Raw genomic sequence first — 129,326 nt, forward strand, 5'->3', positions numbered from 1 at the left:
TTTTGGGGGAGGGTTGGTTGGTTGGTTGGTTGGTTTGGTTTTGGATTGTTATAGTTTGGTTGGTTGTTTTTGTTTGTTTGTTTTGTTTTGTTGCAATTTGTGTTTGGTTCTATCCTAGGTCCCTGGGCTATCCAGCCTCTTGTTCCTGGCCTTCAGGCAGTGTCGGGCTCCCTCTTGTTCTCAAGCAGGATCTGTCATTGGTTGGCCACTCTCTCAATTTCTGTGCCACCTTTACCACTACACATCTTGTAGGCAAGAAAAGTTGTAGGTCAAAGGTTCCATGGTTGAGTTGGTGTCCAAATCCCTCCTTTGGAAGCTTTGTCTGGTACAGGGTATGGCCAATTGTAGAAGGCTTATTAATGTGATATAAATAATAAACTTCGTATGGTGACAGTTATCCTGAGCCAGCTATTTACCCAAGTAACAACACATGGAGACCAGGATTAGCCTAAAGTAAAATAGTGAGCAATAATTACTCCATCCTAAACCTCCAAGCCAGTATAGTTTCCTCCAAGCCAAATGTCCCATTCTACTTGCTTTTTAAATCATTTCCTAGCTCTGGTTCATTTCTGCTGTTGCTTCTTCATCCTTTCCTCATTAAACTGCCTTTGGTCCCAGAGAGTGCTAGTTTGCACTTTCCATCCAGAACTTTTCAAATGTCTAATTATGAATTTTAAGGGTATGGATAACATGCCATCTGGTCTGGCATCAGCTGATGCAGGACTCCCTCCTGCTGGGAGTCTTAGCTAGGGTCACCCTCAGAGATTCCAGGAGTTTGCATGTTCTAGGTTTGTAGCTCATCCAGAGACACCCCACCAGGTCCAGCTGTGTCCCCCGGTACTCTCTCCCTACATCCTCCTCCCACCTCGTCCCTCTTGTTCCTATCCGCACCCCTGTCCAGTCCCCTCTCCCTGCATCCACCCATGATGTTTATTCTCTCTCCCTTTCTCAGTCATCTCCCCTTGACCCCTTCTTGTTGCTTATCTTCTTTGGATCCTTGATTACCCTGTGCTGTACAGCTTATTCACTGATAAGTGAGTACACACCATACATGTCTAGGTTAACTCACTCAGGATGATCTTTTCTACTCCCGTCTATTTGCCTACAAATTTCATGTCATTGCTTTTAATAGCCGAGTAATACTCCATTGTGAAAATGTACATTTTCTTTATCCATTCTTTGGTTGAGGGACATCTTTATTGTTTCTGGTTTCTGGCTATTACAAATAAAGCTGCTGTGAACATAGTTGAGCAAGTGCCCCTGCGGTGTGGCAGAGTGTGCTTTGGGTATATCTTGAGGTAGACTGAGTCCCAATTTTCTGAGAACTCATCATGTTCATTACCAAAGTGGCTGTGCAAGTTTTACACTGCCACCAGCAATGGAGAAGTGTTTTTTCTTGCTCTACAGCTTTACTACCATGAGCTGTCACTTGTGGTTTTGGCAAGGATAAAACAGAATCTCACAGTCATTTTGATTTGCATTTTCCCGATGCCTAATGATATCGAACATTTCTTTAAGAGCTTCTCAGCCATTAGATTCCTCTTTTGAGAATTCTCTGTTTACAACTTTCCCCCATGTTTTAATTGGATGATTTGGTTGTTGGTGTCTAGTTTCTTGAGTTCTTTATATATTTTATCAGCCCTCTGTCAGATGTGGGGTTGGTGAAAATCTTTTCCTATTTTGTAGGCTGCCATTTTGTCTTTTGACAGTGTCCTTTGCCTTACAGAAGCTTTTCAGTTTCATGTGATCCCATTTATTGACTTTAATCCCTGAGCTGTTGGTGCTCTGTTCAGAAAGTTATTTCCTGTGCCAATGTGTTCAAGGCTCTTCTCCACTCTCTCTTCTATCAGATTTAAAGCATCTGGTGTTATGTTGAGGTCTTTGATCTACTTGGAATTGAGTTTTGTTTAGGATGGTAAATATGGATCTGTTTGTATTTTTCTACATGCAGACATCCAGTTAGACCAGCAACATTTGTTGAATATGATTTTTATCCCATGGTATAATTATGGCTTCTTTGTAAAAAATCGGGTGTCCATGTGTGTGGATTTACTTTTGGGTCTTTGAGTCCATTGATCAACCTGTCTGTTTTTATGCACACAGTTTTTATTACTGCAGCTCTGGAGTTCACCTCAAAATCAGGGATGGTGATACTTTCAAGTTCTTCTGTTGTACAGGATTGTTTTAGCTCTCCTGTTTTTGTTTTTTTTTTTTTTTTCCATATGCAGTTGGGGACTGCTCTTTCAGGGTCTATAAAGAATTGTGTTAGAATTTTGATGGGAATTCTGTTGAATCTGTAGATTGCTTTTCATAAGATGACCATTTTCACTATGTTAATCCTACTGATCCATGAGCATGGGCGATCTTTCCATCATATATATATATATATATATATATATATATATATATATATATTACAGTTTATTCATTTTGTATCCCAGCTGTAACCCTCTCCCTCATTCCATTCCTATCCCATCCTCCCTCCCTTATCTCCTCCCATTCCCCTCTCCAAGTCCACTGATAGGGGAGGTCCTCCTCCCCTTCCTTCTGACCCTAGCTTATCAGGTCTGATCAGGACTGGCTGGACTGTCTTCCTCTGTGGCCTGCTAAGGCTGCTCCCCACTCAGCGGGAGATGATAAAAAAGCCAGCCCCTGAGTTCATGTCAGAGATAGTCCCTGCTCCCCTTACTAGGGAACCCACTTGGATGCTGAGCTGCCTTGGGCTACACCTGAGCAGGGGTTCTAGGTTATATCCATGCATGACCCTTGGTTGGAGTATCAGTCTCAGAAAAGACCCCTGTGTCCAGATTTTTTGGTTCTGTTGTTCTCCCTGTAGAGTGCCTGTCCTCTTCAAGTCTTACTATCTCCCCCTTCTTTCCTAAGATTCACTGCACTCTGCCCAATCCATCTTCTAATATCTTCTCTGATTTCTTTCTTTTTTTTTTTTTTAAGACTTGAAGTCATACAAGTATTTCACTTGCTTAGTTAGAGTTGGCTATTATGAAGGGCATTGTTTCCCTGATTTCTTTTTCAGCCCATTTTTCATTTGTATAATAATAAAAAGGAGATACTGATTTTTTGAGCTAATTTTGTATTCAGCCAATTCACTGAAGGTGTTTATCAGCTGTAGGAATTCCCTGGTAGAATTGTTGGGGTCACTTATGTATACTATCACACCATCTGCAAATACCGATACTTTGACTTCTTCCTTTCCAATTTGTATCCCCTTGATCTCCTTTAGTTGTGTTATTGCTTTAGCTAAAACTTCAAATACTATACCAAATAGATATGGAGAGAGTGGAGAGCCTTGTCTTGTCCCTGATTTTAATGGGATTGCTCTAAGTTTCTCTCCATTTAATTTTATGCTGGCTGTAAGCTTTATGTGTATTGCCTTTATTGTGTTTAGGTATGGGCCTTGTATCCCTGATCTCCCCAAGACTTTTATAATGAAGGGGTTGGATTTTTCAAAGGCTTTTCAGCATCTAATGTGATGATCATGTGTGCGTGTGTGCGTGTGTGCGTGTGTGTGTGTGTGTGTGTGTGTTTCTATGGTTTATTACATTGACAGATTTTTGCCTCTCTGGGATACAACCTACTTGATCATGGTTTATTATCTTTTTATGTATTCTTGGATTTGATTTGCAAGTGTTTTATTGAGTATTTTTGCATCAGTGTTCATGAGAGCAATGGTCTGAAATTCTCTTTCTTTGTTGAGTTTTTGTGAAATTTAGTGATCAGAGTCACTGTAGCCTCATAAAATGAATTTGGCAATGTTCCTTCTGTTTCTGTTTTGTGAAATAATTTGAGGAATATTTGTATTAGCTATTGTTTGAAAGTTTGGTAGAATTCTGTGCTGAAACCATCTGTCCCTTGGCTTTTTATGGTTGGGAGAATTTTAATTACTGCTTTTATTTCATTAGAGATTATAAGTCTATTTAAAGTGTTTATCTGATCTTGATTTAACTTTGGTAAGTGGTATCTATTGAGAAAATTGTTCATTTCTTTTAGATTTCCAATTTTGTGGAGTACAAGTTTTTGAAATAAGACCTAATTATTTTTTTTAGATTTCTGTGGTCTGTTGTTCTGTCTCCTCCTTTTTTTTTTTATTTTTGTTAATGTGGATATCATCTGTGTCTTTTAGTTGGTTTGGGTAAGGATTTGTCTCTCACTGATTTTCTCAAAGAACCAACTCTTTGTTTCATTGATTCTTTCTAATGTTCTCTGTTTCTTTTTTATGGATTTCAGCCTTGAGTTTGATTATTTTCTGCCATCTTCTCCTGTTGAGTGTGTTTGTTTCTTTTTGTTCTAGGCTTTCAGGTGTTCTGTTAAGTCACCAGTGTGAACTCTCACTGATTATTTTATGAAGGCACTTAGTGCTATGAACTTTCCTCTTGGCACTGCTTTCATTGTGTTCATTAGTATGGGTATGTTGTGCCTTCATTTTCATTGAACTCTAGGACGTCTTTAATTTCTTTCTTTATTACTTCTTTTACCCAATGGTCATTCAGTAGAGAGTTGTTCAGTTTCCATGAGTTTGTAGACTTTCTGTTGTTGCTGAGGTCCGGCTTTAATCTATGGTGATCTGATAAGATACAAGGGCTTATTTCAATTTTCTTGTATCTATTGAGGCTTGTGTGTGGTTAGCTTTGGAGAAGGTTCTGTGAAGTGCTGAGAAGGAGGTATATTCTTTTGTGTTTGTGTGAAATGTTCTGTAGATATGCTAGGTCCATTTTATTCATAATGTCAGTTTCATTATTTCTTTCTTTAGTTCTGAATTGTTGACCTGTCCATTGGTGGTAGTAGGTATTAGAGTCTCCTACTATGAATGTGTGAGAGTTGATGTGTTTCTTTTAAAAAGATGTATGCTCTTGCATTTGGGGCATAGATGTTCAGAATTGAAACATGTTGGTGTATTTTTCCTTTGATGGGTATGAAATGTCCTTCCCCATCTCTTTTAATTAATTGTGGTTGAAAGTCTGTTTTGTTAGATATTAAAATGGGTACACCAGCTTTCTTTACTCTAAGGTAATGTCTGTTCTTGATGTTGAGGTGTGTTTCTTTGTATGCAGCAGAATGATGGATCTTGTTTTCACATCCATTCTGTTATGTGAAAAAAAAGGCAAGTAACATATAAAGGCAGACCTACTAGAATTATACCCAACTTCTCAACAGAGACTATGAAGGCCAAAGGGCCTGGATAGATAGCTTGTAGACTCTAAGGAATCATAGATGCCACCCCAGACAATTGTACTCAGGAACACTTTCAGTTACCATAAATGGAGAAAAAAAGATTTTCCATGACAAAGCCAAATTTAAACAATATATCTTCTCTGTGTCTTTTTAGTGGGAAACTGAGTTAATTAATGTTGAGAGGTATTAATAATCAATGATTGGGTTTTTTCTTTTTTAATATTTGTTTGTTTATTATGTATACAATGTTCTGCCTGCATGTACATCTGCACACCAGAAGAGGGCACCAGATCTCATTATAGATGGTTGTGAGCCACCATGTGGTTTACTGAGAATTGAAGTCAGGACCTCTAGAAGAGCAGCCAGTTCTCTATAACCTCTGAGCCATCTCTCCAGCCCGACCAATGATTATTGATTCTTGTTATTTTGATGGTGGTGGTGGTAGTGTGTGTGTGCACACACGATTCCCTTCTTTTGGTTTTGCTGCTCTGAAATTATTTATTTCCTGTGTTTTTTGGGTGTAGTTAGCTTCCTTGGGTTGGAGTTTTTCTTCTAGTTTTGTTTAAATTTGGTTTTATCATGGAATATCTTTCTTTCTCCATCTATGGTGATTGGAAGTGTTCCTGAGTATAATCGTCTGAGTCAGGTATAATTCTAATAGTCTTTATATGTTACTTGGCCTTTTCCCCTTGCAACTTTTAGTATTTTCTTTGTTCTACATTTAGTGTTTTAATTATTATGTGTTTTATATTATTTATATTAAGGGGGGCTTCTTTTCTGGTCCAATCTATTTGGTTTTCTGTAAGCTTCTTGTATGTTTATAAGTATCTCTTTCTTTAGGTTAGAGAAATTTTTTTTCTATGATTTTGCAGAAAATATTTTCTGGGCCTTTGAGCTGGGAATCTTCTTTTCTTTTATTCCTGTTATTATTGGGATTGCTCTTCCCATAGTGTCTCAGATTTCTTGGATGTTTTGTGTCAAGAACCTTTTAGATTTAACATTTTCTCTGACCGATTTATCAATTTCTTCTATTGTATCTTCTCTGCCTGAGAATTTCTCTTCCATCTCTTGTATTCTATTGGTGATGCTTGCATCTGTATTCCTGTTCACCTATCTAGTTTTTCCATCTCCAGGATTCCCTCAGTTTGTGTTTTCTTTATTGCTTCTGTTTCTATTTTCAGGTCTTGAACAGCGTTATTCATTTCCTTCACCTGTTTCCATTTTCCTGGATTTTTAAAAGGGATTTATCAATTTCCTCTTTAAAAGTGTATATCATTGAGGGATTTAATAACTCCAAGGCCTCCAAGAGACCCCCAGAAAGGCCCCAATCTGTTCAGCTGATCTGCCTAAATTCTGCAGCTCTCAGGCAGCCAATCAGATTAAAGGTTAACACGTGGGCTTGAGCCAAGTATAATTATTTAGCAAACCTGAGGAAATGTCCTTAGCAACTCTGGAAAATTCCTAAATGTTTAGCCAATCCTAAATCCCCCATACCTACTGAGTCAACCAATCAAATGAGAGGCTACCTCACTCCTTCTGGAAATCTCCCAAATTGCCTTTAAATTGAGCATGCATGCTTTCTTCACAGTCCCGTTCTAAGGAATGTGGCCCCAGCATGCTGGTAAATTTCTGCAGAACACACACCCCTTGCTTTTGCATACTACTTGAGTCTGGGGTCTTTCCTCAGTGATTCTCAGACCCTAACATCATCTTCATAAAATTGGACTGAAGATAGTTTTCTAGTGCTTTGGCTGTGTTGGTATATTCAGGGCTCGTTGTGGTAGGGTAGCTGGGCTCTGGTGCCATTTTGCCCTGGCTGTCTTGATTGTGTCCTTACACTGGCCTAGATTCATCTGCATTTGGTGTTATTATAGCTTTAAGTTGCAGCTGTACTTTTTATCTCTTTATTGGGGTTTTAAAACTCCTATCTCTCTTCCAAACCCCCAACACAGGTAGAAGAAGAAGGTTAGTGGGGACAAGGGGTGTAGGTCTCTTTACTCCTTCCGGCTGGTTAGGGGTTCTTTGGGGCGATACCAATCTCAGTCAGGATGCCCAGCAGTCCAGCAAACCAGCAGCAGCCCTCTTCCTCCTCAGACTCCTCTTCCTCTCAGTGCTCTGGCATTTATGTCCTCTCAAAGTCTGCAGAATTGAACTGTTTGTAGCTGGCAAAGATCATACCCCTTTCGGAGCCCACCCGAGGCAATCATAGTTAACAGCTGTGGACAAACTAAAAGCAGCCTGATACTCCACACTTGGCAGTAAAATAAAAACATATTTACATAACATAACTGAGTTCTTAAAGAAACCGAAACTTCCACTACTTTAAGTGCTGATATTTGAGTTTATCTTTGTTAGAGGGATTTTTCCCCCTTGGGTTCTGTCTCTCCTTCCGACTGGGTGGACTGGAGTTCTGGTGACCATCGAGTCTTCTGATTCAGTAGGGTGTCTCCACTGGAGTTTTGTGGCCTGTTTTACCTCTGGCATTTTGGGTGCCAACATTGCGTCTAGGGTGTTAAGTGCCTGTGTGGCCTCTGGGTTTCTGGGTACCTGCTTGGCGCCTGACTTCCAGTAAAGCAGAAGTCAAGGTTGTGGGCCAGAAATAGAGGCCAGGAGAGGAAGTGCATTTTTGGGCTGCTGGGTGTGCTTTAAGGAGAGTTGGTAGGCAGAGGACAGTGTCTTAATTGGGGTACCTTGTGATGTCAGCCTGCTTTCTTATAAAACCCAGGACTACCTTACAGCTGGATCTCGTGGAGGCATTTCCTCAACGGAGGCTCCTTCTTCTCTGAAGACTCTAGTCTGTGTCAAGTTGACACCAAACCAGACAGTACAGGATCTAAATTGCCTAGGCTGGCTCTAAAATCACTCGGTAGTCCAAGCTGACCTCAAGGTCATAATCTTCCTGTGTCACCCTGCCAACAAGCCTATGCCTCCTTACCCAGGGAGACTTCTAATACTCATTTACCCCTCTTCACTTTATGCAAACTAGATGGATAAATGGAAAGTTGGATGGACAGCTAGATACATAGATAGATACATAGATGATAGATACACAGATGCATGGATAGACAGATAGATGGACAATAGATAAGCAGGAGATAGATAGACAGATAGATGGATAATAGACAAGCAGGAGATAGATAGACATGGATCATAGATAAGCAGGTGATAGATAGATAGATGGATAATAGATAGACAAGCAGGAGATAGATAGACATGGATAATAGATAGATAAGCAGGAGATAGATAGATGGATAATAGATAGATAAGCAGGAGATAGATAGATGGATAATAGATAGATAAGCAGGTGATAGATACAAATACAGAGATGGATGAATAGATAGATGATTAAGAAATAGAAGATAATAGATTATTGAGAGATGGTAGGCAGAGACAGATATTAGATAGATGATATAACAATAAATTATAGATGGGCATAGATCAATAGATGATAGAATGGAGAAGACAGACAGACAGACAGACATGTGAAATGTGGATAGATGGAACAAGTGTGCAGCCCCAGGACACACCGTGCCCTAAGCAAGTGTTCACCACCAAGCACCAACCCTAACCCTGAAAGTTTAATTTCTGTGCCTGTGTGCCCCTTAAAAAAGTGAAGGAAGGGGGATAAATCAGCTCTCCGAGGCCCTGCTTTCACAAAGAAACAAAAAGCAAAAACAAAGTGAAGACTCTTTTTAATCACTTTTTTTTAACTTAAGTGTGGTTTTCTTTTTATTTTAAGATTAATTTATTCTGTTATGTCTACAGTGTTCTGTACCACCTGTACACCTGAACGCCACCAGAGGGCGCCAGATCTCATCATACATTTTTCTGAGCCACCACGTGGTCGCAGGGAATTGAACTCAGGACCTCTGGAAGAGCAAGCCGTGCTCTTAACCTCTGAGCCGGTTCTCCAGCCCCCGAGGTGAAGACTTTTAAGTTCTTGGCTACCACCAGCGTGAGTCAGTCACCAGCTACAACGTTTCCTGTTTCCCAGAGCTGAGAGTTGAAAATGTTTTCTAAAATCTTCGGGAGAAACTCCAGTTTCAAGGGCTCCGCCACCCAGAACTATTAATTTTCCATCTGAACAAAAAACCTGAGAGATTTGAAGAAGGATCTTGATGCAGGGGCACCCCCAGGGGGCTCTATCTCAGAGAGCACTTTTCTCTATCTCAGAGAGTCCTCAAAGCCAAGCAAGCAGTTTTAGCGGAGGAGCTGGTCTCTGAGAGGGTTTTGTTAGGAAGATATTCTAGAATGAACAAAGTACAGGCAGGTGTGCAGACCTGGGCAGGGAGGGGCTGGCCAGAGAGCCGGGCACTCCTGGGTATCTCTGTAAGGATAGAAAGAACTCATTGATGTCTAACTTGAGTTTCATGATGGACCAGGTTTGAGGATACAGAGGCATTTGTGGGAGTGAGTCTCATTTGATTTATCTGTGTGTGTGCGTGCACACTTGCCATGGTGTCCACATGGAGGCGAGGTCAGCTTGCAAGAGTTAGTTCTCTGCTTTGGGCCTTGGGCTTGAACTCGGATCACCGGCTTGGCAGCAGGCTCCTTCCCCACTGAGCCATATCCATAGTCCTTGTTCCATCTCCTGTAATGGCACTGCTGGGAGCCTGGACATGCCAGATGCCTTTCTTGGGAGTCCCCCTGAAGCTTCCACAGAAGTTGCAGGGCCGGGAAGATAAACTCTGGCAATCGCTGAAGGGCCAGAACACCTGGGGCAAAGCCTTTTGTTGCCTCTGCAGGCCACTTCAGGCTCATGGTAACTTTTGTTTTATTTTTCATTATGCCTCTGTGGTGGGAGGGTTGTGCATGTGCGTTCAGGTGCCCTCAGGCCAAGGCATGGGACCCAGGAGCTGCTGTCTGCTGCCTGTTGTGGGTGCTGAGAACCAAACTTGAGTCGTCTGCAACAGTACACGCTCTAGCCGCCAGAGTAATATTTTAAATAACATCTTATAGTTGGTTTTAATTTAAAGACACATAAACTCCGGGTGGGTAGAGCCTTCTTTCTCCATCTGAATTTCAAAAAAATTAAAACAATTTTGTGGAACTGAGGCTGTAGCTCAGTTAGTAGAGTGCTGTACTCAGTGAGTAGAGTGCTTGTGCTCAGTGGGTAGAGTGCTTGTGCTCAGTGGGTTCAGTGCTTGTGGCTCAGTGGGAAGAGTGCTCACCTATCCTCTATAAGCTCTGGGTTCCCCAGCACCACATCAGCCAGATAAATGCATGCTTGTTCCCAGCCCTGGAGGCAGGGGATCAGGACTTCAAAGTCAACCTTAGCTACATAGAGGTAGGTTCAAGGCCAGCCTGAGTACAGGAGACTGTCTCAAAAAACAAAAATGGGAACCATTTCCACCAGTGTAGAGTCTCCCATGCCCGGTGCTGTCAGGGATGGAGGGTGTAAAGAAGGTTCTGCTGGCACAGAGCCAACCATGCCTGACGCCTCTTCTCACTCCTGTTCTCAGCATCAGACTTAAACACAACAGCAAGAGAGGAACAGTAAAAGGAAAGATTTTTAAAGTCAAGCCAAGAAGCCCATGACGTCCATGTCTGGTGTTGCAGGCTGTCATCCCAGCTTCTAAAAGGCTGAGGCAGGAGAACTGTGAACTTCCCCGGGTAGGAGTGAGTTCCAGGATAGCCTGGGAAAGTTACTGAGATCCTGTTTCAAAATGTAAAAAAGAAAAGAAAAGAAAGCCAACAAGATGGCTCGGTGGGCGAAGGCGCTTGGCAGCCCAAGCCTGTGGCCGAGACTGGGCCCCGGATCCGCGTGGTGGAGAGAGAGCTGGCTCCAGCAGTTGTCCTCTGACCTGTGGGCTGTGGCACACTCCTACACTCCGTTATGTGTGAGAGAAAGGAGGCACAAGAAAAGTCCAGAGAGGCCGGGGCTGTGGTTTGCTGACAGCACCTCCCGGTGTGCAAGGCCCTGGGCTGGCCGAGGCAGGGACTCTTCATCCTGAGGAACCAAGCACTCCATTTGGACCAAGGAAATGATTCCTGGGGATGGGGGCGGGTGTAGAGGGAATGAAAGGGCTTTCCCAGTAAAACCAAGGACTTGGGTGGGATCCACAGACCCATATAGAGGGGGGAGGGCAGAACCAGCTCCACAGAGTTGCCCTCTGACCTCCACACACACATCAGACAAGAAAGTTGTAAAAAGAAAGAGCCGTCCCAGGCCCTCCACCCATCCGGCCTAACTGTGGAAGATGGATTTGACCTGTAAAAGCATGAATTTCCTCAAGCATGCTGAACTGCTCGTGGCAACCTTTGACACACAGAGGTGATATCACAGGGCAGGAGAGGAGACTCAGAGGTTCAGAGCGTGTGCTGCTCATTGCAGAAGATCTGAGTTCAGTTCCCAGCACCCGCATCAAGACAGCTCACAACCACCTGTAATTCCCACTCCAGGGGATCCATGCCCTCTCCTGGCCTCCAAAGGCAACACACACACCCCTGTACATGTAATTGACAATAAAATCTTCTTCTTCTTCTTTTTTTTTAATCCTATTATAAAAGCACCCCAGAAGAGATTCCAGAGCCTGGTGAGGTGCACTTTCCTAGATAACTCATTATCCTAGATAACACTCCGGGAGACGACAGGAAGGGAGGGAAATGTCAGAGTAAATGTTTCAGGGTCTATAACTGCTGCGTCACAGAGACGTTGCAGGTGTTCTTCATGGCAGTGACCCCACATCCCGAAGCCAGCAGTCCCGAGCTCACCTCCTGTTCCCAAGGGTCTTAACGATCGCAGGTAAACCAGAGGCAGCCTGCACGCTCCCTTCTCAGGACAGCCTTAATGGCTGCTCATGACTGTGTCCATCAGCAGGGAGGAGCCAGGACAGACCCAGGTGAGTCCTGTGGGGCAGAGGTGGGTGTGGGACACGAGGCTTATACATCCGTGGGTGGGAGGCAGTTTCCGCCCTGGAACAGAAATGATTTTTATTTTTCTTACATTTTTTTTTTTACTTATAGTCAAAGCATGTATGGAGCCAGAGAAGAACCTTTGGGAGTCTGTTCTCCCCTTCCTCCTGAGGATTGCCTTTCCTTGCCAAGCCATCTCACTCACCAGGAAAGATGCTTAAACAGACTCTACAGGGGCCATGACTGGAACAGGACAGCAAGGGCTGACCTGGGAAGCAGGCGTGACTTCATCCCCAGGCTCAAACTCAGGTCAGGCTTGGCTGTGAGCGCTTTTACCCACTGAGCCATCTTGTCAGCCCTTATCCACCATAAAAAGTCAGTGGTGCCAAGGTTCAGAAATGTCCCAATCAAAACCTCCAAGGTCCCTATGACAGTAGCTTGCTGTAGGATATGGGAATTACTGTTTTTATGGGCCGGGAGTGTGATCAAGGCTTGCAGCATGCTAAGCAAGCATATCCACTGAGCCATATCCTGCCAACTATTTGAATGTTTACATTTCTTTAACTATGTAAATAATACTTGAGAACTTAATTCAAGAATGTAAGCTCCTTCACCAAGTATAGTGGTTCACACCTGCAATCAATCCCAGCTTCCTGGGAGGCTGAGGAATGAGACTGTGAGTCAAGGTTAACCAGACCACACAGCAAGACACGGGGGGCGGAAGGGGGGGGTAGTTACCGATCCTCAGCTTCTGTGGGGAAGGGGCTTTTGCTGTCATCTGTGTTATGTTGTGCAGGCAATTCAGCTGGCCTTCCCTTAGGGACCTTCAGGGTCCTGACAACATCCTATGTCAGTACCTATGTCCTATGACATCATCTGGGCCAGGAACATAGTGACCTGTCGGCCACTCCCCCCTCCTCTTGCTCTCTTACTCTCTTGCTCTTTTGCACTTCCTTTCTCTTGCTTTCCTCTCTCTCTATCAGGGCACCCCCTCCCCCACCATGTCTCTCTCTCCCTCTCTCTTTATCTCCATCCAAGAAACCTCTTTGGATTTAAGATTGGTTGTGTGCATGGCATTTTTATCTAAATACTAACAATCTAAATTCGGGGAAACAGAACCTCAGGAAGGGGTTGCATAAACTGGCCCAGATAGCAAAGCTAAGTAAGATGGCCTAGCACCGCTGAAGCCCAGGGCCACTCTCTTCATCTTGGCCCAGCAACCCACAGGGATGGGCTGGCCCTCCTTCCTGTCTCCCCACAGCACATGCTGGCCTTCCAAAGTCTCTTGTGATGTCTTGGGTTGGTTTTATCCCAAGTCCCTGGTCCATAGCTTTCTCCCAAAAGCATACACACCATGGAAACTGGAATTTCTTCTTCGTCCAGGGCTTAGAACCCCCACCTTCTTAGCCTGGAACTGTCTATAAAGACTTCCCTTGACCTACTTTGTGCGAGCTGTATGCTGTGACTTCCAGGAGCTCTGCAGCTGCTGCTGTAGACGGACAGAAACCACAGAGTTGTGTGAGCCCTGGGGCCAGCAGGGCCAGCCAGAGAACAAGGAAGACACTGGTTCTGGTGGTTGGCTGTAAAATGGCAGTCTTGGAGATGTTATGCCCAAGTCTTGGGGACCCCAAAGAACACCAAGGAGCTGATTCCCAAGCAAACATAGTAGGGTCTTTTTATTACAAGCTCTAGCTAGTTCCCACAACCTCATCAATGCAGCAGTTGAGAGCAGAGCCCCAAGCTCAGCGGGAGGAGGGTTTATATTTAGGGTTACAGCAAGGTTTGGGAAATTCCAGCCAGGCAGTTTTATGATTGATTGACAGCAATTGTCTGGAGAAAATTGTTTTCCTGGAGGGCCAAGCCAAACTGAAATTATTTTACTCATCCTATGGTAAAGAACACCTAGGTAAATTCCAGGTATTCACTGATTAGCCGTTGCTAGGGGTAATGGTTAAACATTACTGGGTTTTCTCCAGGCTATTGGGTAGGGGTCTCCATTGTCTTCTCTTTGGAATTGGTGACCTATGGCCTAGTTCCTGGGACTGGTGGCTTTTGGGGTGGGGGTGCGGGGTCAGGCCTGTTCTTTCAGGTACTTGTGATTGACAGTTGAAGAGGGTGGGGTAGGCTCAAGTACTAAAGATTAACAGTGGAAGTGCCCTTGGGATGAGAGCTGAACTGGCTGTCTTGGGAACTTGCATTTGACAGCTGACTGGGCTAAAGGAGAGCTCTGGGATGGAGCCCTCAGTCTTTGAGTCTCTGGCTTCTCTGCAGATAAGAATGTGCCCAGAGGTGGTGTCCTGTGATGTGGGGACAGAGACCTAGCACCTGTTCCGAGGCAGCTGTGCTCTGAGTGTTCACAAGGAGAAACCATGCGAACTGGTTTTCCTCCCGGAAGCATTTCCGCACTGACCTGCCTGCCAGGCCAGGCAAAGCCAGGGCCGGCCCTCCCTGGGAACCACAGCACCATGCCCTGCCCCCTCCCCCATCCAACTCCAGGAGTTTAAAAACATCTTTGAAGGCTCTTTATGTCCTCAGCAGGCTTGTATGCCTGATGACCAGTGACCTCAGCGGGGCAGATGTGTCTTACATGCACTGATTCTGTTTTCTTTAGCTATTTACCGTCTTCTGGGCTGCTGGATCCTCCGTTGGCTCTACTCCTTATCTGAGGAAGTTCTAGAGACAGCTGCGCAGCTGGCCGCCAAGCCATGCCACTCCTGGTTCCTTTGTGTATATTCTAAGGGGCACAGCTGAATCACAAAGTAAGTCTAGTTCCAGTTTTTTCAGAGACCCCCAGGCTGTCTCCCGTGGCTGCTGCGCTGGTCCACAGTGTGTAAGATCCCCACGTCCTCACCAGCATCTGCTATTTTCATGGTGACAGTCACTGTCCCTGGGGAGAGGCAGAGTCTCTGTGTACTTTTTGGTTTGGTTTGGAGTCAGGATCTCACCTAGACCAGGCTGTCTTTGAACTCCTAATCCTGCCTCAGCCTCCTGCCAGGATGCCAAGCATTATGTTGAAAGGGTTAGACTAACTTTGTAACCTATATGTCTTCTAAAGCCTATAGTTTTGAGTTTTAGGTCCAGGTTAAGCTAAAGCCTCTTAGTACCTTTCCAGAGAGTGAAGGAATGTGACCCTATCTGTGAGGACAGATATAAAAAAAGGGCAAGCAAGCAATGACCTTCACTCAGCAAAAGAAGGACCAGACCCTTGTCCTTGAGATAGCGTTTCTTAGCAACGAACCTAGACTTCTTCTGAGTAGCTTTTGACCTCCAGCCAAGAGCCCGTAGCCCTAATCTTCAAGGATGAGCTAACCACCCCCACCTTAAATTGCAGCTGCATCCACACTTGGCAGGACTGGCCAAGCTTGAGCACCTAAGACTAACCAATTATCTTACTTTATAGCTTCCTCACCCAATCCTAAATTGCCAAAACTAAAACTTCAAATTTCCCGCAATTTTTCTTTTAAAAACCTAAAGGCCTTTGTCTCCCAGTGCCACTCTTTGCTGACCAGCAGGGGTGACTCCGTTGTACAATGGTTAATAAACCTCTTGCTTTTGCAACGAGTCTTGGTCTGGGGGAGTTTCTGGGAAGGGCGCGATTGAACTCCTGAGCTGTGAGACCCCAGGTCTTACAATGTGACATGATTTTTGGGAACATGAACAATGTCTACTCACTGCAGACAGGAAACCGACAGTGGATTACAGAGTCCCACCAAAGTGCAACTTGGTGGACGTGAATTTTATTGGGGTTACATACAGGGGTATGGATGAGGGGTTACTTCCAGGAGCAGAAATGACTCCAAGACAGCTGTAATACCAAAGCACAGTGACAGCTTACAAAATGAGAACCGAGAGCTCACTGACCACCCGCAGGCAGCTCAGCGGTTAGAGCCCTTTCCAGGTACCTCAGCTGGTTTGAGCCTCTTCCAGGCTGGCTGCTTTGTGTCTCCCTCAACAGGCCTAGTACCTTACCCACACTTGAAAGAAGGAAGAGCCCAGTGATCTGGTCAGTTTGGGGGACTTTCCGAAGCCTCTGAGTTGTTTACTTCCTGCACTTAGGTAAGGGGTGCCCCTGGGGGCCAGTAGGCTCAGCTCTCAGAGGAAACTGCCACAGGGCATAAAGCTTGTGGCTCCACACCCAACTTCTCCGGGAACTTTTTGATTTGGGTTTTCCTAGAGGTTGAAAAGGCTGAACGTTGCTTTCAAGAATTTATTGGTCTTTTGTCTGTCCTTTGAGGACCATCCAGTCACCCCTCGTCCTGTGTAGACTGGAAGCCTTGTTTCCTTGGTTGACTTGGTTTGTTTTTATTGTTTGTTTTGAGTTTTTCATATATTCAAGATAGAAACACTGTTGGGCAAATGCTGGCAAAAGCTCTTACAGTCCACGAGCCACTTCCCTCTGCTGCACGAGGGCTTTACAAAAGGGCTATTCTCTTTTGTTACATTGATTTTTATAAGAAGATGTTGTGTTTTGTTTTAATTTCTTGCCTCCTTGTTCTTATCTACCCAAAGAGCTTTGAAACTTCTGGAATCATCTTTTTGCCTTTTTTTTTTACCCCCAGCTTTCTTTCTTTTTTAAGATTTACTTATTTATTATGTATATAATGTGTCTGTATGTAGACCTGCAGGCCAGAAGAGGGCACCAGATCTCATTATAGATGGTTGTGGCCACCATGTGGTTGCTGGGAACTGAACTCTGGGAAAACAGCCAGTGCTCTTAACCTTTGAGCCATCTCTCTAGCCCCACCCCCAGCTTTCTGTTTATGTTTTAGATTTATTTTTATTTCTGTGGATGTATCTAAATGTGGGTGTGTGCACCTGTGTGCAGTGCCCATGGAAGCTAGAAGAGGGCATTGGGTCCCCTGTAGCTGGACTTACGTGCAGTTTAAGCCATGTGGCTGATGGGAACCCAATTCTAATCTTTGGCAAAAACATCCAGTACTGTTGACAAGTGGACCATCTGTCCTGCCCCTGGCCCCTCTCCTTGCCTCATTTAGTGACTAAGACATTCTAAGATGACAAATAACTGTTACCAAGGGAGCAAGTGAGTGAAGGCATGTGTTATGGAACTTTTCTTGGGGAGCGTGAACAGATGTCTCTTCACCCCAGATAGAGCACCGACAGAGAGTAAACCACTCAACAGCATGAAGGAAAGGCGTCCCTCTTCTTCCTCGTGGCCACTATGTTCGCCACAGGCCTGCTAGGTAACACAATCCTGATTTTCCTGATTGCCACAGACTCCAGGCTCTGCACCTATGTACTTCCTGCTCATCCAGCTCTCTGTTCCAGATGTGGGCTTCCCACTGGTCACATTCCCAAGATGGCGGCTGACTTCCTGCAGGGAGAGAATGCCATAACCTTCAGGGTGGGGGTGTGCTACCCAGATGTTCTTCCTCGTGTTCATGGGTGTCTGTGGGGTGTCCTTCTGTCCCACATGTCTTATGACCACTACGTGGCCATGTGCCATCTGCTGCATTACCAGGTGCTCTCATGAGAGGCCAGGCGTGTCTGGTGATGGTGGAAGTGTCCTGGTGGCCTCCACCCGTACCTCCATCACCCTGCAGTTCCCCTATTGTGCCCTGTTGGGCCACTTCCTCTGTGAGCTGCCAGCAATCCTCAAGCTGAAGTGTGCAGACACAGCAGCCTATGAGTTGGTGCTATCTAGCTCTGGAGTGCTGATCTTACTTCTGCCCGTCTCTCATCTTCACCTCCTATGGCATGTTCTGTGGGCTGTGCTGTGCATGCATTCAGCCAAAGCTAGACACAAGGCTTTCACCACTGCTCCTCACACGTGGCCATAGTGGGTCTCTTTTATGAGGCAGCCATATTCATGTACGTGGTCCCAGGCAGCTACCACAGCCCACAACAGGACAACCTTCATCACCAGCCCTCAACCCGTTCATCTAGAGTTTGAGGAGCAGAGAAGTTCGAATGGCTTTGGTCAAGGTCATGGGCAGGGCTGATTTTAGGGCAAAGCGATGATGTCCTTGCTGCTGATTTTCCCAGGAGCCTCCTTTATGGCTAGACTGTGCAAGGTTCACCGCAACTGGCCAGCTGCCTCCTTCAAGATGCACTTCTCCCTTCAGGGTGACTTTGAAGAAAAGTCGAAGTTGTACCCCAGCTTGGGGTACATGCTTGTTACTACCACACTAGCACAAGGGAGGCGGGGGGAGGAAGGCTACCTCCAGTTTTCAGACAGCATGGGGTGCACAGCAAGGCCTTGCCTCAAAAGAAAAAAATTAGGGGAAGGGCAGATGGCTTGACTGCTCAGAGCACTTGCTGCTCTTCTAGAGGACCTGTGTTTGGTTCCCAGCACCCATGGCTCCCAGCTCACAACTTCTTGTAACATCTGCTCCAGAGGATCCAATGCCTCTCTGGCCTCCTTGAGGCCATACACATATGGTATGTACACAGAGAGACATATAAATAAATGTTCTGTAGATTATTTAAATAAGAGGGTAGGTTTTCTAGGCTGGGCATGGCGGAGGCAGGAGGACCAGTATTTCATGGTCAGTCTTCAGGCATAGCTACAGCCCTTCAGTGCTTGCCACACAAGCCTGACAATCATAAGTTCAGCTTCCCAGAGACACACAAATGCCCACTGGCAGGATGGTTAGCTAGATTAGCCACATCGGTGATCTCTGAGTTTTACCGAGGGACTCTTCCTCAAAGAATAAGGTAGAAGAGTGGAAGAGGATTCCTGAGTTCAGCCTGAGACTTCCACATGAGAACACACACAATAATATGCATACATACATGCACATGACACATGGAAAATTTAAAAATGATAAATACATATTAAAAAGCAGTTGAAGGAGGCCTGGCAGTGGATCTCAGCATTTGGGAGGCAGAGGCAGATCTTTGTGAGTTCAAGGCCAGCATGGTCTACAGAGTGAGTCCCAAGACAGCCAGGGCTACACAGAGAATCCCTGTCTCAAAAAACAAACAAAAAATAATAATAAATTAAAAAACAACAACAAAAGCAGCTTAAGGCCACTTTCAGGGACACATGTTTAAAGCCAACCCGGGCCACATGAGACTGTTTGGCTACAAAGAGCCATTGACAGACACAGTCCTTAGCCTTGTAGTCACAGAACCACAAATGAAAATAAGCCTTTTCCTTATAACCTCTCAGTCTGTGGCGTTGTATTATAGCAACAGAACATGAACAGAGGCAGCTCCCTATGACCAACTTATCCTCACCCTATGACTGAAGAGTCTGCACAGTCTGGGAGACACTGTCTGGTGATTTCCTCCAAATTGGAACATCTCCTGGGGGAAGGATGAATGTACACACCAGAGGAAGTAAACAAAAGTTACAAGTCTAAGGAAACTCCTCAAATTGACAAGATTTGCAAGGCCCCTCCTCCAAGGCGCCACCTCTGAGCCACCCCCCCCCCCAGCCTCTCACTGGACCATTCTAGGCAGGGGCTCCACCTCTGAGCGATGTCTAGATTCCCTTTTACATGTGCAGGGAGGGAGAGGGCACAGACCCGACAGGGCCTACCCTTGAATTCACTCTGTTCTGTAATTCTTCTGCCTCATCTTCCAACGTGACTGGAAAATGTGTCTGCATCACCATGCCTAGAAAATGTCAGTGTTTTGGTCTTCAGTGGTGGAGTGATGGTATGCATTAGCAAATCTTACAGCCAAAGTTTAAACAGGTTGGTGTTTAGGTTGCATACTTTCTGCTTATGCACTCGGTCTTTGTGTAGTCGGACAACTGGCAGTAAGCAGTGCTTTTCTTTCCACCTTGCTGATCCCAGAAACCAAAATCTAGTCAGCCTTGGCAGCAAGCTGCCCAATGTCTGCCCAATGTCCTTAGATACTCAGTGTCACGAAAGATCAAAGAAAGTGGAGGAAGTCTTCAAATGAGCAGACACAAGACACACGGTGCCCTGGTAAGTTTTTGTTAAGTTGACACAAGCTAGGGTCATCTGAGAAGAGGGAACCACAACTGAAAAAAATGCCTCCATAAGATGAGCCTGTAGGCAAGCCTGTGGGCATGTTCTTGATTGAGGATTGATGTGGGAGGACCATGCCAATCCTGGGCTGGTGGTCAGAGGTGCTGTAAGAAGAAGGCAGGCTGAGCAAGCCATGGGAGCAAGTAAGCAGCACCCCCCACGGCCTGTGCATCAGCTGCTGCCTCCAGGCTCCTGCCCTGTTCCTGCCGTGGCTTCCCTAAATGGATTGTGATTCAGGATATGTAAACCAAGTAAACTCTTTCGGCCCATGTTGTTTCATCACAGCAATAGAAAGCAAACTAAGCAACTAGATGGACCCAACCAGGCAGAGAAACAAAACATTAACTGCAGACACTGAAGCTGGCAGTGATGGATCAGACCAGTCTTCCCAATACTGAAGAGGCCTGACGTAGGAATATTGAAGAGGCTTGAGGTAGGGGTATTGAAGAGGCTTGAGGTAGGGTATGGAGAGTTCTAAGCCAGCCCAAGCTACGTAGCCAAACCCTACGTAGCAAAACCCAAAGTATAATCAAGCGGCCCTGTCATAGTGGCAGACCTGCCATCTCACAATCAAAGAGGCTGAGGCAGGGGAATAGTCAGGCCAGCCAGAACTACATAGTGAGATCCTGTCTCAAAAAGTGGGGGTGGGAGGGTCTACACTATGACATGCACACACTCCACATCTGCCCTGACCCACGATTAATTTGTAAACAATTATAGTTGGGTATGTGGTTCAGGGGAAGAGTGTTTGCCTGGCACGTTATGGATCCTGGGTTCATCGCTGCACAGAAGAGGGGGAGGGGGGAAGAGAGAAGCAGGGAAAAGAGGAGAGAGGAGGAAAGATGGAGATAGGAAAGATAAAGGGGGCCCTGAGGAAGGGAGAAGGTTAGAGGGAGGGAATGAAGAGGGGGGGGGAGAGGGGGGAGGGAGAACAGGGATGGAAAAAGAAGAGGGAGCCCTGACCGAGGGGAGAGGCAGCTTGGAGGTTGAAGCCCCTGTGCTGTGCTTCTCATTGGGGTCGCTAGAAGGCGCTGCGCCTCCTCCTAGCCACACAGTCCCGCGCTGCGGTTCAGACCCAGAGTGGGTGATGCCGGAAGGTCCTGTAGAGCCCCCCAAAACGCGGGACACCCAGAGGGAAAGGTTTAAAGCCAAGCAGTTCGTTGTTTCACGACACCAAAGCACGCAGCAAAACGAACATTCTTGAAGGTGCTGGAAGGTCAGGCCCCCAGCACGCGCTTTAGAGTCTGTCCGATTGTTGTCTCCACGGTTTGGGGGCGGACTTCCGGCTCCCAGGGCTGTGTGGACCGGTGTGCACCGCCTGGCTGGTGTAACCTCTTTCTTTTTTTCTTTTAAAGAGAGTTGTGCTGGGCAGTTGGCTCAATTCTCTAAGCCCAGCACTCTGGAAACAGAGGCAGACGGATCTCCGAAGACCTCTGGTTTTGAAACCAGTCTGGTGGAGGGCTACACAGAGAAACCCTGCCTCGAAACACAAACAAAGAGTTGTTTTATTTTTTGTAAGTGTCTGTATGGATGGGCTTGTGCGTGTGTGTGGAATGCGCTCAGAGCCTAGAGCAGGAGCTGGGGTTACAGGCAGTGTGAACTGGGAGCTGGGAACTGAACTCTGGACCCCCAAAGCCACTGAGCTGTTCCTCCACCCCCTCCATTCTCCCTCCTTCCCTTACCTCCCCTCTCTGACACTGGGGCTAGAACCCAGCACCTCATGCATGCTAGACATTCTTGAGGTACCCCTCACCGCATCAGCTCCCACCAGTTCACACAGGGTTAAGGTTCACTGTGATTTTGAGCAGGACACACAAGTCAAAGCACATCCAACCCAAAGCTCTGTGGTCCATTAGCAGGACATGGCTGAAGCCTCCCGCACCCTCCCCAAAGGCTGGTTTGTCCAAAACAGCAACAGGCCTTCCCCTGCCAGCCCTTGACACCCAGTCCCTCCTGGGTGGTGCTGGGACGGCAGAGAAAGCTCAGTCCCAAATCCTGTGCTTGAGAAACTGAGGGGTAAGAACATGAGGTGACAGCAAACATCCACACTTTACAGCCCACAGCCACCCCGGGCAGGCAGCATTGAGTCTTGCAGAGGGGCTTGGGGTAAACCTTAGCTTCCGGAGCTCCTGCAGGAGGAGCAGAGGAAGGCCAGCCAGAGGACCCCATTTGTAAAGGGGGCTCAGAAAGCATGGTTTACAAGGGAATGGGAGACAAAACTAGTGGTTTTAGACAAAACTAGTGAGGTCAGTGGGAAAATGACCCCACCTGAGGTCGGGGTGCACCCCTCAGCAGAGCTAACCTCTGCTGCTTTGGAAGTGAGTCGGGAAGCCACTCCTGAAAGAATGGGACCAGGCTAAGAGGAATGGTGCATTAGTTCAGGAAACTAATGTAAGAATGTTGCATGGATGTACTTGTAGAAACAAAACAGAAATCGTGCCTGTTACAGACTTTGTGTCCCTCACCCCCCAAAAAGATAACAAGTAATAAACATGGAGGGGCTATTACTCCCAGCAGCAGGAAGCCACAAACCTATCCTAGGATTTGGTGGGTCTAACAGTGTCAAGAGAAATCCATTAAGCCATGCTCTTCAGGGAGTCCCCCAAAGAATCCTAGAGACACTGGCACCACAGGTGTGGAGGGAAAGCTAGGGCAGAAATTACAGTGACCTCAGCCCCTGAGAAGCTGGCCTGATAGGGACAGAACACAGAACAATTAACCGGCATCCTAACAAGGCCCAGGAGAACAAGCCAGGACATGAGGACACCAAGGTGTTGCGCAGTCCCTTGTAGGACAAGGAGCTACATCCACAGCACACACACTGTCCAGGACCTTCCCCAAGAAGAGGTGGAACACCTCCCACCAGGCATCCAAGGTCGGAGGGAGTGACTCGATGCTCATCATGATGGATGAGCTGGGAAGGGGAGGAGAAAGAAAGCAGGCCGCTGGCTGTGGAGGTTGCCTAGCCCACTGTGACTTTGCTTTCCTGGGCCGGACTTAAGTCATGGCTTTAAAAAAGACACAACAAAGCGAGCAGTTCAGCTGAGTGGTTGCAGTATCCTACGTGGCCCAGGCTAATCTGGAACTTGTACTCCTCCTGCTTCAGCCTCCTGAGTGTTGGGGTGACAAGTGGCCCACCGTGCTCACCGTGAAGTATGGTATTAAGAGCTTTGAACAAGACAAACCGTGAGGTGCTGGCCATTGATAATTTCCTCAGTCCCCTCGGTGCAGAGATGGAGATAGGAGACCTCACCTGGAGTGCTACCTATGATGAAGGGGTCTGTCCATTTTTTACGTGTGCTCCTTATGAACACTAGCGGCAAGCAGGCCCGCAGAAAGCCAGTGTAAAGCTTTATACAGAGATCAGGCAGGTGCTCTCTCCTGAGCAGGTGCCATCGTAGAGAGTGATCTAGACCAAGCCTGGTACCAGGGAAACCAGAGAGCGGGCAAGGTTGAGAGTCAATGAGAGACAAACTGAGAATCAGCTGGGGAGGGAGGCGGGAGGTGGTGATCATACCTGTCATCCCGGCACTCAGGAGGCCAGGGCAGGAGGGTGCTGAGGCGAAGAGTGAAACCCTGTCCCCAACCAAAGGCTGAGGGTGTGGCACGAAGAAGAGCACAAGCATGCAGAGTCCCGTGTTTATCTCCAGCACCACAAATAATAATAAAATCATTTTATTAAAAAAAAAATAAAAAGAGCCGAGCTTAGTGGAACACACCTGTAATCCCATCACTCTGGGAGACAGAGCCAGGCAGATTGCTGTGTGGTTAAGGCCAGCCTGGTCTACAGAGTGAGTCCAGGACATCCAAGGCTACACAGAGAGACCCTGTCTCAAAAAAAAAAAAAAAAGAAAGAAAAAGAAAAGAAAAGAAAAGAAAGAAAAAGCGAAAGGAAGGAAGGAAGGAAGGGATGAAAGAGGAAGGTTAGGAGGAAAAAGAGGAGGAAGAAGATGAAGAAAGAATAAGAAGGGAGAGGAGGAGGAAAGAGGTAAGTGGTCAGGACACTTGGGCAGCCACAGTCTGGCCACTGGCCACCCCATGTCCTGCCTGGGCAGCAGTAACTTCAGTGGGGCTGGACCAAAGCCAGGGGACCCAGAATGAGGCCACACACTGGTTTGACAAAGCCTGGGGACCTGAGCCAGCCCAGCAAGGATCAGCACTCCTAAGAAAAGTTGTCCTTGACTGACAGCTCAAAGGGGCAGTGGCCTTGAGCAGAGAATGATATTAGGGTCTGAAATGTGCTAACCAACCCAGACAGGGCTTAAGAGTAGGAATACTGTGTGTGTGAGAGACAGTGTGTGAGTGTGTATGTGTGTGTGTGAGAGAGAGACAGACAGAGACAGAGAGAGTGTTTAATTTTCAGGCATCCAAAAAGCATGAATAACTCTAGGTTGGCCAGGCTTAATGGCACACACCTTTAATCCCAGCACTTGGGAGGCAAAGGCAGGCAGATCTCTGTGAGTTCGAGGCCAGTCTGGTCTACACAGTGAGTTCCGAGCTACATAGAAACCTTGTCTCAAAATTAAAAAAAGAAAGAAAGAAAGAAAGAAAGAGAAAAAGAAACGAAAAAGAAAAAGAAAAAAATGTCTGGATGACAAATTGTATTCATTATCCAAACTAAGGAAGAGACAATAGTTCAGGAAAAGCTAAGGCTGCGGGTGGGCCTCTGCCTGCCCTATCTACAGAGCTCGCTCTTGCTCTCTTTCTCCCTCCCTCTCTGCATCTGACTGTCTCTCTCTCAATGTTTCTGTGTGTGTGTGTTCATCTGTCTGTCTGTCTCTGTCTGTGAGTCTGTGTAGGTATGGAGGTCAGAGAAAAGCTTGTTAGACTCTGTTCTCTCCCTCCACCATGTGAGAACTGGGCTTGAACTCAGGTGAGCCACCTTACCAGCCTGGGTTCCCTCCTCCTTTAAGAAGACCTACTTCTATCACACATGCAGAAATGAGCAGCAGGACACGGAATGCACACCAGTCATCCCAAGCACTGGGAGGAGGAGGCAGGAGAATCAGGAGTTCAAGGTCAGCTTTGGTACCTTTGAGCACAAGTCCCACCTGGGCTACAGGAGTCTCAAAAAGACAAGGCAAAAGACAGAAGGGAAAGGCAGCATAAAAGGAAATGACATCACTGTCCTTTACACCTTGGGCCTAGAGCCCCCTGCAGAGGCCCATATATTAGAGACTGGGCACCGGGCTGGAGAACGGCTCAGCCGGTACTTGTGCTGCTCCTACAGAAAGCCAGTTCGGTTCCCAGCCCCCACGTTGGGTGACTCACAACCACTTTAGCTGTAGGGGACCCAGTGCCTTCTTCTGGACTTGTAAGGCTCTGCGCTTACATGTACACACATAGTGACAAAAAGACTGAAGCCGGGCATGGTGGCGAATGCCTATGATACCAGCTCTGTGAGTTCAAGGGCTGGCAGCCTGGACTACCTAATAAGACCACGTCTCAAATAAATAAACAAACAAATGACTGTGTAACTACGGGGAAATAGTGGCACATTTAGGGGGCAGGGCCTAGTGAAAAAAGTCATTATGGATACTCGCCTCTTCATTCTCTCTCTTTCTCTGCCCCCCCCACACTATCTCACACTGCCCCAAGCACAAGGTAGGAACTGAAGCCCCTGAAACTGTAAGCCAAGACAAACCTTTCCTGCTGTGCATGCCTTGACTGGCTCAAGTATTTTGTAAAAGTCTTGGAAATCTGATAAACATGCTATCTCAAAGAGATATACCATACCCACGGCCACACAGCATTGTTTTTACCTTTCCTCTTTCCTAGCCTTAGGCATGCTAGTGAGTGCTCTGCCTCTGGGTCAGGGCCCCCCCCCAGCACTATGGGATTCTCTAATGCACAGGTGGAGCCCTGCCTAGAATGCCCCAGTGAGGGCTGGGGGTGAGGCTCAGGGATGGAGCCCCGACAGAGAATCAACAGGTGAGGCGCCCAGGGAGGCAAATCCTCCCGCAGGGGACAGTCTTGAGGCCTGCTGTGTGTCTGAGCAAAGGACAGGGTTACAATCCAGGGACAGGGTGGGCACAAGGAGCGTGCCAAGTGGAATTCAGTCAGCACCATAGATAGATCCTGCTTCTTTCTGTTATTCTAGGACTGCCACAGAAGGTGCTAGCCTCAGCAGGGTCCCCGAGCTCCCGCTGTAAGGGCCTGTCACAGACGCTGGGCAGTGGCTGCTCTTCTCCATCTCCCTGAGCGTGTGCCTACACACAGTTCTAGGGAGCCTGCTCATTACCATGGCCGCCGCCACGGATTACAGGCTCCACACCCCCAGGTCCTTCTTTCTGGCCAACCTGGCCTTTTTGTGGACATCTGCCTCACCTCCATCACCATCCCCAAGATGCTGGGCAAACGTATGTCAGGACACAAAGGCATCTCTTGCTTCACACAGATTTTCTCCTTCATCTCGTTTGCTGGCATCGACAGCTCCCTGCTGACCATCATGACCTATGACCACTATGTGGCCATCTGTCACCCTCTACATTATGCTATGTCCATCCTACCCTGGCTCTGTGACCTCCTGGTCACTGCGTCCGGGCCTCGGCCTTTTCGAGTGCCCTGACCCACATGATCCTGCTGACTCGCATCTCTGTCTGTGCCCACAGCCAGATCCCCCACTGCTAACACTGGCCTGTTCAGATACTTCTCTTGGTACGCCATGGTGTGCACTGGGAGTGCACTGCCTGCCATCATGCCCTTCGGGGGCATCTTGGTCTCCTACGCCCGCGTCTTCACAGCAGCGTTGAGGATCCCAGGTGCAGCAGGGAATCGCAAGGCATTTCTCACCCATGGCTCCCATCTCTACACAGTGGCTGCAGTGCACACCAAGGTCTCAGCCCCATGTTGAACCCCTTCACCTACACCCTGGGAACAAGGACATGAGAGGTGCCCTGGGGACTCTTGTCTGAAGGAAGGCAGTCTCTGCCAGGTAACCACGGGGCTGGGAGTTCAGAAGGCAGAAGTTAAGGACTGAACTTCCCAGACCCTTACATGGCTTAAATCATCAAATAGTTTCTTTTTCCAAACCTGTACAGAACAGTTATTTGTGCTTGCTTTAGATCTCTGTGTGTGTGAATGTGCGTGAGTGTGAGTGCATGTGTGTGTCTCTCTCTATGTATGTCTGCGTGCATGTGTGTGTTCATGCATACATGTGTGCACATGTGTGTACAAGGTATTAAATTCTTAGGGCTGGAGTTACAGGTGGCTGTGAGGCATCATTTGGGTCCTCTGGAAGAGTGGTAAGTGTTCCTAACCACCGTGGAGCCATCTCTCCAGAATGGCCTTCCTCCCATGGTGGAAGGGGAGGAAGAGACAGAGGAAGGCGGGAGGGAAGAGCAGAAGCTCTACAGGCTGCCCTCTGTAACAACCACGTGCTCACAGGGATGGGACCACTCCCGTAATTCTAGAATTAGTCATCTCTCCCCGGCTGCACTGTCCCGCACACACCAGAGCTTGTCCGGTATTAGAAGACAAGGAGGATGAACAGAGTTAGCACTCGGGTAGGAGAATTCCTTTTTTCTTTTCAGATGTGTTTGCTTTATGTAAGTGAGTGCTCTTTCTGAATGCATGCTTTCATATCAGAAGAGGGCCTCAGACCCCAGTACAGATGGTTGTGGCCACCATGTGGTTTCTGGGAATTGAACTCAGGACCTCTGGAAGAGCAGCCAGAGCTCTTAACTGCTGAGCCCAAGAATTAATTTTTTAAGATTTATTTTCTGCCTGGATATTTTTGTGTAAAAATGTGAGTGCTGTGCCCAAGGGAGGCAGGAGAGGAGGACATCAGTCCCCCCTGAAGTTGGAGTTACAGGCAGTTGTGATCTGTATGGTGTGGGTTCTGGAAACCGATCTCAGGTCCTTTGCAAGAGCAGCTCCTGTTCTTAACCATTGAGCCATCTCGCCAGCCTCCAAGGCAGAATCAACTGTCCATTCCAGTCTTATGACCTGACCACCTCTCCCTGGCCGCAGCTCCCTTGCCGGTTCCTTTCGTCTTGTTTCTCCATCAGTCCTAAGCCTCACCCTGTCTGGGCCTTTGCTCTGTCCATCCCGCGAGCTGCACCGGTGCCTCCCTTTGCTTCTCCCTCCACAATCTTGCCTCTGGCAGGTTCAGTCACCCACAAGCAGCCATGGTCAAAACACAGCAATGTCAAGTAGAAAATTTCTGACACTGGGGCTGTCCACCAAGCTCAACGACCCGACTTTGGTCCCCGGGACCAGCATGGTGGAAAAAATAAGCTGACTCTCACAGACTGTGCTCTGACTCCATGTGCTTTTTTCATTTCATTTTTTTATATGTGCGTTTGCCTACATGTGTGCAAGTTCACCACAGGTATGCAGTACCCCTGGAGTCCAGAAGAGGGCAATGGATCCCCTGGATCTGGAGTTATATATACATGGAGCCTCCATGTAGATTCTGGGAACTAAACCTGGCTTCTCTGCAAAAGCTTCCAGTGCTCTTAACCATGGAGCCAACTCTTTAGCACCCAAATTCTTACTCATGTGATATTCTACCCCATGATGGTATCTTATGGTGTCCCACTCCATCCCTCCCAGGATGGGAGTACCAGTCAATTCAGTGTATCCATGCTGTACCTACCTGTCTGTGACTTAACCATCTCAGTTTCAAGCTTATGTTCTTGTATGCTTGTGTTCAGATAGCATCCAAACACCTGTCTTGATGCCTGTATCATTAGCTACTATGATCACATAAGCATCCTATAATCTATGATACTCCAAGATGGGTGAAAACAATATGGTAATATAGTTGGAAGCTAAGCATGGTGACACACATCTATCATAGTATTCCAGCACTGGGGGATGGGATGAAAGACTGCACAAGTTAAAGCCAGCTTGGGCTACAGAGTGAGACCTTGGAGGGACAGGGGAGAGAGAACTCACTATCTAGCCCAGGCTAGCCTCAGACTGCCTCAGACTTCAGCGGTCCAGTCCCAAAAATTTTTGAGACAAGTCTCAGTCAATACCTGTGGCTCCTCCCAGAACTTCCTAGCCTACCCCCATCTTAAACCTCTCCAGTCCAGGGGCTGGGCTTCGCTTCCCCCACCCCCCACCCCCAGCCTCCTGGTTCTCTCTGGCCTCTTAGTCTCCTTCACCTCCCTCTGTCCTTCCTCTCTTGCTCTCCGTCTCTCGCTCTCCTCTCATGGGCCCTTTGGTCTGCTGACCTGCTTCACTCTGGATTTTTCCAGATGCCTCTGTCTGTGCTGTCCCTCATGGCTACAGTAAACCTTCCCTTCAACCATTCCTGGGAGCGGTCACGTCCTCATTTCATTCAACAGCAGTCCCACTCCCCATCACAGGTGTATGCCACCGCCTGGTGACATTGGGGGGGGCCAGTGGTATAGATTTGGTTGTGGCTTGAATGCGAGACGTTCCCCCAGGTTTGTGTCCCCAGCAGGTGGCTCTGTTTGGAAAGACTGTACGTCTTTGGGATATGCAGCCTCGCTCTCTGCTTCCTAATCTGCCTGTATGTAAGAAGTAGCAGCTGCAAGCTCACACTGCCAAACCAAGACACTACTCCGTGCCTTCCCTGCTGTGTGGACTGTGTCCCTCAAACTGTGAGCCAAAATAAATGCCTCCTCTTTTATTTCAACAATGAGAAAAGTAACTAACACATTTAAAGGAAAAGTTCAAGTACATGATAGTTTCTTCAGCACAGATTTAAGACTCTAGCACACACTGATGGTGATCCCTCCCCACATTCCTTCAGCCCACCCACAGTTCTCAGACAAACAACTTCCAACATAGAATGTTCTTGGCTCCACATGGAACAGAAGAGTCAAAGTGATGCACAATCACTACTGTTCAATCGTGTCCCCCCAAAAGAAAATGTGAATCAAAATAAATATTTTCTTTATAATTTCCTGAGATGTTTTGTTATAGAGAGCTGACTAGCATAATCTTGAACTTCCTGGCTTGAGTAAACCTCCTTTCTTGAGTAATTTCCCAGTCTCGGTGCTTTGTTATAGCAGTAAAGAACAGAGGAAGGTGATGAGGGTCATGAGCTGGGTGAGTTGAATGGAGCTCAGTGAGTGGGGCACCGGCTATTCCCAGCACCCGCTTGGATGCGTCACACCTGTAACTCCAGCCCCAGGGGATCCAACATCCTCTTCTTCTGGCCTCCTCGAATATCCACACCTGCACATACTTTCATCCCTCCCGCCTAAGTACAACTGACTCTGTGACGGAAGCTCCATTCAGGCCACAAAACTCAGCATGTCGACAGCACCACCCGCCAAAAGGACACAAAGACCTGATCCATCGAAGTTGAAAGTTCTGGGAGAGTCTCTAATTGTGCTAACTTTGCTTTTTGGAGTCTGTAGTTCTGCTTCTAGCTAACTATTCTTGTTAACAGAAGCATGTCTTCCCAGAAAGATTCAAAGGAAACTGAGTCCCGGTTGCTTCCCCAGAGTGTGTCTTCTTCCTGGTCTGTTTTCTCGGGCCCTCAGCAGCCTTCCTACACTGCCTGGATCGGGGTCAACATACACACATGGAACAGTAAATTAAATCCTGAGGGAGTGAGAGCAGAGTGAGGAGAACACACAGATCTAGCTCATCCTGCAGAGAAGGTGGACCAGTGAGGCCACATCTCTCTCCTGGGAGAGAGAAGAAAGGGCTGCTCCACATAGGGCCTGGAGGACCACAGAAGGCCACTGAGGAGTCCAGGGCTTTGAGGGAAACACTAGGAAATGACCGCCCCCCACTTCCACACATGCCAGGACCCCAGGAACCCTGAAGCTGCAGAAACTACCAGCTTCGCTCCCCTTCCTCTACAGCACAGAATCTGCTGGAGCCAGAGGGATCAGAGGGATTGGAGGACCTACCTTTCTACTCAGCCAGTGGTGCAAGCAATTCTCTCTGTAAATGAACACTGCTGTCATTCTTGAGCAGGGAGAGCTCTTTTCCCAGTGAGCAGCAGTTCGTGGACAGACTTAGCTGGTCAAAGGTCTGCAATTAAGGTATCTGTTGAGTATTCAGACTGGAATAGGGTGCCTCCCACCATCCCTCCCACGGGGGTCAAGGAATAACTCCAAGAGCCGGAGGCTGGGGAGGCGTGCTGTGAAGGGCTGCCAGTTGGACTCAGCATGGCCATTGCACTCAAGAACCACTTCAACCTCTCAAGACCAAGATGGGTCAGCATTTCAGCAGGCACATTGGAGAGATGTTGGGGGAGGAGAAGGGGATGCATAAAATCAACATATATTGTACACATGTATAAACTTGTGAAAAAAGGAACCACCACAATGGCTCATCAGGTAAGGACACGTATTTGCCAAGCTTGGTTACCTGAGTTCAATCCCTAGTAAACACATAGTAGAAGAAGAGAATTGACTCCTACAAAGTGTCTTCTGATCTAGGGACACACACACACAAATAATTACATAAAGTGTAAAAAAAAAAATCTCTTAAAGAAATTGGAGAAAGGTGCTCCGGCCAGCGGAGCCTGTTATTAGCGGGGGATAGAAGAGAATCCGATCCTGTGAAAAGATGGGCTGAGAGAAAGAAATGAGTCCAAGCGAACAGGTGCTTGTCAAGGACCAACTTTACTGAGCAGAATCAGCTTTTATATAGGGTTCAGGATGAGGAAGTAGGGTGGGTGAAAAATTACAAATTCTTCTCGGCCAGGGGCCTGAAACATCTTGTGATAAGCCATGGTTCTGTGAGCACATCTCTGCTGTTACCAAGCAGTATGTTTACTGCAGGTAAGGAAACGGGCAAGTTGAGGCAGGTTGATGGGTTTCTGCAGGTGGTCTCTGACATCTCCAAGCAGTATGTTTATTGCAGGTAAGGGAACGGGCATCTCCAAGCAGTATGTTTACTGCAGGTAAGGGAACGGGCAAGTTGAGGCAAGTTGGTGAGCTCCTTCAGGTGGTCTCTGAAGTTGGCGAGTTCCCTCAGGTGGTCCCTGACAGAAAGGTATAAACCCTGAGGTCTACGATGGTAAGCTGCCTAGCTGAAACACCTGTGCAATACTGCCACAAAAGTTGTAAACACTGTCACTGCCAACAGCCAAGAACCTGAGACTAAATAGGCCATGGGCCTATGGGAAAACCAAATACTGTTGTTCTACCAAAGAAACAGCAGTAAAATGCCTCCTGATGGCACTCTACTACAGTCACAGATCAGTGTCATGCTCAGCCATCATTCTCCTCTTGCAGTAGATGGGAACAAGCACAGAGACCCACAACTGGACAATGTGAGAGAATGAGAGACCTTGGCATGTGGCCACCAAACAACCGTCCTTGGGGCACAGAGGACCCTGTGGAAGAGGGGGCAGAAAGAATGGAAGAAGCAGAGATGATGAAGGGCCCCAAGAAATAGGCCTTCCAGATCCAACAGGACCGAAGCACACATGAGCTCACAGAAACTGTGGCAGCAGCTTAGGGCCTGCACGGGTCTAAGCCAGATGGAGCTCCAGTGCGGAAAGGAAGTGGACATGGGCTCCCATTCCTAACCCGGAAACTATCTTCAGCCGACAAGTACTTGCAAGTGAAAAATAGTTCTCTCCAATGCATTCTCACTGGCTATACAAAACACGTTTAAGGCAGGTCCGTCGCCCAGCAGGAGATCGCTAATACAAAACCAAATGAAAGGTTTGTTTTATACTTTTCGACTCATACTGCTTTGGTTAGGCATTTCTTTTTTACTGGTCTTTTGCCTGTAAATGATGGTCTCCGGTTTCTTTCTTTCTTTTTTTTTTTTTTTTTTTTTTAAGATTCATTTATTTATGTGCATCCATGTTTTGCCTGTATGTGTGTCTCTGTGAGGTGCCAGATCCCCTGAAATTAGAGGTGCCAACAGGTGTGAGCTGCCATGTGGGTGCTGGGAATTGAACCCGGCTCCTCTGGAAGAGCAGCCAGTGCTCTTAACCGCTGAGCATCTCTCCAGCCCTATGTGGTATCCAACCTTCTGTTTTCCTGGAGCTGTGCGTATATGTGTGTTTCTTGTGCTTTTTCCTTGTTTTGGTTTTTTGTTTGCCTATTTGGTTTTTGTTTTATGTTCTTTTCTAAAGAGAGAGAGAAAGAAGGAATGGAGTTGTGTAAATTGTGGGAGATGGAGAGGAGCTGGGGGGGAGGGGAAACTGTCAGAATATATTGTATGAAAAATATTTTCATTTAAAATTTTTTAAAGAAAAACTAAAAACTATTCATTAAAAGAATAAGTTCCAATATAAACATTAGAAGCAAATATTCCTGCCTCACCCTCAAAAGGAACATTATTGTCTCTACAGAAGCCAAATAAACCTGCCCTCTGCTGCACAGGGGGAGGCCATGCCCCATAGACAAACACTCTGCTCAGCTGGGGAAGACTGTACCCCATAGGTAAACATTCCTGGAGGCAGTTGGAGCCCAGGCAGCCACACCCCTTGGGCCCGACTTTTCAGAGTCATGGGTGGAGCTGACTCCTGAGAGCAGCAATGGCTGGCCCCTGTGAGACCGGAAGAGGTTGTCCATGGCACCGGTTAGTGGCTCAGTGTATGCATTCTGGGAGTCAAGAGCTCATGCTCAACTCCCAGCTCTGACACTTGAATAAGTTACTACTCTGAGGAGCATTGGCTGCTCCCGCAGAGAATCTGGGTTCAGTACCCTGCACCCATATTGGGTGGCTCACAGACACCCAATTTTAGTTTTAGATCTGATGCCCCCTTCTGGCCTCCAAGAATGCTGCATGCATGTTGTGTACAAATTTACATATAGACATGCTTATACACATAAAATAAAAAGAAGTTAAAAATTTTAAAGTGAAACACAGTGTCTGTCTCTTGGAAGGATTGAAAAACCGAGTGAGATTCAATTGAAAGCAGTTGGCAGAGAGCTGCAGGCACAACGGGGCCAATCGAAGTTAGCCGTAATTATTATTAATTACCCGACTGTGCCACCGAGCCTGTGGCTCTGCCTGTTTTGTAGCTCTCTAAACCACAAGGTGCTGCTCAGCATCTCAAGGACTTCAGACCGCACCCACACCACCTAGGTCAATCCTCCCTTCAGTGTTGGGAGGGAAACCCTGGAGCTGACACCAGGGACAGAATCTGGATGAGCTGGGCCTGTGATCTACCACAGATCTCACCAGGCCCTGGGGTCCTTCTTGGTAAACGGGAGCATCAGGGTTTCAGGATCAGACACTCCGGTTCAAATCCCGACTTGCTACAAGCCAGCTGAGTGACCCTGGGTGAGCAGTTTGCAGAGAGAGGAACATGCCAGATGTGGAAGTTAGGGTGAACCAGCAGCGTTGGTGACAACGGGCACTGCTGGCTCCGTTTCATGCTGGCAGGAAGCACAGGAGAGTGGGGAGGTAGCTCTGCGTGTCAAGGGGAAGCCAACGCAGTTAGTTCAGTTGCCTTCCGTGCCTGTGAAATGGGTGGAGCAAGGCAGGTGACTATGGGGATCAAATGACATGAGAATCTCTTCCCCATCCTGACCGTCTCCAGGATTGTGTGACTCAGGGGGCCTACAGATTGAAAGGAGCCAAGGCCCTAGCCTGATGGCTCACACCTATGTATCACCCTAGCACTCCAGTGCGAGGCAGGAAGAGTGCATGGCCGAAGCTGGCCTGGGCTGTATAGCAAATTCCTGTCTCACAACACTAAAGCTGGGCCAGGCAGGATGGTGCATGCCTTTAATCCCAGTACCTGTGCCAGAGGAAGGTGGCTCTCTGTGAGTTCGGTCCAGCCTGGGCTATATACACATAGTCTCAAAAACAAAAACAAAAAACGGTGGTCAAAGAAATTCTAGCCAATCAGCACCCTCCAGGCACAGAGTGCAGGAACAGGGATTGGTGGGTGAGGCATCCCCAGTAGGCTGCCTGTGGGAATGCAACCCTGAGGAACCTGGCAGATAACCAGCTTATTTGAAGGTTGGGGTCTGTCGGTCTCTCTGTCCCTGGGTCACCTCCCAGGGTCACCTCCCAGACAAAACTATTCATTCCTAAGATCTTCTCTTGGGTTTTGCTTCTGCAACACTCAGAACTAAGACACTTGTCTGCACTGTTGAAATGACTGGCCTCACCGTACCGGGCTGGGTCACAGCCTCCACGTCGTCACCCAGACCTTCACAGTGGGCTGGAGAGATGGTTCAATTGGTAAGGAGCTTGCCACCAAGTCTGACCACCTGAACTGGGCTTCCTAGACCCACATGATGGAAGGAGAGAACAAAATCCCACAAGGTGACATTTGACACACACACACACACACACACACACACATACACACACACACATACACGCATGTGTGTGCAAATGCACAGGGAAGAGAAAGGAGCTGAACCAGCTCAGTAGCCTGAGTCATAACTCTGTTCCACAAATGACTCTAAGTCCTTTGTCCAAGCTGTCTACCCTGAAGTGGAGTAAAGGGGACCACACTCATTCTGAGCTATAATGACATCCTCTAACTGGTCCTCCTCTGGTGCACAGACCTCCCTTCAGGGCCAGGAACTTCAAATGTCCCTCCACCCTCAGCCAGGACTTCTCAAGTGTCCCTGGGGGCACATTCATCCCCAAGGCTACAGGGCAGGGGGGAAGGGCGTGGCTGGGGACAGAGGCATGCAGCTGGACTCTCAAGTGGTTCCCAGTCCCCTGGTCCTCTCCCCAGAGCTTCTCGAGCAAGGCACAGGTCCAAACCCCAGGGCCTGCCCTACAAGGTCATACCCAGGGAAACGGGTTCTGCAGGATGGATCTTCTTCCTGAGCTTCAACTACCAGGCCTGGAATTAGCCACAGCACCTGTGGAGGGCAGGCCTCGGGGCAGTAGGGACCTCAGATGACTCAGCGTTAGGTAGTTGGTTCAGCCTCATTGGGGGGAGAAGGGGCTAAAGATCTCATTCCAGCTCAGCACCAAGGTCAGCTGACTCACTGACAAGCTGGGTGGCCACCAGTGAGCTTTCCTTGGGCCTCAGTTTCCCATCTATAAATTGGGGAGGGGTTGGCTGTATGTGCCCTATAGGTGGAACTCTGCCTAGAATCCTCCAGTGAGGTCATGAGTGGGCAGAGGAATGCTTGCTGAGCATGGGGTAAGGCTCTGAGTCTCACACTCAGCACTGCAAAAAAACCACGGTCGGATGTGGCCCAGTGCTGTGGTGAAGACCTGTGACCCCATTCTCTGCTGGCCTGAGATGGAAGAGTCATGAGTTCCAAGCTAACCTGGGTACCTTGGATGATCCTGTCTCAAACAATGTGAAAGTGTCTACCCTACCCACTAGGCTGGTGACAGGGTGGGGGTGGGGGTGGTGCCAGTGGTTTGATGTGGGGCCTTCATTGTTTGCCCATGAGTTTTTATCACTGGCACTCTGGAAGATACATTTAATCTAGTCTTCTTTTACCACAAAGGGAAACTGAGTCTGCGTGGTGAGAACACAGACCAAATTAGGGAAGGGGTAGAGAAAGGACTTGGAAAGGTGTAGACCTGGACCAAGAAGGTCTTCTTCTGGGCCAGGAGTCACTCAGGGAGATTTCCCAGGGGCACTAGCATGGGTGGGGACTACAGGAGTTGAAAGCCATTTGTTGTTTCCATAGGTACTAAGAACCACAGCAGGTTTTGAACAAGAAAGACAGAGTATAGGGTTCAGGAGCCCAGGCCTGCCCAGAGTTGTAAATTTGCACGAGATGAGCCATGGCAGCTGATGGACCAGGCTTCTCACCTCAGTGAGCTGCGTGTTAGAGTGCATGGTGACAGGAGAGACAGCGGTGTAAGAGACCAAGAGAGATGGAAAAGAGACAGAGCACTATAGAAAGAGAGATAATGGAAGGAAAGGAGAGCAGAGGAGAGAGGGGAACAGAGACCATGCCAGGTGTTGGCAGAGGACCCAAATGAAGACAACTGCTCAGATACCCACAGGCAGAACTGAGCAGGACACGGATGCAACCAGGGATCTTCCATCTGAGGCAGACTGTGAGCCCGCTCAAAAACCTTCATTCTTCCCTGGAGCCAGGGAAACTGAGGCTGCCAGGCGCAGCCCTGCCCCAGGCCTGGCCAAAAGACCCTCCGGGGACCTGCCTGTTGCCTACACTCATGTGTGGGCCCCATGCCTGTGTCACCAGGTTATAGATGGAACCGGATCTAGTCTTTTTTTTTTTTCTTTAAGAAAAGCCTAGGCCCAAATAAGGCGAGGGCTTCGGCCGGTGAGCTGGCCAAGTCCTCCCAAGTGCAACGAGTGGTGGCTGGCCCGGCAGAACACTTGGGCCTCCTCCAAGACTCGCCCGCAGGAGGGCGGGCACGCAGGGACTATAAGGCCTGGTCCTCCACCCTGGGTTGCTCACTCAGCCCATTCCTCACAGAAGCCATGGAGGCCATCAAGAAGAAGATGCAGATGCTGAAGCTGGACAAGGAGAATGCCATCGACCGTGCTGAGCAGGCAGAGGCGGACAAGAAAACTGCGGAGGACAAGTGCAAGCAAGTAAGAGCTCTGCTCCACACTGGGCCACTTCCAGGCTGCTGCCCCTCTCTGTGCTGACTTCATCCCCTACCTCAGGCTGCGCCTGAGGGGGAGCTCCTCAGGGGGAGCTCCTCAGAGTGCCCAGGTACTGTGGGGAGGGTGGGGGCTGATGCCTGTAATAGAAAAGGCAAGGGTGCCAGCTGGGGAGGTGGCTCAGCAGTGAAGGAGCTGAGTCCAAGACGCGTAGATGACCTGTGTTCAGCCCGGGGGATCCACACGCTGGGAGAACAGAAGCACCTCCAGCCCGCTGCCCTCTGACCTCCACATTTGTGCCATGGCACTTGGATGTGTAGTTTTGTAACAAAACAAAGAAAAGCTGAGGGGAGCCCTGTTTCTCCTAGCAAGAGCCGCTGTAGTCTCTGGTGTGAGAGCAGCTGATAGCACCTTAGCAGGCTCAGAGGCAACCTGAGAAAGGGAGGAGGGGTGTGAGTCAGGGCTGGGCGTGGAGGCTGCTCTCCCTGGGTACACTCACATCTGTGTGAGTGCTTTTCCTCACTACAGGGTCAAGGGGTGAGGAAGACAAGTGTGTCTGTCTGTGTTGCTGTCACAGCCACAGGATGGACTGTAGTGTTGGGACTTGGATCCACGAGCCGTTATCAGAATGGCCATGGCCCTGTGTGCACGCCTGTGTGTCTAGGTTAAGTGTGTCAGTGTGTTCCCACTTGTGACAGCAGCCTGAAAAGAGTGGCTGTATGTGGAGAGGGATGACCTATAACCCTCTCCATGGGGGAAGGAGCACTAAGAACTCTGGGGACAGGCTATCAGGCTCCCTGTGACAGGCCTGAGACCACCTCCACACTGACTACCTTGGAGCCGCCATGAAATAGAAAGTTTGGGGAGCAGATGCCCAGGAGGCCTTGGGGTGGGGATTCCCAGGGGAGCTGGGGTGGGGGGGCATGGACCCTGGCTCAGCACTCACACAGCCGCTGTGGTGACTTAGGCAGAACAAACTCGCTTGTTTCAATGTGGTGTCCAGAGCCACAAGTGAAAAGAAGGAAGGTAGCCCTGTTCCCACGCCCACAGTGCTCCCCCTGCCCCAGGTGCCCCACCACAGGGTCATGGCAGAAGCCCACACAATCAGCTGTGACCTCAGAGAAGTTAGGGGGTCCTCCACGATGGCGACACCAAAGTTGAAGCCCTGCGCAGGCCAGGAGTTAGTTAGTTAGTTAGTTAGACAGAAGGTGTCGTCACTGTGTGCTCTGGGACAAGCACCCCAGGTCTTGTGGCCTCCCTGTAGGGTGGGGAATGGCAGCCACCTCCCCAGCTCCATGGAGGCTCATGGGTGAGTGTGCAGGTGAAGCCCTTGGCCAAGTGCCTAGCTCGGAGTATGCACTAGGCTTACGCCCTGCCCTGCCTCACTTCCCTTTGGAGCCCAAGTGCCCATCCCCCACTGTCCCAGGACTGCCCAGGGAGCCTATGTGGGCTGGCTCCACCCCTCCTCCTTGCCTGGTGCCCCCCTCCCGGCAAACACAGTGGTCTCTCCAAGGCTGGGGTGCCTTTCCTCCAGGCTTCCTCAAGGGCTTGGCTTAGGAAACAAGACGCAAGTCTGCGGTTCCACTTCTCACTAAATAGTGAGTGGTTATCTAGCTTAATCTCCCAAGGGAGCCTAGTGCTCAAAAGAGAAGATTTCTGCGGTCTCCAGGCAGCGCTGTGACCAAAATAGTGGCAGTTTGTCCTGCTTCTCGCTAGATTTTTCTTTTCTTTGTGTGTCTGTGTCCCAGATGACAGAGAATTGGTGTCCTACTTCATCATCCTCTGCTTTATTCCTTTGAGGCAGGGTTCCTCCCTGATCCTGGAGCTGGCCTGGTGTCCATAAGAGCTGGTCATCCTCCCCCACAAAATGCTGGGGTTACATGCTTGTTTGTTTGTTTGTTTGAATGGGTGCTGGGGATTTGAACTTGGGTCATCATGTTTCCCTGAACAGTTTTTTGTTTGTTTTCTATATTTTCTAAGTCTTTTTTTCTCAAGCCTCCTGCTAGGAGTGACTTGTGTTCAAATCCAGGTCTCTCTCATTTTGTTTTGTGCTTTCAGGTAGTGGGGTACACATGTAAAGCTCAGAGGACTCAGAGGACACCTTTTAGGAGTTGCTTCTTTCTGTCTACCTTCTGGGTCCCGGGTCTGGACTTGGGTTTTCAGGCTGGGCAGCAAGCGCTTCTCTTCACTGAGCCAGCACGCTGGTGTGGCCTTTTAACACACGATCCAGCTGTGTGGCACAGGCTGGCCTGCAACCCACAAGCCATCCTCCTGTCTGAACCTCCCAAGTGTTGGCGTAACAGGCGTCCACCACTGTGCCTGGCTGTAGGCCACTGTCTCTGAGGCTCGATGAAGTCGTGGGATGCTCTGTGGCCTGCAGCAGAAGGCAGGGCACAGAACCCAAGGCCAGTCCCTCCTGCTGGCAGTCGAGGCTATGGGGTAGATATGGGTACCGATATGGATTCCCCTTCCCTAGATGGCCCGACATTGCAGGAGGACAGAGGCTCAGGACCATCCCAACCAACCGCTGCCCCCAGGACGCCCAGGGACCTCCATCAGGCCCAGTTCCCCACTGTGCCTGTCCAGTGTAGAATCAGGATGGAAAACTGTCCCGACTGTTTCCTGCCCACTCCCAGCCCAGGGCAGCAACATCCGTTACTGTGCCCTGTGACCCCACATCCTGCCACCACCTCACTAAAGTGTGTATTCTATGACCACTTTACTGGGAGAGAAACTGAGGCCCAAAGCACAGTGGCTAGATAAGGAAGGTTGTACATCCACACACTTTGTGCTGGTTTGGACCGAAGGAAAATGACCCAGTTCCTGTTGCTCTTATTTATTTTTCATGCCCACATTCTACCACTGGAAGCTTTGGAGCATGTCACTGATCCAGTCGGCAAACTCCTGGGGGTTGGGGGCCTGAGTTTGGATTCCCACATCCTGTGTAAAAGCCCAGCACTGGGGGAACACAGGGACAGGAGGACCCGCGGGCTCCCTGGCCAGCCAGTCTAAGCACACTTCCTGCTGTGTTCTGCTGCTGGAGCCCATGGTGGCTTCAGCTGTGAACATGGCCCTTGGTGAGCTGGGGCTGGGGACAGTGATGTCCCTAGTCGTAGGGTGCTAGAGGGAGGAGGATGGGTGGGCATTTTCACAGAATAAGGTGTGGACAGCAGAGCCACAGAGTCAAACCAGCATTGACATCAAACTTCTGTGTGACTGAGTCTGTTCCTCAGATTGCCACTCTGTATCGTGGGACTTTGGTGAGTCTCAGCTCCTGACTGTTCCTGTAAGTGCTGTCTCCCAAAACATCAGGAACTCAGTCAGATACCCAGTCAGGCGAGGGGACACATGCTTGTTGCCCCAGCATGCCAGAGGTGGAGACAGAAGGAATTCAAACTTATCCCTGGGCTATGTAAGATCCTGCCTCAAAACAGCAACAACAACAAAAAAACCAACCAAACAAAACAAAACAAAAAAACCACCCCAAAACAAACAAAACAAAAACAAAAACAAAGCAGAAAACAAACAGGGCCTAGAGAGGTGGGTCAGTGGTCAGCAGCACCTGTTGCTCTGACAGAGGCCCTGAGTTCAGTTGGCAGCACTTGCTGTCAGGCAACTCACAACTGCCTGTAACTCCAGCTTCGGGGATCCAGTGCCTCTGCAGTGCCTCTGCAGTGCCCCTGTGTGTGTGTGTGTGTGTGTGTGTGTGTGTGTGTGCTCGCCCGCGCAGGCCTAGCTGGTTATCATCTTAACACTTACTGTCCATGGCATCAGAGACTTGGTGTGAGCATGCAATCACCAACAATTTTATTTTGAGAACTGGCTCCAGTCCTGGGGCAGCCACCCTCTGCTTCCTGCTGAAGGAGACAGGAAAGCTGGCCTGGTGAGGGCTGCCTGCTCCAGGCCACATACAGCCTTAGGTCTCCAGCAGTAGCCTGCACTGGTAGATCCACTGCTGTAGCCGTGGGAGTGGTCCCGGAAGCAGTCACGTGGGCTGGGTGGCTCTCAGAGAGATGGATAGACCCGCCTCAAACCGGAAGTGGGGGACAGACTCTCAGGACAAACGGGACTAGATTCTGGAGGAGATTAAGTGGCATATTAATTAAAACAGTTGCATGACAAATGTGCAAAAATTGGAGAGAGAACTGGGCTTGTAAGGGCGCTGGCCTCTAAGGCCGAGTCTCTTCCAGGAGAGCCCTCAAAGCCAGGCATGGCAACAGGGTCTGGGCTCTTCAGGGTGCTTGGGTGACACCATCTTCACTGCTCAGAGCAATAGGGAGCCAGGGAAGGCTCTAAGCAGGGAGAAGGGCCTGCATTTGTCAGAAAGTCTGACTGTGGAATTCCAGAGACATCAGAGGGTCCACTTCGCTGACAGATCACCTGAAAGCTGCATTCTGAAAATGGGAATGCAAAATCCAATTTGTATTGTGTATAAGCAAATCAAAGCTCCGACCTCAAGAGAGCGGGGACTCGGCTAAGTCCAAGAATGACCAGTCCCTAGGTCAAGAGAGGAGTGAAATCTCTCAGCAGGTAGCTGTATTCAGTAGTGCACACTCACTGCAGTGTGTGAGAGAGACAGAGACAGATTTATATTTCATGAGTGGGTTTTGCACGCAGGCCAGGGCAACACTGTCCCGGAGGCAGTGTCCCTCGGAACAGGAGCTGGGTCCTCTGCAGAAGACCTTGTCTGTATATACTTTTACTTTCTACACGAATGTGGGGCACGTGTGTGAGGTTAGAGGCCAGCTTGCGGTAGTGGATCCTGTGGACGGACTCTGGGCTTGGCGGCAAGCTTCTTTACCCGCGGAGCCATCATACCAGCTCATGTTTCTTTGCAGGGCCTCAAACTCCCAATCCCTCTGCCTCAGCTTCCCATCGCTGGACGACAGGCGTGCACCAACACATCCAATCTCTACAGATAAGGAAACTGAAGCCCAGAGAGCTGGGACCCAGACCCGTAAACTGACTCGTTTCCCTCTGTGTCTCTAGATGGAAGAGGAGCTGATACACCTCCAGAGGAAACTGAAGGACGGGGAGGATGAGCTGGACAGGCACTCCGAGGACCTGAAGGACGCGCAGGAGAAGCTGGAGCTGGCGGAGAAGAAAGCCTCCGATGTAAGCGCGGCTGCGGGCGCCCGGCCGGGCTAGGCGGGGCGGGCGGCGCAGGACTAGGAGCCCGCAGGGCAGCGGCGGCCAGTGGTGCCGACGTCAGCAGCCCCCCCCCGCCCCCAGCCCGGTGCTGACGTCGCGGGCCGGCCGGGGTGACCTCATCGGCCCGACGGCAGCGGTCGGGGGCGGGGAGAGGCGGGGGCGGCTCCGGCGTGGCCAAGGCTCGCGGGCCCGGGCGCGGCCGCCCAGCTGTCGCCGGAGCCTAGCGGAGCGAGCGCGCCATGGCCGGCCTCAACTCGCTGGAGGCGGTGAAACGCAAGATCCAGGCCTTGCAGCAGCAGGCGGACGACGCGGAGGACCGCGCGCAGGGCCTGCAACGCGAGCTGGACGGCGAGCGCGAGCGGCGCGAGAAAGTGAGCGACCCGGGCCCGCGCCGTCGCCGACCCCCGCGACACCCCAGCTTCGCCCCGCGCGCGGCTGCCTTCCTTTCCGGCTCCGCGCGCTCCCACCCTTTCCCTCCCTCCCTCCTTCCTCTGCTCCGGTCATCCGCACCCTGGGACCCCGGAGCGGGTGCCGTACGCTGGTCGAGCAGGAAACGGGGGGATGGGCGGGAGCGATCCCTCGTGGGGCTCTCCGGGGCGGCCGGCGGACTCCGCGCCCCCATTGTCTGCGGCTGGACCATGGTGGGGGCGGGGGCGGCGCGCGCTCTCGCCTTCGCGCCGGAACTTTTCCCGAGCGTCCCTAGGGTGCGGCCGACGTGTCCGCCGAGGGCAGGGTGGGGGCAGAAGGCACGGTCCTGCAGGACCCCCCAATACCACCTTGTTTCCCCAGAGAGTACTCGCTAGGGGCCTCTCCACCCCCGGTGTCGGAGCGCCCCCTCTGTGCGCCTTCACGGCGGGTCCGGGGCCCGGGTGCATGAATACTTCCCAAAGAGGAAGGAGCCTCCGCCTTCCTCCTCCCTCCTCATCCTTGAGTCTAGGCTAGGTTGGTAGATAGATCTGGAGTCTAATCCAAGCTCTGGCACCCACAAGGCTCTCGATTCGCGGCTCTCCCGGGGGTCCACTAGAGGTGGGTAGGCAGACGAGGCTAGGGCGGTGCATTCCATACGGTTCCAGGGCTCTGAGAGCTCCGGCCCGAGTACTAGAGCGCCGTTTGCTTCTCAGGAGACAAGGGAGGGGTGTTGTGGGGACGCCCGGGGTCCCTGAAAGCCAGTGTGGGGACTCCCGGCGGGGACCCTAGAAACTACCAGGCCAGGTGGAGTTGGCAGCGCAGGCGCCGCCTGGACTCCTCCCAAGGTGGCCTGGCCGACAGCCTGGCCTCGGTGGAAGTGTTGAATCCCTCAAGGGCCGCTTTGGCTGGAGGACGCTTTGGAACCTGTGGAAGCTCCACACAGTAGCTGTTCTGGCCTCTCACTCCAGTCCCACCCTAGACATCTCCAAAATGGCCCAGAGGCTCCAGCCGAGCCAGGAATTTGGCGGGGCCGGGGGAGGGGATACGGGGGAGTGCCTTTTGAAAACTTGGGGCGTTTTTAAAAGTTCATGTTACAAAGTGTGCTTCTCTTGGTTGTGGGAAGACATCGCAAGTTGATTCCAGCCCAGAAGCACCCAGACCAGGAAAGGTTGTGGGGGGAGGTTTGGCAGACTTCTGGGCCTGTGTCCCAACAGCTGGTTTCATTTAGATTTTTTTGTGTGATTAACCGACGTCTTCCTGTTCCTCTGCCACAAGTATCCAGCAGGCCTCTTTTACCTTATAAGGGAAACCCTTTGTAGCCCGTGGATGGCTTTGATTGCAGGAAGGGGTGGAGCTCAGGATGACTAGCCTGAGTGACTGAGTGTGTGTGCCTGTGCCTGTGTCTTGTGCCGCATGTGCTGCCATTAATGCATGTTTGTGAACAAGAGTTCTTTGGATTTTAAACAGTTGAAAATGTGCTATGATTCAGAGTGTGCCTCATCAGTCTGAGTTCTTTTCCATTTCTTTGGGACAATTAATGAATCAAGAAAGGCAGTGTGGCTGTGAAAGTTGATTACCACCCTGGGTGTGGTGCTGGGCCTCTGCAGCCCTGGCTGCTTTCGCGGCTGTGACAGAATGGTAGTGCTTGCTTAGCATGCACAAAGCCCCGGCCCCTTCTCCAGGACGGTGAACTGGACGAGGTGGTGCCTGCCTGCAACAGAGAGGTTGGAACGGGAGGGTCACAAGTTCAGGGCCAGACTATGTAGTTTGAGGCCAGCCTGGACCACATAAAATCATGACTCAAAGAACAACTAAAAATTGCTGACTGCAGATGGGCACAAGGTTCTTTATAGAAAATAGCAAAAGTTAACAAACTAATTGTGGTCCTGATTGCATACTTTCACTAAATATACCAAACATGGAAGTGGGTAGGAGCCAGTCCTGTCCGAGTTGTTGACTGTTATTGGTATTGAAGTCCAGAACATTAGAAAGAGGCACCTGTGGGCCACGGAGATGGTTCGGCTTGATAGAGATGCTTGACACTAAGGCTGACGAGCTGAGTTTAATCCCTAAGACCTGCAGAGTGGGAGGAGAGGCCTGAGACACACACAGAGGCACATACTGGTGTTGGGGGAGGGTGGTCAGAGACCACAAGCGTGTGTGTGTGTGTGTGTGTGTGTGTGTGTGTGGACAGGCAGCATGTCCTTGTTCTTCTGCTTTCCCTGCTGTGTTAACTGAGACAGGGAGGGCCCAGAATCCCCCTGGTTTTTATAGCTGATCCCATGTGGTTATCCCTGAAAGGAAGCTGATAGCGTGACTTCCTTCTTCAACTAAGCCTCATGCACCCATCAGTGCGTGTGCTGGGAATCCAAACTCAAGGCCTCGTGCTGTGCAACAAGTGCTTTCCCCACTCAGCAGCTCCCCAGCTCTCCCTCTTTCTGGGCTTTTGTAGTCTTGCTATATAATGGCCCAGTCTAGCCTGAAGCTCTTTGTCCTTCGGCTTCAGTCACCCGGAGCTGGGATCACAGGCGTGTGTCACCGTGCCCTGCTAACTGAGTCTCATATGACCAACCTTCCACGCTCCTTTTCCAGGGTGACAGAGCCCCAAGTCATTGAAAAAACCCACTGTACTGATGGGGCCTCCTTGTCCCTACTGTAAGGTGGGTGAGACTTGGAAGATAAAGCAGTACCAGGGCCAGCAAGATTGAGTTTGATTTCCCAGGACATGGTGGAAGGGGGAACCAGCTCCTGAAAATTACCACACAGGTCCCTCCTTATACAAACTAAATAAATGTCATTCAGAAAAGTAATGGTAACAGAGCACAGCTTACCTCCTTACAAACTCCCCAAGTCTTTCCCATGTCTTAGGGATAAGCCTTGTCGGTTCCGGCTTTGAGAAATACAGGCATAGAGAGTGAGACAGCCTGCCACTTGACCCCAGCGCGCCTGCAGGTGTGAAAGGACCCTGGAGAGCAGTTAACTATACTCAAGTCCAGCTCCAGGGCGGGACACTTGCTGAGTGTGCACAGTCTCCCCCCTTCCCTTTCCCACTACAAAAGGAAAGAGCAGACACAAACAACGAGACCACCAAAGAGCCACTAGCAGTAGTCTGCCCATGCCTTTAGCTCAGATTCTTTCCCTTCTCCTATCATCCAGCTCCAGGTCCTCAGTGGGGCTGGACTCTTGAGGTGTGTGGGAGCCGGCTGTGACATGCTCAGCGGGGTCCCTGTGAGCCCAGGAACTGCCTTTCTGAGAATCCTGCCTTGAGCCTGACTGCCTTCTTGTGGAACTTATCCTAATTCTGAGTATTATGGGTTGTGAAAGGCCAGTGCTAATCTAGTTACATTGAGTTTGTAGCTGAAAGTGCCTCCATTTGGCTCTCCTCCTGCCTTAGCCTTCAGAGTGCTGGGATGTTAGTCATGTTCCACCAGACCTGGCCAGTTTTCCTTCCTTCCTTCCTTTCCTCCACCCTCCTTTCCTTCCTTCCTTCCTTCCTTCCTTCCTTCCTTCCTTCCTTCTTTCTCTCTTTCCTTGTTTTTTGAGACAGGGTTTCTCTGTGTAGCCCTGGTTATCCTGAAATGCACTCTATAGACCAGGCTGGCCTTGAACTCACAGAGATCCAGGGGCCTCTGCCTCCCTAGTGCTGGGATTAATGGTGTGTGCCGCCGCCATTTGACGGCTTTTCCCTTCCTAACCTGGCTGCCCCTCTGCTGTCCTAGGCTGAAGGAGATGTGGCTGCTCTCAACCGCCGCATCCAGCTGGTGGAAGAGGAGCTAGACCGGGCTCAGGAGCGACTGGCCACGGCCCTGCAGAAGCTGGAGGAGGCAGAGAAGGCTGCAGATGAGAGCGAAAGGTAGGATGCTCTGATCTCTGGAAGACTGGGGATGGTGGTACTCACCTGTGGGTCCAGTGCTGGGGAGGGAAGGAGGATCAGGAGTTCTACATAGCAAGTTCCAGGCTGGCCTAGGCTATGTGAGGCCCTTCCTCACTGAAAAAGATGTGTGTGAGGGCTGATGGCTCAAATTTAAGTGCTTACATCCCCAGCACCCACGTGAAAAGCCAGTATGGTTACACAAGAGGACACTGGGGCTTGCTGGCTGCCAGCCTGCCTCCCAAGTTCAGTGAGATACCCTGAATCTGTGGAGTAAGACAAAGAGTGATAGAGCTGGATGCCTGCCATCCTTCTCTGGCGTCCATATGCACAAGCACACACACATACAGATTTTGGATGGAAAAAAAATTGTGATGGTACTGGTAACCTCAGAGCTGAAGGCACAGGATCTGTTTGTTTTAAATTCAGTTCCTTTTCTGTTTTGTTTTCTTTGTGGCAGGGTCCACCTGTGTAGTAGCCCAGGCTGGCCTCAACTCCCAGTAGCCTTCCTGCCTTGGCTTTCTGAATGCTGGGATGACAGGTGCTCTGCCACGTACCCAGCTTGTTTTCTCTATGCTGGCCTAAGAGAATACTTTTCCAGCAGGCAGAGAAAAGTGAAAATGGGCAGGCATGGGCGAGGGCGTCAGAGTGTGTAGAGACAGTTGAGTTTCTAGATGATGTGGAGAAAAGAGAAAGAGATAGACTGGACAGGCGTGGCAGTGTAGACTTCCATCCCAGGACCAGGGAGCAGAAGCAGGGTGACCTCCCCCATGTGCCGCCATGGTGGCCTCCATTGTGTGGCAAGCTTTAGGCTTTTGGACAACAACAGCTGTATTTTGGGGAGAGTGCATAACCAACCATCACTGTGTGCAGCGTCTGAGCTGTATCTGGGCTTCCACAGGAGCTGTGTCCCACCATCCCCAGGAGTGTGTCTCTGGTGTGTCTCAGCTTAGAGGGTGGAGGGCAAATTGTGCAGCTGCAAAAGCTCGGGCCATGGACAGTGTGGCCAGCCCAACACTGAAGGTTTCTCTTTGTAGGCTTCTCCCAAAGAACTGATTTCAGATTGTGCTGCTGTGACCATAAAGCAGGCACTAGGCGGCAACTGGCGGCTAGGGTGTAGCTTGATGGCGAGCTTCTGCCGTGTATGTCCAGCACTAGAAAGAATTCTCTTGGGCTCTGGAAGTGGTCTAGCAGGTAAAGGTGCTTGCTGCCAGGTCTGACCTGAGTGCAGTCACACGGGGTAGGAGAGAGCCAACTCCTAGAAGTTGTCTTCTGACCCCCACGTGTGCGCCACGTGCGCACACCCTTACACACATTTAGGCTGGGCCTTTCACAGCCTCTAACTTCAGCTCCAGGGAATACAGTACCTCTAACCTCTCTGGGCACCTACACTCACACAGACACACAATTTAAAATAGTAACAGTAATAATAATTAAAAAACACAATGGGCCACTGAATTGCTCAGTGGGTAGAGGCACTTATTGTCAGGTCTGACAACCTGAGTTCAGTTAGTGCCTGGGACTCGTGCTGTGGAAGCAGCAACCCCTGTGGGTATTTTCCAGCCTATACATGTGTACTGGGCACATGTGTGCATACACGAATAAATGTAAAATTATAATGAGTCAGGTATTTTGTCATATTCTTTACTTTTTTTTTTTTAAGATTTATTTACTCTATTTTCATTGATGGTTTACTTGCATGTATGTCTGTGAAGGTGCCAGGTCCCCTGGAATTGGAACTGCGGTGCCATGTGGTTGCTGGGAATTGAACTCAGGACCTTTGGAAGAACAGCCAGTGCTTTTAACCTGAGAGCCATCTCTCCAGCTCTATATATTCCACACTTTTAAATAACATGTCAAAAAGCCTTGTGCCTAGCTTCCATCTTTGGTTTGTGTGTGTGTGTGTGCATATGTGTGCTGGTTTGAGACAGGGTCCTGGGTGTCCTGGAACTTGCTATATAACCAGGCTGGCCGAGAACTCACAGAGAGCCGCCTTCCTCTGCCTTCCCAGTGCTGGGGTTAGAAAGTGTGCCCTGTGTGCCTCTCTCTCCAAATTGATTCCGTTTCATTTGTGTGTGCCACAGAACAAGTGGAAGTCAGAACATGTTGTAGGAGCTGGCTCTCCCCATCGTCAGGCTGCTGGTGGCAAGTGTCTGTATGTACACCATTGAGATGTCAGAGTAGCTCCGTCCTGGTTTTTGAGGCAGGGTTTCTCACTGGACAGGAGTTCAAGGATACTGTCCCCAACTCCCCAGCAGTGGGGTCACAATTGAAGCACTTGACCTCAGCCATCTCCCTGGTTCCCACTACCTCCTCTGCTCTGATCCCTGAAGCTCGGCCAGAACAGGCTTTGTTCTGAGGCGGCTGGGTTCTGGCTGTCCTAGGACATCCTTCTTTCTGGGAGGACATAGGTGTCCTTATCTGAAATGCTTGAGACAGAAAATATTTAGGAATTTGGGTTTCTAGATTTGGGGGTATTTGCATATGTATAATAAGATATCTTAAAGGTATAAGCAGTAAGTTCATGTGCATCTTATGTCCCTTCTGTTGCAGGGCCTGCGGGTCATTTCGTGGGCTTCCAGTGTGCCCTTCTTTTAACAGTAGCCTGTCACATGAGGAGTTTTCCATTTGTGCTGGGACTGTGCTCAAAGGTTCAGGTTGTGAGTGGGCCTTAGTGATAGAGTTCTTGCTTAGGATTACACAGCGCTGGGTACCAGCCCCTGTATGTCCAAAAATAAAGGTATATTTTGAAAGCCAGGAATGGTGGTGCATTCCTTTCACCTCAGTGAAAAAAGAAAAGGAAAAAGCCTAGTTTGATTTTGAGCACTTGGGCTGCTCAGACTATGCCTGCCTTTCCTGTAGTGTTGCACTGCACCTTGTCCATTCTGTTTCCATTCCGTCCTGACTCTGGAAGCTTCCAGCAATTCCCTTTCCTCCCAGCATAAACATCCTGCCATCCTGGGCATGTGTCCTTTCACTCCTGTGGCTCTGCTCTGTGTTTTTGGTTGGTTGGTTGGTTGGCTGGCTGGCTAGTTTAGAGGGTTTTTTTTCCTTTTTTTAAATTTTTTAATACAAAATCTTACTATGTAGCATTGGCTGGCCTGGAACTCAAAGAGATCCCCTTGCTTCTGCCTCCTGAGAGCTGGGACTAACGGTCTGAGCACCCACACACAGTGCAGCTCTGGCTTTATTGTTTCCTTTTTTGTAAACTTTTCTTAATATTGAGACAAGATCCTGCTCTATAACCCAAGATTGCCTGGACTCGAAGGCCTGTCTGAGTCTCCCGTGCGCTGAGATGACACATGGAGCACTCACCTACCAGGCTCCTCCCGTCCTCCCCCTGCCCTTAGCTCAGCCTGGTGGTGATGAGGGCTCTCCTCTCCATTCCTACTCCACCTGCGCCTCAGCATTCTGCAGGTGTGGCCTCACATTCCACCGTGACTGCTGAGGCTCAGGCCTGTCTCCTGTGAGGAATACAGGTGCACCGAGGATGCAGAGCAGCTCTAAAACCTTAGCCCAGTTTCTGTCTCCTTACAGTAGGGATGGTATACACACAACATGCATTGTGAAAGCTGGGGTATTTGATGGTGTCTGGAGGTCCACCAGACATGGTGGCGACGCACACCTGTCATTCCAGAGTTCCCAAAGGCTGAGGCCAGTGTAGTAGCCTGGGCAAAGTAACAAAACCCTGCCTTCTAAGAGCTCAAACAGGGAGTTGGGGTGTGTAGGACTGAAGAATGTTTGCCTGACAGCCTCAAAGCAGGGTTCAGTCCTCAACACCACATAGGCCCATCACCCCAGCCGTGAGGAGGTGGCGGCAGGAGGATCAGGAGTTCAAAGCTATCTCTGACTGAATAGTGAGTTTGAGGATAGCCTGGACTATATGAGACCCTGTCTCAAAGAAAACAAACAGAAAACCCACATGAGGTTGGGGAGATTGCCCTCTGGGATCAGTGCTTGCTCGACAAGACAGAACCTGCGTTAGAATCCCGCCCTCACATCAAACCTGGACATAGGAGGAGGTCTATAATCCTAGCACTGGAGAGACAGAGACTGCAGGATCCCTGGGGCTCCAGGGTCAGTGAGAGACCTGTCTTTAAAAGATAGCATGTGCTGGAGAGATAGCTCCGCAGTTAGGAACACTTGGCTGTTCTTGCAAAGGACCTGGGTTCAGTTCCCAGCATCCAGATGGCTCCTCAGTGAAATGAATATGGACATTGACAGTAGGTCTTCATCCTTGCCTGGATGCTGGCTAGAGGCATTTGAGGACTTGGCTCTGACACGCTTCCCCATCCCACTTGCAGAGGCATGAAGGTGATAGAGAACCGAGCCATGAAAGACGAAGAGAAGATGGAGATCCAGGAGATGCAGCTCAAGGAAGCCAAACACATCGCCGAGGAGGCTGACCGCAAATACGAGGAGGTGAGTGGGACCAGCGTGGTGGCTGCAGGAAGCAGGAGGAAATGGTGCTGCTGATAGTAACCCATCGGAAGCCATACTTAGGATGATTGCCTCTGTGGGAACATCTGTATCGCCAGGCACAGCCTCTTGGCTGGGAAGACCAAAAAAAGTCATGTGGCCACTTGAATTGCTGGAGACCAGCTGATCAACTCACTCCTCGTGTCCTTTAAGCTGGATGTGAGACCAGTTGGCAAAAGCTGAGGGTCATGACTGCCAGCCAGGATCTGCTGTTTTATTATTATTATTATTATTATTATTATTATTATTATTATTATTATTATTTTAATCTTCTTGGACATAGGATCTCACAGGAGCTTGGGCTGGCCTGAAATTCCTGTTACCCTGGTTAGCCATGAACTCTTGATTCTCTGTCTACTGCTTCAGCTTTCCCTAAGTAGGCTGTCTTTAGTTTTCTAATATATTATATATATAAAATGTACACACATACATACATACATATTTATTCATTTATTTTTCTGAGAAAGGTTCTCCTGTAGTCCAGGTTGTTCTCCCTATGTAGAAAAGAATGCAAGAATGACTTTGAACTCCTGATTCTCTTGCCTCTATCTCCAAAGTGCTGGGGTGAACCACTACACCTGGCTGAATTTTGTTTTTAAAGTGTGTAACATATCTCAGGCTGGTCTCCAACTCCCTTTTATATAGCCAAGGGTAATCTTTAATTCCCAGTTCTCTTGCCTCTGCCTCCCAAAAGCTAGGATTACAAGCCACCGTGCCTGGTTTTGTTTTGGAGAGCGGGCCTCCCAAACAGAGGGCTGGCAGGTGTCAGCACCACACTGCTGGTGTTGACATGCTGGTCCTCCCTCCCTCTGTAGGTCTGTGTCTCAGCTCTGCTTTTTCCTTGCCTGCCTCACTGTAGGCACCTGAGACTGTCCATCTCTTGCCGGCTCCAGAGCTCTCAGTGTCGCAGGGAGCAGCATCCGCAGGAGTGAGCAGCTGGTGGTGGCGGCTCTCAGTTGGGCCTTCTGTCTTTGTAGGTAGCACGGAAGCTGGTCATCCTGGAGGGCGAGCTGGAGAGAGCCGAGGAGCGGGCGGAGGTCTCTGAACTGTAAGTGGCAGGTGGGGTTGTAGCTTTGCTGGCTGGGAAGTGCTTGTAGCTGGGGCCTCTGCTCAAGAGCTTGGGCATCCAAGGCTCAGGGCTTCTTCCCCTTCTGCTTCATTGGCTGACAGAACGTGGTTGCTGATGGTTCTTACCACCAAGGGAAGCTTTGCTAGGTCCTTTTTCCACCAAGATACTGGGAAATTGAGTGGAGACCCTAGGACAGCATAGAGGCCCTAAGTTTCCTTCTCCCAGCCAGGGCTACTGTGCTTTGCTTTGTTTGGCGTTCGGTTTCTGAAACAGCGTCTCTTGCAGCCTGGAATGCCTGATCCTCCTCCGCCTCTGCCTGTGGGTGCTAGGCGTGCACTACCACACTGACTTTTTAAAGTTTTGTTCTTCACAAGTTTATTCATATATTTAAACACACATATTATACTTTGACTACATCACATCTTTCACGCTCCTCCCACCAGCCCCATTTTCTCAGTATGCCCCTCCTAATTTTCGTTTCTTCTTTTTTGTTACCCAAAAAAGAAGTTATTAGGTGTGTATATTAGTGTGAGCATGGGTAGGAGGTTATCTTCCTGAGCAAGGCAACTTGCTGAATAGCTATAACACTGAGAAATGTATCCCCCATCCCTACCCCCACCCCCAGCCATTAACTGCTGATAGCTACTTGGAGAGGGTTGACCTCATGAGCCCATCTCTCCTCCATGGTGTTGACAGGCCCCATTGTGGGCAGGTCCTGTGTAATTAGGCGCTGGCTGTGAGTTCATGAGTACAGTAGCCTGTCTTATGCAGAAGCTTCACAGACCTGCTGCCCATCCTCTGGCTCTTACATTCCCGTCCCACTTTCTCAGAGTTCCTTGTTGCTGCTTTTGAATTTTTGAGACAAGGGTTTCACTATATAGCCAAGCTAGCCTGGAACTTGGGATCTTCCTGCCTCAACATGGCACACCCAGCCAGGCCATGTGTCTTCACTGCATGCTGTCTATACATGGCAGATGCCGCAAAAGTGTTTCAGGGCTTCACTTCTGATACTGTTATTGGTGCCTGACACATTGCTGTGGAAGCAGCTTAGCTAGAATTCCACAGCTCCCAACAAACAACACCTCTCCCCTTGGCCCTGGACCAGGGATTCAGTTCCACAGAGAGCCCTGTGGGGCTGGGAGCACTCTGGTTCCACAGATGCATTCTAGGCTTGCTTCCTGGAGTGTTCAGTGTGAATGCTGAATGCCATCTCCCACCTCCCGCCCTCATCTTACTTGCACACCTTCCTGAGAAAGCTGGGCCAGTCACAGATTTCACAAGTCCTGATTGCCTCATCCCTGGCAGGTGCCCAGGTTGCTCTACAAACCGTCCAAGTATCCTCTCCTGGATTTGATAAGTTCCCAGCATTCCTTGCGGGGGCGGGGGGAGTTCGCTTCTTGGAAGGGACTTCCTTGCTGCCATGAGAGAAAACAGATCTTTTGACTTGGTGCAGAAAGTGTGGCGACCTGGAAGAGGAGCTCAAGAATGTCACTAACAACCTGAAGTCACTGGAGGCTGCCTCTGAAAAGGTTGGATGGAGGGAACTTGCTACATTTTGGTCTGTTCTTCAGTCCAGGTGATCTGGCTTATGCCAGGGTGTCGGGAATGCAGACTTTTGTTAATGGGAGGTGTACTGAGGCAGGGTCTCTCACCTGAGGCAAATCTATCCGGCTAGTCTAGCTAGCCAGCTTGTTTCAGAAATCCCATCTCCACAGATGGGCTGCCATACCCATCCATTTTTTATGCAAATGCTGGGGTCCTCGATGCCAGGTGGAGCTTTGCTCACTGAGTCATCGCCTCAGCTCCTTCTTTTCTTGAAGTATTTGTTTAAAGTATATAAGTCTTACGCCGGCACATCTGTCTGGTCACGGCAGGGTGTCAGATCTCCTGCCGCTGAAGTTATATGTGGTTGTGAGCCTTCATGTGGGTGCTGGCAACGGAGCACTGACCCTCTGTAAAAGAAACAAAAACTCTTAAACTCTGAGCCATCTCTCCAGTCTCCTTTTTTTAACAACTGCCTTTTGGTTTCTCCCTCAGTATTCTGAGAAGGAGGATAAATATGAAGAAGAAATTAAGCTCTTGTCTGACAAGCTGAAGGAGGTGAGTGTAGCCACACCCAGATAGTCTCTTTCTTGGGATAATCTGAGGCAGGGTAGTGACTCTCTTCTTTCCTAGGCTGAGACCAGAGCTGAGTTTGCAGAGCGGACAGTTTCTAAGCTGGAGAAGACAATCGATGACCTGGAAGGTAGAGTTTCCTCTTTAAATGACACATGAAGAGTTGGCTGAGGGGGCTGGCGGAGGGCCGGGCGGAGCTTCGTTTCCAGAGTGAGGTCTTCAGAATTCTCACAAGAGATGCCTTGCATTTTTTAAATGCCTCCAGCTTTTGCTGGCCTCTCTCCCAAAGGCAAGGCTTATCTTCGTGTGAGGAAAAGGGAAGAGGGGGGCTTCAGGGCCTGGGTTCCCCGGGGCAACTCAGCATTTCTTGAAGTGACTGTATTATTCTTCAAATAGAGCACGGAAATTCCAGGCACTTAGGATTGGGATCCTCTAGGTTGTCTCATCCAGTAAGAGAGTGAAACTTAATTTTTCACATCCCTTATCCATATAAGGGAAAGTATTCCATTCCAAAGGGTGCCCTATGGCAGGGCAACATCATTACATCATCAGAAGTCATCTTGGGCCCAGTGGTGGTGGTAGTGAGGGTTATTTATCTTGAGACAGGGTCTAAAAGTATTGACCAGGCTGGCCTTGCCTCTGCCTTCTAAGTGCTGAGATTAAAGGTGTGTGCCACTACACCCAGCTTGTCGTTATTTTAAGGGCTCACCTAGGCTGTTCCTGTTCAGAACCTCAGACCTCTTAGCAGTCACTTCATACATCTGCTTGCTTGACATGAGGCTCAGCTTTGTCTGGGTTCACACTCTCACTATTTTCCTGTTTGTCTGCATTGTCCCACCACAACCCTCCATCCTAGCTCTTCACCTCCCTTCCTGGGGACACCACCCTCTAGATAGAGTGCCCAAAAGCTGAAGTAAATAGTTATCAGCAAGGGTCTGAGCCAGCCCTCAATGACATGACCTCTCTGAGGGCAGTAAGGTCACCTCCACATCCTGCTGCTAGCCATCTCCAGGTGACTTCCTGGTGTGAACTTTGACCTTTCCCCAAGTGTCAGAAATGATGACAGGCCATCTTTTATCTTCTGTTCTTGCCTCCTCATCTTTGAGCTGGAGTTGGGTGCCTTTGACCATGGCCAGGATGAGGGATGGGCAGTTGGCTCTGTCCATTACAGATAAGGCTTTCTTTACCAAAAGAAAAATGAGGCCCATGTGGTCCTTTTCTGAAAATAAGAAAACAAAAGCCCAACTGGCTGAGTCTCAAGCACGGCAGTGGCTAACCAGCATGGCAGCACAGCCACTGTTTCTTCCTCTTCCTCCTCTGCTTCTTCTGCTCTCCCTCCTCCTCCTTTTCTTTTTTGAGGCAGGGTTTCTTTGTGTAGCCTTAACTGTCCTGGAACTTGCTCTGTAGACAGGCTAGCCTTGAACTCATAGAGATCCACCTGCCTCTGCTTCCCGAGTGCTGGGATTAAAGGTGTGTGCCACCACCGTGCAGCCAGTCACTGTTTTTTAATGAAGAGTGTCTGAAGTCAAGATGAAAAAGGCTGCCCTTGATTGGGGTTCAGTCTGTGACTTCAAGTGGATGCAATAGTGATGTGGTCTCTGTTCAACCCTTGTTTTCTCTTTCCACGTCTTTCTACACGTCCCCATGTCTCTACCATCTAGGGAACATAGCCAGTACCCAGTCCTGGGGGTAAGGTCACCTCCACATCCTGCCGCTAAAATGCCACACAAATGATCCAACACCCGGTAGTATTGGAAGGAAGTTGAACCTGATGTGATGACAAAGACACAAACATGCTGGGCATTTGAGGCTGGAGCAGGAGGATTTTGAATTTGAAGTCAGCTTGGATAACGTAGCCAGGTCTTACATATCTCAGAGGCCCTCCAAAACAAAGGTGGGAGTGGGAGATGACTCAGTGCAGTGCTTGCTGAGCAAGCAAGAGGACCTAAGTTCAAATCCCCAGCACCCACATAAAAATCTGGACATAGTCCCACGATCCTGTAACCCCAGAACTGAGGGGTAGGTAGTAGTGAAGACAGGATCACCAGGGCTCCTTTGCTGCCTGCCTACTCAAGGTATAAGGTTGAGTGATAGAGCCTATGTCCTCAGCATGTGTACAAGGGCATACACAGAGAGAGAGAATGAAAATACAGGGGTTTTCCCCTTGAATTCCAAAATTACCTAAGATGAACATATTTCCATAGTCCTTGGGATAAAACAGGAAAGCTGCAGGCACTGAAAGTTCATGCTTAACATGTCTAAAAATTGAGACTGATTCATCCAGACAATTCAAATTTCAGTCTATTTTCTTGTAATTCCATCACCACATCATATTATCCCTGAAACATGGACTTTTGTTTGGTTGGTGGTTTTGAGAGAGGTCTCAAGTAATCAGGCTGCCCTCAAACTCACTACATAGCCAGAATGACCTTGAACTCATCACCCTTCTGTCTCTTGGTATGCTGGGATCCCAGGCATGGTTAATGCAGTGCTGGGAGTGGAACATATGACTTGCACAGAACAGGCAGACACTTTACCGATGAGCTTCAGCCCCAGCCTAACACTGACATTTCTGTATCCAAGCTGTGTTTTCCAGACGACTACCACTACCCTTAAATCTGCAAAGTGCATGAAAATTGCCATTACCTCATCTTATAATTGTATTCAGGTGGGACCCCCGTCCCAATTCTTCTCTTTGTCATTCCTCCCAAACTTAACTATCCTGGACTGAAGAAATGGGTTGATTAGTAGAGTGCTTGCTTTTCAAGCATGAGGAGCTGAATTCAGTCCCTAGAAAAGGATAGGATGTGACAGGGGCATGTAGCCCCACCACTGGGGAGGAGGATATAAGATCCCTGTGCTTGCTAGCCATTTAGCCTATCAAGTGCGTTTCCTTCCAGTGACAGACCATGTCTCAAAAAAGCAAGATAAGGAGGCAGGAGATATGACTCATCTTGGTTAAAACCACTTGCTCTTGTGAAGAGCCCAAGTGTATTTTCCAGCATCCAAATCAAGTAGATTATAACTCTATGTGACTCCAGCAGCAGGGGATCCAACATCCTCTTCTGGCCTCTGCAGACACCTGCATACATTGTCACAAACTCACACACACACCATAATTAAAAACAAACAAACAAACAAACAAAAAAAACATAGATGGAAGTCTGAGGAACAACAGCCAAGGTTGACCTCCTGGCCGACCTTGCAAAGATTCATTTCTCCTATACCGCCCTCCTCACCACCAGCTTCCCCATTCCTATGTGCCATTGACCCTAACCCATTTTGTAAGCTGGGCAATTGGGAGTCAGAGGCAGGCAGATCTCTGTGCTGGAAGTTAGGCTGGGCCAGAGCGAGTTGCTACAGAGAAATGCTGGGCATTTTGTAGGCCCTGCCCTGTCCACCTTGCCTTGCATTTGCCCTGGGACAGAGTACAGGCCTTCTAAGGGGGTGGGGTGCCCTTGGTGTTTGCTCTGTATTTCCCTGGGATTTTTCCACACATGCATAGCCTCCACCCTTGGAATCAACCATCCCCTGGTGTCCATCTTGTGTTGAGAGTCTCAAGGATTGGGAACAGTTTGGGGATGGGGCTGCAGGGGCTTCTTTCATTTCAGAACTAATGAACAAAACATGCTGGGGAGGCCAGGATTAAAGGCAGAAGACCTAGGTTTTATCCCCCCTCCACTCTTGGAACTGCACAATGTTGAGCAAGCCACTTAGCTTTCTGTAGAACAAAGGTACTGTCTGGGCTACCAGCAGTGCTGCCTAAAAACACTGAGCAGCTAACTCACAGAGTGTCCAGTTAACAATTTTTCACCCAGTCTGGGTGGGCCAGGTCACAGGACTTGGTCACATGAAAGCCTGGTTGATCCTATCACAGTTTAGGATGGCTTTCACTTTCTTCCAGGATTTAATGACTCTTGGCCTGGTCTTTATCACTCACACAGACCAGTTTTCTCTCATGCTTGGCCATGCAGAGCTCTCAATTGCTTTTTAAAGTTATTGTATTTATTTACTTGGTAGTGAAGAGAGCACATAGTGCCGTAGCACAGATGTTGGAGGTCAGGGCACAATTTAAAGGCATCAAGTTTCTCCATGAGCCCTTGAGATAGAACTAAGGTTTTCAGGCTTGGCAGCAGGAACCTTGACCTGATGGGCCATCTCAACAACTGCCCTTTTATTTATTCTTTTAATTTGTTTAATCGGCTCAGTTATTGACTAGTTTGCCTGTAGGCCTACTTAGGTTTTGGTCTTGTGTCACCTGGGATTTGACTCCATTGCCAGGGGCACACATACAGTGAACACCTCATGCCTGGAATTACAGCAGATGCTCCAGAGGAAAAATGGGTTCCAGGATTTTACATTTTCCTAGCAAATGTACTGAGTCACCTGTATCTAGAACCACATTGTTTATGTGCACAGCACTTCTTGAGTTCTGAAGAAATGTCTCAATTCTCATAAGGCCTCACACACACTGGTGTTATTCTGTCCACTTCACAGATGGGCAGACTAGGACCTAAAAAGGTTAAATGGCTCACTCTAATGGTACACTTTAAGGCTTCAGTGCAAGTGCTCTGGCTCAAGGATTGCTGAGATTACAGGCGTGTGCCACCATGACCACGTTTGAGATGCCCCCCCATCCCTTTTTTTAACTTCCTGTAACAAAGTTGCTTATTAATTCATTTTTCCTTTCTGTCTTTACTAGAAAAACTTGCCCAGGCCAAAGAAGAGAACGTGGGCTTACATCAGACCCTGGATCAGACACTAAATGAACTTAACTGTATATAAACTAAACCAGAAGAGTCCCGTTCTGACACCGACTGGACTCCAGAGAGTGCTGTGTCTTCCTCTCTTATAAGAAGTTCCTCTTATTGTGTCTCCACCTTGCTGGAAATGCCAAGCAGATAATGAATTCGTGACCAAATACTTTGTATCAGAAAAGCTTTGAGCACCAGTTAAGTTTAATTCTTTCTTTTCTTTTCAAATGGCACCAGCTTCTTCAGCTATTCTTATTCTAAATTGCATTTATTCCTAAAATAGCAGGGAATTTTGCAGTGAGTGTAGTTGCTTAAGGCTGAGGGCATTGGTTCCTGGGAATTAATCAGCCCCACACTCTGAAGCACAGGCTCAAGTATCTGATTGTATCTGGTTACTGTTGGGGAAGTTATGTGAGGCTGGAGGTTGTCACAAGAAAAAGTGTAGGAATTTTCCACCTAGAGCGAAAATTAAAAGCAACTAGATTGGCCTGATCATGCTCTGTCTGCTCCACATTCCACTGTGCAGAACAAATTTCCTTTAAGCATTCTGGGCAAGGATGCTGCGGTAATGGTTGCTGCCCACGTGTCTTCTGATAGATCTTTAGTGCTATTTTACTCACATTTTTCCTTTCACTCCAAAATTGTTCTCTAAGGAGCAAGTGTCTTATTCCAGGACTTGTCTGCTGTGGTGTAACGACATGCTCAGGTGGAGTCCAGTCTTTTTCAGATCAGTCATGTCAAAAAGACTGCTAGCAAAGCCAGGCACATCTTAATTCTAGCACTTGGGAGGCAGGGGCAGGTGGGTCTTGAGTTTGAGGACAGCCTGGTCTACAGAGTAAGGTTCAGGACAGCCACAGCTACTCAGTGAAACCCTGTCTCAAATAGTCTGTTTTAATAACAAATGTTGGGCATCAAAAGGTCTCTTTAGCAGCAAAGTAATGATAGATAAAGAAATTGGCTTAACTTCATCTCCATTGTTCAGAGAACAACAAATGGAAGCTTGCTGGACTTTGCCAAGACTTGAATTCCTTCAGGAATGACACTAAGACCAAAAAAACTCCTGATTGAACTGGATATGGGAGTATTCTGTAGGCTGCACACTTCTTTTTGGCTTTATTGTAGTTTTGCTTTCTCAGTTAACATCTCACATTGAAACATTCCACATTCCCCAGCAGCGTGGAGCCAGCTCCAGTTTACAGTCCTGACTGAAAACCGCCTGCTTCTAGCTTCTCTGAGCCCCTGCCCTCACTACTATTTATGAAGCACCACACTACCAGGGAGGTGACTTTTAGCAAACTGTGCAATTGAATAAAACCTACTCTGTTCTTTAGATTCTTGCAATTGTATCATATGTGATAGTATCACTTTTTCTACATTTTGGTCAAATAAATTTTTACATAAACAATATATGTGGGTTTATTCTTTTTTAGTTCACAACTGAGTAGGGATATATAATACATTCTGATTTTCCCACATAAGACACACCCTTATGTCCTTCCCACCCTGTGCTCCCCACTTCCATCCCTCCTCTCATTTTGATTTTGCTTTGCTGCACATTTAAATACCGCTACCTGTGACTGAGTTTGAAACTTCCACTGGAGCCCAGAGGGATCATTGGTAGGTATGCAACTGAAGGTAGTGATTCCTCCCTCTTTTTCTGAATCTGTCATCAAACTAGTTCTGCACTGAGAGGTGGAGGCCCCAAGCCCCTCCCTGTCTTGTAATGACATAGTATAGATATAGTTATTGAGAATTACAATTATGATGGCTATATCTTGCCCAGATGATGTCGTATGTTCTAGCTCTTGTTTCTACTCTTCTGCAGTGTTCCCAGAGCCTTGGAAAGAATGGTATAAATGTCTTGTTTAGGATTGAATTGGGTGAAATTTTTTTAAACTTTATTTAGTGTGTATCTGCTTGGCCACATAAATGCGTACCATGGTGAGTAGATGGAGGTCAGGGAACAACCTGAAGGAGCTGCTTCTCTACTTTGACCATCTGGGTTCTGGGGATCGAAGTCAGATATCCAAGCGCCCAGCTGTGTGTTTTAGGATGTGCAGACACATAAACCTTTTTTTCTTGTTTTCGAGACAGGGTTTCTCTGTGTAGCCTTGGCTGTCCTGGACTTACTCTGTAGACCAGGCTGACCTGAAACTCATAGAGATCTGCCTGCCCCTGCCTCTGAGTGCTGATATTACAGGTGTGTGCTGCCACGCCATGGTGCTCACATAAACCATTTTAAACAAATGGCAGCAGAGTGCAAAGGTGACTGTGCCAAATGCTCAGCAAGTAGCTTCTTTCTGCCTTACACTGTGACTTCGTGATACAAAGATGATAATCTCCATAGTTAGGTGGGAACATATGGCCTCTGTCACTCAGGATGGTCCTTTGTGATTCCTAATTCTGCCTAAGCTTGGCTAAGCAGAATGGGAAGATTTTAATAAATGGTGCAGTAGGGCTGGATAGATGGCTCAGAGGTTAAGAGCACCGGCTGCTCTTCCAAAGGTCTTGAGTTCAATTCCCAGCAACCACATGGTAGCTCACAGTCATTGCTTCTGGTTTCCAAGTGTATATGCAGGCCGAATGCTGTAATAAGATAAAATGGTACGCCAGTGGGTTGTGACCCCTTTGGGGTTGAACAACCCTTTCAAGGGGATATTTACATTATGACTCACAACTGGTTGGGGGTACTACAACATGAGGAACTGTATTAAAGGGTTGCAGCATTTGAAGGCTGAGAACCACTGAGCTGGTGAAAGGTTTCTTTTTAGTTAAAATGTAAGGCAGCCAGGCAGGGTGGCAAGCATTCAGAGAGACAGAGACAGGCAGATTTCTCTGAGTTCAAGGCCAGCCTGGTCTACAAAGCATAGCCCAGGACAACCAAAGCTACACAGAGAAACCCTGTCTCAAAAAACAAAGAAAAAACGGCCTGTTGTGATCAGGCTTTTCCTGGGTTACACACACAATGCCAAGCAGGAAATAAAAAAATAAAAGGTAAACTGGACCCACATGGTAAAAACTGGAACTTTGAGCAGAAATGGTAGGAAACTAGGCATCTATTTCCAGAAATACTATGGCTAGCTGGATTTTAGAGGGTAAGGATTTGCAGGATGGCTCAGGGTAAAAGTGCTTTCTGTGCAAGGCTGACCACCTGAATTGGATTCCTGGATGCCATGGTGGAAAGTGAGAACCAACTCCCAAAGATGTCCTTCCAGGGCTGGAGAAAGGGCTCAGCAGGGAAAGCCACTTGCTGTTCTTGCAGAGACCTGAGTTTGGTTCCCAGCACCTGCACCAGGCAGCTCACAACCATCTGTTCTGCAGTTCCAGGGGATCCAACAACCACTTCTGGCCTCAAAAGAACACTTATCACATACAGATAAGCAGACATACACATAAAATAGAAATAAACGTTGTCCTCTGATCTCCAAACATTGACCATGGCATTCGTGCACCCGTATTCACTAATAAAATTTTTTTTAAAAGTTTATTTTTTGAGACAGGGTTTCTCTATGTAGCCTTGGCTGTACTGGACTCACTTAGTAGACCAGGCTGTCCTCAAACTCAGGATCTGCCTGCCTCTGTCTCCCTGAGTGATAGGATTACAGGCGTGCGCTACCATGCCCAGCAAGAAATGTTTTTAAAGGGGACTATTTGGGGTAGCAGTTGCTAGAAAGAGGAAGTGATCTTTCTCTTTGGCTATGTGGTCAAGGATGTGGAATAAGACCCTGTTAGTCACTATAGTTTCACTACCAAAATTGCTTTAGTGTTTTGCTTCAAAATCTTACTCCAAGAGGGAGGTAAGGGATTGAAGAAAATGGGTAGTTTTCATTGGGTGTAGCGTTGCAGGCTAGGCTAGGCTAGAGACCTTTACTCCCCTCTCCCCCTTTATTTTGTTGGGTTTTGGATTTTCAAGACAGACCTTCTTTGTATAACCCTGGCTGTCTTGGAACTCTCTCTATAGACTAGGCTGACCTCAAACTCACAGGGACCCACCTGCCTTTTCCTCCCAAGTGCTGAGATTAAAGGCATGGACCACCACTGCCCAGTTTTTCTCCCTCCTAATCCCACTAGGTTGGATTCTAACCAAAATGAGATATTTTGTCACTTTTGTGCTTTAGCAATTAAATTAAGTGTTCAGCTTTGCTTAATACCAAAATGGGAGAATTGAAGCCAGTCAGGCTAATCTCTGATGACTTAGAATATACTCAGGTTTGGCAAGTTTTGACAGACTCCAAGAAGGCTAAAATAATACTAAAAGGTTCCAGTGTTTGCTGACTTGTCCCAGTCTTGAGGAGTTCCTAATTCCATGAACAAGACAGAAGAGGGTAAGGTTAGGACTAGATTTCCAGGAGTGGACTAAGGCAAGGGTGGATATTAGGTAGCCATTAAGAATGAGCACACCAGTGGCATACACCTGTAATCCTAGCACTCTGGGAAGCAGAGCCTAGCAGATCTTTGTGAGTTTGAAGCCAGCGTGGTCTACAGAGCGAGTCCAGAACAGCCAAGGCTACACAGAGAAACCCTGCATGACTCTAAAGTGGACAGGAAAGAATGTAGGGATGTGACTATAGTAGTGGAAATGGATTTGAACCTCTTTAAGAACCAGGATGTGGACTAGAGGTAACTTAGTAATATGCTTGCTGAGCATCATGAGTTCCTGAGTTCAATCTTTCATGTGAGAAAGCCAGGCATGGTGGTTTGCATCTGGTAAGTCCAGCACTGGGGAGATGGAGAAAGGAGGCTCTCTCTATAGCTCTCTGCCTAGCCAGGTTAGACAAACTGGCAAGCTTCAGTGAGAGATCCTGTCTCAAACCATAAGGTAGCGATTGAGGAAATCAGACACCTAACAGTCAACCTCTAGCCTACAAACACACACATACAAATGCATAGCCATAAACAGGCAGATATATACAGAATCAGGATGAGAGATTTTTTTTAAAGTGTCAAGAATTATTTCAGTTGTACCTACAAGATGAACAAGCTAGTCTACGTAATGACCAGTAAGCAATTAAACATAGGCGATGGATGCGTAATTTATTTTTGACACTATTCATTTATTATTTTATGTGTGTATGGGTATGTGGTGCATGCCATAGTATGTTTGTAGAGGTCAGAAAATAGCTTATAGAAATGGAGTCTATTCTTTCAACACTTAGATTTTTCCTTCACGAGGATGTTTACTAAGAATACAGACTGATGGTTAGGGTTAGGGGGTGACTCCCAGCAGGGCCACATAGGTGAGGAAGATCTTACTAGAGGAGATAACATCCTCACATACCTTCCACTTCTCTGGGTCCAGCCTCAGCCTGACAACCTTGGTCTAGAACATCAAGTTTTCACCTCAGCAGTTTACTGCCACTGTACCTGCTCTCTCCCTTCCACACTGGACACCTTGAACCCCCGCCACATAGATCTCAAGAATCTAATTCAAGTTGTCACTGTTAATCCAGAAATTTGCTGGCAAAAACCAATTCCACCATTTCAGGCCAAATTAAGGCAAGCTTTATTAAATATTAAATTCTGACCAAAAGATAACTTTCATCAAGACCATTCCCAGGAATTTCCTAGCTGGGAATGGCCTGGAACCATGTATTACAAGGGCTTAAAAGGGCAAACCTATAGACCACCATATTTTCCCATGAGGTTTTATTATTTTCCAAGAACTACAACTCCTAGCATTCCAGCAAGTTATCTGGTTCCTGGGCAGATGGGGCTTACAGGTTAATTTTGGACAGTACAGTCAACCATGGTAGCACACACCTTCATCTACAGAGCCATTTCATTTGCCCCTGGATGAGGAATTTAGATGATCACCATGAAGATACTAGAAGCCACAGAAAAAAGTCACCCAGAAAATGACAATCAGACGGAAGACTCTTGGAGAACACCAATATTTAAATAGAAACAAGAATCTACAGATGTCTGTAGTGTTTAGCAAAGGGGAGATGGCGATGACAGAAGAGAGAGACAACTCACATGAAGAGAGTATCAAGAAAAAAGGAATTTTCAGAGGTAATCAAAAGAAGCAACTACCACAGGGGCTGAGGCCTAGAAAGTGGGTATCAGTTCTGATGAAAACTTCACAAGCAGAGGTAATGAATACAGTAAGGGAGGAGAGGAAGGCATAGCCCAGCTTCCTGCATGTCCTTAGGTGAATCTCTGCCTTTCTAACACTCCAGAGTAACCCAAAAGCAGACTACCTCTGAGAAACAGGCAACCATAGATCAAATGTTAACCTTCTCAAGGTACTGGAGTAGCCAGGTCCCTTCCCTGAGGATCTCCACTACCAGGGTCCATCCACAGAACACTCTAACTGCCCTAATGGCTGGACCCAGGCCCCACTCTACTGAGTAAAAAGCACAAGCTCTGGACTTGAAAATCCACCAGTCCATACCCTGGAAAGCTCCAACCCTCAAGCTATATAAACCCTGTCTTCTGATCAATTTTCTATTCATTCTCCTCAGAGCAGAGGCAGCCACTTTTCTGGGTTCCTTCCTCCCAATAAATATCTTGTGTGAGGTGTGATTTTGTGGTATTCCTTGGCTCCCAACTACCAGGATACCTTCAGGGTATCCTGAACTATCAGGGAAACCTTCAGATCTGTAGCACTTCCATTGGGAAAGCCTTTTCCCTCGTTGCTCTGCTCTAACACTTTAGGAAAGCTTTCCCCTCAGAGCTGAAACACAAATCCTAGCCAATGCTTGATGGTGGACTGAGCTCAGAAACCAACGTCTGGACTAGGAATGAGGCTCAACATCAAAGCATTTGTCTGGCAAGCATGAGGCCTTCTTGGTACTGATCTGCACCCCAGGGGCACCTTGTGAAATTTCCAGGCTCTTACACATCAGGAAAAAGAGGGTTGTACCAGAGACATACGGTAAGGCAGTAAAAATAGTGAGTTTATTATAAAACAGATAGTGCTCCTGAGAAGGACCATATGCTTGTGAGCAGGAATCGGGAATCCCCTCAAAAGCACTGGGCTACAAGACTCATGACCAACTGCTTCCATATTTGTATATGGTGGCCTGCTTTTTTTTTTTTTTTTTTTTTTTTTTGGCATGTTATTTGTTACAGATAGTTCAGGTAGAAAAGAGCTTCCAGTCCTTCTCTGCCAACTGGCTTTTGGTATGTCATTCTGCAGAGCTGTGTGCACATGTATCGGTGAAGGACAACCTCAAGAGACTCTCCTGTCTCTGTCTTGCATCTGATCTTAGGAATACTAGAATTACAGATGAGCTCTACCACATACTTTACATAGCTGTAGTAAAATATCTGAGACTTGAAGGAACTTACAGGGGGATTACAATTCTCAAAAATTGAGATCAAGTGAATGAGCTTTAACGCCTTAAATTTTCCAGTAGACTTTTCTCTTACAAAAGTAACAAGTGCTAATAAATCACATCAAGTCTTCGTTGTTGCTGACATCTTATCTGAAGTACTGGTTTCAGTCAATATCTACTAATTCCACTTCAAAACTGAGCTTGGTATTTGGTGGAAGTTTGGCATCAGGCGGTCCCTTCTTTCCATAGGCCCATTCTGGCTCAATCTCCAGTGAAGGCTTTTCTCCTTTACTCATAGTCAGGAGGGCCTCATCCCATCCGCTGATAACCTGGCCTTCTCCAACCTTCAAACTTAATGGCTTGGCATTTTTCTTCTTCTGTGAACTTGTTTGAATATTAGTATCAAAAGCAGTTCCGTCTGGGAGTGTCCCTGTACACCAGCAGTGAACGTCTCCCTTTTTTAGGACAGGGTTCAGTGAACCCTCATCAGGAGTCTCTTCAGACTTGGTTTCTTTAGGTTTATCAACATTAAGTTTCACGTTTTTCACTTGCTCAGATACTTTACTTACAGTACCCTTGAAACACTTACTTTCAGAAAGATGGTTATAGGCAGTAACCAAATGTTCCTTATTAGCAGTCTGAGATACCTTTTTTTTTTTATGTTTCCCAATAATTTAAACTCTGCAAGAAACGAAGCTGAACCGTGATCCTGCAGAAACTTGATAATGTCCTTCTTGGGCAGCTGCTCGCTGTGCAACTGTTCCACGGTCCATGCATGCTGCTGAACAGCCACCACCATCTTCCCCTACTGCCTCCGCTGCAGTGAAAGATTTTTAATTTGGGCTTCCAGGAGGATTCTTTCAGGGAAGGTATTTATTAGAAGAAGTATTAACAGCATAGACAAACAAGCAGAAGCAGGGCAAAAGTTCCAAGAGTTTAGACCCTGTGGCCAGAGACAGTATGGCTGGGACACAGAATTCAGGTCACTAAGGTAGAGGAGGGGCCCTTTCTTACAGGTTTTACAGGAAGGAAGTGGTCCCATGCCACATGGCGGATTGGCACACTGTAAGAACGTACAGTTGGGCTGTCTCTGATTCCCAGCTGTCACCATGTAGGGAAAAGGGGAGGGGTCCCGCTTAATTACTGTTCCTCTGGGGAGCCTGCATGCATGAGCTGAGGGTGGGGAGACACACCTGCAGACAGGCTTGACCTGAGCTGGTCTTTCATGTAAGATTTAGCTAGTACTCCACCCACTGGGCCACCTTCTCAGCCCTCATATATATAATATACATGTACTATTTTAATTTCACGTATTTACCTGCCTGTGGAGGTGAGAGAACAATTTGTGGAAGTTGGTTCTCTTCTTCCATGTGTCTTCACAGGGATGAAACTCAGCCATCTTCATCCACTGGGTCAGCTCATCAGCCCCTAGTATTGACCTTGATGCTGCTTTCCACCTACTTTTATCGCTGGGCGTGAGGGTGCCAAAAGATCCATGTGTAGCAGTCAGAGGACAACTTATGGAAGCGGGTTCTCTTTCCACAACTATGGTCCTCAGGCTGAGCAACAAATGAGTGTATTGGCTGAGCCACAATGTCAGCACCTCAGATGTTTATCCTAATGTGGCGTTATTAATTATTAGTCACTTTTCTTCCCCTACACAGGGGTTCCATCTCAACAATTTTTTTTTTTTTTTTTTTTTTTTTGTGGGGGAGGTTGGTTTTTCAAAACAGGGTTTCTATTTGGATGCCTTGGATGTCCTGGAATTACACTGTAGACCAGGCTGTCCTCAAACTCAAGAGATCCGCCTGCCTCTGCTTCCTGAGCGCTGGGATTAAAAGTTTGTGCCACCACTGACTCACCACTGGCTCAACAGTTTTTTTTTTTAAACACACCAAAAAATGCAGAAAGGAAAAAAAAGTGCTACTCTGAACTCAAGGAAGGTCACTTCACCTATGTCATCAGCGTATTTACCATAAAAAAAAAAAAGACTGGGGTATCTGGCGGTACAGCGATTAAATAAATTTTACAGAAAAAAACGTTGCCATTACTTGTAACTGATACTGTCCTATAAAGCCGCGGCCCGCGCTGAGGCCTCTGGGATCGCCTACGGCGATGGCTAAGCCGGCCGGTTAGTCAACCAGGCGGCGGAAGCCTGGGCAGTACCTAAGTAGGTCCAACGGTAGGCGCCAAGGCCGGGGAGCGAGTCTGCAGCCCACCGTGGCCGACGCCACTGTTCCTCCGCCGAAAGCCCGCACAGAAGCTTTAGCACGGCACTTCCCGCGCGTCGTCTCGGCGCGGGCTGCGGCTGCGCGGCCTGCGAAGGCGGGAAACCTGGGCGTGCTCCGCGCGCGCGCGCCCTCTGGCGGAGCCAACCGTCCTGCCAGTACGCTTGCATCTTTTCGCCAAGCCCGTCCCTTCCTCTTCCCCAGCGGGTAGCGCGCGGAATTGTTGGGGCCCCTCCTGCGGGGGGCGGGGCTAGGACGCTGAAAGGTTGATAAAAGGCGGGGTCAGGTCATGGCTACACCCGTCGCTGGTCATTGGGAGCCCTCGCCCTTGACGCTCCACCACTAGCCAATCACAAACCTCCCAATACCAAGCGTCAACCAATGGGCTGTGCGGTCCGGCTGCTTCCGGCTCTGCGCCGGATTCGCCTCTTTCCCCTGGGCTCCCTGCGACGGGCGGGGCTCGGGGTGGCGGGCGTCGGCCTCGGTGACGCGCGGCGGGCTGGGGGCCAATAGGGGGCGGGATCGGAGATGATAGACGGGTCCAGCGACCATTGGCGAGGCGCCGGCCGTACTTCCCGTCGGGGAGAGAGTGTAATATGGCGAAGACCTACGATTACCTGTTCAAGCTGCTGCTCATCGGGGACTCGGGGGTGGGGAAGACCTGTGTCCTGTTCCGCTTCTCCGAGGACGCCTTCAACTCCACGTTCATCTCCACCATAGGTAGCGGGGCCTTGGGGCTGTCGGGGACCCGGGCTGGGCGCGCCCCTGTAGGGCTGGGCTGAGAGATCGACTCGGGATCCACCCGGTCCTAGGATCCGGGAGGGTCGCGGGGCCTGAGGGAGAACCGCAGCAGCCTTCAACTCCCTGCGGGAGCCCGGGCGGCGGCGGAACGCCAGGGACCGAGATGCAGACAGGGACACGCAGGCTGCTGCCTGAGTAACAGCCTGCCCTGGGCTGGGGTCCCGGCGCCTGTCAACTTTGTGTCTTCACAGCAGCCCTTGAGACCCTTGTTCCGGGGAGATCCCCGTCTTACGAAAGTGGAAACTGAAGCATGGAGGTAATCCTGACCTCGTGCATCGTTTCCCATGTGGCAGGCTCGGCCTGTGCAGTATCATACTCTGTAGCGTTCTTCGCGTTGGGTGCTGTGTTGCTGGAGGAGGAATTTGAAACTGAGGGAGGGTGTGGCATGCATTGAAGGTCACAGTCTACAGGTGTCAGGGATGAGATTTGAACCCAAGTGTGTCTGACTCCAAAATTCAAACCCAGCTGTCCCAGAGAGTTGTCAGCTTTTACTCTCAAAGGACCAGCACCACCGACCCAGCTTTAAGTCATCAGGACTCCACCCCTAAGCTCTTCTGCCTCCTCCCTGAGAAGGAGGATGGTTACAGCACCTGTCATCTCGGTAGGGATACAAGATAAAAGTTTCAATGAGAAACTGAGATCAGCCATGGCTATGTGCAGCCTTGACAGGCCACCTGTCACTTTCTGAACAGCTTTCCCTCAGGGCTGCCTCACAGTGTAGTTCAACAGAATTGGCTTGTGATGGCCCCGGTCTTGACGTCAAAAAAGGTGCTAACCATGTAGTCATGGCCTGCACAGAGACATTATCTGGAAGTAAGTCCCGTCAAGCGGAGTGGCCTAGGTGCTGGATGATCACCCCAGAACAAGATCACGAGGCCCGATTTACCCCAGTCAAGATGTGGTTCAGTTGTTGGAACCCTGGGTTTCATCGCTAGCACTGGGAAACCAGGTGTGTAGTGGTGAATACCAGTAATGAAGCACTAGGGAGGTGGAGGCAGGTGAGTCAGGAGTTCAAGGTCATCCTTGGGTGCATAGAATGTTCAAGGCCATCCTGGAAAAGGAGAACTTAGGGGATGATTTCTGTGTAATGGCAACTAAGTTATGTTGTCTCCCTGACCTGACTGTCATCTAAGTCATTCTAAGATGCTAATGCCATCTAAACCATTCTTCACGTGTCAGGTGTCAAGTAACAGGGAAGGGGACAAGAAATCATCATATCTGGATTCCAAGTACTGTTCATCCTTGAGCAAGTTCTAACCCTCTCTGATCCGATTTTATTTATAGTAGATGTTGCACTGTCTTGGTGGTTGGGTGGCTGCGAATCAGATCTATACAACCAGTGAAGGTGTGAGTTTGGAGGAAGCAGCAGGCTCCTTGAGCACAGGTGCATCAAAAGCTCCCCTCCCCCACCCAAACGTCCAGCTTTGGAGTCACCCTCAGGTGAGGACAAACCAGGAAGTGACAATAGCTGCCCACAGGTTTTGGCTTGCTCACAACAGACCTCAGTTTCCCATCCTCCGACACTTCCTAGTCAACAGCGACATGGTGATATCAGTGCAGGGATGGTTTTCGTTTGCTTTGGCATGTGTGAGTGCATGCATGTGTTCTGTGTGCATGCAGGAGGCTGGAGTTTGGCAGTAGGGGGTTCCTCAGTCATTCTCCACCTCACTTTTTTTTTTTTTACTCTGTTGGGAGGGCACATGCATGCCTGGTCAGAGGACATGTGTGGGTCAGAGGACAACTATGGGAGTCTGTTCCACCATATAGGTCTTAAGGATTGATCTCAGTTTGTCGGGCTTGTGGGCCTCCATCTTTGTTGGGTCTCTCACTGAACCTGGAGCTCACCAAGTGGCAAGAATGGCTGGCCTGCAAGCCCCGGGACCGTCCTTCTCTGTCTCACCACTGCTCAGATTGTAAATTCATGCTGCCGTGCCCAGGGTTTGTCATTGTTGTTGCTTTTTCATGGGTAACTCAAGTCCTCATGCCTATGTGGCAAGCGCGTTAGGGATTGAGCCATGCTCCAACCCTTGTTTGGTTTGTTTCTTTGAGACAGGCTAGCTATGTAGCCAAGCTGTCCTGGAACTCATGGGAATATGTCTGCCTCTGTCTCCCAAACTCTGGAATCACAGATATGAGCCACTGGTTTTATTACATTTATTGTGTGTGAGAGAGAGAGAGAGCGAGTGACAACTTGGAGTCAGGTTTCTCCTTCTGCCAGGAACTGAACTCAAGTCATCAGGCTTAGTGGCACCTTTACCCACTGAGCCATCTCAATGGCTGGTAATGCTTCTTTTACATCTTGTATGTGTTTGTTCAGTTTTTTTTTTGTTTTGTTTTGTTTTTTGTTTTTCTGAAGTACTGGGGATGGAACCCAGGGCCTCACACAGGTCAGTCATACATCTGACCACTGACCATTTCCATCTGGCTGGTTTAAAACTTGATCAAAGCTAGGCATGGTGGCACACGCCTATAATACCAGCACTCTGGGAGGCAGAATGATCACAGCTGCATCTCTGTGAGTTCAAGGCCAGCCCGGTCTACCAAGTGAGTCCAGGACAGGCAAGGCTATACCTGTCAAGAGAAACCCTGTCTCAAAAAAAAAAAAGGAAAACTAGATCAGAAAGCCCACTTAGTCTTACAGGAGACTGGCCTCCTTTATAGTGAGGTGGGTGTGACTGTCAAGATCACCCAATGAGGTGGAGGTTGGCATTTGAACCCAAGATCCCTCCCTCCCCAATCAGTACCACATGCCCACAGACCTTTGTGTTCTAGGAAAGTTACTCTCCTTGACCTTGAAGTTGAAGCCTCATAATTCTGGAGCCTCGTAAAGTTTACAGTTCCTAATTCAACTCATGCATTAATGAAAACCAAAAGGGCTCTAGACCAAGCAAGATGCATGGCCAGGGCTGGTTGCACAGCGACCCTGGACTTCTGTGTGTTCCTGGGCATGTGCGATACTTTAAGGAATGTGTCTGGAAGAGCCTGCCCCGCTGCTAGGTCCTAAAATTATACAGGAAGGTACATTCACACTGGCAGCCAGCAGCCTTCACTGTGCTCGTTAATGGACAGGATTGAGTGCTGTTTGTTTTCTGGGAGCTCTGCCCATGGGATAGGCTGTTCCCCAGAGCCCCATGAATTAGTTGTGGTGGGAACCTGGCTCTTCAGTACCCTGAACTCAGTTGTCAAGCCAGGCTCAGAGCCTGGCCACTTCCTCTGACCTGTTCATTGTTCAGGTAGCAGTGTTATCTGACCATCTTTCTGTTGTTTGTGATGGGCCTCATGTAGCCCAGCTGGCCTGAAAGTCCCCAGGTAGCTAAGGATTACCTTGAGTGCCTAATCCCCCTGCCTCCGTCTCCAGAATTCTGGGGTTGCTGGGGGGAATCCCAGGATTTTCCTAGGTGAGCAGTTTTCCGATCACAGTCTGTTTTTTATTTTTTTTTATTTTTAATGTTAAACACCTTTATTGATTTGTGTGAGTGCTCCTGCTATAGTGCACATATGACCCCCTGCATAGAGGGGGTGAGAGGACAATTTGGCAGGAATCTGTTCTCTCCTTCTATTGTGTGGGTCCTGGATCAAACTCAGGCTATGTGCCTTTACCCACTGAGCCATCTTACCAGTTCCACATTGGTGAGAGAGAGAGAGAGAGAGAGAGAGAGAGAGAGATTGAGGCTAGCTATGTTGGTCCAGAACTCCTAGGCTTAATCTTTCCTCCTGCCTTATTCTCCCAAGTAGTCTCAAACTTATTTGTAGCCAAGGCTGGCCTTGAACTCCCGATATGCTGCTTCTACCTCCAAGGGCTGGAATGATAGGTGTGTGCTGCCACCTCTGGTTTATGTGGTGCTGGGCCTGTGTGCAGGCCAGGCAAGCCCTCTGCCAGCTGAAGCACAGCACCAACCTCACATGTTTTTTCTCTTTCTCTTTTTTAATTTTATGTACATTAGCATATAAAGGTGTCAGATCCCTTGGATTTGGGGTTACCAGACAGTTGTGAGCTGCCATGTGGGTGCTGGGGAATTGAACCCGGGTCTTTTGGAAGAACAGACAGTGCTCTTAACCACTGAGCCATCTCTCCAGCCCGCCTCACATGTTTTTGAGTAACATGTATTAATTTAAGTAACATTCAGTTAATTTCTTTTTTTGGTGTGTGTGTGTGGACAATTTGTAGGAGCTGGTTTTTATGTGGACCCTGGGAACTGAACTGAAGTCACTGGGCCTGTTGGCAAGCACCTTTACACACTGCCATTTGCCAGCCTAGATGGTGGGTCGTTTGGATCTCCTCTAGACATGACTGAAAATCCACAGAGGGCCCAGACGAGGCGACTCATGCTTGTAATCCCAGCACTAGGGAGGCTGAGGCAGGAGAATCATTGAGTTTCCAAGTCAGCCTGGGCTGCAGGGTCTGCTGTGGTGCTGTTCTGTGAGTATAAGAGCCACCTCCTCCCTCCCTTCTCTTTCTCCTTCCCCTCCACCTCCAGAGACAGGGAGTCTCTGTTTCCCTAGCTGGTCTCAGATTCATACCTGGCTCCCAGCTTCTTTAGAGCAGCCGAGATGACCACTGGCTTTCCCTGAAGGTGGGATGGGGAGGTTCAGCAGACCTTTGCCTCCGCTCTATCCGCTGTTCCCTCTTGCACTTGCCTCCCAGCACACAGCAGATCTGTTCCCACTATGCAAGGTCCCAGTGAGTGCTACAACATATAGTGTGTAAAGCTAAGAGTGGACTCTATGCATGTAGCTGTCAGTGACCCCCTTACCCAAGCTCATGTGTCTAACTAAGTCCACATGGTTCACCCATCTGGGCTTGAGAGTGGATTTGTTCCTTTGGTCTGTTGTTGAAACTTGAATAGACAGCAGGTGTGGTGGTACACAGCTGGAATCCCAGCACTCGGGGAAGCAGAGGCAGGTGAATCGCTCTGAGTCCAGCCTGGTCTACAAAGGTTGTACAGGACAGCCAAGGCTACACAGAGAAACAATGTCTCAAAAAACAGACAAAACAACAAAATAATTTGAATAGACGCCTGTTCATATTTCCAGGAAAGTTCATGAAACTTGTGAGATTCTGTCTAAAATAAAACAACAACAAAAAAAGTGCTGTCCAGTGCAGTGAGATAGTTCAGCAGGTAAGACGCGCTTATAGGGAAGCCTGACGACCTGCGTTCAATTCCTGGGACCCAGAGAGAGCTCCTTCTGAATGCATCCCCCCGCAAAGATATGTTTTTTAAAATTCTATAAAATATCTTCAGAGTTTCTATGTAAACACCCTGCCATAGTATAAAGAGAATGTGAGTATAAGCGGGTTTTGGTGATGCTCAAATTGTGTATCACCAAAAATGGGTTGTGGGGGCTCCTGAATCATCTCTTGTACATGAAGAGATGAATGTGTATGGTATCTAGTGTAGAGTAGTATTGGTGGAGGAAGGCCCCACAAACCCGTTGTAAACAACTTGTACAGGGGAGGGGCATCAGATGACTGGAAGCAAGGACCATTCCAGAAAAAGGAGGTACAAGTATGAAAGCCCCATGGACACTTTGTATGTGCAGGGGACCAGCATGGCTGCACAGAAGGCCAATGTCTTAGTCATTGTTTTATTGCTGTGAAAGACACCATAACCAAGGTAACTCTTATAATAAGAGAAAGCATTTAATCGGGGCTTGCGTACAGTTTCAGAGGTGTAGTCTGTTATCATGGCAGGAGCATGGCGGTGTATATGATGGTGAAGCAGTAGCTGAGAGCCACATCTGATTTACAGGCCAAAAGAGAGATAGACTGGGTGTGGTGTGGGCTTTTGAAACCTTCAAGCCCACCCTCAGTGACACACACACCTCCAACAAGGCTATACCTCCTAATCCTTCTAATCCTTTCAGATACTTTCACTCCTTGGTGACCTTTGAGGACCCATGGCATGTCAGCCCCAGAAATCAAATCCAGTCATTAGGCTTGGCAGTGAGTCCCTTTATCTGCTGGGCTGTCTTGCCACCCCTTAATTGAAAAACAAAAAACTGACATCTCATTACCATAGCTGACATCCCATTGATCCACCCATTTAAAGCACACAGCTCAGCACCTTTTGTTATGCTTTGAGTTGTATATCCATGACTTAATTTCAGACTGTTTCCTTATGCCAAACAGTAACACGAGCATCCTCATGCCCCTCAGCCCTTTCTCTTCTCCATGCCTTGGCACAGTCCTTGTGTCTGGATGTACCTGCTCTGGACAGTTGTCACTCCATTTGTGGCCTTTCCTGTCTGGCTTCCCTTGCTCAGCATCATGTTTTTAAGGCTCCTCTACAGTATATCTATCAGATATAAGTCCTTTGTCAGTTCAGTGACTAAGCAATAACCCCCATAGTTGCTGGTCTTTCTGCCTGCAACTGGGCCCACTGGAAACTCTGGAGCTAAGGCCAACTTTGGGACATAGTTACAGTTACAGTTGGTTTTACTGTTTGTTGATGTTAAGACCTGATATCACATAGGTTGGCCTTGAATTCTCTGTGTAGCTGACCTTGACCTCCTGATCTTTATTCCTTCACTTCCAAAGTGCTAGGATTATAGGTGGGTGTCAGCATACCTGGTGCACACAGGCTTTCTTCTGTACAGATGGTTGCCTGCTACCTGTCAGAGCCCCGCCTCAATGTTACTTCCTAATACTTCCTGGTGGTGCCTCCTCTCTCCATCTGTAGTCCCTTCTGCTGAGGTGACTTGGAATCTCCTTGGCGCGCACTGTTCCTTCTCTGTCTCTTCTACAAGCCTTGGCGTCACATGTAGCTCAGGGGTACAGCATTTGCGTGCCATGTACAACAAGGTCTAGAGTTCCAGCCAGAGCCACAGGGAGAGGGCAGTGTGGTGAATCATGCCAGGAGGTGGAGGCAGGAGGATCAGGAGTTGATAGTTACCTTTGCCTACATGAGATTCTGTCTCAGAGATATCAGTAAGGAAGTAGCTGAAGCTCTGCAGTGGCTGGAGAGAGAGGCTGCGGCCCACTGGCAGCACAGTACTCTGGGGTGGTAGGCCAGCTGCTGAATGAATGCTTGGTGTGTGGACCTGGCCTGGAGGAGGCCCTAGGATGCCGCTGTGAGGCTGGAAAGGCGGGCCAACGGGAGACAGGCCAGGCTGTGTCCTAGCCTACCTCCCACCGCCTCCCAGCTCCTACCCAGCTGCTTAGCTCCCACAGCCTCAGGCTCTGCTTCTAGCAGGGGAAGATACTTCTAGAAGCTTCCAGTTGTTGATAGAGAGGACCCTGAGTTCCCAGGGACCCAGCACCAGCTGCTGCTCCGCAGGCCACAGCCCCATCTCCAGCCCAGGCTGGCAGCACAGGCATCACTGGCTTTGATTAACACCTTTATTCTTCCTTTTCTTTCAGGAATTGACTTTAAAATTAGGACCATAGAGCTTGATGGCAAGAGGATTAAACTGCAGATATGGTGAGTGCCTTACAGCCTTGCAGCACGACCATTCACTGCGATCAACACTTGGAACAGAGCTCTGGGGTCCCCCCTTCCTACACACATACTGTCCCTTTAAGACAGAGTCTTTCTATGCAGCCCTGGCTGGCCTGGAACTCACTATGTATGTAGATCAGGCTGGCCTCTAACTCACTAAATTCTGCTTGCCTCTGCCGCCTGAGTGCTGGGATTAAAGCAGTGCACTGCCACATCCAGCTCCATACGTGACTTCAAATTCCTGATCCTCCTGCCTCTCTCTGAGTGCTGGGCTGACAGGTGTATGACACAACACCTGGTTTTTGCAATGATGGGGTGACCCAAGTCCCATGCATACTAGGCATGCAATTGAACAAAATTCCCTGGCACAACAGTCCTTTTCCTCGGAAGGCTCCAGAGTTTCTTAACAGTCCAGGGAACCGTGCTCTTCTGGCCCCTGGGGCCAAATGGTTGTGTTAGGGGACAGAACCTGTAGGGAAGAGATACTCTGTGCAGTGAATTCAGGGTCCCAGGGTGCACAAGGATTATGTTGAACCTGAAGAGAGCCCTCCATGCCAGGAGGGAGCAGAGAGAGCAGAGACAAGGAGAGTACTTACAGAAGCTTTCATATGTGGGAATGGATAGTATCCTGAAAGCCCAGCAGATACGCCATAAGCCATGGCCCCTGTCACCAGCTCAGGCTGGTGGCTCTGCCCTCCCAAGGAGCTTGGGGAGCAGACAGAGGTGGTAGGGTAAGATACCTGGGCCATGAATTTCCTCTTTCTCTTTTGTTGTGACAACATCTCACCATGTAGCCCAAGCTAGCCTGGGACTTCAGCCTTTAGCCCCAGGTTCCCAGGCTCTGGGTTGACAAGTGTGCACCGCCACACCCAACTGGGAGTTTCCTCTGAGCCCATGGCCTCACCCCAAATTTTAAAGGCCTCATACCACTTCCTGTTTTCTTCCCTGAGGAGAGCCCAGGCCTCACTTCCTGGTGTGTGGACCTGAAACCCACAAATAACCTTAAAGCTAAGGCCAGACCCAGCAGCTTACACTCCTCAGCCCGGGGCATGACCTTGGCAGCCAGGGTCATGTAGAAAGGTTTGAGCATCTAGGGCTCCATCACTGGGGTGGTCTTGAGGGTAACCCAGCATTCTGGGAGGCTGAATTCAGCCAGCTGTGAGCAAACAGACTCAGATCACATCAAAGAGCACGCTGCCATGGGACATTGAGTCTGATCAAGCATTCAGCCAACCAGGTGCCCCTCCCCGTGGCATGTTCAGTTCTCTCTAGTCTCAGCATGAGCCGTCACCAGGCATGTCAGTATCTCCAGGGCAGCTTCCTGGGTGCCCTTGTCTACCTAGTCATCACCCCCTACCTAGTCTGACTTCAGACCTTGAGCCTGGATGAGGGAGAAGCCTTGTTTATCGTCAGGGTTTGGTCGTCAGTCCTGAGTTATAACCCATAGAAGTCCCTCCACTTCCAACACAGAGGCCACGCAGCAGCCTTTGTGCCCAGGTCCAAAGTGACACAGTCCTAGCAAGCCAAGCCCTCTGCCCAGCTCCTCCCTTTCCACCTCGCCCCTCAGCATTCTCAGCCAAGGGAAGAGTCACTGGAAGGCTGGTCCAGGCTACAATTAACATTCTTCGCCATGTATGCCCTCTGCAAGTGCCACCAGCGAGTCATCTCAAAACTAAATATAACATTGAAGTGAGAGCTTTAGGCTAGGAACAGGGCTCAGTGACAGGGCACATGCACACATAAAACACCGAGTGCTAGCCGCTGTGCCACAAGAAAGTAGCATTCAAAGCCAAGGGGTCAGCAAGACAGCTTATCAAGCAAGGTGTTTTCTGCCAAGCCTGATGACCTGAGTTCAATCCCCAGGACCCACACTGTGGAAGGAGAAAACCAGCTCCTGCAAGATACTCCAGACATGTGCTGCAGCGCTCACAAACAATAAAAATAATAAGACATTAAAGGCAAGAGGTAGGACTCGGACTCAGCACTAGACCCTACTGTAAGTCAGGTGTCCAGAGCCCTGGGGGGAACCTTGGGCTTGGGGACAAAAGGGCATGTGTCTGAGTAAGTTACTTTCCTCCCAGTCCTGAGGCCGGACCTAGGACACCATATGCACTAAGCAGACACTACCAGCAGGCACGGCTACCCATGTTTTACTCTTTGACATTGTCACACCAGGTAGACACCGTACTACCAGGCAGACCCTGTCCCTTTTTTATTCTGTGACATTCTTGCTCTGTATCCGAGGCTGTCCTGCCCAGGTCTCCCTGGTGCAAGGATGACAGGCAGGCCTGTAGCTCTGTAAGACCTGTTTGTAAACCACACATCCCATGTGCCTGGTCATGCAGACGCTACGTCCTTCACACAGGTGGTGGCAGAACACCCCATCCTCAGCATCAACTGCAAGGACCCCAGGAATAGAGGGTAGAGAGGACACAGTCCAGTGGAGTGTTGGGGCCACACCCGCAGCCTGGGGACTTGGAAGGGCTTCAACCTGTCCTCCACCTGCTCTGTGGACTCACAGGGACAGAGGTGATGCTGCTTGAGGAGGGGAGTTCAAGGGAGAAACCAGCAGACCATGGATGTCACTAATACCCGTCATCCTTCCCTTTAGGGACACAGCCGGCCAGGAGCGGTTTCGGACCATCACGACAGCCTACTACAGGGGCGCCATGGTACTGATTTCCTCATTGTTTCTGTGGCTTTCAAAGTGGAGACAAGCAGCAACACTAAGGCCTGTGTGGTTGACTTTGTTGTTGTTGTTGAAACAGTCCCAAAATGTAGCTCAGGCTGGCCTAGGATGCAAAATCCTTCTGCCAAATTCTGGGATGGCAGGTGTGTGCCACTGTACCCAGCTTGTTTCATGTGTTCTAAAAATGGTGTGTATGTGTGTGTTCGTGTGGGCACGCATGCATGTGTGTACGTGAGTGTGGAAACCAGGTCAGGTCGTCCTCCAACATTGTTCCTTGAGTGTTTCTCATTGGCTTGGAACTTGCCAGGTAGACTAGGCTAGCTGGCCGAAAGCTCCAGGGATCAGCCTGTCTCTGCCTCCCCGATACAGGGATTGTAGTACATGCAGTGTGAGTTCTGGGGATCAAACTCAGGTCTATGTGGTAAGCACATTATGGACTTGAGATATCTCCTCAGTCCCTTCTTTGGTTTTTGGTCTTTAGACAGTGCTTCCTGTGTAGCCCAGGCTAGCCTAGAACTCACTATGTAGCTTTGGCTGGCCAGGAACTCACAGTTTGCCTTCACCTCCCCAGGCTAGGATATCACAGGTGTGTGCTACCACACTTGCCAAGCCTTGTGGCTTGTGGAGCCTGTGTTCCAACTCCTTGGGCAACCCAGGACCCAACTGGCTTTAAAAAAGTCAGTGTGCTTTGATTGGCTCCCTGCAACTTCATCTCCACATATATCTCAGTTCCAGTGCGGGGATGAGTGGAGCATCAGGAAGCCCATCCTTCAGGTGAAGACAAGCCCTTGAGAATGGCCACGCGGATCACATCAGTGCTCTGGAATTTGCTAGAACAACTTGAAGGCTGGATTGGATTATAACATTATTCCATCTTCCACCTGGGCCTGCACTGGCAAACTTAACCTCACATATTTTCCCAGGAGATGGAGGAGGTAGTGTGAAAGGATGGAGTCCCACCCTGACCAGGACACACTTGTGTGAGACTATGTAAAACATGGCATGGAAGAACAAAGGGAGCAGTAGGAGCAACCCCAGTCCTGCCCAGAGCCCTAGGTCATACTGCCAGCCCTGCCTTCTCTGAGAAAGTGGAGCATGCCCCTAGGCAGCTGTGAATACAAATGGCCCCCTGCCCAGAGTCCTATTCTCTGTATCACCCTGGGCCTTCTATAGCCTGTCATTTAGAGCCAGAGACCACAGCTCCTCCCAGCAGGCTGTCTGCACTTTGAGGACAGCCTGTGTCCCAGTCCTTGCACAGGCCTAATGCCTGAGAACTCCTAGGGATACCTGAGGAGCCTGGGAGAGACAGGGTGAATGGCAACATTAAATTGAGTATTTAGAGAGTCTCAGGAAGGGCAGCCAACATTGAACACTCAATCCTGTGCTCTGCAACCTTAGCATCCTCGTTAAAATTAACCCTGTTTTCCCCCTTAAGGACACTGGAGTCCAGGGGTATCTGAGAGAGCCGTTTGGCCCTCTCTAGGCTCAGATAGTCACCCTGAGCCATCCGTTCCCCCATCCCCTGATTGCTAGAACCCTCACCTTTAGCCTGGTATCTCCTTGGATCATGGCCGTGCCCCTGAGTACAGGTGTGGATGTGAGCCCTGCTCTGAAGCCAGAACCCTGAAACTTGACAGTCCAGCCTCTCTGAGTCCATAGGTGGGTTCACTGGCTGAGCCCAGACCAGCACCAAGATGGTGGCAGTCTCCTTCAGTGTTGTTTTATTGAAACATGTTCTCACTGTGTAGCTTAAGCGAGCCTGAAATTTCTGATCCTACCACCTCAGCCTCCTGAGTGCTGGGGTGACGGGCTTGTACCACCATGTCTGGTTTCCGGTGCCTGTGATAGAGCCAGGGTTTTGTGCATTCTCGGCGGATGCTCTAGCAGCTTCACTACATCCCAGCCCAGTTTTTTGTTTGTTTGTTCGTTTTTTGTTGTTGTTGCATTGAGACAGGGTGTCACTGAGTAGCCCTGGCTGGCCTGGAACTCACTGTGTAGGCTAGCTTGGTTTTGAACTCACAGAGACCCACCATACCTGGGCTCATTTTTCTCTGGTACCAACTCTGTACCTGAGACTTATGTTAGCCTCTGTTTCAGCCTCCTGAGTGCTGAAATTAGTAACAGCCTGGGGGAACAGCTTGTTACTTTGTGTTTACTTGGTTCTGGTTTCAGTGCTGGGAATAGAACCTAGGCCCTCACACACACCTGCCGTTGAGCTGTGTCCCTGCGGATTTCTTCTTTTCCTTTGCAAATGTGGATGGCCTTAGAGATGGGCTGCTACATTCTGCACAAGACTGTACCCTGTAGTGGATGCCTGAAGGAGAGGGGCAAACAAGGCCTGTGCTCAAGCCGACAAGGGGTCTGAAAACCCAGCATACTTGATCCTATGCAGTCCTTGTGCTAGTGCCACCAAGTGAACCACTGTAGGCACCACATAGGCAATCCAGGGCAGTACCAGACTCCTGCAAATTGTCTTCTGACCTACATGCACACATGCGTGCAAGTTTGTGTGTCTGTATGTGTCAGAGGTGTGTGTATGTGTGTGTGGTCTCTTCAGAAAGCAGATCTTCTTGAGGCACTGGAAGGCACATGGGGCCAGGCATAGTGGATCCTGACCCCTCCAAGGGCAGGGCTTGAGTGCAACCCTAGCCTCAGGTTCCTGCCTGCTGTAAGCCTGGCACATGCTACATATGATGCCAGGTCTCCTGAATAGGTACTGGCTGCATCTGGAAGCCTTTGCAGATCCAAGCTCACATTTCTGTTGGCATAGGGAGTCAGAAAGGTACCATGGAGGTGGGGAAGATGTCAACTGACAGACTGGCCGAGACAGTGGTCATCTTTGGCAGTGGCCACGCCCATTCCTGATGGGTACACTACCTACCCTGTAGGGCCCCTTAAAACTCCTGTGCCTCTGTCTCCCCACCCAGGGTATCATGCTGGTCTATGACATTACTAATGAGAAGTCCTTCGACAACATCCGGAATTGGATTCGGAACATTGAGGAGGTGAGGGTACCTTTGTGCCTTTCCTGGGGCTGTGCCTCAGAGCCAGGAACATGGGGGACAGGTGGAAAGAGAGGGTGGAGCTAGAACACCTGCTGTCCCCCTGAAATCACCATTGGCCCAGGACCCGCACAGCGGTTGTTTGGCTGATCTTGTACTTGTTTCTGCTTGGTTTCAGGTGAGCATTTGGCTCTTTATAAAGAGAAGGTTCTGGAGCAGCAGAAACTTGTGTTTGAAAAGCGTGTTGCAAGCGTTAGGAGTTGTAGTGCCACGGGGCGTGAGCCTGTCCAAGTCCACATTCAGGTCAATAGCTGCTCACGGAGAGAGGCCTTCAGCTGTGAAGGGACGAGGAGCCAACTTTGTCCTCTGTCCAGTTGTTGAGGTGCTGGCCATGGCCATCCCCTTCCTGTCCAGCTCCACTTGTGTTCCTGATGACTAAGCAGCTGGGGCATTGGGTCTAGGGTGCCAACGACTTCACCCGTCCATAAAGCAACAAAGGAGCCCGTGTCACTGTGGACTCAGGCCTGGTGGGCGCCTAGGCTTGGCTGAGAGACAAGCCTTTTGTTTTTGAGCAGTTGCTTTGGGCTTGTGTAGGTGCCAGGCCTCGCCCCACTGTAGAAGCCATCTTGGTCAAAAGAGGACTTGAGTCCTGAATTTGGCTTTGGGGATATCCAGAGTGGTCCTCTGTTGGACAGGAGGTGTAGCAGACGGCTGAGTTCCTTCAGCACAGCTGCTTTCTGACATTCTCTCCTCTGGGAGGCACGGTTCTTTCTGCAGAGGAGCTGCAGGAGGGACTGACAAGGGAGCCATTTATAGGAGAGAAGTCAGTGCAGAGCCAGGCCTGGGTGCTTGCCAAGAACTTAGCCGGAAGCTTTGGCTGTTCTAGGCACATCATAGTTTCCAGAACCTAGAGAGATGTTGCTCAGTGGATAAAGGCACTTGTCAGCAAGCCTGATATCCTCAGTTCAGTTCCTAAGAACACACATGGTGGAAGGAGAAGGCTGTCTCCAAGTTGTCCTCCACATGATGTGCTGCCTGTGCCATGACATGTGCATGCGCGCGCGCACACACACACACACACACTGTCATAGAACAGCTGGGGAGGGCGTAGGTAAGGTCTCTCAGCACTGTTCAGGGAGTCATGGCCCCCTGTTTGCACTATCAAGAAGGGTTCAACAACTAGGGCTATGAGCTGCCAGCCACCGAGCAGTCCCCACCCTCCTGCTTTGACCCTGACCTGCCCCATTCTCTTCAGCATGCCTCTGCAGATGTGGAGAAGATGATCCTGGGGAATAAGTGTGACGTGAACGACAAGAGACAGGTGTCCAAAGAGCGGGGAGAAAAGGTGGGTGCTGGAGCCAGTCCTGCTGTAGGGGGACCACAAGATCATTTACAGCCTGGGGGGGCCCCTTCCTGGTCTTTTGAGCAGGGTGACATGCCATCCTGGCTTGCCTAAGATAGAGGATGACCTGGCCAGGACAGAGGCTGCTGGCTGGCAATGAGCTGTGACCCTGCCACCAGAGGCCAGGCACAGAGGGCACCACAGCAGGGAACAGAGCTGGTTTAAACTGCCTCTACTTCCTCCTTTGGCTCCCTCCCCACTTGCTGCAGTACCACCACACAACAAAAGAGATGCCCTGCCTGATCCATCACTACTTCAGTTTGGTCCCAGCCCCGCCCCAGCTTCCCTTCCTTAGGAACAGATGGGAGTCCACTGTGCTCATGTGTACTCTCCATTACAGCTGGCGCTCGACTATGGGATCAAGTTCATGGAGACCAGCGCAAAGGCCAATATCAATGTGGAAAATGTGAGTCTAGGGTTTCGGGGCCTTCCTTTAGGAGATTCAGCCTGGAGGATCGAGAGGAACTGGCCTCTGGCTCAAGGCCCCCAGTCCAGTGCTGCTCTGCGGCCTCCGCAGGGCGCCCTCTGTTGGGCGCTCAGGACACATTCTCCCTGACTCTCAGCAGATGAGGGAAACTGAAGCTCGGATTCCAGCCAGCCCAGTACCTAGGCCCAGCTGGGTTCATCTCAGCCACACCACTAATTCACAGCCGCAGCAGGGAGCCAGCCCAGTGCCGTGCCCTGATCCTCATGCTATTCCCCAAGGCAGTGCCAGCCTGGTACCTGGCCCTCAACTTCTCCCACAAAACCCTGGTGATGTTTAAAAACAGACCTACAGAGCCACCTGTAATTCCAGCTCTCAGGAGGCTGAGGCAGAAGGATTGCTGAGGCCAGCCTAAGCTATACATCAAGACTGTATCTGGGGGGGGGAACCTACGTTGTCCACATCACCCACAGGGTACCTGGGAACCTAAGTTGTCCACATCACCCACAGGGTACCTGGAGGACAGTGGCCAAGGCTTTTATCCCATTCACTGGCCTTTACCCCTACTCTTCCCAAAAGCTACTTGGGCCTACCCTTCCCAGCCTTTGCTACATTCCAGTCCCTTTCCTGCCATCAGATTCTTCTTCCCCTGTCCAGGCTAGCCCACCTAGTACACCCATGGCCAACCCCTCCATGCCTTCTCCCCTGCCACCACTTTCCAGGTTGCCCAACACTGCGTGGAGATGTTAAATCCAGCCTACCTCAGAATGTCCCCTTCATGGGGCACAGGCAAGCAGATTGAAATTTGTAGGTGTGTTTTGAGAGCCAGGCTTGGTAGTGACACCTGGACGAAGGCAGGAAAAACAGGAGATTGACATCATCCTCAGCTATAGGAGTCTGAGGCCAGCTTGGGCTACAAGAGAACTTCTGTAAAATAAAAGGGGAGGAGACTAGCATGGATAGAACATAGCCAGGGATAGCTAGTTCAGAAAGGTCTGGAAGAACCTTTGGGCAAATCACGTGCTCTCTGAGCCTCTGTGTCATTGAGGGCCAACTGAATACGAGCCTGCTCACACTTAGGACTGTTGGTCTAGGGGAGGCAGCCACACGGCCGCCCACATCCCACCACTAGAGGGCTCTGATGGCCTACTCTTTCCACAGGCATTTTTCACTCTCGCCAGGGATATCAAAGCAAAAATGGACAAAAAATTGGTGAGTCTGGGTCCTTTCTAGGTCTCCACATGGGATTCTATAGGATGTAGCCGTCATCGACCAAGGCAGCACATCACTGCCCAGGCCAACTGTGTGCGTGCGTGCATGCGTGTGTGTGTGTGTGTGTGTGTGTGTGTGTGTGTGTGTGTGCGTGCGTGTGTGCGCGCGCGCGCGCGCGCAAATGCAGCCAGAAGTCTGTCAGGTTGTCGGGTGTCTTCTTCATTCAGTTCCCACCAGCTTTTGAGACAGTCTCACTGACCCTCGAGCCTGCTGGTCAGGTGTGGTAGCTGGACAGTGTCCAGGGACCCTCCTGTTCCCTGCCCTGACTGGGACTATAAGCACCACCATCCTGGCTTTTTTTTATTTAATGTGTATGGATGCCTTGCCTGTATGAATGTCTGTGCACCATATGCATGCTTAGTGCCCTCAGAAGCCAGAGGGACTGGAGTTACAGTTATGTGCTGCCATGAAGGTGCTGGGAATTAAACCCAGGTCCTCTGGAAGAGCAGCCAGTGCTCTTAACTGCTGAGCCAGATCTCCACACCTGTCTGTCTGTGTGTCTGTCTGTGTTTGTTGAGTCAGGATCTCGCTATGTAGCTCTGGCTGGCCTAGAATTCCCCATGTAAATTAGGCTATCCTTAAACTCCCTGACAACTGTCTGTCTCTGTCCCCTAAGTCCTGGGATTAGAGGTGTGTACCTCCATGCCTGGCACCTTATTTTATTAAAGGTGTTTTTTTTTTTTCTTTTGAGGGGGCTGTATATACATGAGTGCTGGTACCTGAAAGGCTGCGGGCAAGGGATCGCTGTGGCTGAAGCCATAGATGGCTGTAAGCTGTATAGCATGGCTGTTGGGAATCAAGCCCAGGTCCTCTGCAGGAGCAATTGGTGCTCGTAACTGCTGGCCTGTCTCCAGCCTCCACGCCTGGCTTCTTAGAGAAGTGCTAGGCGTCAGGCTCTGACTGAGTCATTGCCCCAGCCTTCTAAAGCCCAGCAGGCCATTGCTGAGAAAAGACTGTGAGCTTCTCCTGACCGACCTCAGTATGTCCTGAAGCCTGGCAACAATAGGGACACAATGTGACCCTGCCCTTCCCCAAACCCCGCTGTGTGGCTAGAGATGGGAGAACACTCCAAAGTTCTCTGAAGTCTGATCACCCGAGTGTGGGTGAAATACAGCCTGCCCTGCAAGTCTCCTACAGCATTCATCCTGGGCTGTGAGTGACAGTGAGGCACAGGTGATCTCAGTAGCGTCTCTGTGGTGACATCCACACAGCAGCATTCCCTGGAAAGCAGTACACCAGATAGGTGCAGTAGACAGCTCCCGCAGCTGTGTTTGCTGCCTTGTTTGTATGTTTTGTTCTTCAATATAACATGCTCAGGATTGGAGTCCTGGGTGTGCAAGATAACTCATGGTGAGAGATGCCGGGAACCCATGCTAGGGGGAGAAAAAACTGACTCCTACAAGCTGTGCTCTGACCCACACACCCACTCACATACACGTGTTAGTTATTTTTATATAACTGTGTTTGTTTCTCTTAGTTTCCCTCTTAACCCGGCTATCATAAATAATTGAGACTCTGTATATTTGTTTATAATAAGCTTCACAGTACAGGAACCGTACAGATATTACCCTATTCTTAACCCTCTATGCTAATTTGGTTTTCTCCCAGTGTGCAACCCAGGGAGAGTTGCATTTTTTAGCTTTCCTGCTCCAGCTCCTTCTCATCTTTCCTGGACTTTTCCTGTGACTCAGTCCCCTTGTGAATCCCCTAGCTGGTAGGAAGTCCAGCCCTATTCTTTCCCCTGCTCAGTGACTGGCTGTAAGCTGCTTTATTGACATAGCAGGGGACCATTGGGGAGCAGAGTTTATACAGTATTAAGACAGGAGATCCTCAGAACAAGGCTTGCAACCAGATATGGGAGACACAGAAATATACAATAACCTTATGCCTGCACACACATAAATAAATGCAATTTTCAAAAGCTTTCTTTATAAGAAAGATTAGAGTTTAGGTCCTGTGTCTTTAACAGCAGATGGACCTTGGCACCAGTGGGCACAAGAGGGAGAAAACCCTAAGGGCACTGTTTTCCCTTGACTGCCTCCATGATAGATGCTAGGGAAACTTAGCATAGATAGATGGGTAGATGATGGAGAGAGGTGGGGAGGAAGGAAGAGCAAAGGAGAGAACAAGATGATTTGTACCATTCAGGGATACCAGTGGCTCAGTGGTAGAGCACATAACGAACATCCATGAGGTCCTCAATTCAATACCTGATGGTGGCAAGGAACAGAAAAGTGTGGAGAGGGGTGTGTAGGTGTTGATGGGTAGGGAAAAAAGAAAGGGTAAAGGCCTGGGGCATGGTAGAAAGCAAATGAAGACTGGTCTGTGGGCTTGTGGGAGGTAAATGAACTGTTAGGAGACACTGGGATGTTCCTGGAAGAGAGTGGGTGATTTGGAGGGTAAATGGCTGCAAGAGTCTGAGTGGATGTGATCAGTGGTAGGTGGATGGGAAGGATACTAATGGGTAGTGGATGGGCTGGAAGATAGAGTAGATGAATAGGTGGGCAGTGGATGAGTGGATGGTTAGGCGATGCTGATGGTGGGTGGGGGTATTTGGGTGATTAGTAGGCAATAGTTGAATGACAGGAGAATGCAAGATGATGCCTGGCTGGCTAGTGGGTGATTGGGTCTGGGGCAATAGGTCCTGGAGTGATTAGTTAGTTGGACGGTGCTGGACAGACTGGATGACTGACAGCTGTCTACGGGTAGTAGGTGGTGCTGGCAGTCCACATTAAGTAACAAGGCAAACTTGTGACTTCAGGAAGGGAACAGCCCGCAGGGGAGCAGCCACGGGGTCAAGATCACAGTGGAGCAGCAGAAGAGGACCAGCTTCTTCCGGTGCAGTCTTCTGTGAGGACAAGCGCTGCCCATCCTGAGCCTGGCTCAGCCCAGCTGACTGTGCCTGCCCCGGGCGAACCTCCACCTCCGCTGCTCGGATACGGCCGCCCGGACACAACTGAGAAATTGATTATTTTAGTAACCATCTGATCTTTTCCACCTTCAGAGATGGAACAAGTTAGAATTTTGCTGTTTTTCCTGGGTCATCTGCCAGTCAGGCCTATCCGTCCCTTTGTTGCATTACCACAGATGAAGAGAGGTTGGGTGCGGGCATGGCAGCCACCATCTCCAGCCTTCTGTCCCTGTACCTCCACCACAGAAGGGAGGCCAGTGGCAGTGCCCCGGCTGCCTGGCCCCGTACTCTGAGCACCGCCACCAGGGCCACCGAGGGCCAAGCCTGACGCCTGCCTTCACCTGTTTCGGCTTTGGACAAGTGACAAAGAACCACGTCCACGGCCTCCTCACGTGTCAAACCAAAGGGAAGCACAAACGAAGAAAAACCCACGTAGAGGATTTTGGAAGAAGTGGATGGCCCTCACGGCCAGAGCAGGATGGGAAGCTGTGGTCCAGCACTGAGGGACATTGCACACCCACAGCAGGTGGCCCCAGTGTCACCATCACTCACCCACGACCCACTGTCATTGGGCCACCTGCCTCAGTGGCAGCAAAACTGCCTCCCTGCTCTTCTCGTCCTCATCCTCTGGCTGGCACTACTCAGACGTTCCTTTTCTAGCTAAGATGATTTTTTATTTTTCCAGATTCCTAACACCATGAAATGATTCCGTCTTTGATTCTCTAGCAGCAAACCAGGGGTCAGGAGGCAGCGTGACTGCCCCACCCCAGCAGGGGCACCTGGCCCCTGAGACCCAGACAGGCATTCCATGGCACAGGGCCACCCTGCAGTCTTTACCCAGTTGCGTTTTGACAGCTCTGTCCTCCTAGAGTGGCTGATTGGGACCAGGTATCCTGGCGGGAGGGGTGTCGTCTGGGAGCACCTTTCTTTTTACTCTAACCTTTCCCCAAGCTGCTGTCAGTCCAAGCTGTCAGCATCCAGATCTCCCTTTTTTGAAATTAAAACGAACGTACCAGCAATAGTCACCTGCCCGCCCTGGAGTCTCTAATGTGCAGTTTTGCTGACCCATTCACTCAGAACCTTGAAGTACATTCAGAAAGCAGCACTCTGCCCACCCGGTGGCTGTGTCTGCCGGCAGGTTCACGGATGGGGCCTGGGGCCTGGAGAGATGGCTTAGCAATTGAGAATGTGCCGCTCTCCCAAGGCCCAGCAGCCATCCATTGCTGGTGCCTCAGCTGGGAGACTTGATCCGGTCCCCGCCCATGCTGAGAGTTGAGCTGCTCTGGTCTCTTGCCAGTCTTACGCTTGCAGTCACAGCATCTTCGAGGTACTTGCGACCCTGTCATGTCTGGCAAACTGATTGATAACGCACATGCTCTCAATCTCACTGCCTGCTTCCTACTGAGAAGCACCCCACCAGGCCTCCCCAGAGGCCCTGCCTCTTAAAAGCTCCCACCATCTCTTTAGTTCACACTGAGAGCTAAACTTTCTGCATACTGCCTTTTTACCCAGGAGCCCCACCCAAACCCTAGCACACACTCAGCCAAGGAAGCCAGGCATGATGGCAGAAGCTTCAGACTCCTGCCAAAGCAATTACATATCGTACTTCATTCCACACTGCCAAGGGCAGTGGTGGGGACCCCCCTGGGGCCTCCCCAGGACTCCTTCCTCTCAGCAAGCATGCACAACACAAATCTAGTGTAGATGACTAGCACCACACTGAGCCACCCAGATAAGGGTTTGTTGTGTGTGTTTGACAGAGGCTGCTCTTGAACTTGCAACAGTCCTCTGTTGCCATATTTTTTTAAAACTCCTATTTACATTTCTTATATCTCCTCTTCCTGCTCTACCCCAATCCCTTCCAACACTACACCACCAGTTTAGAGAGAGAAAGAGCTAGTGGGAGAGGGGACAGTTCTTTCAGCTGCTCCCTGCTGGTTAGGGTCCTCGGGTTCCTTGAGCCAGTCCCCAGTTTTCGCGTCACTACATCAGCAGCAAGCAGGAGCAGCCTTGTTCTTTCTCATAGCTCCCCAGCACTCCCTGGGCCCTGGCATTTGTTCTCTCTCCCTCGGATTTATGCTGTCTGCAGCTGGCAGAGCTCAGAGCCCACATGAGGCAGGTAGTCTGCTGCTGTGGACCATCTGAATCATCCCACACTTGAGATTAAAACAATTGTGATAATCTGGTAAGCAGAGGTAATTGGAGCTGCTCCTCTGGCGGCTCAGTTCTAGATTAACTTTTATTTCTCCTTGTTAATATCCACAACAGTCCTACTGACTCAGCTTCTTTGCTGCTGGAATGACAGGCGATTTTCACCAAACCTAGCTGACTTTGTTGTGAGCCCTTAGTGTGTCTTGGGTAAGAGGAAGCTGCTGGCTCGTGTCATTGTGGGTCACCACTCCTCTACCACGCATGCCATGACGGATCCCAGCTCCCACCACACAGGCCTGTAGCAAGCCAAGAAGATGGGGGTAGGGAAGACAACCAAGAGGTGGACAGTAGTTACAAAGACACTTCTAGGTCTTTCTAGGTCCTTCTGTCGGGGCTGAAGAAATGACTGGGCAGTTAAGAGCTCTTGCTCTTGGCTGAGGACCTGGTGGCTCCCTACCATCTTTAACTTCAGTCCCAGAGGATTGACATACCCTCTGACTCCAACACATGCAGGCCAGACACCCACACACAAAAACTCTCCTAGCTGCTTCATAACTGGTATTCCTGTAGCACTAGTTGGCCCTCAAAAGGAACTTAGCACATCTGGTCCTGCCAAGAACAGGAGGATGTGTGGTCCGGGTTCACTTCAGCATTCATAGAGCAGTGTGCAAGGACAAGGCCTGGTGCCCAGAGTGTGATGAAAATAATAGCTCGTGCCTTCAGGCAAAGATGCTTTTCAGCAACAGAAGGGTAATGACAACAAAAATATCCAAGGTTAAAAGGGCGTTAAGGAGCAGATGGTGAAGCCAGGTGCGGTGGCACATATCTGTGATCCCAGCACTGTGGGAGGCAGTCAGGCAGATCTCTGAGTTCAAGGCCAGCCTGGTCTACAAAGTGAGTCCAGGACAGCCAAGGCTACACAGAGAAACCTTGTCTTGAAAAATAAAAAAAAAAGGAGTAGATTATGGGAGCCACACAGCTCCTTCCGAGCACTGGGGAAGGGGGGGTTATCCAGTGTGGGCTATATATGGGGTTGGGGGAGGCCTTTTACATTTTTTGTGTGTGCTTGAGGTTTTCCCTGCATGTATGACTATACTGCATTCATGCCTGGTGCCCATGGAGGCTGAAGCTGCATTGGATCCCTTGGAGCCAGAGTTCGAAGTGAGCCACAACGTGGGAGTGCCGCCAAATCCTGGTACTCAACAAGAGATGCCAGCGCTAGCCACGGTGCTGTCTGTCCAGCCCTTGGGCAGGCTTTTCACAGTCACAGACTTAAAATCTACCCAGCATCAAGTTTACAGTGTGTTTTACTGTAAACAGTCCCCATGAGCAGGCCACTGCTTGCTGTTGTCCGCTTGGCAGCCTGTCCTCTCTGGTCTGTGGATTTGCCTGCCTGGGTTAGATACCAGTGCGACTACACCCATCCTTCTGTTCCTGGCATTCTTGATCAGCAACAACTTCTGGTGTTTTGTCTGGTCTCCGTAGCCCCTGCCGGCCTGTACTTGATATGTAGACAGTTTGAACTCAATGAGATCTACCTGCCTCTGCTTCCTGAGTGCTGAAATTAAAGGTGAGGGCCATCATACCCAGAGCAGCAAGTTTTTAGCTTATACAAGTTAGAGCCTGGAGCAGAACTTCCTTCTTTTTCATGGTTGAGTAGTATTTCACTGTGTGGGACAATGTTTTGAGTGTGTCTTCCAAGGTTCTTGACCTCACAGCTCAAGCCCAATGTGGTAATGCTAAGGTAGTAGAACCTTTGTTTTCTGTGTGTGCATGTGTGTTCAGCAGGTCAGACGACAACTTGTAAGAGGAGCTACTTTGCGATCCCTGGGGATCAAACTCAGGTCATCATGCTTGTCAGCAAGTGCTTTCTCCCTTGAGCCACTCTGCTGCTCATCACCCTTTTTGAGATAAGGTATAGCCCAGACTGGCTCAGACTTAGCCTTCATCCTGCGTCAGTCTCGCAGAGTTCTGGGGCGAGAAGTACACCATCATTTCTCCTGCTTCAGCCTTGACGTCAGTACAGTAGCTGCACAGAACTGGAGTTAGCCAAAGTTTGGGAAATGAACGAACAAATAAAGCAAAGAGTAGATGCAGGTGTCCTAAAATGGGGGGCCCTGCCCCATGTCCCCGGAGTTTGCGGCCCAAGCTGACATAGCTCGGATGCAGCCACGTACCTGAAGGGCTGCCCAGTGCAGCTCACCTTATCCTGGCAACAGAAAAAGCTGACATGGAGGGAGAAGGACCCCAGGGTTCCCCTGCCCTGTTATCTTCCATCAGGGTCCCTATTTCCCCTGCCTTGGTGACCACCACTACCCCCTTCCTTCCTGAAGGGACTCTGGCCAGCTCCATCGTGTCAAACATGGCTCTGGCTGGCCTTGCTCCTCTCCACCATTCCCTCTGCCTTGCTAAATGTTTGATTACATTTCTAAAGCCACTGAAGTCTATTACATTATTTGGCCACTTCCTCCTCCTGGAGCTGACTAACAAGTTCCAGCTATCAAAGTATTGAAGTCCAGCAATTGAGAGTCCCCTTTGGCTCACCTAATTAATGTGCCCAAATAAAATTAAACACCTCATCCTAGCACAGGGTTTCCCCCTTTACCTGTATAAACCGCCATTCATCATGGGCCACATCTGTCTCCTCTCCATCCAGAGGCAGTCCCTCCTGGACAGAGAGCCCTTCTCCTTGTTCCTTTTCTCCCCTCTCCTTTGTTCCCTTTCCCTATTCTCTTTCCCTTCCCTCTTCCTCTGTCTCCCATCTTTGTCCCTTATCTGTGCCCTCTGTCCCTCTGGGACAAATAAATCTCCTTTGTGCCGAGAAAGTGGTCTTGGGAGTCCTGGGCCCATACTTTTTCTTTCACTTCCTGTGTCTGTCCAAAGTTTGTGAACCACATGAGAGTGGGGGAATTCTACTTTGACAGGCGTCTGACAGGAAGATGTTACCCTGTGAAGGACCATAGCCCCCATATAGCTCAGAGGAAGTGGGGTGGACAAAGCTAAACCAAAACAGTTCATGTTCTCCAAGACAGTCACATGCAAATGAGAACCCAAAGGGCTGACACCACATGGTCTAGTGGCTTCTGGACGCTTCTGACCTTCACCCTGGAGGCTGGGGATCAGCCCTGAGCGATGGAGGATGGGAGAGGTCAAGGGAACTCCCAGCCAGTGAAATCAGAGTACCTTGGCACACCAGGAGCCAAGTCGAAAGTCACTGCGAGAAGTCTCAGTGACACCACGGTGCGCCTGTGCACTGAGCCCCGGGCTCCCAGCTTGGGTGGATCTACTCGGGTCCTAAGCTGCTTTCCTCCTCTGCTGGGCCTTCGGCAGCCCTGAGGCTCCTAAGCCCACAGGATGCCAGCTCTGCCCTGGTGTTAGCTTAGAAGGATGCAAGAGAGAATGGGACAGGAAGCTCACAGCCAAGCCAGCTTTGCCTGTTAGGCACAGGGACACATCACCTAGGACCCAGGGTGTGCAGAGGAGCCCCACACACACACACACAGGCATACATGCGCGCGCGCACACACACACACACACACACACGCATGCACGCACACATGCACACACGCACATTTTAGTTCATTTTAAAATCAGAAGAAAAGTCAGGCATGGACCAGGCCTGCAGCTCAGTTGGCAGGGTGCTTGCCTGTTGTGAAGGAAGCCCTGGGTGTCATCACAGCACCATAGAAGACAGTCACATGTTCCCAGCACTTGGGAGGTAGAAGCAGGAAAAGCAGAGCTTCAGCAGCATCCTTAGCTATAGTGGATTCTAGGCCAGCCAGGGTTCTTTGAGACCCTGTCTTAGAAAACTAAATGAAAACCAGGAGGAGGAAGAGGAGTTGAGGGTAGAGAAGGGAGAGAGGGAGGAGAACTAGATTAGTCCAGGTTTGCTTTCTTGCTTTGGTTTTGTTTGGACTTTGAATTTGAGTCTCCCTATGTAGCCCAGGCTAGTCTGGAACAAACCCCAAATCCTTCTGCCTCAGGCTTCATGAGCGCTGGGATACAAACCTGAGCCATCACACTTTCACACTGACCTAGCAGGCAACACAAGTGTAGCATGTCATTTCAGACGTGTTTTTGCAAAGGAAGGCGTGATAGAACTGTGTGTGCAGTGAGCCTGTGCACTTCCACGTCTCTGTCCAACCTCGGGGTTTTTGCACATGCTGTTTCCTGTTTACCACTGTTCCTGCACTTTATACCTCCTTCAGTCTCTCCTGCTTGTCCCCTTTTACTTTCTGAGTGCCGTATGATTACTTCAGGGCTGCAGTAAGGAGCTGGGAATGAGTTCAGCTGCAGAGTGCTTGTAGCTCAGTTGGTAGAGTGCTTGTAGCTCAATTGGTAGAATACTTTCAGCTCAGTTGGCAGAACGCTTGCCTAGCAAGCCTGAAGCCCTGGTTCCATCCCCAGCAGTACATAATCTTGGCATGATGGCACAGGCCTACCAGTATTCAGGAGGCGGAGGCAGGAGTTCCAGGTCATCCACAGCTACATATTAAGTTCCAAGCCAGCCTGGGCTACATAAAACTGTGTCTCAAAAAACCAAGAGAATATTGATATTAGGAAGGAGAGCTGCGGCTGTCTGAGGAGATCCATGGAGCAGGTCTCTACCTGCAGAGTAAAGTAGGTACGGAGCAAAGTCTTGGCAGGAACCAGTATGAGCCCCAGCTGCAGACAGAAGCCTTGAGCAACATTCTGGTCCCGCCCTGTTCACCTGCTGGAGGAAACAGGAACTGCCTGGGGCTGCCCGCCCTGCCCCTCTGACGTGCAGACCCTGAATCGAAACCTAGGTTCTCCGGCAGCTCTTCGGAACACAGCCCAGGCTCTCCAAGGTACGCATCCTACATCCTGTCCCCTGCATCTGTAATCCCAGCATCCCTGCATCCCGACATGCCCCAGCCGCAGAGCCTCTGGGGCTCCAGCACTGGGTGGAGTGTGGCTGGGGCTGAGGGGAGGGCTTGCTTGCAGGAGGGAACCTTTGCAAGCTCTGGCAGGGTCATCCAGACCTGTCAGCCCGAGGGCTGGATGCTGAGGCAGGCCGTATCACTAGTCTGAGGCTAGTCAGCTGCATCATGAAACCTGTTTCAAAGAAGCCACGTGTTCCAAGAAAGCCATGAGGGGAGGAAGAGAGAGATGAAACCCCGCCAGGTCCTTGGAGTTCCACTGCCAGAGGAAGGGACAGTGGGAGGGGAGGGAAAGGAATATGATTAGGGTTTTGTTTGGGCTGGAGAGGCAGGGAGGCTGGGTGGAAGAAAGGTCATTTACAATAGGTCTTGGAATATGTTCTGAGGTAGAAAGAGAATAACCTTGGAGAACTCTCTGGGTTCAGCTGTATTTCACAGAGGCAGATGTAGAGCCCGCTCATGGGAGCCATTCTGGGAGATGTGTTGGTAGGTGACAGCCTGGACAAGGTTGTGTGTTGCACTGCTGGGGGCCTGGACTCCAATCTGCATGAATACTGTCCGAACTGGAGCACTGTGGCAAGTGTCTGTCTGTCTGTCTGTGCCTGTGAAGCACAGTGAATAGTCAAATGAAAAAGGAGCATAAGACAAGGGCATTGGCGCACGCCTTTCACCCCAGCACTTGGGGGGCAGAGGTGGGTGGATCCTGACTTCAAGACCAGCCTGATCTTCAGAGTTCCAGGATAGCCAGGGCTACAGAGGGAAATCCTGTCTTGAAAAACATGACATGGGAAAAAAAAAAAAAAAAAAAAGTACGATCTCCCAGTGTATCCTAGGCTGACTTTGAACTCATGAAGGCCTGCCTCATCCTCCCAAGAACTGGATTACAGGTGTGTAGCAATAGCCTGGGGTGTATCCCAGCGCAGTGGTTTACTAGAATACACCTGTCATCTCAGCACAGATGGGGGAGGGAGAGAGGGATTGGGAGGGAATGAGAGAGGGTACTATAGCTCGGATACAAATAAAATAAAATGTAATTAATGTGAAAAAATAAAAATTTAATTAAAAAATAAATAAAAACCAACTTTGACAAAAAAAAAAGAGAGAGAAGGAGAAAGAGAGGGAAGGAAGGAGGGAAAGAGAGAGGAAAAGAAAAGGAAGGTGCCTCCCACCTCTTTTCACATACACAGATGTGTAAACAATCAATATAATGTGTAGTGTTTTGACTATATAGTACTCTGTCCTAGTCATTCCTTTCTAGATATGTCATTTAATATAGCTAAGGCCCTGAGAGGTTCCGTTTGTGACGTCATCACACTGCAGCTATGTAGGACAGAGTTTGAACCCAGACCATCTGCCTCTACTACCAGACTCTTTGGTACCCTCATCCCAGGCCTCATCCTAGGGAGACTCCAGCCTAGAAGAGACAGAACCTGACAAAGATTGTTCAGCTCCATGGAACCCTGCTGAGAAAGGAGGAACAGGGAGGCCAGGGGACAGAGACAGAGTGAGCTTGGTCATCAGTGTTCATTAGTGGATTCAGTTAACGCCTCTCTGAGGGCCTTTGGCCACACCCTGAGGAAAGGTATTTGTTCTCTGTGGAGAAAGTCAACCGCCCCCTCCCTGTGGGATCAGCTGTGTGCCAAAGGCTTTCTCTGTAGCCCTGGGGCTGGTGGTGGGCACTGAAAAGCCCGGGTTTAGGGACTGAATTAAGAGTGATTGGAGAGATGGCTCAGGGGTTAAAAGTGCTGGCTGCTCTTCCAGAGGTCCTGAGTTTAATTCCTGGCAACCACATGGTAACTCATCTATAATGAGATCTAATGCCCTCTTCTGGCATTCAAGCAGAACACTGTATATGTAATAAAGATATACATATATTTTAAGAGTGATTGAGGGGACACAGGGAAGATCTTTTTGCTGGTTTTCCTTCAACTCAAAACTTAATCCTGCTTGCATTTCAGGACTAAGTCACCTCTCCAGCTCTGTGTCACCAGGCCCCAAAGCTCAGCAGTACCCTGAGTGTGAGTTGACAGCATACAAGAACAGCTGTCATCTAAGGAGGTAGAAGCAGGAGGATTGAGGGTTCGAGGCTGGCAACATAGTGAGTTTCAGGTTAGTCTGTCTCAGAAACCAAGCTAAGTCTGCTCAGTTGGTAAAATACTTCCCGAGTGAGCATGAGGGCCTGAGTTCAAATACACCTTTCTGCAGGCATGGAGACAACAGAGCAAAACAAAAGCCTACCACAGGGTAGGGGTCTGGGGGACAGCCCCCCTGAATTCTGTGACCAGCCTCAGGATTAGTGAAAGACTTTTTCTCAGGATATAAGATGAGGACTGAAGAGATGTCTCAGCCACTAAGGACACTCATTGCTCTTTCTAGATAAAACAGAAAAATAAAACAACTATAAAAAGTATGTCAGTTTAGCTGGGTGCGGTGACACACTGGGGAGACAGAGGCAGGTGGATGCCCATGAGTTTGGGGCCAGCCTACCACACAACAGTCACCAGGAAGCAAGTGTGTGTTCACAGGAATCACCCCTGCTCTGGCCACATGGAGGGCTTCCAGGAGGAGTTTCCATCCTCTGGAATGTTAGAGCCAAGAGACACCCACCTTTCCCTCCTTTCCCCAGGTGAGTGCCTTCCCTGGTTGCCATGGCGGAAGGCGGGAGGCTGCCCCCACCGCTGCCCCCTCGGCTGGACTGGTTTGTGCACACCCAGGCGGACCTGCTGACCCAGTTCAGAATCCCTGAATGGTTCCATGGCGCCATCTCTCGAGAGTAAGGAGACAGTGATAACCTCCATCCTGCCCAGATCCTGCTTCCTGGTCCTTCACTCCTAACAGTGAATATTTGGGTGAGCACTCAGGCGGCAAGACCCTGCTCATACCAGTATACCAGTCTCAGATTAGCTCCAGGCCATGGAAGTGAGGATCAGATAGGGGATACACACCAGTGAGGTCACACAGCAGATACACAGCACAGCTGGGCTCTCCACTCAGTACATCAAGCCACAGCTGCTGTTTTTCACTTAGAGGTACTGTGCTCCATCTTCCTCCAAGTGACACCTGTCCTGATCAGGCTTCAAACCACCAAGAAAGACTGGGTGTTGCTTGTTCATTCGAAGGCTGAGCTATGGTTCAATTGGTAAGGTGCTTGTAGCTTAGTTAATAGAGTGCTTGTAACTCAATAGGTAGAGTGCTTGCCCAGCATACACAAAGCCCTGAGTTCAGTTCTCAGGCCACATAAATAAAGCAGGTGTCCTGTCATCACAGCACTCAGAAGGTGGAGGGCGGAGGATCAGGAGTTCATGGTCATCCTCAGCTACATAGTGTGAGGCCAGCCTGAGCTACATGAGACCGTTTCCCAAAAGAGAAAAGAAAGACAATCTGAAAATGCAGGTCCGCCAGCTGCAGGGTCTCTGCCCTGGTATTAACCAGGTCAGAGTTAGGTGTTCCCAGGTTCTTGGCTTCTTACAAAAGGAACTGAAAATAAGGGCCCACATGAATTTGCAAAAGCAACAAAGTGGTCTAGTTAGGAGCAAAGCAATAATGCAGATTAGAGCGGGTCAAGAGTGACAGCAGGGGCAGCCAGGTGGCTCAGGGGTAAAGGTGCTGGTGGCCAGACTTGACAACCCACAGCAGAAAGAGAAAATCACTTCTGTGGGCCGCCTCTGACTTCTGCATGTGTTAGCACACTTGCCCATGGAAACACGTACAGGATAAACAAATTAAATGTAATTTTAAAAAATTAAGAGGTTGGCAGCAGCAAGCCACATGAGTTGGAATATTCAAGGATTCTTTTTGTTTCTTTCTTTTTTCTTTATTTTTTTTTTTTGGGTTTTTATTATGTTTTAGGGAGATTGTTTTTGGTTTTGGTTTTGGTTTTTTGGGTTTTGTTTTGTTTTCTGAGACAGGGTTTCTCTGTGTAGCCTTGGACTTGCTCTGTAGACCAGGCTGGTCTCCAACTCACAGAGACTCACCTGCTTCTGCCTCTGAAGTGCTGGGACCAACAAAAGAAGGAGAATTTGGTTGTTGCGGGTGTGCCCTGGGTGGTTCTGTTCACAGGCTAGATTAGAGGTCTTTGCTCGTGTCGTGCTGTAACTATGATGCATCTGGCTGTAGTTGTGCATGGGTATAAGGTGGGAATGAAGGACCCACAAGCCTGCCTGAAGGACATCGTCGGGGCTGGGAAGCCTGACTGTTCATGCATCCCAGACCAGTTGGGCCTGAGTCAGACCTTTTCCTCCTTTGTAACGAGAGAGACACTTACATTTTTATTCTGTTTTATGTCTTTAGTGTGTGTCAGAGGAATATGTGTGAACATCAGGCTCTCCTTGGCTCTCACCATGAGGCCCAGGGATTGAACTCAGGCAGACAGGCTTGGTGGCCTGACCCTCTGAGCCCTCTGGCCAGCCCTAAATCAGCCCTTCAGTTCTAGCTACACTTGAATAGAAACTAAATTTGATACTTAAGTGAGAGATGTTCAGGTAGCCTGATGCACATGGGGTACATGCAATCACAGAACATGCAGGTGAGGGAGCTAGGCTGCCAAGGGCGTTACTAGAAGAGGCCGTATGCATAACCACAGCCAAATAAAGCCCGGGATCACTAAGCCAGCCCCCTTGCCTGCTTGCCTCCCTTGCCATCCAGGCTCCTTTTTTTGTGCCTCTCCAGGGCAGCTGAGAAGCTGTTGGAGTCACAACCACCAGGGACCTTTCTTCTCCGAGTCAGCCACAGCCATGTGGGCTACACCCTTTCCTACAAGTAAGGCCATGGATGGGGTAGATTGAGGCTGGAGGCTGGCTGTATCCAGCAGTCCTGGAACACTGGGGTGGACCTGAGACTTGTATCTGAGGAAGGGAGCGGGCAGGGATGGTGACCCCTGCACCTTTACCTTCAAGTTAGTGACATGAGTCTGGGTCAGGGAAGCCAGGGCTGTGAGCTTCTGGGGCCCCAAAGATTTTGGCATCTTAGAACATCCAAGGCAAAGCCTTCCCTCTTTCCTTCCTTCCTCCCTCCCTGTCTCCCTTCCTTCCTTCTTTCCCACCTTTCTCTTTCTCTTCCTTTCTTGGGAGAGGGTCTCATAACCAGGCTGGCCTTAACCCAGCACAGGAAAAACTGAGGCAGGAGGATCTGGAATTCAAGGTCATCCTTGGCTACATAGTAAGTTTAAGTCTAGCCTGTACTATGTGAGATGGTGTCTTTAAAATGAAAAGATTACTATCATTTTGCTACTGCTGTTTAGTTGAGACAGTCTGACTATGTAGCTCAGTCTGGCCTCCAAATCTCTCATCCTCTTGCCCTCAGCCTGCCCAGTACTTGGACATCAGGCAGGCAGCACCACAATTAGCTTGAATCCCTTTATTTCATCCACCCATGAACTCCTGAGGCGGGCCTTAGAAACCATGTGTGGTGACTGGGGAAACTGAGGCACAGTGGCTGCATGGAGAAGGTGGTGCACAGGGCAGTGTCCAAACCCCAGTAGTGTCTCTACAGAGCCCAGACATGCTGCCGTCACTTCATGGTGAAGCTTTCAGATGATGGGACGTTCACCCTCGCTGGGGACCACATGACCCACGCCTCTCTGGACGCCCTGGTCACCTTCCACCAGAAGAAGCCTATTCGACCATATGGAGAGCTGTTGACCCAGGCCTGCGGGCAGGTGGGGACAAGGGGATGCCAGCCAGCAGTCAGGGAGTGCCAAAGGTCCAGGCCTGGGGCTGCTCCCACTGCCAACCAACCTTCAGGTCTGCTGAGCACCTGCATGAATTCACTGGGGCTCAGCAGGGATGGCATTCCTCTGAGGCTAGTGACCTACCTGATAGGAGCTGGGCTAAACCTGCTATGGGAGGGGCTTTTTCCTCTGACTGCTGATGGCCTGGCCTAAGATCTGCTGTAAGATGGAGCTCTTTCTGTGGTCTGAGAGTTGTGGGTGAAGCTCTTTCATCTGCAGCTAGTGGGCATGGCTCCGTTGAGCTCCTTTTAGGAGGCCCCCAACCCAGGGTTCTCCCATCCCAGCCTTTCCCACTGCTGGGTCTGAGCTCTGTCTCTACCACACCTGGCAGGACGACCCTGCAAACGTGGACTATGAAGATCTCTTCCTGTACTCAAATGCTGTGGCTCAGGATGCTGAAAGCCAAGTTCAGAAGCCTTCCTCCTGCCCACCCGAGGAGGTAGGTAAGCCTTGGGCACCTCCAGCTTGGTTTGGGCCAGCAGAAACATGCTGCTAGAGCAGGCCCTTCTAGAAAGCGTTCTCTTCTGTAGCTAGGTAATTAAAGAAAAAGAAATTCCAGTGAGTTCAGACTCTGAGATTAGACTCTATACTTGAGTCTCGGCTTACGTGGAGCTCCAGTAGAGCGCTTGTCAGGCACGCCTATGGCCCCGGGTTCCACCCTGGCCCCTCCAAAAGTAACCAATAAGTTGCAAGCTCCGCCCCGTGCCCCCAGCTGCCTCATCTGCTCACACCCTTCAGCCAACCTGAGGCCTTTCCTCCTCAGGCTCTCCACAGGGCCACTGCATATGCCTGGCTTCTTCTAGAAGCCCTCATTCAAGGGTCTCCCTTTCTAATACCTGGATCTAAAGTGTCCCTGTTGTCATCTGCCCTCCACCCCCATCCTTCCCATGTCCATTTGTGCCATTTAACCCCTCCCCCTCCCCTACCTCCTCCTATGTGGTCATTGCAGAGAACAAGTTTCAAGTTGAAAGGCACTTGTCTATTCTGGTGTGGATGTTTCTTTTCTGTTTCTCCCATCAGGCTTTGCAGTCTGGCGGCTCATTCTGGCCTACTGTCCTCACCCCTCCGAGAGGATCTGACACTTTGTGTGTGTGTGTTTCTGTTGAGACAAGGTTTCACTCTCTATCTAACCCTGGCTGGCTTCAAACTCACAGATGCTCCTGCTTCTGCTTCCTCTAGTAGGATTAAAGGACTGGCTTGTGGAAGGAGCGTGGCTAGTGGCTCTTCAGTGTATATGAGTGAATAAGCGACGGATATGTGTATTGAGACACTTTGAGGCCAGTGTGGCTTCTGGGTGCCCCTTGAAGCCTTGCTGTACTCTGGGCTTCCCATATGGTGAGGAAGTTCTGACTGCAGTGGGGATGAAGCAAACTAGGGTTTTGGACATACGTGTGGGTGCAAGTCAGAGAAGGCATCCTGGAGGAGGTTTTAAGGAGCTGGGGTAAGAAAGTGGTTCGTTTATACAATGGAATACTACTCAGCCGTTAAAATAAGGAATCATGAAATTGCAGGCAAATGGATGGAACTAGAAAAGATTATCCTGAGTGAGGTAACCTGGACCCAGAAAGACACACATGGTATATGCTCACTTATAAGTGGATTTTAGTCATATAGTACAGCATAGACATACTACAATGCCCAGAACTCAAGAAGATAAGCCTGATGGGCATCTTAGGCTTCATGTGGGCCCACTAGCTAGGGGAGTGGGGGATGACTCTGACACGGACTATGTCGCCTGCTTTTGGGTCACGTCCCCTGATGGGACTTCCCAACCAGGCCACAGGGGAGAAAGACTAAGTGAGTCCTCATGTGAATAGATGAGCTGGGGTGTCTGGGTAGTGCAGCTCCCCTATTCTGAGGAGAGGAGAGAGGGGATGTGGGATGGAGGGGATGGGGAGGAGAGGAGGAAGGGGCCTATGATGGAGATGTAAATTGAATTAATTAATAATAAAAATTTTTAAAAGGAGCTGGGATAGGAGGATGAGAAGCAGCAAGACACAGGGATGCAGGAGGGCCTTCTGGGAATGGAGGCCTGTGCAAAGGTCCTGGGATTCTGTGTGTCTGCAGAACAGAGTGACAAAAGGCAATATATGGACTGTTGTGGGCAGGGGCCTCAGGATGCTTAGTGACCCCCACCCCACCCCCAAAATGAGAAGGGTGGGACAGATGCTGACATGCTGGAGAAGTTCACTGAGCCACACCTCTAGCCCAACTGTGGTTCTTTTGAGAAAATTTGCCAAACTTTGGGAGAGGTGGTGAAGCCATACACACAGAAATGGGCAGGATGGGGCAAGGGTTGGGTTTGGGAGCTCCAGGGCCCTGGGACGGGGTTCTCGGGTACCCCAGTGCTTTGCTGGGCAGAGGCCTCAGGCCTCCCCTTCTCTGTTCTAGGCTTCTGAAAGGAGACCATCCAGAGCAACTGATGAAGAGCTCGCATCGGCTCCCTGCTCCCCAAAAGCACCTTTTGAGGAAGCGGGACAAAGACTGTGGAAGAACCTGAGGTCACTGCCTCAGACTAGCTGGAGGGTGAAACAGCGGCTCACCTCACACCTGCTGGGGGATGCCAAGCACCAGCAGCATCGCAGCCCTGTGACCCGGGCAGCCAGCTGGGATAGCTCCAGCCCCTCGGACCCCTGTGCGGCCACCTCTCTCCAAAGCTCCGAAGAGCCCGAGGCCTGGAAAGGCAGAGGAGCCACCCTCAGGGCCTCCAGGCCTGCTAGCTGGAGGGAGGTGGTCTCAGGGGTCAGAGCCTGGCCTGGAAAGGTGGTGAGGGCCCTGTCGGCCCAGGGAAGCAGGCCAGAGCCTGTAGACTTGCTGGAAGCCCAGGACTGGCTACCGGAGGAATACCTCCCACCACCGCCTTTTGCCCCTGGGTACTGAGAGTGCCTCCAGGATCTTGTACATTCGGCTCCTTTTAAGGTCTGGCCCCTGTCCGCACAACTAGGGAACTGTGCTAAAGAGGTACAGAGCTGAATCCAGCCGAGAGAACTGGTTTAATGGTAACAGAATTAATGCTGCCACTTTAAGGGCCAAGTGAGATGGCCCAGCGAGGAAGGGGGTGAAAGGTACTTGCTTCCAAGCCAGACGACTGAGTTCCAGCCCCAGGACTCACATGAGGAGAGGAGGACCAGCTCCAGAAAGTTGTCCTCAGACCTCTACACAACCATAAGTAAATATAACTTTAAAAGACTTCAGAAGTGACTTGGTGGGCCCAGCATGAGCCTGTCTCACCTCTTTGACCATGTGTATCCATGGGCCCAACATCTCACATAGCCACATTGAATTAAAAATATTTTTCTGAAAGCTTTGCATCTGTGGGTTGGGGAAATAACTCAGAAGGTAAAGTGTTTGCCATGCAAGGGAAAGAACTTGAGTTTAAATCCCCAGAGCCCAAATAGAGCTGATGTAAAGGTGCACGTCTGTGTCTTCAGAGCAGCTACAAGGAGATGGGAGATGGGTGCCACCCTCTTAGACAGATCTTGCTTCAGCAAATGGGAAGACAAACAAAATCAACACCAACACAACATGCTCCTTCCCACAGTCGCACACTAGAACACACACCCGCAGAGAGGGAGGGGCACCTGTGGCCAGGTGTGTGATTCTTCCTAGCACTTGGACATCGGAGATGGAAGGGTCAAGTTTGAGGTTAGCCTGGGCTACATTCAAAAGAAAAAAATTGTGAGATAGGTGTGGTGGTGCATGCCATTAATTCCAGCATTCAAAAGGCAGAGGCAGGAGGATCTCTGTGAGTCTGAGGCCAGCCTGGTCCATAGTGAGTTCCAGGATAGCCAGGGCTACAAAGTGAGACCCCATCTAAATAATTAAAAAGCCAACTGAAATGCATCTGCATTGAATGTGTGGCATGCTTCTCCTCTCGTGACAACTCCCTAAACAACCCAGCATGTAAGGCATTCACAGCATTAGTATTCCACGTCATGCAGACATCTGAGGTCTACCCAGGCTGTGCCTGGGTCCTGTGCACACTCCGCAGTTTGAGTTCCTTGATGGGAAAGGAAACCACTTTCCCATCTGAAACCACTGAGGACAAGTGGACATGACCTTTCAATGTGTCTGAGCAGGTTGGTCACCTATGGTAATCTTCAGCATGTTGAAGAGCCTGAAGTTCAGAGTGGTAAAACGGCTTGGCCAAGGCCTCAGGGTGTCTGCTAACCTGAGAGTCTTTGCTCTTCTCAATGCCTGATGGACACCGAGCAGCTGGGCTTGTAGCTCAGCTGGTCAGACATCCCTCCCTCCTAGAAAGTCAGAGTTATGCCAGGGGCTTTCACACTGGTGCGTCACCATCAGCCTGGAGGAACACAGGCACACATCTGAGGCCCTCTAAGAAGCCGCTCTAGGCTAGGGAGACGGCTCCACAGGTAAAGCACTTATGGGCAGTATGAAGCCCTGAGTTCCAGCCTTAAAACCATCACAGCTGAACTTTGTAATCCAGTGCAAACGGGTAGAGACAGGAGGATTCCAGGAGCTCACCGGCCTGCTGCCTCTTTGCTGAATTCCAGACCAGGGTTTGTTTTAAAAAAGAAATCTGAGCCAGCGGTGATGGCACACACCTTTAATCCCAGAACTCTTGAGGCAGAGGCAGGCAGATCTCTGTGAGTTTGAGGCCAGCCTGGTCTACAGAGTGAGTTCCAGGACAGCTCGAGCTACATAAAAACCCTATCACAAAAACAAAAAGAAAAAAACAAAGCCAAAAAATAAAAAATAAAAAAACTGAAAACAACAGTTGAGCTGGCAAGATGACTCAAGAAAAGGCTCTCTGTAAGCCTGAGGGGGAGTTTGAGCCCCCGGATCCATGGAGGACGGAGATAACCGACTCCTGCAGCTGTTCTGTGACCTCCATGAGCACTGTGACATACACACAACCCCTCCCCACCAACAAGTAACACAGGAGTTTTAAAAGGAACATGGACAGCATCTGAAGACCAGTCAGAATTGCTCTCTGACACCCTCCTGCATGAGAACCCACATGTGCACATGCACCCCCCAAAACAAACACGAAGGTATCTCCTGCATAGGGTATGGGTTGGCACCTCCTACCTCAAAGTGATGTGTGACTTTGATGAACTTAGACCTCTCTGGGTCCATTTCTTCACTTGGAAGATGGGGAAGACAGCAGTACCTTCTCAGGGGAACATACAAAACACTGTCAGGGAGGACCTGGGGCTTTTATTTATCATCATCATCAACTGAGACAGAGACTCATTATATATCCCATGCTGTATCAAAAGTGACAGAGATCCTCCTGCTTCTACCTCCTGAATGCACCACCAAGCCTGGCCTATTCTCATTTTTGTTATATTTTGTTTTGTTTTGTTTTGTTTTGTTTTGTTTGAGATAGTGTCACTCTAGATTGGTCTCAAACTCACAGAGATCTGGCTGCTTGGCCTCCTGAGTGCTGGGATTATAGGTGTGAGCCACCACGCCCAGCCAGATCTGTTTTCATTTTTAAATGTGTGTATGTGTGAAGTGCCCACACGTACACCCACAGCTGCCCATGGAGGCCAGAGGAGGTGTCAGGTGTTTTAGAATGAAAGCTTCCAGCAGTTGAGACCACCACTACCGTGACTGCTGGGAGCCAACTCATGACCCAGGTCCTCTGCTGAGCAACAGGTGCTGTCAACAGCTGAGCCGTCTCTCCAGCCCCAGAACCTGGTGCCTTTAATCATGGGGTGGGCAGTCTGGGAAGATTCTGGTGGCCGGGCTGTGTGCTGGCATAACCTCCTCTTGGGCAGTGGGTACCCTAAACAATGGCCCTGGGACAGCCTTGGGCTCCTGGAATTCACAAGACAGATGTGTGAGTGAAAACTGAGGTGCTCCTGGGCTCGGAACAGCCTCTGCAGAGGACTTGGGCTTCCTCTGTATGTTAACTGTGAAGCTCCTGCCCCTCTCCACCTTTAGAGTGAGGTCTAGAAGTCAGTTTGTTGCATGAATGGAAGATGGCAACACAGAGTGTGTGGCCATACAGAAGGTCACACAGCAAAAGGCGAAGATCCCGAGGCAGGTTTGATTGCTGTTTATTCACAGAGAGCAGCGTGGAGATGGGTGTGGGCTATGCCTCATCCTCCAAGCACGTCAGATGCGGATGTGGAAGGTGCTATGTGCAGAAAGCAGAGGTGTCACCAACAGCTCCCAGATAACACCCCCCCCAGGTCCCCGACACCCCCTCTTCTAGACCCAGAGGCAAGCAGGGAGCCACAGGGGCATGGACAGTCCAGAAACTACAGACAGTATCTCTTGCCCCATGTGACTTCTTAAGGTCAGAGGTCAGCCTCAGTGGTCATTCCTCAGGTGGCTTCCACATTTTAAAATATTTACCTATTTGTTTGTGTGTGCATGTGTGTGTGTGCGCCTGGTTGTGTGTATATACAGCATGTTATGTGAAGGAGCCTGCAGAAGCCAGAAGAGGGCTCCAGGACCCCTGGAGCTGAAGTTAAGGACAGTTGTGAGCTGCCATAAGGGTGCTGGGAACAGAATCCTCTACAAGATCCTCTGCAAGAGCAGCCAGCACTCTTAAACACTGAGACCCCTCTCCACCCCCCAAACTTGTTCTTCATTTGGTTGATTTGGGGGTGTGAAGATACTGGCCTCCCTGTAGCTCAGGTAGTTCTGGAACTCACAGTAATCCTCCTGCCTCAGACTCTTGGGTGCTTCTACTACAGGTGCCACATGCCCGGCTCTCCATGGGGACTGTAAGCACCTGTCTGGGTAAGCGTTCGCATCCCAGCTCCTTTCCTGACAGGCTGTAGGACTAAACCCTGGCAGTTGGCTGCCTGTGAGCCTCCACTTATTCCTTGAAAAACGGGAGTGGCGAGGTTTAAAGGTGGCAGACGTTCTTAATCCCTCACCCCAGCCGCAGAGGCTGGTGGGTCTCTATGAGTTCAAGACCAGCCTGTTCTACATAGAGTTCCAGGCCAGCCAGGACTACATAGTAAGACCCTTTCTGAGAAAAACCAAACCAAATAAACAAGCAAATAAATGGATGTGGTCCTGGGCCATCGTCTACCAACTGTGTTAACTATGTCCCCACCAACAGCCCTGCAGCTGAGGCTCTGATGATCTCCCAGATTGCCAAGGACAGCAAAACTCTGTGGCAGCTGATGGAAGCAAAACTCTGTGACAGCTGATGCACGCAGGAGATGTCCACAGCCTCCTACTTTTGGTCCTGGGACAGAGTGGGCTTGAAGCCACAGGAGATGGGGAACTTCCTGAGATCTTCAATGACCTTAGGAATTCTGATTCCTGGGTTGAAACCTGCACCTGAGGAAGTCTGGAGCCCGCAGGATCATGCTTTGGAAGTCCTCCAGGGACAGCCGCCCATCATGGTCACCATCCGCTTCGTCCAGCACCTTCTCACACACCAGCGTCACCTCCTCGGCACTCAGCTCCCCACGAGTCAGCCTGGTCACTGTCTGTTCCAGGTCCCAAGCGCAGATGTAGTCATCATTGTTGAAGTCTGGGAGGCCAAGAGTGGGGCCAGGGACACCAGGGGGCAGGAGGACATACGTTGTCTGTCCCCATGCTTTGGAACTGCACATGGGCCCTGGAACTCATACACCTGCTGACCACATCAGAGCTTCTCACCGGGGCACTGAGAGCCGTCTAAGCCAGTGCGACAACTGCCCATTTCCTTTATACAACACTTATTTCATGCCAGGCAGCCAGGTGACTGCAAGCATTTATTGAGTGTCTTCTGTTTGCCAGCCATTAGAATAACTTTTTCTTTTTAAAAACTTTTAAAGTTTATATATATATATATATATATATATATATATATATATATATATATTACTTATAGATATAAATATATTTATCTATATAAAAATATATTCATATATTCATATATACATATATATCAATGCTCTATCTGCATGTACACCTGCACACCAGAGGAGGGCATCAGATCATATTATAGAGGGTTGTGAGCCACCATGTGGGTACTGGGAATTGAACTCAGGAACTCTGGAAAAACAAGCAGTGCTCTTAACTGCTGAGCCATCTCTCTAGCCGCCGGATAACTTTTTTTATCCATCCATTCAGTCAGTCAACAGATTAAGCATTCACTGTGTGCCAGGCACCATAATTGCTTTTCACTTATTCACCGGTCACCAAATAGCCCTGGCTGTCCCGTACTTGCTTTGTAGACCAGGCTGGCCTCGACTTCCTTCTCTGAGTGCTGGGATTACCGGCGTGCACCACCACGCCCGGCTTTTGGTGTTAACCTTTTTTTTGTCATTCTCTCACTTAGCAAGTACTTATTAAGTACACACTATATACCAACTCTCATGATAGTTGCTTTTTACTCATTAACTGGCTCATCAAGCATTGAATACCTATTGTATGCCAGACACCGTGATTTTTCATTAACTCCCCTACACTTGGTAAATAAATGACACGAAAGGTTGTTTTAAGCGTTTCAACCTGCACCTGCACACAGAGCTGCCCATGTTCCTGATGACCTCCACAGCAGATGCGCTGAGGTCAGGGACACTGACAGCATCCCAGGAACACAGGTGACTCGCTCAGCAGAGGAGCTGTCACCTGTGGGCTCTGTGAGCTGTTGGGGCCTGGAGAGTTTTACTGGTTCACTTACTGAGCATTTACTGTGTGTTGGGTACCATGGCAACTGTTCTCATTGGCTCACTTAGGAGTATTAAATGCCTCCTACAGGCCAGGCCCAGAGAAAAGTGCTGTTATCCCACATGCTCTCATTCAGAAAATACTGAACATCTACTGTGCTCTGACCAGAGGCCAGTGGGGATGCGGTCCAGGGGTGGAGCGCCTGACTGGGACCCTCAGTGAGGGACTGGGAGCACAGAGCACAGCAGAAGCGAATGTCCTGAGCCTGGAAGCAGTCGATGAGTTCAAGGAAGGGTGGGCCTAGTGCGGCTGGAATAGCGTGCAAGGAGGTCTGGGAGAAGGTGGAGGGCAGGGTGGGCACTGGACTCCCTGGGGAGGTGAGCCTTATATGGGTGTCTTTCTGATTTCCACCCCAGGGCCCAGCACTCACCATATATCTTAAAAGCGTAGTAGGCCTTCAGGTCCCGAGGAGCCATCTCACTCATCACCGAGAACATATCCAGGAAGTTCTCTAAGGTCATGTGACCATCCCCATCTTGAGAGAAGACCTGTGCGATCCTCTGGCGGAAAGGGTTATCCTGGAGACAGGAAGGCAAGTATCTGCTCTGAGGGCCTCTCCCACAGCCCACGGGGTCATCCCTGCCCCACTGCTCAGGACCCAGGGTCCTGGGACAGGAACAGGCAACTGCTGCTCACGCCTGTGGTACATGCCTTTAATCGAGAGGCAAAGGCAGGAGGCTCTCTGTGAGTTCAGGACAGCCAGGGTTATAAGAGAGACCCTGCGGGGTGGGGGCAGGGAATGACACTCTTAACTCAAAACTGTAGGTAGCCTCAGGAAGTCTCTGAAACTGGCCAGAGTTTCAGAGACTAGCCACTTCTTCCCCAAGAGCATCTACACCCTACGGACTGCCGAGAGATGTTCTCAGACAAGCTGGGCTGCTTAAAAGAGTCTCAGACCTGAAGAGGTTTACATCACCCGAGCCACATGGAAAGGGTGCTCCCTGGCCCACTGAGCTGCCTGCAGGTGCTGAGCTCCAGGTGCCCAGCGTTGTGAGCTGTCACCCGTGCTGGAGTGGGCTTTGGTCATGCAGCTGTATTTGGGTCCTTTCAGCTCCTGTAAGGAACCTGTGGTGGTTTGAATAAGAATGGCCCCTGTAGGTTAGCGTACTTGAGTGTTTAGTCATCGGGAGTGGCATTACTTAAAAAGGATTGGGAGACACGGCCTTGCTGTAGGTAGTGTGTCACTGTGGGTGGGCTTTGAAGTTTGAAGGGCCCAGTGTCTCTCCCTGCGAACCAGACGTGGACCTACTCCCTGCAGATCTAGAACTGCAGCTACCGTGTCTGCGTGTGCGTGTGTGTGTGTGTGTGTGTGTGTGTGTGTGTGTGTCTGCGTGTGTGCCGCATGCTCCCTGCCATGGTGAAACCTATGAAAGTTCTGGTGTTTAAACAAGCTTCCAATTAAACTTTATAAGAGTTGCTGTCGTCATGGTGTCCCTGCACAGCAATAAAACAATGACCAAGACAGAACCTCCATAAAACCCATTGGCTCACCAAGTTGGGCTTTGGTAACATCAGTACTTTGGTTTGTTGTCTGGGGTAAGTAGATGCTTATTCATTTCCCCAGGGTTGGTGTCACACACCACCTCCAGTGACACCACAAGAGGGTGTCAGATCCCCTGGAGCTGGAGTTGGAGATGGTTCCCTGAACACATACACATATTCACACACACACACACACACACACACACACACACACACGCACATCCCCCAACATACATTCCCTCCACATTTCCATAAAAATATACATCCTCCCACACCCCTCCACTTTCCCCACTCATATCTCCCCACATCCCCTACACACACACACACACACACACACACCATTCCTCACATACACATTCCCCCTGTAATGAGCATAGTAAAAAATGCCTTTTAGACATGTGAAAATAGCTTAGTCATTACACCCAAGGCTACACCCAACAACCAGAACCCAGTGACATCACTCGAGATAAGCAGACACAGTCCTGGAACCCCATGATGCTCACTGACAGTATTTAAGTGGAGGCCAAGAGCAATGCTCTGCTCTGCACATCTGGAGAGATGACCCTTTGATCTGCCCTGCAGCTGGAGCATCTCCCCAGGATCCTGACCCTCGGAGCAGAAACTTCTGTTAGAAGCTGGACTTGACCTTCAGCTGTGAAACACTGCCCAGCCTTGTGAAGATAGGCTTAGGCCGTAGTTAGGAATTTAGAGTATGAACATTGTGTGATGGCCCTCAACATAATAAAATATAGCTGGGGGAGCGGTGAGACAGGGTTTCTCTGTGTAGTCTTTGAACTCATTTTGTAGACCAAGCTGGCCTCAAACTCAGAGAGCCACCTGCCTCTGCTTCCTGAGTGCTGTGTCTTTCTGATCTCTATGATTGTTTTCTTTTTTCTGTTTTTGTTTTTAAGACATCAGCTCACTGTGTAGCCCTGTCTAGCCTGGAACTTGCTATGTAGCCCAGACTAGCCTCAAACTCAGAGAGACTTGCTTGTCTTTGGAAGTGATCTGATATCACCATGCCCCAGCCCATGACTGCATCTTAAACATCTTAACCTGAGTGTCTCTCTAAGCCCCAGCTTCCTTTTTTGTAAAATGAGGGTACCAGTAGCTTCTGCCTGGCATAGAAATGCAATGGAGCTATCTTCATTTTCCGTGGTTCCTCACAGCCCCGGAGTACCTTCAGCTCTGGCATGCTGCCAATCAGCTCGTAGGGAACCTTCACCTCAGGACCAGTGGTATAGTCCAGGGGCACCAATTGAGGGGCCAGGTCCTGGTAGCGATAGAAGAGCCTGTTGTAGGGCGAGAGAAGCCATGTAATCTGGGAGCCAAGAGGCAGAAGAGACGTGTCCCTCTTCTCACATTATTGCAGGATGCTGGGTCCCCAGGAGCACACAGAGCCAGAAAAGGGCACCTCTGTCTTCCTCTCCACAGATAAGAAAGACCAGGTAGAGAAGGGAAGTCAAAATAAGGTAAGAAGGAAGAAGGGCTTCCTGGAGGAGGAGCATTGGTGTTGGGCTTAGAAGTAGGAGTAGCATTCACCAGGAAAATAGAGTAGAAGGAGGAGGGGCCCTGGCTGTGCCTGAGAGACCGGGGCACACTGCATCATTACTCTAGCAGACCCTGCTTCTACTGGCCCTCCACCCCCAGTCTCATGCTTCCTTCACTTGCTCCACATGAGGGGCAGGCCTCTTCCCATGGGGCAGGCCGGCAAGCCTAAGATTCATGCTGTTCCTGCCTCAGCTCCCCAAGTGTGGAGATGACAGGCTTGTGCTGCTTCTGCTTGGATTTTTTTGAAAAAGTTATCCACAAAACCCTGAACACCACATACATAATCTTTCCATACAAATTCCTCACCCAGTGACGCCATGCCTTCCTTAGAGTGTATAGTAAGCCTCAGAAAGACCATCTTTGATACCTCGGACGTACCCAAGCTGCTGTGTCAGAGGGACAAGGATGTCCCTGGGTTTTCTTATGACTGCAGACTGAGAGTGGCTAAATGCTCCATCCCTTTGTTAGCAGTCCTTCAGGGAATACTCTGAGTGTTCATCTTTCCTTTGAAAATCTTTTTACAGTCATGTATTATTTGTGTGCATGTATATGTGTGTGCATGCCTGACAAAGGTCAAGACCAGGGGACAACTTATGGGAGTGCCTTCTCTCCTCCTATGTGAGTCTCAGGGTTTGAACTCTGGTCCTCATCCTTGGCAGCAAGTACCTCTGTTGGCTGAGCCACATTTCGGACCCGCAGAGTTTGTATTTCTTTGTGGCACCCAGTGAGCGCCTCTCTCCTCCCAGCCACAGTTACTTTCTTCAGCAATCTGGAAGCTCGGGCCAGCCAAAATGCCAGACTCATCAGAACTCTGCTCGTCTGCCCTGGGAACTGAAGTCTTTCTTGTCCAAGCCTCAGTTTCCCCACCAGTAATCTGATCATGGTGGCCGAAGTGACCCAGGCAGCTGTCCTCACAGACAATGGGCTGATGGATGAGAGGTGTGCCCATCAATAATGGATGCCCTGTGCCCACACAAGAGGGGTTTGGCCTGAACGCCCCACAGCTGAACCCCAGTCAGCTTGGGTTTCACGGCTCCAAGTTCATGGATAATGGCCCAACAGACAGAAGGGTGACACGGGAGGTTCATTTGTGTCTATCTTGCTGGGTTCAAGCCAGGAACTTGCAATTACCCAGGGGCACCTGCAGCCACAATCTCCTTCATGCCACTCACAGCTCGGAGCTGGATCTCAGCTCTGTAATGGATTTCCAACCACAAAATGCAAATGTGCCCCTGCAAGGCTTCAGCACCTTCCATGGCTCCCTACTACCTTTGGGTAAAAGTACCAGTTCCTTAGTACAAAAGCTCTGCCAGGTTGACAGGGTGTGACTTCACGGCCACTGAGCTTGAGGCAACATGCACATCAAAGCTTTAAATTTGCTGGTGCTTGACTCCTTTCACATTGCAAAAGACCTGAGCATGGTGACACACACCTGTGATCCCAGCACTCAAGTGCAGAGGCAGGTGGATCTCTGTGAGATAGAGGCCAGCCTGGTCTACAGAGTGAGTCCAAGGCCAGCCTCATCTACAAAGCGAGTCCACGACATCCAGGGTTGCACAGAGAAACCCTGTCTTGAAAAACCAAAAAAAGAAAAAAAAAAAAAAAAAAGACAAAAAAGGAACGAAAGAAAGAAAGAAATAAGAAAAGAAAAGGGAGCCAAATTGACAAAATGACTCATTTGGTAAAGACATGTGCTGAGTTGCCTGATGACCTGGGTTTGACCCCTGAGACCCATATGGTGGAAAGAGAAATTTGCAAGCTGAACCAGCGGAGCTGAGTCCCAGAACCCACTAAAAGGAAGCAGAGAAGAGTTGACTCCACAAATTGTCATCTGACCTCTCTATGCGCACCATGGCACATGTGTGCACACATTTGCACACTCACACATCATGCCCCTCAATATCAATAAAAAATTTTCAAAATTAATTACAGCCAGCTACAATGGAATATACCTGTGATCCCAATACCCAGGAAGCAGAGGTTTTTTTGAGGCTAGCCTCGGCTCCTTCTCAAACAAACAAAACAGAACAACAACCAAAAGATTGCACAAAGGCTCAGCAGTGACTGGAAAGTTGTTTCGGAGTACCCTTCATTCCCACTGACCTCATGATCTCCTTCCTCGTGAAGAAAGTACAGTCCTGTGGAGAGAGAAATCAGCTTGACCCAGCTCTGCATCTGAGTAATCTCTCAGAGTGCCCCTCCAGTCACTCCTGATGTCACAAACAGGCTCTTCGGAGACTCTTGGCGGCCAGACTGGCAGGAACCGCAGCCTCCACCCACCTGGTATTCCTCCAGCTGCTCAGGAGTGAACACAGTTTGCTTGTTGCCCATTCCGGGACCACAGCCTCGAATCCACTAGGACTGAAGTTATGGGAGCACCCACGCACACAGTGTCCCTGCCCTGGCTGTCACCCGCCCACCCATCCAGTCATCCCCAAGCTAAGTGAAGCTCAAGTTACAGCCTGGCTCTCTGGGCAACCATTTGTATGTGAACACAGTTGAAGAATGAAGGCTGTGAGCGGTCACAGAGGAGCCATGCCTGTCATGTGGTGAGCTGTTCAATCTAGGACACCTTCAACGGAAGGCCGTGAACATACCCCAGCTCAAATCCCAGCTTTCCCAGTTAGCTGTGTGGCCTTGGGTAATTAATTGTCTGACCTTTCTGAACCTTGCTTGTGAAATGAAAAGTACATTAATGTCTATGTCATGTCGTAGGATAACAGACATTACCTTGGGTGTGGAAGTGCATGCCTGTAGCTGAGGTAGGAGGGTCATGAGTTCAAGGTAAGCTTGAAGCTGCATAGTGAGACTGTGCACATGCATGCACGGGTGTGTGTGTATAAAAAAAGAGAGAGAAGGAGGAGGAAGAAGAGGTTTTAGGAATGGAGGGAAGTAGACTAGGGAGATGGCTCAGCCAATAAAGAACTTTCTGTGCACATCTGTAACCTTAGTGGTGATGGGCATTGGGGTGGGTGAAGACAGGAGGATCCCTGGAGCTCACACTCAGCCTGGCCAATCAGTGATCTCTGGGTTTAGTGAGAGATCTTGCCTCAAAAAGAAAAGATGATAAGTGGTAGAGGAAGATACCAGATCACATACATGCACTAAACGAGGAGAATGAGGGTACTTGACTGTTGTTCACAAGCCAGTTCTAGGCCCTAGGGCTGCAGGAATGAACGTGGCTAGATGAAGTATGAGGTGAGCACTGCAGCCCTTGTATTAAGTGCTGAGTTAGACAGGAAAGAGATACAGCGTAAAGCTGAGAAATAGTGTGCTCTGCTGTTTGTCAGTTTTATTCAAGCCAGAGTCATCTGAGAAGAAGGAACCACAACAGATAAAACCCTGCCATGGGCTTTTGATCTGGTTTACAAGGCAAGACATAAGTCCCTCCAATAAGGAAGCGGTTAGTTACCCATTAACAGCTGTGCCACTGCTTGCAGCGCTGCATCCAGAATCCACAGCTCAGGAAAAATGGTTGCTCCTCCTCTCCCACACCTACTTCCCTGCTTATCACATCTAAAATAGTAAAAGTGTGAGGCCTGTGTAACCTATTTCTGAAAAAGAAACTACGTCTTAAGGGTAAATGACCTAGGCATAAACACCAGTTTTAAATAGGAGAAAAACTGAAAAACCCACAAAAATGTGCTTTGACCTCTGGTAATATTTAACCATCACCCATAGCAACAGCTAATCAGCGAATACCTGAAATTTGCCCAGATGTTCTTTACAATAGGATGCGTAAAACAATTATGGTTTGGCCCTCTGGACACCCATTATTTGTTAAATGTCGATCAGCCATAGAACTTCCAAGCTGGAATTCCCTGAACCTTGCTGTAACCCAAAATAAAAACCTCTCTCTCCCTGAGCTCTGGACTCTACGTTGGAGAACCGCTACATGGGTGACAGTGTGGGCCCGAGCTCAGGCTTGTAATAAAGACCCTACTGTGCTTGCATTGGAACCAGCTCCTAGGTGGTCTTTGGGTGCCAGAGCCTGCCCGCAGAGTTGAACAGTATACCTGAGTGGGGAGTGAGGATTGAAATAATTAAAGTGAGTCACACTACACTTCAGCTCAAGATCAGCTCGAGATGGCTGTCAGTAAGACTACAGCCATGAGTTTGTTCCATAATTCCTCTTCATAGGCAAAGCAAAAACAAGTCACTTCAATACAAGAAAGAAGTTCATGGAACTATCAGATTTGTTTTCTTGAACTATTTCCCCATAGCAGATATGGTCCAAAGTCACACAAACAAATTTTAAAGAACTTGGGGAAACATCCTCTTATCTCTGTCTCAAGATGAAGGCCAGGGTGAAAACATGTTTTCCGATGAATAACAAAGCAGCTTGACAAATGAGCAGCTCTCCACATTTGGGGTCCAGGAGACTTGGGCATAACAAGGGCTGGCCAGCAAGGAGGAAGATTCCAGCTTGATTTCTCTTTGTTCTGAAAGGGAGAGTCTCTTTAGCAATAGGGTCTATTGTTCTAGTTCTGGTGGGGGTAACAAACAAGCTGTTTCTTTTGTTCTTTTTTAGATTTTATTTATTCTATGTATGAGTGTTCTCTCTGCATGTGTGCCTGCACGCCAGAAGAGAGCATCACATTCCAATATAGATGGTGTGAGCCACCATGTGGTTGCTGGGGTTTGAACTCAGGACCTCTGGAAGAGCAGACAGTGCTCTTAACCATTGAACCATCTCCCCGGCCCCAAGCTGTATCTAAAAAGGCTGTTTGGCTGTATTTTGTGCTGAAATTAGGGGATGTGGTAAAAAAATTTTAAAAGCTCATTTTTCCATTTATTTATTTATTTTCTTAGCGATTTGTTTATTTATTATACAGTATTCTACCTGCATGTACACCTGCAGACCAGAAGAGGGAGATCTCATTATTGATGATTTTGAGCCACCCTGTGGTTTCTGGGAATTGAACTCAAGACCTTTGGAAGAACAGCCAGTGCTCTTAAGCTCTGAGCCACTCTCATTGGGTGATCATTGCCACATACCCACCCTTTGCTGCCCTCTATTTCTTCCCTGGCTGAGGGGGGAAAGCTGCCAGAAGCTATCTTTGTAGGTAGGGTGCTGGTGAGAAATTAGATGTTATGCCTATAGTTGAGCCATGTCTTTCCATGCAGCCTTCTCCAGCGTTAGAGCGCAGTGCCTAGCTATTGGATGGTTTATAGGCTTCAAGTTCCAGTTCTTCCCTCTTCTTCCTGTCTCCCGTCTCCTCCCTGTTCCTGGACTCTTCCCTTTGACTCTGTCCCAGTTACTGCTTGGTCCCTACTTTAATGAAGACCCTGCCAGACAACAATGCACCACTAAGCAGAGGCTAGCTAACTGCTGTGGATGTTTCAGTTTATGATCTGTAAACATGTTTGTCAAAATTCCAAGTTGTGGCTTTTAGTATGTCCACACCTGCTAAGTGTCTAGTGCAGAGTGTGGTTTTTCCTCAGGTGGAATTAGTTGAATTCTGAGGACTTTGAGGGGCATAAATATGACAGCCCAGAGGAAGGAGGCACAGCTGCTTGGAGGAGGACTGCTTGCTGGTTGCTGATTTGCTGGTTACTTGGACTTCTGGATTTCTCCATGACTAATATCAGTATTGCCCCTAACAAAATCCTACGACCCTACCCAGCAGGAAGTAGCAGAGAGAACTCTGCCCCCTGTCCCTCCTACCTGGGGTGTTGGGGGATTGGAAGGGAGGTAGAAGCATTTAATAACCCTAAATAAAATAGGTTTGTTAGAAAGTCAAGGTCAACAGGTGGCACCCAACATGGCTTAGGCACAGTGGGTAACTTTGTTGTGCCTGATTCTCAAGACCCCAAAAGACCACCAGGAGTCAAGTCAGTTGCAAAATACATGAGGCTCTTTTTATTACAAGCTCAAGCTTGGGCCCACACCCTCACTGATGCAGTGGTTGAGAGCAGAGCCTCCAGCTCAGGGTAGGTAGGATGTCCCAGTCCCTCCCAGCACACCCCCAAACAGGGGAATTCCAGCCTGGCAAGTGTCTTTTGGTTGAAACACAAAAGGGGATGTTGCATTTTGAACTGATTGGCTGTGGGAAGGTGCCCAAAGCATTAACGGTCTGGCTTCCTTTGTTTGGCTGTGGACAGGGGAGAGGGGTGATCTGGGCCAGTTTCCTAGCAACTGTATCTCTAGTGGGCAGGAAAGAATGCAGTAAGGCTGGGTCCTCCCTACAGGTGGCTGGACATGTCTCCATCTGTCTGGTTTTTGTTCAGGCTGTGCTTTAAATTTTAATTCAATGTCCGAAAAACTGATTTTTAATTCTTTGTTTTCTCAACTTCACTTCTAATGGAGTGGAGGAATCGTCATGGTTTTGATAGGTTGGCAATGTTGTTTAAGGAAGCTGGCAACATAGTGGCTGCTGGCACTGGGTGGTCTCCTGTCTTGCTCCCAGAGGGGGTTTTCTGGTTGTGCTTCCTAGTCTTCAGATGTTCCATGTGAAAAAAAAGTTTGGGAGGAAAGCTGAAACCCAAAAAACTAATTTTTAATTTGTCTTGAGAGAGCAGGAGCAGAACTAAGTCCATCTTGTTTTTCAGACACCAATTTGAATGGCCTTGTCCTTTAGGTGACCCAAGTTCTCCCACCAGGAACTTGGCAAGGAAAAATACCTACAGAAGGAAACTGGCAAGTGAAAAATCACAGGAAGAACTTGGTAAGAGCAGACAGGCCCAAAGGAGGAACCTGGCAAGAATAATTAGACCCTGCACCCAGAGCCAACCAGTGAAATAAAAGTACACACACTTGCCCAGGCCAAAATGTTTTCTTTAGATATCCTGTTTCCCCATTGCGGCTTGGCCAACTGGCCAGAACCAATCAGCTTAAAGGTCATGCCGCTTGCTAAACACTCACCCAATCCTGCCAAGGCTTGGAATTCCCCGCTTGTGGTTTTTCCCTTTAAAAGCTCTGCCCTCCTGCAGCTTGGGGCCGCTCGTTATGAACTGCTGCATCAAGGATGTTTGACAGCCCAAGCTTGGACTTGTGTGTTTACAGCAGACTCCTGTTCCTGGTGGTCTCTTGGGGGGGGGGGGGAGATGTCTCGTGATCTAAGCATAACAGTCTCTCAACTTCACTTCTAATGGAGTGGAGGAATCGTCATGATTTTGATAGGTTGGCAATGTTGTTTAAGAAGTTGGCAACATAGCAGCTGCTGCTGCTGGGTGATCTCCTGTCTTGCTCCCAGAGGGGGTTTTCTGGTTTTGCTTCCTAGCCTTTATATATTCCATGTGGAAAAAGGTTGGGAGGAAAGCTGAAAACTCAGGAGGTCACTCCATTCTCTGGTGTTAGAAAGGATTGCAGAGCTGGCTATGCACCATAGTTTGCAAATAGAGGCTGAAGTGCTTGGAAGGCAAAAAAAGTGTCAGTGAAAGGAGAACAAAACGGTCCTGGTCTGATTTCTGAGAGCAGAAATTTTCCGAAGGATGAAAGAGGAAAGCAAATTAGGCTGGAAGGCAGATTGCTGCCCGCCCTGCTCCATGCACTTTTGCAGCCAGATGCCCAGAGCACCTGCGTGAGGCAAGAGACCAGGAAGAGCAGGAGGCAATACGGGAAAACGGGTTATTGTCCAGCCAAGTGCCCTGCCAGTAGTATGCCTGCTACTGCTGGTGTTGAGGCTTCTGATGAGAGGACATGGTATCCAATAGAAATGCTAGATTTAAAGCATGTTAAAGGGTCCATTGGAAAGTGTGGAATACATACAAGTTTCGTAAGCAGATGTTAAGCGACCCAAAATAAGACTTATCCCCCAAGATTAGAAAGGAGTGGTGTCAGCTGTGTTAGAAGCTGGTCAGCAGTTACAGTGGTTATCGTGGTGGAGAAATGAAGCCACAAAAACAGAACAACAAAATATAACGAGGGGGATAAATGTTGATAAGGACCAGCTGCCCGGTGAAGGCCGTTATGCTGATTTACAACCACAAATTCCATCTGATCTGATGATGTAGTAATTGAACAATGTCGTGTTACAGCATTGAGAGCGTGGGATATGGATGGGGAGCCTGGTAAAACAACCACCTCATTTACTAAGGTAATTCAGGGCCCTGGAGAAGCCTTCACCAACTTCTTTTTATTTTTTCTATTATTAATTACACTTTATTCACTTTGTATCCCCCCATAAACCCCTCCTCCTCCCCTCCCACTCCCACCCTGCCTCCTCCTCCTTCACGCATGCCCCTCCCCAAGTCCACTGATAGGGGAGGTCCTCTTCTCCTTCCTTCTGATCTCAGTCTATCAGATCACATAAGGAGTGGCTGCATTGTCATCTTCTGTGGCCTGGTAAGGCTGTTCCCCCCTCAGGGGGAGGTGATCATAGAGCAGGCCAATCAGATTATGTTAGAGGCAGTCCCTCTTCCCATTACTATGTAACCCACTTGGACACTGAACTGTCATGTGCTACATCTGTGTAGGGGTTCTAGGTTATCTCCATGAATAGTCCTTGGTTGGAGTATGAGTCTCTGGGAAGTTCTCTGTGTTCAAATTTTCTGGTTCTATTGCTCTCCTAGTGAGGTTCACATCCTCTCCAGCTCTTACTATTTCCCACTTCTTACATAAGGTTCCATGCACTCTGCCCAACAGTTGGCCATAAGTCTCAGCGTCTGCTTTGATAGTCTGTAGGGCAGAACCTTCAGAGGCCCTCTGTGGCAGGTTCCTAGGTTGTTTCCTGTTTTCTTCTTCTTCTGATGTCCAACCTCTTTGCCTTTCAGAATGGGGATTGAGCATTTTAGTCAGGGTCCTCTCTCTTGCTTAGTTTCTTTAGATGTACAGTTTTTAGTAGGTTTATCCTATGTTATATGTCTATATGAGTGAGTATATACTGTGTGTGTCTTTCTGCTTCTGGGACAGCTCACTCAGGATGATCCTTTCTAGGTCCCACCATTTACCTGCAAATTTCATGGTTTCCTTATTTTCTTCACCAACTTCTTACAGAGATTGGGCTCAGCTCTAAAATAGAGCCATACCAGACCCTGAGAGCAGACAGGCGTTGATACTGATCTTGGCATACAAGAATGCAAATACTGAATTTGTAAGAGAGCACTTAGACCACTGAAAGCAGGAGGAGCCCCAGTACATGAATGGATAAGGGAGACAACTGATGTTGGCTCTCAGGAGCAGCATGCCAATATCAAAGTCAAGCTATAGTTAGAGGTCTCAGTTATCATATTGTGCCCGATTCTCGAGACCCTCAAAGACCACCAGGATCTTTTTATTACAAGCTACAGCTTAGGCTCACACCTTCTAGTCTTATGAAAACTATTGCAAAGTGTTCAGGATGATTGGAAATGCAATTTAGTAGTTAGTGAGAAATGGGACCATCCCAAATTAGAAAGAAAAGCAACTGGACCTTGAATAAGGGCCAGCTAAGAAGAAAGAAGAACAAGTCAGGCGATTTAGGGGAGGACTGTCCTTGAAGCTGTAAGCGGCCCGCTACAGAACCGAGAGATGGGAGAAGAGGGGAGGACTGTCCTTGGAGCTGTGAGCTCCCCGCTACAGCTGCCAGCCCGCATTACTGCTATCTTTTCTGCTGACTAATCAATGTAAAGGCCTGATTTTTTTAGGAATAAAGACTCTGTGCTTAGTATGCTCGGGGTCGTCTCCTGCTTTGAAGGGACGACCCCCATCGCGATCGGAATAAACTGCCTCTTGCTTTTGCGGTCTGTGAGTCTCTTTGGGGGAGGGAGCGGTACGGACCCTGCACCGGGAGTGCAGGTTTTGCAGTTAGCAATCTATAAACAGTCCTACTTGTAGTCTTGTTATATACTAGTTTAGTTAATTACAGAAATAAGCTTTATTTAGTCTATTGTATATGTTTTCAAGCTTAAGTAGATAGTACATAACTAGACACAAGCAACATTGCTCCTTAGTTAGGATTATGCACTATGTAATGGTAGATAAATAGGTGGTCTTCAAATACTTCAGAGATCTATAGAATATGGCATTTTAAAATATTTCAATAAAAAAAGGCTTTTCTGACAGAGAGACACATCTCCTGACAGCACCTCCAATCTACTTCAAAGAAGATGATGGGCATCAAAGAACTGAGGAAAAAAAAAACTGTCCTTCGACTACTGATAGCAGGCTGTCTGAGCAAACTGTGAACAAGCAAGACACTGGAAATTTGACTGTCCAGTTTTTCAGAGACTAAGTGGTCAGTCCTTCAAAACTCCTGTTTCACAGGAAAACCTGTGAAACCTGTCTGATACTCTGGGCCAGTAGGCTGAAGACTGGATGCCCAAACGAAACAGAGAAACCTCTGCTGACTGTCCAGGCACTCAACTGTCTCTGTCATTTCTATAGTTCTGGAAGCTGTTTGTTCTATGCTTCCTATATGGTTAGGTATTATTTTTCCTTCTAGTGTCTCTGATGAGCTTGAAGACTAGATAGTCATAGTTTTACTACAATTAAGCTTAAGGTCTAGATAGATGTTTTCTGGTTGCTAGAAGAAGTGGTTTAGGTACAGAACTTAGGACTCACCAGAATATGATAGCTAGTGGAATACTTTTTTCCAAGATTTCCAAATACAAATGGACTGGACATTGTAATTATCATAATTCTTATTGTATATAGTTTATTAATGTTAGGGGGGAAAGCCATTTTTTTAAACAGAAAGGGGGAATTGTTGGTTTGTGATCTGTAAACATGTTTTTGTTAAAATTCCAAGTTGAAGATTTTAGTTTGTCCACACCTGTTAAGTGTGGGGTGTGGTCTTTGCCAGGAGGAATTAGTTGAATTCTGAGGACTTTGAGGGGCATAAATATGACAGAGGAAGAAAGCGCAGCTGCCTGGAAGAGGACTGCTTGCTGCTGGTTCGTCCTGCTGCGGCTTTTGCTGTTTGCTGATTTGCTGGTCACCTGGACTTCTGGATTTTTGGATGACCGATACTGGTGTTATCCCCAAAAGAATCCTGTGACCCTATCCAGCGAGAAGTAGCAGAGAGAACTATGGCCCCCGTCCCTCCTACCCCGTGTAGGAAGGTTGAAAGGGAGGTAGAAGTGTTTAATAACCCTAAATAAAGTAGGTTTGTTAAAAAATGAAGGTCAACAGTGCACCACATAAAATTTGAAGGTAGAGGCAGGAAGATCAGGAATTCAGCTATTCCTGCCTCTATAGTGAATCTGAGATTAGTCTGTACACCTAGTGTTTGTGTGTGTGTGTGTGTGTGTGTCTGTCTGTCTGTCTGTCTGTCTTCATAGGTATTCTATGTTGGGTATTTTGTTACAGTTCAAGACATTTTGAGGGTTTCAGTTGGAGGGATGGCTCAGCAGTTAAGAGCATTGGCTGCTCTTCCAGAGGTCTGGGTTCAGTTCCCAGTACCCACATGGCAGCTCACAACTGTCTGTAACTCCAAGATCTGACATCCTCATGAAGACACAGATGCACGCAAAACACCAATATAAATATAAATTATATTTATTTATAGAATAAATATAATTTAAAAAAAAAAAGAGAGAAAACTTGCGCATGCGGTGGACCCACACAGGGGCTCACAACCGTCTGTAACTCCAGGTCCAAGGAATCCCCCTCCCTCTTGTGGCCTCCATGTGCGGTGCACGCAACTGTGCATCCACACATGCAGGCAACACACACGTACATACACTAAAAAATCAATCTTTTGTTTCTTGATTTTCCAGACAAGGCTTCTCTGTGTAGCTTTGGCTGTCCTAGAACTAGCTCTGTTAGCCTCCAACTCAGAGTTCTGCCTACCTCTGCCTCCCAAGTGTGGGGATTAAAGGTGTGCACCACCACCACCCTGCTAAAAAAAAAATAACTCTTTAAAAAAGCAAAAAACATACTGTAAAAAGAAATGTTGGTAATATCCCTCATATCGTCTTTCCTTCACCTGTCTCCTTCCTTTCTTATTACTACTTATCATTATATATTTACCATGCTGGAGACTGAATTTAGGGTTTCTTGCATGCCTGGTCATTTAACTATGTCCTTAGACCTTTTACAAAAAAAAAAAAAAAATCATTCACTTCTTGCTAGTGTGTGTGTGAGAGTCCTTTGTTTCTCTACTCCCAACGTTATATATGTGCTGGGGATGTGACTAGGTAGTCTCATCTGGGAGCACCTTCAGCTGCTGAGCCACCTGGCTGGCTTCCTTCATGCCTAAAAACAAACAAACAAAACAGGTTCTCATGTAGCCCTGGCTGTTCTGAAACTCTCTATGTAGACCAGGTTGGCCTTGAACTCATAGGGAGCTGTTGTTGAATATTAATATTTATTATTGATTTATCTTTCAGTTAAACAGTGGTTATTCCTAAACCAGCTGTATATCCAAATCACCAACACAGAGACTAGGATTTATTTAATTAACCTAGACCCCAATGCTGGGCAATAGTTATTCCACAAACCAACCCTGACATACAAACATATATACAGAGAGAGAGAGAGAGAGAGAGAGAGAGAAAGAATTAATGAATGAAGAGAGAGAGAGGGAGAGAGAGAGAAAGAGAGAAAGAGAGAATCCTGCTTTTCCCAGGCACCCGAGCAGCTTGGCCTCAGAGGTGACTGAGCCACTTTGGAGATCTTTACCCACATTCCTGTGAAGCTGTGTGTTCCTGAGGCAGTGTCTTGACTTCTCTGAGCTTTTGGTCCCTTCTTTATAAACTAGGGTTGCTGACAAGATGACAGTAGCAGTGACTGGTGCTCTGAATGGATTTATTTCAGTTGGTCTCTTTCACAGACAGACAATCCTTTAGGCAGAACAACCTCATTGTACAGACAGTAAAATGGAAGTACAAAGTGTCAGTGTTGACCTTGACTTTTTAACAAACCTACTTTACTTAGGGTCATTAAACACTTCTACTTCCCTTCCAATCCCCAACATCAGGTAGGAGGAAAAGAAGGTTAGGAGGACAGGGGGCAGAATTCTCTCTGCTACTTCCTGCTTGGTAGGGTTGTAGGATTCTTTTGGGGGGCAATACCGATACCAGTCGTCCAGAAATCCAGAAGTCCAGGTGACCAGCAAATCAGCAAACAGCAAATGCAGCAGCAGAACGAACCAGCAGCAAGCAGTCCTCCTCCAGGCAGCTGCTCCTCCTTCCTCTGTCATATTTATACAACTCAAAGTCCTCAGAATTCAACTGATTCCTCCTGGCAAAGACCACACTCCTCACAAGAGACTTCACAGGTGTGGACAAACTAAAATCTTCAACTTGGAATTTTAACAAAAACATGTTTACACACCATAAACCAAAACATCCACAACAGCACACTCTACCAACCAAGCCCCAGGCTCACCCCTTACTACTGTCTCTGGTTTTGGTTTCTGAGTCAGGCTCTCACTTTGTAACCCAGAGATGGCCTGGAACTTTCCAAAATTCTCCTGTCTCAGCTTCCTCGACACTAGGATTCTAAGTATTGCACCACAAACATGCCCTATTACTCCCCACAAATTTGTTGACCTTTTCCAACAACCCCACTTCTGAAAACTGTTTTACACACACACTTTAAATGACCCAACTGATCTTACAAAACGCCTTTGCCAGTGCTCCACACACCCCTTTGTGGTTTCTGCCTTCACTTGCTGAGAACCGGAAGACACCAGGCCTTTCCAAGCAGAGCTCACAGCTCTGAGCAAACCATCACAAAGGTTCCTTAATGGATGCTACAGTTTCTCTTCAGGATCTGTATGTGGAAGTTCCTTGAAGGTTTGTTTTCTTTTTAAGTGTGTATGTTTGCAGAGGCCAGGAGAGGGGGTCAGAGCTGGTGTTACAAGTGGCTGGGAGCCACCATGTGGGCATTAGAAACAGAATTAACTATCTCTCCAGTCCAGACATGTGGAACTGAAACGAAGAAAAGAAGAGAAAGGGGAGGAAAGAAGGGACCAAACTCCGCTGAGGAGAGGCTAAGTGTCACAACACTTCAGGAAGAAGCAATAAGTTCAAGAGATCTATGGCAGTCTGGTGGTGGTGACACGCCTTTAGTCCCCCAAGCAAGGAGGAGGCAGGCGCACCTTTGTGAATTCCAGGCCAGCCTGGTCTACAGAGCAAATTCCAGGCCAACCAGCACTGTTACATAGAGAACCCTGGCAAGAGAGAGAGATCTATGGTACAACATGTGACTATAATTGATGACAATAGTTAGCTTTCTTTTGTTTTTGAGACAGAGTCTCACTATGTAGCCTGGCTGGCATCAAACTTGCTACATAGAACAGGCTGGCCTCAGATTTAGGGAGATATCTGTATGCCTCTACATCTGGAGTGCCGGGATTAAAGGTGCACACCTTCACAAATGTATTGTTTGTGGTTTTGTATTCCTCTGTGGCCTGGAACTTGCTATGTAGACCTTGATTCTCCTGCTCCTCTGAGTAGTAGGATTGCAGGCCAGGACTACCACACCTGGCTAGTTTTTAAATCATTGTATGTTACTGTGAAAGGGTTAGACTAACTTTGTAACCTGTAAAGCCTATAGTTTTGAGTTTTAGGTCCAGGTTAAGCTAAAGCCTCTTAGTACCTTTCCAGATAATGGAGAAATGTGGCCCTATCTGTGAGGACAGATATAAAAAAAAGCAAGCAAGCAATGACCTTCACTCAGCAAAAAGAACGACCAGACCCTTGTCTTCGAGATAATGTTTCTTAGCAACTAACCCAGACGGCCCCAATTCTTCTTCTGAGTAGCTCCTGACCTCCAGCCAAGGACCCGCAGCCCTAATCTTCAAGGATGAGCTAACTACCCCCACCTTCAATTGCAGCTGCATCCACACTTGGCAGGACTGGCCAAGTTTGAGCACCTAAGACTAACCAATTATCTTACTTTATAGCTTCCTCATCCAATCCTAAATTGCCAAAACTGCAACTTCAAATTTCCCGCAATTTTTCTTTTAAAAACCTAAGGCCTTTGTCTCCCAGTGCCACTCTTTGCTGACCAGCAGGGGTGACCCCATTGCGCAATGGTTAATAAACCTCTTGCTTTTGCAAGGAGTCATGGTCTGGGGGAGTTTCTGGGAAGGGTGCGATCTTGAACTCCTGAGCTGTGAGACCCCAGGTCTTACAATTGGATTTACTTTACTTTTAAAATGTGCCGTTTTCCCTGTGTGCCTGTGTGTGCACCACTTGTGTGCATATGGATGGTTGTGAACCACCACTGTGTGCTGGGAACTGAACTCTGGTCCTCAGCAACAACAGCTCTTAACTGCAGAGCCGTCATTCCAGCTCCTACTATTAACATTTTTAAGAGATTTTAAGGGTTCTCAACTTGTGCATGTGTGTACACACACACACACAGATGGTGCTGGATGCTGGAAAGATGGCTCAGTAGGACCTATGTTCAATTCCCAGTGCCAACATGGCAGCTCACAAGCATTTGTAACTCCAATTCCAGGGCATCCAACATACTCTTCTGGTCTCCTTGGGCTTCAGTCTTACACACACATACATACATACACTTACATACATGCAAGCAAAACACTCATACTAAACATATATATGCTTTATATATAAAATCAGAGAGCACACACAGAGACATTTTTAGAGCCAAAAAACAAAGTCTTTGTTGCTGGCCAGAGAGCTGCATGGTGAACTTGCCCAAACTTTACAACCCCAAGTCTCATCTTTTTTTTTTTTTTTGTATTTTATGCACAAAACCCACATCCTGCCTGACACACTTCAGTTAGCAGGAACAGGAAGAAGTAAAACTACAGAAGTGAAAAAGGTTAGTACATCTAGGGACTTTTCTGGATCCTGGAACTATGGACTAGGTTTTTGATGGATTAGGTCTTTGGTTCCTGTTTTGGCAGGTGTTGGTGCCTCTGTGCTGGTTTTTAAAGTTAAAACAATGCTTGCAACTGGTATCAGTTGTCCTAAGTTCTGGGGAACTGTTACATATATAGTATTAGTCACAGAACAGAACTGATAGAATGAATCCATATATATATGTGTATATACATATATATCATATATACATTGTATATGATATGTCATATTATATAGTATCTACATGTATAATATATATATGATTTATTAGAGTGGCGCACAGACTGTTTACCTAGTCCAACCATGGCTGTCTGCCAATGGAAAGTCCAAGAATACAGTAGTTGTTCAGTCCACGATGCTGGATGTCTCAACTGTTCTTCAGTATATGCTGGAATCCTGAAGAAGCAGGCTCTAATGTCAGTGAAAGTATGAGTGT

At 48.9% G+C, this 129,326-nt stretch overlaps 4 protein-coding genes and 3 pseudogenes across 6 annotated transcripts; 5 read left to right on the plus strand and 2 right to left on the minus strand.

The window, feature by feature from the left end:
* Positions 1-11,990: 11,990 nt before the first annotated feature.
* Positions 11,991-18,024, plus strand: LOC110558744 (olfactory receptor 2Z1-like; annotated as a pseudogene).
* On the plus strand, positions 18,024-26,944 carry LOC110558743 (olfactory receptor 1361-like; annotated as a pseudogene).
* A 10,311-nt stretch (positions 26,945-37,255) lies between these two features.
* Tpm4 (tropomyosin 4) lies at positions 37,256-60,676 on the plus strand. Of its 2 annotated transcripts, XM_021653836.2 has the most exons (9): positions 37,256-37,410; positions 42,412-42,537; positions 46,701-46,834; positions 51,157-51,274; positions 52,309-52,379; positions 53,854-53,929; positions 54,438-54,500; positions 54,576-54,645; positions 59,218-60,676. In XM_021653836.2, the coding sequence occupies exons 1-9, from the start codon at positions 37,297-37,299 to the stop codon at positions 59,298-59,300; spliced, it is 855 nt and encodes a 284-aa protein (XP_021509511.1). In that variant the 5' UTR covers positions 37,256-37,296; the 3' UTR covers positions 59,301-60,676. The 2 variants fall into 2 exon arrangements, with proteins under 2 accessions (XP_021509511.1, XP_021509512.1); XM_021653837.2 differs by lacking the exons at positions 37,256-37,410; positions 42,412-42,537 and adding an exon at positions 42,718-42,944.
* Positions 60,677-66,142: 5,466 nt separating this feature from the next.
* LOC110558752 (peptidyl-prolyl cis-trans isomerase FKBP3-like) lies at positions 66,143-69,004 on the minus strand (annotated as a pseudogene).
* Positions 69,005-69,316: 312 nt separating this feature from the next.
* Positions 69,317-89,742, plus strand: Rab8a (RAB8A, member RAS oncogene family). Its single transcript, XM_021653842.2, has 8 exons — positions 69,317-69,497; positions 76,939-76,999; positions 79,629-79,689; positions 82,634-82,711; positions 83,964-84,053; positions 84,451-84,516; positions 85,696-85,746; positions 88,568-89,742. Exons 1-8 carry the CDS (start codon positions 69,374-69,376, stop codon positions 88,658-88,660), a joined length of 624 nt encoding a protein of 207 aa, XP_021509517.1. The 5' UTR covers positions 69,317-69,373; the 3' UTR covers positions 88,661-89,742.
* Positions 89,743-89,890: 148 nt separating this feature from the next.
* Positions 89,891-104,800, plus strand: Hsh2d (hematopoietic SH2 domain containing). Of its 2 annotated transcripts, XM_021653844.2 has the most exons (6): positions 89,891-95,697; positions 98,396-98,542; positions 100,438-100,527; positions 101,260-101,425; positions 101,829-101,936; positions 103,889-104,800. In XM_021653844.2, the coding sequence occupies exons 2-6, from the start codon at positions 98,418-98,420 to the stop codon at positions 104,375-104,377; spliced, it is 978 nt and encodes a 325-aa protein (XP_021509519.1). In that variant the 5' UTR covers positions 89,891-95,697; positions 98,396-98,417; the 3' UTR covers positions 104,378-104,800. The 2 variants fall into 2 exon arrangements, with proteins under 2 accessions (XP_021509519.1, XP_060243337.1); XM_060387354.1 differs by lacking the exon at positions 100,438-100,527.
* Positions 104,801-106,664: 1,864 nt separating this feature from the next.
* Positions 106,665-116,759, minus strand: Cib3 (calcium and integrin binding family member 3). Its single transcript, XM_060388429.1, has 6 exons — positions 116,598-116,759; positions 115,289-115,323; positions 112,815-112,926; positions 110,523-110,670; positions 108,773-108,968; positions 106,665-107,609 (listed from the first exon to the last, which is right to left on the minus strand). Exons 2-6 carry the CDS (start codon positions 115,291-115,293, stop codon positions 107,588-107,590), a joined length of 483 nt encoding a protein of 160 aa, XP_060244412.1. The 5' UTR covers positions 115,294-115,323; positions 116,598-116,759; the 3' UTR covers positions 106,665-107,587.
* Between the last annotated feature and the right edge of the window lie 12,567 nt (positions 116,760-129,326).

Source organism: Meriones unguiculatus, chromosome 7 (assembly GCF_030254825.1).
Source record: "Meriones unguiculatus strain TT.TT164.6M chromosome 7, Bangor_MerUng_6.1, whole genome shotgun sequence".
NCBI classification, from domain to species: Eukaryota; Metazoa; Chordata; class Mammalia; order Rodentia; family Muridae; genus Meriones; species Meriones unguiculatus.

Bases quoted from the DNA above. Each gene is read 5' to 3' on its own strand.
- Tpm4 (XM_021653836.2), top strand. From the start codon at position 37,297: ATGGAGGCCATCAAGAAGAAGATGCAGATGCTGAAGCTGGACAAGGAG. The intron at 42,538-46,700 runs GTAAGCGCGGCT...CTGCTGTCCTAG, and splicing joins CGGAGAAGAAAGCCTCCGAT to GCTGAAGGAGATGTGGCTGC. The intron at 53,930-54,437 runs GTTGGATGGAGG...TTTCTCCCTCAG, and splicing joins TGGAGGCTGCCTCTGAAAAG to TATTCTGAGAAGGAGGATAA.
- Rab8a (XM_021653842.2), top strand. From the start codon at position 69,374: ATGGCGAAGACCTACGATTACCTGTTCAAGCTGCTGCTCATCGGGGAC. The intron at 84,054-84,450 runs GTGGGTGCTGGA...TCTCCATTACAG, and splicing joins CCAAAGAGCGGGGAGAAAAG to CTGGCGCTCGACTATGGGAT. The intron at 85,747-88,567 runs GTGAGTCTGGGT...TTGTGACTTCAG, and splicing joins CAAAAATGGACAAAAAATTG to GAAGGGAACAGCCCGCAGGG.
- Hsh2d (XM_021653844.2), top strand. From the start codon at position 98,418: ATGGCGGAAGGCGGGAGGCTGCCCCCACCGCTGCCCCCTCGGCTGGAC. The intron at 98,543-100,437 runs GTAAGGAGACAG...GTGCCTCTCCAG, and splicing joins CATGGCGCCATCTCTCGAGA to GGCAGCTGAGAAGCTGTTGG. The intron at 101,937-103,888 runs GTAGGTAAGCCT...TCTCTGTTCTAG, and splicing joins CCTCCTGCCCACCCGAGGAG to GCTTCTGAAAGGAGACCATC.
- Cib3 (XM_060388429.1), bottom strand. The intron at 110,671-112,814 runs GTACTCCGGGGC...TCCTGTCTCCAG, and splicing joins GCAGCATGCCAGAGCTGAAG to GATAACCCTTTCCGCCAGAG. The intron at 108,969-110,522 runs GTGAGTGCTGGG...TTGGCCTCCCAG, and splicing joins CTACGCTTTTAAGATATATG to ACTTCAACAATGATGACTAC.